The following is a 119,571-nucleotide window of genomic DNA, read 5'->3' on the forward strand; positions in this document are numbered from 1 at the left end:
ACCAACCAGTGTTCACTGTAAGTGGTGTGTGTGCACAGCCACTCAGGAGAAAGTCAGATTACGCCCAGCAGATTAACAGAGCCGCCACTGGTGCACTTTGTTTCTACTGACGGTGCACATTTGCACATGCTTGGTGCACATAAACTTTATTCTGCACATGGATGGAAACAGTTAGAGGGAACATATGGAAACATTAACACTGACCAGTGGGTTGTGAGGACCACTGTTCACTTGCTTTGCGTTCAGAGCTGTTGTGCCTTGCAATACAAGTACAGTTCTTTTGTGGGGGCGGGGAGGCTAGGTAAGCAAATCTGAACTCTGAGACCTTAAAGTCCAGGTTCCTTTGTAAGAAAACAGTGCTGCAAACATAACAAAACAAATGTATAAACTCTGCACCATTCTGTGGTATGGAATTTAAAATAGGCCTTATCCCTGAGGTGAAGCCACAGTGTCTACGAAGCACCTTCTTGCAGGATGGTGTCTCCTGAGAGAAGATCTCTCAAGGGCAATGCAATGGGAGGTTTTGATGATACAAGGACTCAACCCTTACAGTGAACTGCAGATATGCAACTCTAGCTCCAGCAACTGTGTAGATAAAATCAACATATCTGCAGTTGACTGTAAGGTCTGTCCTCTCTGAGGGAGGTTGATGGGATCGTTTCTCCCATTGACCTCCCTTACTCCTTGCATGAACAGGAGTACAGGGTCTTAACTGCTAACCCCAGACAGAGAGATTTCACGCATCTTTGCCAGACGCGTGAAATCAAACTCCGGGAGATCAAAGCTTTGACCTAGTAAGGGTAGACATACCCATGAAGTCCTATGCACTTCAGTAAAGAGGTAGTACATGATTTTTTAAAAGGGTGTTTAATGATGTAATGGTGTGATGAAGGATGTATAATTGTTTTTGTGGCTTGTTTTGCATAGATGTTGCATTGCCTACTGAAGTTTATTGTGCCAATATTTGATTATGGTGATAGAGCTAGTAAACATGCTAATGTCACCTTTCTTCATGAATTGGCTCAGGCTGCACAATAGAACGGGTAGGTTTGTGTTAAATTGCAGCTTTGGGAGCCATCCTTGCGAGGCGTTATCTTCGCTGAGCTGGCTGCCTTTATCGCAGGGAAGGGAATTGAATGGGTTTGCAACGGTATGCTGTATGTTTAGAGGTGTGCTTTGGAGACGCTCTGGCTGCAAGAGCTGGAAGGCAGTGATGAGTGATTCTCTTGCTTCCAGCATCCGAGGGAAAAGAGGCTTGTCAGTGTACATGCACCCCCAAACACATCAATAAACCATTAACCTGCTACACCATTAGCTGGCCTGGCAAATGACGGCGGTTAATTGTTAAAAGCTGATCACTAAATACTCCTGCCACCCTTCTGCCAAAATGGTATGCTCCGCTCGTCAATATTTACTCAGCCTCCTCCAGCCCTGGCATTTTCCAGAGGATTAAGTGATGTCTTTCATGTAGTATCCAACCTGGGTTTCTTTAGCCTGAGTTTTTGGGTTGCATGGCTGAGCTTATCAGAAAATCCATGAGGAATCTGCTGGCAGGAGAAGCTGCAGCCTTTAAATAACATGCTTGTGTGGGCTCTGCCCAGTGCCCAACAGACTCCTGCCCTCTTCATGGAGTTCACCCTGAATTGACACCAGCTTGCAAAAGCCTTGTGAGCCATAGAGACTGGACTCCCGCCTCCAGTCAAGGTCGAGAGAACCCCATGGAGCAGGAAATTTTGCGGCTGCTGTCCACAGTCTGGAGTGACAGAAGACTGTTTTCTCCAGGCGTGGGACCTCCGGCGTTAAATTCACCACAACAATGGACAGAATGTAGAATTCAGAAAAATATAGGGATAACGGGAACTTCAAGAAGGCACCACAGTCCAGTATCTGCACTGAGGCAGGGCCAAGTAAACCTAGACCTTCCCTGACCAAGGTCTGCCCAACCTGATTGTAAAAGATTCCAGAGACAGGGATAACCACAACTTCCTTTGGAAGCTGATTCCAGAGCTTAACTGTCCTCATACAGGTTGGACCTCCCTGATCCAGCACCCTCGGGACCTGGCCAGTCCTGAAGGAGGGGGTTTTCCAGACCAGGAGAAGTCAATGCTGGCCCTCTGCTTCCATCCTCCAGGCTCACCATCAGCTGCAGGACGCCAACCCTGACACCAGCCCCAGCCATTCTCCTGGCCCAAGACACCTGCTGCCCAGCTCTAGCTGCCCTCCTGGCCACGTCGCAGGTCCCAGCTATGCTCTGGGCACTGGCTCCGCTCCCAGCTGTGCCATTGACCCCAGCTCCCCAGTTCCAATCATGCTTCTGGCCCCAGCCTTTGACTGTTCTTGTGCTCTTGCCCAGAACCTGGCTGCCCTCTTGGCCTCTGCTGCTGGCTGCTTGCACTGCTGGACTCCTGGACAGCCTCTCTGGTCCAGCAATATCCGTGGCCCTGGCCAGACCAGGAAGTCCTGGACCAGAGTAGTTCAACTTGTACCTAGAAAGATTTTTCTGAACATCTAACTGAATTTTCCTTTGCTGCAGATTTAGCCCATTGTTCTTGTCCTATCTGCAGCCTACCGAGAGAACAATTGATCCACACCCTCTATGAAACATCCCCTAACTTATTAGAAGATTTATCAGCCCCACCCAGTCTTTTCTCAAGGCTAGTCATGCTCAGGTTTTTACGTTTTCCTCGCAGGCCTGGTTTTCTTGGCCTTCTGTAGTTTTTGTTGCTTTGCCCTGGAGTCTCTCCAATTTCTCCACATCTTTCCTAATATGGGGAGCCCACAACCAGAGTCTTCCCCAGTATTAAGTACAGCAGGATGCATCTCTCCCATGCCATACCATGACAGAGAGCAGGAAGTTAACAGAGCCTTCACTCTGGTCACTCGGATGCCCATTGGTACCCCAGAGAAAATGGCTGGGTTAATTAAAGGTAGTGAGTTAATTAGGCCGGAAGGCTGGCTGAGATGATAAGTCAATTAGCCCATCCACTCAAGACTGATAAAGGCACAGAAAGAAAGTGCTGGGAACAGGGAAGAGTGATTGAGAGAAGGACTAGCTGAGCCCAGCCTCCTGGAGGCCTCAGGGAAGGGAAATCGGCTCTTCTTAAATTTTCTCCAGCAGCAGCCATGCACTTCTCCCCATTCTCGTGCGCATCTTCTCAGTAGGGAGCCTGAATGGCCCAGCTACAGAGCTACCAGTCACATGGAACCCCCAGGGACCACAGAAACTGGGATTGTATTCTCCAGATTATCAGGAAACCTACACCGACCTTCAATTTTCCTTCTGCTGTAGGGCTGGTGTGATGGGTTCACCGGGGTCTAGAACTATGGGACTGCTCTGCCTCCTTAGCTCTCCAGCCTCCAGTATGTCTCACAGTGCTTTGCCAGCGAAAACAGCAAATCCTGCTGGGGCTGTGATCACTCAGGCATTTGCAGATGGAGACCCACACACAGCAAAAGTGGATGAATGCTCCCTGAGCCACTCATGAGTCGTATGGAGAGAAGCTCCCAGCTGTGCACCCCAGAACTATGCCATCTTACACTGCTCAAGACTCCTTGGACAGCTCAAATCCATTAATTAGCTCACTGCTTCCTCAAAGGAAAGTGAACATGCTGGCAGCCTTCTGTTTTTTGGAGCTGAGATTCCCCCAGCTCTCCAGCCAAAAAACACACCAGGCTTTTAACGCTAGTGATAGCAGCTCTTCTGTCCTTACTGAAAGGCCAGCTGCGGGCATTGCCCTGCCTCAAAGAATATTTCATCAATACATGTAGTAATACATGTCCAACGATAATACAACAATTCAACAGGATACTGAGGTTCAGCGAAACAAGGCTTTTAAAGTGATACCTCACAAGGCCTGCAGGTGAGTACGATGGTTCCAGGCTGCTACTTTAAGTTACTGTAGGACATTGCAGTGTTCTCTGCAGCCGCATCTGCAAAGCCTTACGCTTGACTGCAACCTTCAGCTCCTTTGTTAGGGGGGAAGGGAGGCACTGCCACTCCACCAGCTGATCTGGAAGCCTGGCCCAACGCTAACTCTCATCCAGACCTCACTGTTGCTTCCTGGAAAATTACACACCACTCTGGGGTTCCATTTTTTGTTTTGCTTCTGCATATGCCATGTTTTTAAGGATCCCCGGACTCGTTCTGATCTCATGCTCTCTGCAGGGTCTGATCCACAAGATGGAAGCATTTTCCTGTAATCATTCCTCAGAGTGTAAGTGCAATGAAAATAAGTAACTGTCCCTAATAAGCTGCCAAATTGCTACTCCCCACCATCCCCACTTTGATGTCTTTTTAGCATAATGCCTTTAGAAAGGAAAGGGAGTTTCTTATTTTCCGCACTCCTCCTTGTACAGTTTCTCCTACATCCACTCAGGTACAGAGAGACATGTAAATGTTCCTGGAGTTTGTCCAGGCTACAAAACAAAATGAACAGCAGAAGGCTCCAAATAACCCAACTCCTCCCAAATGACCAGAGAAAGTAGTAGATATAGGCTTTTCTGGACCCTCCTCAAAGGGTTGATTCTTGTTCTTGTAGAGTACGTGATATATATATATATACTGTGATAGAGTCAGGTTAGAAGGCAACAGAAAAACAGTAGAAGGCAAATATATTAGCCCCAGATTAAATAGGTCCCTGTTCCCAGGGTAAACTAAAAAAGGCAAAGCTAGAACTAGCAAGAATTTGCCAGAAGCAATCGGGGCAATCAAGCCAATTTAAGGACCTGCAGCCTATTAGGGAGTTTCCAGAGTTAAACGACTTAGACCAATCGGAACATCTAGGGCTCATTAACAGCCAAAGGAGACTGGTTAAAAAAGGGCTCCTCTTCTGTTGGCTCAGTATGCACAAGGAGCTGAGGAGAAAAAGTGTGGTAGAGAATCTAGGGAGAGCAAGGGCAAGTAGATACCAGAAAGAAGAACCTGTGGGTGAGGAAGATGCTGGGGAGGGCGGGGGGAAGTGGCTTCTGGAATCATAGCTGTCACATGGCTGTTATTGGAGACATTTGCAGGTAGCTGCTTTCACAGGGTTTCTGAGCTGGAACCCAGAGCAAATGGCAGGCTTGGGTGCCACCCACCAGTCTCTCCCCATTACAGCGTAGGAAGAGGACTGGTTTTGGTAAAGAGAATTGTCTTGCACAGTACTACCTGGAGGGGCCACAGAAACTGTGGAATTTGGTTTATCCACTTTCCCCCTGCTGGCCAATGATGAGAGTAGCTCAACTAACAAGATGGTGCCCTAAAGAAAGTGCCTAAAGAGAGGGCTGCTGTGAGCTTCTGGGGCAAGCAGTCTGCCCAAAAGGGAGAGACCCAGCATGAGTGGAGGAGGAGCTTTGTCCCCATATGTGTTTTTAGCAGGATGGGCTAGATTTTTGCTTGAAATATGTACACGTGTTGGCACCGTTATCATGTGAACCCTTTGCGTTGCCCCACAACATGAAATGTACACAGGCTCATATGTCGAAGCATAGCGGCAAGTCAGAGTGGTCAGCAGGGAAGAATGCTAATCAGAGGACTCCCTCCATAATCAGCCTCCAGAAGATACATCATTTTAAGTCCTGACTGGGACCTTGGAAGCTTCCCAATAACCAGTCACAGCAGGGGCTGAAATAATATCTATGTTCCTATTCTGCAAATGTTACACCCTACTGAGATAGCACTGAAAAGGAGAGTCTGACAAATCCCAAAACTTTGCAGAACAGCAGTTCTCCAAAGAGAAAGATGCTTGAACTTCTATTGATCTACTGGTTGTGTGTTTATTGTGGAATGGGTGTTCAGAGAACTCAGATTGCTGAACAAAGAGTTTTGCATTCATCTCTCCAGCTGTTTGAAATGGTATTGCTCACAAAGGACTGTACCCTCATTAAATTTCTCAGAATGTCACTGTTTGGCCAGCAAAAATTGTGTTTTGTTTTGATAAGCAGCATGTTAATATATTCAGTATCTAAGAGGAGGATAATGGGGTGACAGATGGGAGCTGGGCTCCAGTTTTCCTGGGAAAGACTCTTCCCAGCAGGGAAGTGGTGCTTTTCCCACCAAATCCTCTGCAACCTTCAGACTTCTGATGAGAGTATGAGCCCAAACAATGGTAGTTATTAAATTAATGACTTCATTCCCAGCAAATAATACATATTTTACAATTTTATCTCTTCATCCCCTAGACTTCTCCAAATGCACCAGACTCTGTTTGTTAATCTCGCTATTGATTTTATCTTATTGAATTACTAAATACAATTACTGTGGACTGCCTGTATTATTAAATGTTTAGCTGTGGGCATTCCACTAGCAAATGACAAAATATGGGTTGGAGAAAGTCTGATTCTTCATTCTCAATTTAGTGGGTTTTGAATCAGGCACCTCAGGAGAGACCATGGAGACCCATGGAATTACACAGATATCAAGCCAGCATGAATGAGGCCAAGCTGTCTTTGACAGTTAAACAAAATGGTAATCACCAGAGTTTAATTTGTGCCACCCCTGAGCCCTGGCACATCTAAGCTTGGCAGATAAAGCCCAAGCACCTGTAGGCTTGATGCATGAGTTATGAAAGTAAAAACAAAAAATGGCTCCAGCCCCAGGGCCTAATTGCTGGAGCCCTGGCATCTCTTTCATTACATTATTAAGCCTGGATATCACAATACCTAAACAGTAGGATGCTTGAATGGCTGTCCCCATGTTTTATAGTAACTCGCTTCCTGCTGCTGTTTCTGATCATCCGCCTCTAACCATGACCTAAGGGGATCATCTGCGGTTATCATACCCCAAAGAAAGGTCCAAGGGCATTTGGAATGGTCAGAAAAGCTGGACTGCAGGACACAGCTTTGTTTTTCCTTTGAGCTGGGTTCTGTAAGTCCTTCTAGCACAACAGGTGGTGCAAGGTTGCAGTGCTTCTACACGCCTGTGAGAGAAGGATGCAAGCACGGTTATCCACTAAAAGATGGGGCCTTGGATCCAGCCAGGCTGTGTTTGGCAGTGAACCTGGGAGAACTGGTGTTTTAATGCCATTTTTGCTCTGGAGCTGTTTTATGTGACAGTAAGGTCTCAGAGTACATGAGGGTTCTATTCCACGTGCCCTCGTGTGGAAACCCAAATTTCGCATAAGTGGGGGTTTGGCTTTTTCCCCAGCAGAATGCACGTTCTGCAGCCAGAAAAGCAGCAGAAAGGTAAGTCCTGGGCTCCGGGTGGCAGTTGGGGAGGGTTACATCTGGCAGTGGATTGGGGCCACGGGAGGCAGGGGGGCTAAGCCTGGGGTGGGTTAGGGCTGCAGGGGGGTGAGGTGGTTGAGCCAGAACCAGAGCCATGCATGGGTGGTGAGCTGGCAGGGGGGTTGCACCAGAGCCATCTGGGGTGGTGGGAGGGAGGGGAGCAGCTTAAACCAGAGCCACGCGTGGGTTGTGAGCTGGCAGGTGGGAGGTTGCACTAGAGCTGTGCAGGGGCAGCAGCTTGAATCAGAGCTGCACGCAGGTTGTGAGCTGGCGGGGGGTTGCACTGCAGCTGCATGGGGTGGGCGGGCAGCTTGAACCAGATTTGCACGCGAGCAGTTTAAACCAGGGTGGGGGGTTAGCTGAAGCCATGCATGAGTGGTGGTAAGCGAGAGTCAGGTGCGCTCATGCGGAGTGAGCTGGAGCTGCACGTGGGTGGTGAGGTTGTGCATGGGTGGTGAGCACGGCAGGCGGTTTGAACCAGGGCCAAGGAGGTTGAGCCGGAGCCTGCCTGAGGAGTGGTGAGCTAGAGCCAGAGGTAGGGGATGACCAGGAGCTATGTGTGGCTGGTGAGCGGAGCTGAGGGGGGCTGAGCTGGGGCCGTGTGGAGCTGATGGGTTTCAGCCAGGGCTGGAGGTGTGAGTTAAGCACAACTGGAATTCGCGGTACAGGGTTTACTATAGGAATCAGGGTCAGACGCATAAGAGTGGGGTCGCATACTCTGAGTTCGTGTACTCTGAGACCTTACTTGTATACCGAAGCTGTTACAGGCTGATGTGCTGGTCCAGGATCGTGAGAGTACAGTGCACTCGACAGATGGAATCACAGAAACATAAGGCTGGAAGGACCTCAGAAAGTTATCAAGTCCAGCCACCTGCACAGTGGCAGAACCAAGTAAACTCAGACTTCGCCTGACAGGTGTTTGCCCAACCTGTTTTCAAAAGCCTCCAGGGCGGGGGATTTCATAATCCTCCTTAGTCACTCATTCCAGAGCTTAACTGCCATTATAGTTAGACAGCGTTTAACATCTCCTTTGCTGCCAATTCAACCCAGTGTTCCTTCTATCTTCAATGGATTTGGAGAACAACTGATCACCATCCTTTTTCTAAATCTTTTATTCTTTTTTTGTGGCTCTCCTCTGGAGGCTCTCCAAGTTGTCTACATTTCTAAAGTGTGGCACCATAAGACTCCTGGTGAAGCCTCATCAGTGGCAGGTAGGGCAGGGCAATTACCTCCTGTGTCATACATGTGGCACTCTTTTTAACACACCTCAGACTGAGCTCAGCCCTTTTTTGCAGCTGCATCATGAAGTTAATTTCTATCCAATTTGTGACCCACTATAACCCCAAGAGCCTTTCAGCAATCATATGACCATTTTGTAAGTATGCCTTTGATTTTTTTCCCCTCCTAAGTGAAGTATTTTGCACTTGTGTTGGTTGACTTTTATCTTGCAAATTTAGATCTAAATCATTTTGAATTCTAATCTTGTCCTCCAAAGTTCTTGCAGCCCCTTCCAGCTTGGTGTCATGTGCCAATTTTTATAATCATATTCTCCACTCTATTATCTACCTCATTAATGAAAATATTGACTAGTATGGGCCCAGGACTGACTTTTCCAGGACTCCACTAGATACGCCCTCCTAATTTCTTTGCAAATCACTGAGAATTACTCTATGCAAATGGTCTTTCAACCAGTTGGGCTCAAACTTTAAATTAATTTCATCTGGATGTTATTTCCCTAGTTAGCTTATGAGAATGTCATGTCAGACCACATCAAAGCTTTATTAAAATTGAGATTGGTCACATCTCCTCTTTCTCCCCATCCACTAGACCTAGACTGCTCCTGATAGACCCATGTTGGGCTCCTGCTATTCTTATTTTTCCTGTGCGTTTGGATAATTTGCAATTATGACTTTAATATTGTGCCCTTGAGAAACTGCTTGCTCTCCTAAAACTTTTTCCCCTTAAAGTTTCTTCCCTTACATACTAGTTCTCTGAGTTTCTCAAACTCTTTTTTTAGTCTGCTACTTTCACGCTTCCCTTTTCTTAGAATCATGAAAGCTATCATTTCACACTCACTTTCACCTAAATTGACTTTCACCTTCAGATTCATTACTGATTCCTCCCTACTGATCACAATCAAATCTAAAATGGCTGTCACCCTGGTTACTTCTGTCAGTTTCTGGAAAATTGCCCCAATATACTCCAAGAACTTATTGGAAAATTTCTGTTTTCCCATATTACTTTTCCAACAGATGTCTGCTTAGTTACTCACCCATTACAAAGACGAGGGAGAAAAATTATTCTCCTTAGCTTCTGATGATAGGACAAGAAGCAATGGATTTAAATTGCAGCAAGGGAGGTCTAGGTTGGACATTAGGAAAAATTTCCTAACTGCCAGGGTGGTTAAGTATTGGAATAAATTGCCTAGAGAGGTTGTCGAATCTCCATAATTGGAGATATTTAAGAACAGGCTAGATAAATATCTAACAGGGATGGTCTAGATGGTGCTTGGTCCTGCCACAAGGGCAGTGGACTGGACTTGATGACCTCTAGAGGTCCCTTCCAGTTCTAGTGTTCTATGATTACTACCAGGTCTTGTGTTTTTCATCTTGATGTTATTTGTTCTAGAAATCCTTCAACCACCTTCTCTTTCCAGTTTGGTGGTCTTATAGCAAAAGCATTACCATGATGCCCCTCCAACACAGGCGTAAGTGCAGGCTCTTCAAGAGTCACCCCGTGGGAAGGTTTGTACAGGCTGGACTGAAGTGCATGCAGGTGCAGCTTCGCTGGTCTGATACCCAAGCTAGCTTGATTATAGCTAGCCCTGGTATGTCAGTCTCAAACTGCAGTCATCCCATATGACTGCAATATAGACATACCTTCAGATTCCTCCTTGCAGACATCAGGTGCTTATTTGTCCTTTTCTTAATAACCCAGCAATCCTGTGTGCATCTAGTAAGTGCAGGGCACACTATGGAGGAGCTAAACCAATACCATGACATAAGATCATCTTTAATTTTACTTAATGCCACCATTCAGCTCTACTCTTATTTCTAGGTGTTATCACACTTAGCCAAGATTAAGCAGAAGTTTCAGCCAGAAAAAGAACACATTCAATTCTGATTTGTTAGCTGTAATAGCATCCAGAAGATTCTCACTAAGAAGCTGAATCCTACAGACTTATCTGCCAAGTACTATATTTTTCCCCTCGCAGCTTTTAATTCAAAGTAGAATCCTGACAATGAAAAGTGCTAATAGAATTAGTCTTCTGATACAAACTGTTCAGCTGGGCTTGTTAGCTCAGTACTTGATGCCACATTCTTATCAGAATCACCTAAAAGACTATTAATCAAGAACAGCTGAACTCCTTGTATGGCTCTCAGATATGTAATTAAACAAGTAAAAATGGGAATTCATGCTGAAAAGAGGAAAAGAATAATGCAAGATAGTTCCGAACTCATAGATACTGAGCTGAATCATCAAATTATTGCCCATTGATTTCAGAAGGAGTTTGACCCAGCAAAGCTTAAGCAAAAACTGGCACAGTCCTTCAAGACTTTCCCTGGCATCACCTTTAACATGATGGATAATATTAATATTCAATAGAGCTACACTGATTTAGACATGCTAAGGATCTGACCTTAAATATTTAAAGGTGCAGCACCAACCACTAGATAATATTGCAGTTGAAAAGACATTGTGATGCACAATTTATGTATGTATATTGGTTCTGCTCAGCACCATGCAACTCTGTTACTGAAGGTTAGATCAGAGTTTACGTAGGATTTTAATCTTTGGGGATCCACAGTCAAACACTTACTGTGCTGTGACTGCTGCTTATCATGTTGTCTCATTGTTTCTTAGTACTCCCCCCATGAATTTGTTGCATTTGCCTGTTGCCTCTCAAAGGTGAAAGAAAGACATTTCCCAACAGGATTTCTTTATCTCTGGTGGAGCAGAGTGGGTAAAGCCCCTCTGTGGCCATTCCACTGATGGCCTGGGCTGGGTCACTGATGGACAGTCACTGTCACCTCAGCAAGCTCCCTAGTTTGGAGGACTTTGCTTTGTCCTAACAGAAGGGAAGGAGAGGGGACTCCATCTGAAATGGAATGTCAGCTCCCTAGCTCCCCTGAGCCAGAAGTCTTTCTCCTTCTAGTCCCTCTTCTGCCCCTCTACTCTCTGATTTGCTCACCTCGATCATTTTTTTCTGATTTGTCAACCTTGATTACTATTTTTGGTTCTCTATGCCTTAAATATTGAGTCTGTTCTGGTCTGGCTATGGTCTGAAGAAGTGGGTCTGTCCCACGAAAGCTCACCTAATAAATTATTTTGTTAGTCTTTAAAGTGCTACTTGACTGCTTTTTGTTTTGGTCAGAGAAAGGGAGTGATTGTGAGGACAATCCCACTCCCCCTCGCAAATTTCAGTGCCTGGAGGAGAAAAGATCTGACTCCCTTTGGGCCCACCCAGTTCTCTAGAAAGAAGTCTGTGACTCTTCTGTGAGCACCATCTCCTGGATGTCATGGCAGGAATAGAGAAGATTGGATAGGACACTTGAGATTTGAGGGTTTCACTGCCAAAGCCAGCCAGGGCACTGACTTGAAGTTCTACCTCCTTCCCCTGTCCCTAAAGGAAGAAGGGCCCAACATAGCACTGCTTGTTGCCTTGAGAAGATGTGACGCCAGATATCAGGAGGGGCGGGTCCATCGCAGGAGCACAGTTAGGCATGGAGGGTAGTCAGGTCAATCAGTCATTCCCGGCCGCATGTGAGAGAGGTGTAGGGGAATGTGTGCGTGTGTGTGTGCGAGTCACCTCTCCCCATGCAAACCATAAAGATAAGAAGGTAAATAAAAAAGACTCCAACTGTGCAGTATTTCTTTTCAATGGTGGATTAGTCAACTTGATGTTATGTACTGCATAGTTCTGATGGATTGCCATTGAACTCATTGGAATAAAAGTAATTTTACCAGGTGTCCCTGTATTCAGCAGAGGGTGACCGTATTTTCCTATCTTGGCACTCCCGCTATATCAATTGCTCCAGCAACCTTATCTTTACTCCCAGAAGCGGTTCTATGGACCTCAGCAGGACTCTTTGTCGAAGTAAGGACAGGACACAGACCAGCTTGGCTGACTGCAGTGGATCCGTGTGGGCAAGGATTACTCTCATGAGTAAAGAGACTGCATCCTGATTTGTGCTTGTTCATTCCCTTAACTAGTCCTGAGGCAAATCTGCAATTGTTGTGTTTGGAGCCATAGTGGAATTGTAGAATTCCCCTGGGACTGCTTAATGTCAAAGTCTGCACTGATGGTGACACCTTGTGGTAAATCTCCCACAAAATAAATCTTCTGATTTAACAATATTGCTGGGTCATATTTTTTTTTCCTTTCATTTAGCACTTTGGAGAGACCTGTTTTTCAGTGCCAGGAGCTGACAGGACTGTTTAAAAGCTGGCAAGAGAGGGAAAGCTTCCTGGATGCACATGCAAACACCAAAGACGAAGGATGTCATTAACACTGTACTGGTGCTGACACTAATGACTGACAAAATCCCCAGTGAGCTATACGGATGCAGGCTAGGTCTTTTTTAAAGTGCCTAGAAGACTGTATCAGAAAGGATAATCAGTTTTAGACTTGTGAAGTCAGAAACATAAATAAAATACAGCATTCTGGCCTCCTAAATGGTATTTTCAAAGTGATGGTATAGTGTCAGTCTTTGCATGTGATTCTTTTGTCATTAACTGCATGATAAAGATACTAAAGTGCACTCACTGTAATCCAAGAGCAATACTTGGGAACAGATGGGAAAAAAATAGCTCCAATCCCAAAGGAAAGTGTAATGAGTGGACCCGCAACAATGCAGCTTTTTCACTGGGGAATATGCAAAGCAAGTAATTTTCAGAGATTATGCTTACAATTTGATGCCATAAAGGCCTATTACAGGAAGGTAGGTTCTATAAGAATGTGTTGCCATCCAGGACTCTTTTGTTAGCCCTTGCTCTTAGTCCCTGAGTGTATTCCCTGAGCCAGGATCACAGCAAGGACAGCCGGAGTTAATATTGTTGCATGCCTGAAATACAAAAAAATAACATTTTCCTTTGGAAAAGAAACTTGCTGTACAGTCTGGCTCCTCCCCGTGGTTATGCTGCCCACTCTTGCCTGCACAGACTAATGACCTTACAGCTCATTTGGACAGAGGAAATAAGGTAATGACCTGCAAGCAGTGAGCATTCTACATAGTTGGCTTTCCCCTGCATGTTGTCCTTGCTGAATTGTGGTAGTTTTGGTCCCCACATTGCAAAGCAACTTGGCCAGCATGCTGCTGAAAGGCTGAGGATATGTCCACACTTACCAGAAGATCGACTCCTTCAGGGTCAATCTTCCAGGGATCGATTTAGCATGCCTAGTGGGGGACATGCTAAATTGAACCATCAGGACTCTACGCTTGGCCCTGGTACTCCTTATTCTTGTGAGGTGTCAGGGAGTTCAACAGGAGAATTTCTCTTATCAAGCTTCCTCTGTGTGGAGGGCCCAAAAAACTGATCTAGGATATGTTGATTCTAGCTACACAATTGCTGCAGATGGGATTGCATATATTATGGGGAATCTTCACTCACCTGACGATCGACCATGCCACAGTCAATCTTCTGGAGTCTTGATTTTTGCCACGTGTTTTAAGACACGACAAAATCAATGTCTCTGGGTTCAGCCATCAACCTTGGTACTCCACATCATTGTGTGGAGTAAGGGACATTGGGGCTCTTCAGGCTTGCACCAATCTACACTAGGTACGAAAGTCGATTCTGGTACGTCGAGTCTAGCTACACTAATGGTGTAGCTAGAATTGCACATTGGAAATTGACTTTCTACCCAAATGTAGATGTTTTGGTCCAATGTAGACCTGGCCTGAAAGAAGTTGGTAGATAAACCAAGGAGTGCTCAGACTTTGGCACTCCCAGATGGGATCTCCAAACTCTTTGATTCTCTCTGTGCTGCCATCAGCAGAACAAGATCACCCTATCAAGATGGAGCCATTTCTCTAGCTTAGTGAGTCACGGACTTCACTAGGGGTAGAAGGAGGCAGAGAGGTAGGTAAATATCAACCTTTGCATGTTCCCTTTAGTTTCCCCTGTGTCTACATCACAAGTTCTCAACAAGCCAAAAAGTTTTCATGAGAGATTTTGACTCAAGCAAAAAAAAAAAAAAAAATTGAAAATTTCTGCAATACTTAATTGGCATTTTTCACCCAGCTTTAGTGCAGAGGAGAATAAAGTGTTCCCTGATGATTGCTGGAGCCTCAGTTTGATTCTTGGTCAGGGAATAAGAATTTTTTCAAGTCAGAAGTAATTTCTCTGTGCTAATTAGGCCTCAAATTGGGGTACTGTGTCCAGTTTTTAGTACCACATTTCAAGAAACATGTTGCTCTTCTCTGGACCGTCACTAATTTCTCCACAAGATTATAGGTGTAGAAAACATGACCTGTGAGGGAAGACTGAAAGAACTGAGTTTGCATAGCTTGGAAATGAGAAGACTGAGAGGGGACATGATAGCAGTTTTCAAGTACCTAGAAGGATGTTACCTCCTTGACTTCTGATGATGCGACAAGAAGCGACGGGCTTTAACTGCAGCAAGGAAGGTTTAGGTTGAACAATATGAAAAACTTCCTAACTGTCAGGATGGTTACACACTGGAATAAATTGTCTAGGGAGGTTGTGGAATCTCCATCAGTGGAGATATTTAAGGATAGGTTAGATAAACATTTGTCAGGGATGATCTAGATGGTGCCTGGTCCTGTCATGAGGGCAGGAAACTGGACGCAACGACATGTCAAGGTCACTTCCAGTTCTATGATTCTATGAATTTCCCCATGAAAGGCTCTGAAAGCTGAAATCTTTAGATCATTCATTACCTGGTCATTATCATTTGTTGCCAAGTGTCCGGTGTTCAACCAAACACCGGGTCGAAAAAGGACTTTCCCAGGTGAGTGAAAATGAGCAAGTGAGGAAGGGCAGGCGAGACTGAGTGATAGAGGGACAGGGGATGGCATAACCAGGGCGGTGGCTCAGACAACAGGTGGAGAAAGCATGTTCAGTTTTGTTTGGTCAGAAAGTTGGCAACCCCATAGAATCTAGGGCTATAAGGTACCTTATGAGGTCACAGAGTCCAGCCCTCTGCCTAAAGCAGGATCAACTCTAACTCAATAATGCCACCCTTATGGAGAGCAGTCACTAGTAAAAACATAGGGCAAAGCACAACCTGTGTTTCCTCATTTGTTTGAATCAGCAACCAGGAGTTTCACTGTTCACAGGACACAATCGTCCCATTCTCTCAGGCAGCTGTCTCCTCTTCATTTCTGTGAAATGAAAGTGCAGACCTCTACCACATTATCCTGTGCATATTCACACAGGATCTACTGTTATAATGATAATGTAGTGAGGGTAATCATCCTAAAGCACAGATACATCCTGGATGCTGACTCGCTTGCTCGAGTTCAAATCTCCCCTTTGGGAGGTTTTCTTTTTCTATGCCATCCAGTGTGGGTTTGTTGTGTCTGGAAGTAGCAATAGGACCTCTCGTTTGTTTGGTACAGGACTCCAAGAAGCTTGAATCAGTGTGTGTCTTTTCCAGATGCTGTCTTCTCAGTAGAGATTGTAATTACTTGCAGTGGCAAATATAGTCAGAGCCAGTTCAGACAATACTGCCCCAGCTGCAGTCTCAGAGGTTCACACAGGTTATGCAGCTGACGAAGTGAGTCTTTGCTCACGAAAGTTTATGCTCCAAATAATCTGTTATTCTATAAAATGCCACAGGACTTCTCATTGTTTTTACACAGGTCACAGAGGCTCAGCTAATGCTGTGTGATGACAATGGCTCATGTTTCCTTATGGGCAGCTTTGTGTTGACTGACAGATGAAGGTCGATGGAGTCCCTGGGGGAATCCGGGTATTTCCTCTTTTATCACAATCCCAAGCAGACTCTCCCTCTCATTTTTAGCAGTAAAACTTCATCTTCTATTCCCTATTTAGCTACACAAACCTGGCCTGCACAGACGGCTTATTCCTTCCCTACCCCAGCCTAACCACCCTTCATATTGTTCATGGGTGGTGGAAACAGAAAAGCATATACTGAATGTTCATCTGATTTTAAATAAGACTTTTAACATCAGCAGGGATTAATTTCGCCCATCACGTTGAGCAATGCTATGGTTTAGTGCTACTGTTATTTACTCAGCCTCAAAAAGCTTTCTGAATTCTAGATCTTCTACTATCTTTCTTATTTATAAAGCTGGGTGTACGGGGCAAGTAGGGCTACCATATTTGAACTTTCAAAAAAGAGGGCATGCCTGAGACGTAGTATATCTGTATCAGCATCAACTAACTCATGTTATATTCATGCACTATAGTGCATTAATGCGTGAGCTGGCAGATGTTGATACATATACACTCCCTCATGGGGGTGCCCTCCTTTTTGAAAGCTCAAATATGGTAAGCCTAGGGCAAAAAACTAGAGGTGCTGCAAAGCAATTTGGTAAATTGAGTTCAACTGAAACTACCTGCCAATAGCACTGCACGTTTCCCAACAGTGCTTGCGTGAAACACTCAAAACCAAGGCTGTGCAAGGGCAAACATTGAATGCCCCAAGTCAGCAGCAGTACACAGTAGGCAGAGATGAACTCTACTGAAATGAATCTCAAAGTGAAGGCTCCCATTAACACTGTCTCCAGGAGCCATTCCACAACTACCTGGGGGGAAAAAAATTCAGCAAAGTAGGCCTGGCTCAGTTTGAAAACAAACAATAATTTTTATTACCATGTTTGCTACTTGCTATAGATCTGGGTAGGGAACCTTTTTTAGGTTGGGGGGCCACTGACCCATAGATAAACCAGCTGGGGCCACACAAGTGAGATGTTAAAAAATGAAACAAAAAACAACCAAAAAACCCTCCATCGTTAATGTGGTCCCCAACTGAGAAACAAAAGACAAAAAGACATTCTCCTCGCACACCAGCCCCTGAGTCTGGGGGAGCCAGGGCTAGTGCATTTTATGGGGCCCTCAAGGTGCTGGTGTGAGACCTACAATGAGGGAGTCAGTGTAGGAGGAGCTGCCTGGAGGTTGGCTTGGGGGTTGGAGTACGGATAGGGTGGAGGGTGCAGGAGTGGGCTGGAGGTTGGGCCTGGGTGGGAAGGGGGTGCAAAAGTGGGCCAGGGTACAGGATCTTGGTGTGAGGAAGGGTGCAGGTGGGTTTGGGCAGTGGGGTCTGGAAGGAAGGGGTAAGGGTGGGGGGTGATGGGTTTGGGAAGAATGGGGCAGCAGCAGGTTGGGTGGGGAATGTGGGTGGGAGAGGGTGCAGAAAAGGGCTAGGTCACATGTTCTGGGCAACGGACGGGGGAGGGTGCTGCTTATTGTTTAGCACCCCTGGATGCAACTGGCTCTATGCCCTCCCCTGACCACTCCCAGGCACCACCCTCTGCTGCTCTGAATGGCCAGAATTCTGGCCAACTGGTGCCACAGGATAAAGCCTCTGGGCAGCGCTGCCGCTCCTGCTCCCTCCTCCCCAGCGGGGGAACAGCAGAAAGTGACATGGCGCCACGTAGAGCCGCTTCCTGCCTCCTCGCCCCGCTGGGCAGAGCCCATGGGCTAGATCCAACCCTGGCTTGCATGATCCAACCTGGGAAGCTTGGGGCTCCCCACCCCATGATATGCTGGATGCTGGGGAGGGGAATCCCCAGCCTTGGGGTCTGGATCCAGTCAAGCCATGATCCGGATCTGGACCATGGGCCAGGGGTTCCTCACCCTTGCGGTATAGATGGGCCCCAGCCAATGAGCACACAGGGCAGCTCCCCAGACTGAAACTCCGTCTGTACCTGAGTGACTGATATTCACACTGGCTGAATCGCTGCCTCCAGCTTGAAGAAGGCAGTGCAGCTCAGCAGAGGCACAGCAGGCAATGCCCAGCTGCCATCATGCTAAAGGGAGCCTAACTCAGGGAGTTGGGCACAGCAGTGTTGGTGATTTACTTTGACTCTGGTGCTCTTTGATGCTTTCTTTGCAGCCCTCACTCCTGGATAGACGTGAATATGTAAGAATCAAGGCTTTTTTAAGCAACATTTTTACTAGATCACTGATAGACAAGCTAGGCTAGTGATTGGGCTGCATGAGGGGCTCCTCTTCATCTCAGTGGACCATGAGATTGTCACTGTCAAGATCATCTGGAATAGAGTAGTTTTGCTGACAGCATTTGTGTACCTCAAATTTGCGGGTTGTGCCGATTGAACAATAGCAGCCCTGTGACTGGTGGCTGAGGGAGTGCATGGCTCTCACAGCGTCGCGTGCAATAAGCACGCACTTCACTGTGCCCTTGCTTTCCGTGCGTGTCACTTTAGCGATGAAGATGAATCCTTTGGGCGCCGAGTGGAGCACAGGGCCTCCACAGTCATTCTCCATCTCTGATGATCCTTGGCTATAATGTTGATTTGATCCCACGTAGGAAAAACCCAACGCAGGGGGAAACCAGCTGAATCTGGCAGCCCTGCGTGGTAAACAAAATGTTGTGTGGGCCACGCGCAGGGAAGCGGGTGACGCTGCACAAAAAAGAAGCCTGAACGGGTCACGCAGGGGCAGCCTGTACGTTTCTCACACGGGCGTGCAAACAACCACCAAACTCCACATCTGCCATTGACAACTGGCTTTTAGGCCAGGCTGGTGCTTGGGGCGGGGTGTAGCAGGAGCAGAGGGCAGTGCCCCAAGGGACCCACAGAGCTGGAGCCTGGGCCCAGGGTTCCCTGGAGGCTGGGTGGCTTAGGGAAAGGTGGGGGGAGCGGTTCCATGAGTGTGGAGGTGGGTCTGGAGCCCCCACCAACGCCCTGCTCTCCCAGCACTGGCACCACACCTGCCACCCCCGCTGAGGCCTCAGTGGTACGTTCCCGTCCGCCGGGCTGCGTGGTACATTCGATCCCGCCCCCTCCCCCCCGCCACCTCCACACACACTGTTGTCCCCGCCGTTGGTCTGCTCCGCGGCTGCGCACTGGCGCTGCCCGGGGGCTCCCAGCTGGGTAAGTGTTTACAGCTGCCCGCCGGGGCCGGAGGGCTGAGGAGAGCCGGGCCGGCGGGGGAGCCGCTGCCCTAGCGCCCAGGTACAGCTCCCCCCCGCCCCCCAGCGCTTCAGGCCCTCCGCCGCTCTCTCCTCGCGAGGGCCCGGGCGGGGGGAGTCCCTCGCCCTACAGCGCCTTGCGGGGGGAGGGGCTTGGAGACCCCCGAAATCACTCTGGGGGCCCCACTCACTGCGGCAGCCCCAGGCGGCCTGAGTCCTCTTGGAGCCCCACCCCCCCCGCCGCGACGCTGTCAGCCTAGCGGGCGGTGCTGCGCGGGGCGGGCGGCACAAGGGGGGGTATCCCTGTAGCCCCCCCCCCCCCCCCCGCACCCCCGTCCTCAGCGCTGGGTCTGGCTGCGGAGCGGGGCGCTGATTATGAGCACGGCTGAGACGGTCGTGACGTGTGGGGTCACCGAGCGGGGTGCTGGGGGTGGGGGAGGGGCAAAGTAGTATGTATGTATCACCCCGTCCCCCCACACACACACATACAGAGTTCGTAGGGGGCCTTGTTGTGACAGTAACCCGGGGTGCGGGGGGAGATGCAGGGTGAGCGTTTTGCACAGGGTGAGAGCGAGGGGCATCCCTCAGTGCCAGGGCACTGGGTCCTAGCCTTTGGCTAGTCCTTGCAGAGTGTGCGGAGGCACCCTCTTTGGCCTGGCCCTGTGGCCTGGAAGCTGCGTTTCCACCCTTCTCTATGAGCCTCCTAAGGGTGGGCTGAGCTCCCTTGGCTTTTGCCCTCAGCTATCATTCTTTGTTCCTGGAAGCTTTTCTTTCTCAGAAGAGGTGAGTAGTGGCTCCACATAAATAGCAGGTGGCGTAAGCAGTTCTGGAGTGTGCAGAGCTCAGTAATGTCTCTGTGGTCTGGTGGTGATCAGAACTGTGGCAGGCACCCCTGTGATCTGTACAGAAGGCTGTGCTTTGCACAGGAACAGCAAAAGAATGTATCCCTGGAATCAAAAGAGGGTGTGGAGTATGTTTGATTGTACCTGTCAGTACAGGAAAAACATTAAAACTGTTGGGAAAGAGAGATTTTAATTAGACTGTTTTAAAATACTGCGTGTAGGGCAGATATTTTCCACAAAGTGAAGACCACTTTGTGCTGCAAAAATAATCATTTTTAATTCTTCTTTGCACCAGAGGCCTCCTTTGCACGACACTACCAGTATAACTTAGAGACCCTTTTACAACTTGGCTGTCCCCTGACCCGGTTATAAATTAACTGTAGCATGGATTTGAACTTTGGTGCCCTCATAACTGGGCTAAAGCCTGGTCAAAGGCTAAAAATGTCGTATGTGGGACTTGTGGTTTTTATGATTGTTTTTAGTATATAATGGACCATAAAATCCTAACTCTGAAACATGATTGTGATGGTTGTGTGCACATGAAGTGGGGTGGGGGTGGCGGGATTTTAACCTTGTCAAGGAGCCACAGCAGAGCTCTGGTAAGGCCACAGGCATACTTAACAATTGTATTTAAACATGAAGATTATCTTTAATAGTGTGAAGAGGGCCTAAATGGAGGGAAGAAAATAAACATAAGACAATAGTGTATGCAGACAAAAGCCAAGAAAAACAAGGTCTTAAGAGGTGGAAGGAATTTTCTACACTTAGTAATTTATGTGCAAAGAGTACTATCCAGAGGCACCAACCACACTGTTATACAGTAGTGACAAGAAGATGATTAACTATGGTGAAAAAGGGATGATAGAAGATTCCTGTTATCTGTAATGGGGGTGGTATATAAACTACTACTAATGGGTTAATACACTCAGAGGCATAAACTTAAGTGAATTTGTGTCTCATGTCTGTTGCAAACAGGCAGGATGGTACTCTCTGAGAATAGATGTATTGAGATTTTCTTGGAATCTGCTGCACTTTGTTTTTTGTTTCAAAACTGGTAAAGTTATGTATTTTTCCTATACATTGAGTGAGAGAACATTTAGCTGTGGGTAGACGTACTGAATCTAGAAAACCACACTAAAACTGTTGTTTCTGCAGTTATTGTTAGTGCAGCAAAGCATAGCAAATAAAAATTCACATTGTACTTTATGTAATGGAACTTTTTAGTGGGTGGGAAACAATTAGATTAATTCGGAATTATAAATTAATAGTTTATCCTCTGTAACTCGTTCTTGAATATATGCTGTGTGAATGCATGTCCCAAATAGAGAATAAGTGGCTTGATTTCTTTTTCCAGAATGAATTGTGACTCTGGAAAAAGTGACATCAGCAGTGTCATTAATTTGTAAGGGCCCAACAGATGAGGTTGAAATAATTTCGAAGGCAAATAATCACACTTAACTCTTAAAAGAGACCGTGAGAAATTACTCTCACTTCCGAGGACATAGCTTTCCAATAGCTGTTCTCTATTCTGTTGTATTTTCCACTAACGATGATACTTGGAGCTGTAGAAGTTTGAGCCACAAGAAGGTATGTATTCTCTTAAGAGGGTGTGGATGTATTTTTTTTTTCCACTTCTGTCTGTGTCCCTTGATTCTCATCCTGGACTTAGCATCGTACCATGGTTTCCTTTAGCCCAACTGCAGGCAATTTGGAAGGCTCTCTGGTTCTTGTTTCAGCCTGTTTCTTTTGCAGTCTGTTACCATCTTCTTGTGTAATTGAAAACAAGTAGCTCCAGTGATCCTGGAATTTTAGCAAATACAGGTCATATTTGTACCACTTACTTTTTATCATCGTTGTTTGTACTCCATAGTGGGAAAAAGATAAATAAGAATGGAAATCAAAGTCCATAATGTTATTGAACTGCCCAAGTGAAAGCAGTGACTGACATGGTAGTCAAAAATTGTGTCGTGGGCATAGGGTATTATGCAAGTAAAATATGAATATCATATTTTGATCTTTCTCCCCTTTGTCCCTAAAATGTGTATGTAATTCTGAAACCCAAGTACCAGATCTACATGATTTTGTTCTTAAGATTTAACGTGCTCTTTAAATGAGCTTTTGAGTATAGGTTCTGTTCTAGTGTTTTTAAGTTAATATCTTTGCAGGTATCTTATTTTTTAGGACTCTAAGTTGCTTTCTGTTCAACAGCCTTAGTGCTTATAATGGTTTTAAATGTTTTCTGGTGCTCCTTTTTCCATCCAGGTTAAGTTTTAGAACTTGCTAAAACTGCTGAAGAAGATGGGAGGTGCAGTGAGTGCAGGAGAAGATAATGATGAGTTAATTGATAACCTAAAAGAAGCACAGTACATCCGAACAGAGCTGGTGGAGCAGGCATTCCGTGCCATTGATCGAGCACACTACTACCCTGAGGAATTTAAGGACAATGCTTACAAAGACCTGGCATGGAAACATGGAAATATTCATATCTCTGCACCATGCATTTACTCTGAGGTTATGGAAGCTTTGGATCTACAGCCAGGACTGTCATTCTTGAACCTGGGCAGTGGTACCGGTTACCTGAGTTCTATGGTTGGACTCATCCTGGGTAAATAACTTTGTCAGGTTAATTATTTATTAAATTATCTTCTATTTACACAATAGTAGGAAACATTCCTGTCTTTAGTTTCAGATTTTTAAATTGAGTCTAAGTGCAGATAAAAAATATGTTAATCAGACTTTGGCCCATTAAGCGGGATTCAGGGGACCTAGTGATAACTCAAAACAGATGATGCAGTGCACAGCTACTTGCCATGACTTTCTTTTGGGATGGGTTTAGTCTTGCTGGGCTCTCACTTGAAGGGATGATCAAGATGAGAGTAGTGAAGGGAGACAAGTTCGTGTGGGATAGTGAGTGAGTTTGACCAGCGGGGGGCACTGAATCTTTTCATCTGTGCACCATTTATTCTTAATCTATCATAGCCAGCCTAAGATACTTCTAAGGGTCTGATTGTGATCTCACACTGGTGTTAATGCTGATTTATACCAGTTTAAGAGAAATCAGTATCTGATATCTAGTTTTCTACAGTTCTGGAGTGCAAGCAAGATGATGCTTCAAATTACAGTAAAATTCCTTTAATCTGGGACATCCAGGACTGGACAGGTGCCAGATTACCAAAATTTCCAGACTTTTGGACGTTTCACACACACACCACCCAGCTGCAGCTCCTTCACATCCAGCTCCCAGCTGTAGCTTTTCCACCACCCTGTGTGTCTCCTGCTTCACCACCACCACATGCCCCAGCTCAACTTCAACCCTCAGCCCTCCCATGGCCCCAACCCACAACCAAAGCCCCTTGATTTATGCAATTTTTGATGTAAGCGAGGGTTGCGTGGAACACAACCCCTGTGTATCTTGGGGGACTGCTATAAGCCAGATAGTCAAATCTGCCAGATGCTGGACCATCAGGATTTCCTAATCATCAGAGGCTGTGTTAAAGGAATTTTACTGTACAAAGAACAGTGGTAGTGGTTGCCCAAAGTTAGCAATCTCCTTTCCCCATTTTTCTTCTAGACAAACACACGAGTAAATAGTAACAGGGAGCCATGCTAGTCTATATACTATCAAAACAAAAAAGCAGTCAAGTAGCGCTTTAAAGACTAACAGAATAATTTATTAGGGGAGCTTTCATGGGACAGACCCACTTCGTAGTCTTTAAAGCGCTACTTGACTGTTTTGTTTTTACATGAGTAAATATGTAAGTAGAATAGCTCTTCTGATATATATAAAGCATGGCTAATCACAGAGTTAAACATAAGAAAATACAGTGAATCGCCTTATGTTCTCATGAGGGCAGTGGTCACTGTGTTTAGAGAACTGTCAGAATAAATTTCAAATGTAATTGATCCTAGTGAAATCCAAAGTCCTTGCTTACACACTGCTGCTTACTGGGGATCTGAAATTTATAATCGTTCAAGTGTTTTTGTCATCAGAGATGAGTCTTAGTCCCACTTCCAGTGAGTGGGCATGGAGCCAGGACTTAATGATTCACGAGATTTGACAAAGCTAATTAGCAGGTGAACACTTACAACTTCCAGGCCTTTGAACTATTTTTCCCTTGAAATTAGCAAGCCTGTCTCATATCAAAAGCATAAGGGAATTTGTGTGCTCTAGTTATAATAGTAGTATGGCTGTTGTTTTCAGTGCCTAGTAAAAGTACTCTAAACTGTAACTGTAATTCTGCAACCGTGTCCTTTCAAATATTTAAAGGCAAATTGCCATATTATGTATTTTTCTTTGTTACATTTGATCATGTTATGTAAAGTCACATGGCACGACTGGATTGAATTTACCAAACAAGGATTCAGTTTGTCAAAATATGTAGGTCACAGACACTGTTCTAATGCAGAGGGGTCATATTCTTTCAAACAATACAAAAATGATCAAACTAAGATTAATTCCCTGAACTACTGAAATCTTCTGGAGGCTATAGTATTTTTTTTTTTCCCTCCCCTCTGGTAGAATGTAGACTCCCAGCACTCCAGAAGAATCAAAATATCGCTAACTGTTATTGCGTGTAACTTATGCAGTAACATCTGGAATGCAAAGGCATTGTAAAGCCTGTTCAGATTCCTGTAACATTCAGATTCTTTCAGGTGTAACATGGAAAAATAAATCTTATTTATGATATACAAAGTGAGGTCCTTCCCTTGTTTTTATGGAATTCAGGTGCATTGTAGGCATTACTCATGTTATATTATATATGTTATATGTATTATAGTCAAAGGGATGTTTCCAATTTTTTATCTATTGTTATTTGCTAGTGACAGCTAAGAAGATTATTATACCTGAAAAATAAAATATAAATATTTTTACTTATGTAGGAATTTCTTATTATATTTGACAACTCATCTGCTGATGTTTTTAAGCCAACCTGGTTTCCCTTGTTGGAAAGGGAATGTGCAGAAAAATGCTTCTAAAAGATTTTAAGATTTTTAACAAGTGTTCAGGATATATCATTTAAATGCTTCCGGGTCAGCAACTTAATCTTTTTGTGTATTGCTCAATTAAAAATAATGCAAGCACTGTTCCTGCAAGAGTAAGCAGTCTGATTTCTAGAGCTAGCTAAAATTAGCATGTGAGCTGTAATTCATTCCAACTGTTAATCCTAGGCATAACGAGTTCATTTATCTCATTAACATTTTGTCTGTTAAAATGTTTTTGTTATCTCCTGAAATACTTTCAACATAAGAATGGCCACACTGAGCCAGATCAAAGGTCCATCTACCCCACTTCCCTGTCTTCTGATGATGGGCAGTGCCAGGTTCCCCAGAAAAAATGAACAGAGCAGGTGATCATCAGGTGATCTATTGGCTATTCCCAGCCCTTACAAACAGAGGACAGGGGCGCCATCCCTGTCCATCCTGGCTAATAGCCATTGATGGACCTATCGTCCATGAATTTATCTATTTCTTTTTTTGAGCCCTGTTAGTCTTGGCTTTCACATCATTCTGTGGCAGGGAGTTCCACATGTTGATTGTGTGTTATATGAAGAAATACTTTCTTGGTTTGTTTTAATCCTGAGGCCCATTAAATTCATTTGGTGACCTGTAGCTCTTGTGTAATGGGAAGGAGTATTGGTGATTTCCCACAACAATAATCTTAATTGATTTGCGATAGATTCTTTATGTTTTAGAGCAGTGGTACATCAGAGACATCCAGCATTTCTGCCTCACCATTTGCTGTGTAGGAGCACACCAGTCACAAAAGGTTGCTGCACCTTCAGGCATTACCCGTGGTAAATGGTGCTGCAGACCTCAGAACAGAAATCTGTAAATTGTAGAAATCTTTGTAAGGAGTAGTTTGTCTGAAACAAGGTAAGAAAGTAATATGGATCGGTTGTGCTGGGCTGTATTCAGTTGTTTTTACAACCATTTTCTTCGCACTCTTTAAACCTGTAGGTCCTTTTGGTGTTAACCATGGTGTGGAACTTCATTCTGATGTTATAGAGTATGCAAAGCAGAAATTGGACTTCTTCATCAGAACAAGTGACAGTTTTGACAAGTAAGAGTAAAGAACACCCGTGCAATCTCATGTCATAATTTTGCATTTAATAATTATCACTACAGAATTACTAGATTGTTGGGTAGCACTCCTTGTTGACACATAAGAACCCCAGATCTAAGGGTGATTTTAGGAGTCTGGGTCCTTAGGCTTCCATGTGTGAACACTTTCTAAGTTGATGGATATATGGGAAAAGGAAGGTTGAGAAATTTTTGCTGTGTTGTGCTCTTAGCTGTTCTAACACCACACAGGTCAAAAGAAAACCAAACTTCTTTTGGTTATTGTCAATAAGCCTTAATTACAGCCAGTGTAATGAGGCTGCAGATGATGATATCCATCTGTCTAAGAGATGACCTCTCAACTGGAAGCTCACAAAGAGGGTAAAGGAAATACCATACTACTTTACTATGATTTATTGGAAGAAAAACATAATTGGTTAAAATGTGAAGCTTTTCTTATGATGACCAAGTCAGTACTAAAACAGCTTAGAATCTGATTTCTTTTCTTCCCTGCAGTTTTCTCACAGCTAATAATGTTCTGCAAGATTGCCATCACCAATGGTTACCTTAGCAATACCGGTTGTAGCTGTTACATTTTTGGATTTGTTTTGTCATTTGTTCATGGGGAAAAATGCTTCTGACCACCTGGAACTGTCACTGTACTGGAATAAATAAAATGAGTATAGCAGTCCATAAAAGAAGAGGAGCTGAACTGCAGCCACTTCACTGATCTTATGCTATTGTCACTGTATTGGGAAGTGGATGGTTGAGTAGGGAAGAGGTAACCGCCCCCCCGCCCCACGTTGGCTTGTGATATTTTTTAGGTAGAGAAGCAAGGGGTTCCTGTGAATAGTCCAGGTCTCTTCATTGCTGAAACAAATAAGCCTATTGTTGTTGTCATCTCACTTTGTAGAAACGCATTAACTATAGCTAAATGTCAAAGACAAAATTAAGTAAGAAGTTTCATATCTGGAGGCCTGTTTTGGGAGGGGAGGTAGTGGGGAAAGTCAGTGACATTGCAATGTAACTACAAAATGACTGGTGTGATTAAAATAAAATATTAAATATGTTTTTAGATATGATTTAGACACAATTCTTGCTCATCTGCATTATATTACAACTGTTTTAAAAATGGATATCTAGTCTAGTGTTGTGCCCAAAATACCTTTAAAGAATTGCCTTATAGCTAAATCTATTCAACAACTACTACTGAGTTAATAACACTGAAGCAATTATGTTGTCAGAGAAAATGGCTTATTCATTGTTTATATGATGCTCTGGGATACCTGGTGTAAGAAAAATAGTTTATAAAATCACACTTCTACATTTGACCAATTGTTAATTCAGAGTTAATACTGTCAGAGATGAGAAGTCTGTCACAATCTTCATCTTAAAAATGTTTGAGGATATATACAGGTATGCTGGGGAAGAAGAGAAAATACTGATAGGCCTTATCTGTATTGTGCCAGATAGGTTTGTAAGGACTGTTTAATAGGCTATCATGTTAACTCATTTCTTGAAGTCTTTTGCTTTGGTAATACTAATGTCATATTTTAGTGGGTTGCCTATCTGCAAGGACAAGAGCGGGTATGTGGATATTTTGGTACAGCTGTTTATTTTACCATTATTTCACTATCCAATTTAAGGATTATTATAGTCTGAGTGAATTCTTGCCATTCTGCAAAATCAAAAATTAGCACAAAGTTGTTCTTGGTCTTGAAGTACGCTATTGCAAGAATTTTTGTTTGGCTTAATTGAAGTTGATAGTAAATCTCCTATTGACTTAAATGAAGGCAGCATCTTGCTCTGAGTGTTGAAACCCATTTAACATCTTATGGAAAAAATTTTGGAAAACTTATTCAAGGACATTTTGGGTTCAGTCTTAAGAGTTTAGAGTTCAAATTGTACGTGTGATATTTATGCACCAGTATTATTACTGGGCCCACAAATTGGGTAATTGTATGACAAATTCCAATCCTGATAATTTACGTAAGCCGTTATTCTGTATATGTGTTCAGATTATGCACCTGATGTCTTTGGAAAAATATATGAAAAATTTCAGAACCCTCCTAACCTGGAGGGCTTCAGCTTGTGGCCTTTTCTTGGTGGTCTGTAGAATGTAACTTTTGATATCCAAGAAATTGGGTCTTAGGAAGGGAAATTGCCAGTAAAATTTCTTTTCTTATCCAGTATAAAGTATTATAATTGGGCTTCTTCTTTTTCAGATTTGAATTTTGTGAGCCTTCTTTTGTTACTGGCAATTGTTTAGAGATCTCTCCAGATTCTACTCAGTATGACCGTGTTTACTGTGGTGCTGGGGTACAAAAAGAACATGAGGACTACATGAAGAATTTGCTGAAAGTTGGGGGAATTCTTGTCATGCCACTTGAAGAGAAGGTTGAGTGCCTCTTTCTGTAATTTTGATTTATTTTAATTTTGTGTGTGGTTGCAGTTCTCAATGGGCAATAATGTGGCTGTCACATTAAGTTTATAAAAGGAATATAGAGAGCAATTTGCAGAAGCTGAATTGTATACGGTATAAGTTCTATTATCTGGCACCCCTGGGGAACTGGGAGTGCCAGATAATGAAATATGCCAGATATTGGAGCAGGGCCAGTGGCTCCATTCCACCAGCCCGGTGTGCCACCGCAGGCCAGGCAGCAGTCCCCCAGCCCTGCAGCAGCTAGCTGAGTTGCTGGGCTTCAACCCCCTGCTGCAGGTGGCAGCTAGGGAGCTAGCCCTGCAGCTGCCAGCCTCAGCCAGGCAGCTGGCCCTAGTTCTGCAGCAACCAGCCCTGCTCCATCAGCACTGGCCGGGTGATCCAGCAGAGCGGGTGCCAGTTAACTAAGCATGCCAGTTATCTGAATTCCAGATAACCTGGCTTTTACTGTGTGTCTTAAGTATATATTACAAAATATACATAATTCTACAAGACAGTCCCTCCTCAGGTCTTTTGTAGTTAACTTTGTGGCAAATTGTGAGAGGTACTCAAATTTAGTTTTATGCTTCATTGTTGTACTTCAGGAATGCTTCAGTCAACGTTTGTTGAAGTATAGTACCATTCCACAATTTCTGCTTTTCAATGGTAAATTACATAGTGTATTAACAAATGTTTCTTAGTTAAGTATCTGGGAAAGTTTTGGGTTTCCAGTTTTCGGCTGAATTGTAACAACATGACTCTTACATCTCTTGATGTCTTTCATTTGGGGCTAGGAGAGGGAGAAAATACTGATTTTTTTTAATTACTATTTTTATATGTGTATGTATATGTATTTATATAGATAGATATCCATATCTTGAATTTCTGATTTTGTTTGTAAACTACTTCATAAAGAAATTTTGCAAATGTGTAGTGCATTGTCTTGTTATATTTATTGGAATGGGAATAGAAGTTTTCTGTTACAAATCAAGAATACTTAATGTGTGATCATTTCTTTTAAGTGTTTGAGTCATCATCACAAACTGTCTTCTAAAGGGGCATCCAAAATACCTACATGATTAAGTGCCCGTGAGCATTTTGTGCAGCTAACCTAGGTAGTTTGTGTATGTGAAGGTACACCTGATTTATGCATGTAAATATTATAGGTCTTAAGTAAGCAAGTTGGAAACCTGAATTAAGATGTTAAAGATTAGCTAAAACTTTCCTTCACTGTTTTATTCTTGCAAAAAATCTTTTCTAAAATAAATCCAGGTTTATTTGTTTGGATTTTTCTCCTGCTTATGTCATACACTGTTGGAGTGTTCTCTGGTGTGAAGTTTGTTCAGAGTTTCAGATTCAGCTAGTGAGAAATGGACAAGGAAAGTGTCAGCTTCTTTTGCCAAACAGGAAGCATTCAAAATAGGTGCAAGTTGTAGGTTTAGTAAACAGCAGGCCAACAGTCGGCAGCCAAAACTGCTGCTGATACAAAACAGGCTTTCTATTCCTACCCTTTTTATATCATGGAAAACCAACAAGACAGTTATTAGACTACAGTTGCCTTATTTGTGTACTGCTCCCTTCTTTGTGGCAGCAACAGCACGTGAGGTCTACTTTTCCTACTGCCCAACAGGCCATATACCAACTTTTTAATTGTCAGACATTTCTAATTGTTTGCCACAGTTTAACCATTGATTTCAAACTCTGAATAACCATGCCCAAGCTTTCTAAACAAACATCTTTGTAATTCTAACATTTCGAGTAAAGATGTAGAGTTTCAAGGGACTGCTTAGTTTAGGATAGGAAGTGACACATGGAGCCTTTTGCATCTAAGTATTTTGTTTCTGTCAGAAGTTCACAGAAATCATTACCACTCAGAGGCTGTTAGGTCACTTACAATATGGGAGAATAATTGGTGATCTCAGTGCGGTTCACACAGCAAAGCCAGACAATATTCTTTGCAATAACTACTTTCAGCCAGTGAATATATGTCTGTTGGAATAAAGATCATCTTTGCCTGAAATCGAAAAGGCAAACAATAGATAGTTAATTTTTTATGCAAAGAATGAACAGTAGATAATTGATTTCTACTGTTTACATAGTGGACAGCACTTTCTCTTTTTGATGCAGCTGACAAAGATAACACGCATTGGTCCTGCTGCCTGGGAAACCAAGAAGATCCTTGCAGTTTCTTTTGCTCCTCTGATTCAACCCAATCATGCAGATTCAGGGAAATCGAGACTTGTTCATTTGCGTAAGTATAAATATTTATAAGTATAGTTGATGATCATCTGCTGTCCCCTTGGCTGCTAGTTTAATCTTGTTATAAGCGTGATACTCATAGGCAGCTGAAATGCAGTTTTCTCTTTGTTGTGAAAATTATGTGAGGTGTCTCATTCTTTTGATGGTTGTCCAGTTTTATCCATAGTGTGCTGGACACCACTTTTTCTTTCAACATAGTTAAAGAATTGTGGTATAGGAAATCAAGTTGCAAAACAAATCCAAAAGCATTGTCAGCTATGTGAAATTGAAATTGTATGTCTTTTTGTATTTTAAAATACTCTGCCTCCATTTTCACATATTTTGTTTCCTGTTAGGCTGAACTGTCTTGTCCATATAGATTTTATATGGCATCTTACTATATTAAGGGAATATATTGCAAGTGAAAAAGGTGGCAGTTTTAGTGTTTGACATTCATCAATTTATATTAATAACATGGTTGTGCCTTCTATTGATAGCACGGCTGTGCAGCGTTTCCTTTGAACCTTACATTCTTCGGGGGGAAGTTGCTTTATTTTTATTTGTATTGCAGGTAATGCTTGGTGGTCTGACTCTAGTTTGAGGCTCAGTTGTGCAGGGTCCTATGCAAATCCTCCTGCCCTAAAGAGATTGAGTAGTAATCTGTTTTAATTCTTATATGGTATCCACTTGTGTCACACTGTCCATCTGAGCGTACTTTGCATATTGGCCATGTCTACATTAGCAAGTCCTTACAAAATATTTTTTGAAAGAAGGGCCTTTTTCAAAATGTCCAGAGAGTCAGCACACAAAATTAAGTTGAAAGAATGCGTCACTCATTTCGAAAGCACTCTTCCATTCTGATTTCAGGAAGAGCACCTTCTTTCAAAAGCATCTTTTGAAATAAAGCCTGTAAATGCTCCGTAGGGCCTTTTTTCAAAAGAGCAGTCCTCGTGGCGTCTGAGTTTTCAATCCCTGGCCCATTCTTTTGAAAGAGTAGGAGCTGTGTGGACACTCTTTCACAAGAGCAGATCACTCTTTTGATCCACTATTTGTGCGTGGATGGTCTCTTTAGAAAAGCTCTTTCAGAAGAGATCTTCTAGAAGGACTTCTTTCAAAAGCTAGCTGTAATGTAGACATTGCGTCTGCTTCAAGGAAGCCGCCAAGTATTCATGCTTTATTTTTCACCCTTTGCCCAATTCAGAAGAATGCCTGTAAGTATTTTTAAATCCACAGTGAAAGAGTTTTCAATTTAATTTGATATTTCTCAGTGCAGGGATACAAGTGTGCAAATTCAGGTTTTATTTATATTACATGAGGTACGTAGATTTCTGCAGTAATTTTGACTGTTGCACATGTTGGATTGGCTGAACAGTGCTGCACAAAAAATGTGGAGTCCTCAACCTCTAGAGAGGGTGGGTGCACACCCTATATAGAAGAGTCGTATGTTTCTAGCTCTTTCTACCTAAGGACCTTGAAGCAGGTTTCATATGCTAATTATGTAAGCCTATACATTTTGAAATAGGTAATTTTTGCCAGTCTCTGCATCAGTTCTTAGAGGATGTGCCAAAGGTCATGAAACTAATCAGTAGCAGAGATGGGATTAGATTCCAGATCTATTTGCTCTGTCTTGTACATTGAGGACTTTTTTCACAGTACTGAGAAGTCCAGAAACAAACTCTTCCAAACAATTGCACACGCCGAATTGCAATGGTAGGGTCGAAGATTTAAATCTTAAAATACTGTTGAATGAAATAGTTCCTTGATCATTTTTGAGTATAAAATACCAAAACTCTTATTTTAAATATTTTATTCAGTGTCTGATTTCTGTTTGTGCAAAGGGTGGACTTTGAATTTTTTCTCTCATTTTTCTTCTCTATATTCAGATTAAGGGACAAATGCATATCACAACATGTTTTGGGAGGAAAACATTAAATTTTAATCTGAGTTGACAGATTAAAATAAAACTTTTTTTAATAAACATGACAGGAAATTGATATAGTCTGAAACTGAATGAATACAATAACTCTTCAGCCTGTGGTGCTAGATTTTTTTTTTTTTTTCCCCATCCTGTATTATAGCACCAATGACTGTCCGCAGCCTTCAGGATCTAGCTCGCATTGCCATCCGTGGAACTATTAAAAAGATAATACACCAAGAAACAATGAGCAAAAATGGGAATGGGCTGAAAAATCCTCCAAGGTTTAAACGAAGGCGTGTTCGCCGCCGCCGCATGGAAACCATTGTTTTCTTGGATAAAGAAGTTTTTGCCAGTCGTATCTCAAACCCCTCAGATGATAACAACAACTGTGAGGAGATCGAGGAAGAGAGAAGAGAGGAGGAGGAAAAGGGTGTCTCTGAACTGAAGCCGGACCCCCCTGTAAACTTTCTGAGAGAGAAGGTTTTGCGTCTGCCTTTGCCTGATCCCCTGAAATATTACCTGCTTTATTACAGAGAAAAATAAGTTTCTTATTCATAGAAAGCAGAAAGGTAGACATGAAAATAAAATACTTCTTAGGGCTTGACAAATGTGTACCACTTGCTTGCCTGTTAACATGACCACACATGGCAGTAGGCTGGTGGGCTGGGGAATGTGGCTGCTGTATACTTAAACATCATAGCTTTTTTTTTAAGTTTCCTCTCCTTCTTGAGTGTATGCTATAGTTTTATCCTGCAGCAGTGTTTCCTTTTAAAGAGCAAGCTGATGAAGTGGTCAGTTGGTTAGAGAGAGAAGGATTTCATTCCCTGAAAACTAACTGCGCAGAGATATCTTGGGTGCACTTTCACAAAATTGCAGTTTTTAAATATTCTTAGACAGTGCTCTAAAGACTTCATGGTCCATGCTCTCCTACTAACTTGGTCACAAATGTAATAGACATTTGGTGGCTTCATTTTTGAATGGCGATACTGGTAAAATCTGACCTGGTAAACCTTGTTTCTTTGAGAAATTTGTAAAAAAGCACAAAGGTACAAAATCAGACTTTGGTACTACTTTGAGATATCCAGGTGTTGAACTCCAAAGCAAAGCTTTGGCCACCTTTCAGTTGGTGGGTTTCAGTTTAACTATAAATCTTATATCATTTAGACTTTGGAGGAGGGGAAGGTTTAGCAGGGAGTTAATGTTTCCTTTATAGAAAACAGCTTGCATTGAGGTGCAAGCTATGTAAGGTTTAGGAAGAAATAAGAGAGAAATTAATTGGGAGTTGGTCAACAGATCAGCTGACTTTCAAAGTTTCCAACAGTGATCAGTTTTATGGCCGTTTTCTCTGACATCACTTATGAAGAAATTCAGAAAAAAGGAGGGGGGGCTAGATGAGAAACATAGCAAGGAACTGAATGAAGACTGCTTCTGACAGTGAAATCAACAGACCTTTTTTGAGTTAACATGTGACTGCTGTGCTGAACACAAGGTAAGGCAGGTAGTCTCAGGCACTGCTAGCTTGAACTGAAGGAAGTCGCGAACGTCCTGGGAAATAAACCAAACTTTGTTTCTCAGAGGTTGTGCAGAAAGTGTAAACAGTGTAGTGGGACAAAGTGAGTGATTATGCTACTGACGTACAGTGCTTCAATGCCCCATATGGGGCTCTGCTGTAGCAAGAAGATTACAGTGCTATTTAGGTGTATCTTATTCTTGTAGGTTAAGAGGAACCGGCTTTTTGGTTTTACTAGTTCATTTAATTTTTTGTTTGTTTCTTTAAGCAGCTTGCGTAGAAAGGCACTATAGCCTGCAGCTTTCTTGGAGTGGAAATTCTAGTCTTCTCAAGTCTTCCTGTAATGATGGTAGGAGGAGATTTATATTCATGAGTTGAGGGGAAGATTGATACATTTATATGCAACAGTGAGGTCTAGAATGAAACAGTTGAAGCTGCATTAATTTGAATCCCTCAAAGGCTAACAAAATAATCCTAGCAGAAGATAATCCAGCTATATTAGAATGGAATTTCCTTATTAGTTGTAGTTGGTAGGCTTGATTTTGTTCTCATTTGCGTTGTCTCCTCAACTTGCTAAATAGAGTGAATGAAGATTGTCTTGTCAAAACATGTTAACCTGGAACATGGTACTGTCACACAATTTTGCATTAACAGAGTTGTGTGTTTAAATCCTGTGCAACATTTTCAAAATGTGTCTAAGCAATGCTTTTATGCTTACTTGGTCCCCTTAAAAAGTCTCCAAATACCTACTCTGTACTTGTGACAACTATGTCTTTTCTATAGAATACAATGTCTGAATGTCTAATAAAATCCCTATAAATTGCATTTTTGTGACCTCAGAGGATATTATTTTTAACTCTGGTAAACATTCGTGTTTCATGTTTGTCATTTGTTTCATGTCTTTCTCTTCTGCAGTAAGTCAGTTTTTCACTCTTTGAGCAGACTTGTGATTTTGGCTACTAAGTCCTGCTCCAATTTATTAATTGAAGGCCTTTCTACCTACATTGTGTAGAAGTCTCCTATTTCTAAAACAGTCAATAAAAACTCAAAGTGGATATTTATATGAATAATGTTATTTGTTGTTCCTTTATCTTTACATTTGGCCCTGTGTCATGTTTTTTCTTACAACTATAAAATATACTTTGTCAGATTTTCACCAGATTTGCCTTTTTATTACATTTGCCAGATTTTTGTAGGCTCTTGAAAATTAATAGAAAAATATTTTTCCTGTGCATGAATGAATACAGTAAATGTATACACGAGCAATTTGCGTCCTAGGTTGTCTGTGTCCCATTGTCAAAACAAACAACATAGTAGAAAGTCTAGATGTGTAATATAACTGTGAAATAGTATAGTTTATAGCATGTAAATAAAGGGGAATTGTAAATATGATTTTTTCCTGTGCACAAGCATTTGCACTGTAGTTTAGTGTAGCAGATGTGTGTGTTTAGATTAACTGTAACATACTCTGTTTTGTATCGTCTATAAGTTCTATTACCTACTTTTTTGATGACAGTCTGCATTTTAAATCTTACGTGACTTCTTTGTAGATTTTGATAGGATAGTAATTTACATAAGGAAACAAGCTTCAAGCTGTTGAAATCTTATGTAAATTGAAAAACATGTAAAGCAGTTTTTTGTCATTTCTAATCTCATGAGGCATGCAAAATGTTAAACATTTGAAAATCAATTTTATTAAACAAGTGTTTCTATAGCAATAAATGCAGTAATCACTTTTTAGCCTTTTTAGCATTGCTTCTGCATCCTTTTGTGTTAAGAATACTTGTATTTTCAAACTTCCCCCATATTTGCTACCTGGCTTATACTGAATGTATTCACAGCGTGAGCATGCTCACCAACACTGCTGAAGCTAGCTGTCTTCATTCTGCCATCCCTCCCCACCATTGGCAGGCACCATTTGCTATAATTAACTGTCAGGCCAGTTCCCTTAGCTAGAACTTTAAAATGTGAACTTAATAGTTACCATTCAGGGCTTCTGCCTCACTGATGCTTTGAAAACACCTTTTAAACTTCAGCTGTAATTGGACATTAATCTTAATGCAGCGAGGGAAGAGAGAATCCCAGCCAACTCCAGGTATTCTTTATTAGCAGTAGAAATATCTGTTGACCTTTATCCTACAGTATGGTGATGTATAAATTTTTATGGTTATCCTCAGGGTTAGTCCAGACGTGTGTGTGTGTGTGTGTGGAAGTAACATCCTTCTACCAATCAAAATAGAAGGGTAATATATAATTATACAATTAATCTCTTCCATTTCTATCCACTGCTTCCTAGAAATACTTCTACTACTTTGAGAGGGGATGTATATGCCTCATTCTACCAAAGGAGAATTATTTGTGTGTATTTATTATTATTTGTCACTAAATTAATTCACAAAGAAAGCATTTGGTTTTAAAAGATTGACATTAACAGAAAGCACCTATCGATTAAAAGTAACTGGTGTTTGCCACTTACCCAAATCTATGTATGTTAACATTAAAACTAGCTATCTGTTGCTTTTAGAGAACATCCCAAACCTCCATTTAATTAAAGCCTATGAGAAATTTTTCAAAAGGCGTTGCAGGAAAGCCTGTGACAACTTGCAACTTTAATTTCTTTATTATGAAATGTTGTTACCCAGGTATATTAAATGGTATCACAGCTCCCCAGAAAGTGACAGATGCCACTCAAGGTGTTTTTCATAAGGCGGAATTTTTGTTCCTTTCTGTTGAATGAAATAGTCTATTGCTTTAAAATGGTCTTTTCCCCCCAGAATTATAGTACTCCATCATTGGATGACAATTGGTTATCTATTTGTGGATATTTATCTACACACAGTGTCTAGAATATCTGTTTCTTTTTGTGGTATCTCCTATTATAAAGCAACAAATGTAGCATTTCATAATGTCTTGTGAAGTGTTGTCTAAATTCATAACAGCTTCATGAAAAGTGTTCTGTCAGAATTTGTTGTTTTGCCATTGCATATGATCTGGGCTCTTTGAGTCATTTGAGCGTGTGGAACACTATACTGATTACACTAAGTTGTGTAAGTGACTTCCCTAATTAAACCGAAAAAGCTATGTTCAAATATTTACAGAATGTATTTAACATGCCAAGCATGGAGATTCACTGGTAATAGCTGGACTCCATTCAACCCAGGAAGATGCTCAGAAAAGGAACTTACAAAGCTATACCATTCTCTTGTTATGAACCTGCAACTCCTGTTAATACTCGTTTGAGTTGTTCACCACTTCAGGTAACCAATTGTGTAAAATCAGTCACTGTCTTAGGAATCTGATAATACCCAAGATAGGTTGAGCTAAGGTCAGAATGCTTCAGGCTCATCTTTGATTTCCTTAAGACATTGAAGCAGACCCTTGAGATCATTTGAACGTACTTCTTGTGGTTTAATTTCTTGTCCTATGGTACAGGGTTATTACATGCTTATAGGGGGGAAGATGGGGGCCCTTTTCCAAGGACTTGCTATAATTTATTGTATTGTGTGTAGTGTGAATTATAATGTGCTCTTTTAAATGCATGCTGATAATAGTATGTCTGCATGCTATGGATTTACGCAAGCCAATGTTGCAGTAACTGTAGTTATGAAACTTAAGTGCGCATGCTCGGTAGCCAGTCCCTTACCGGGCTTTTATAACTGTGTGTGGAGGACTGTATGTAATGGGCCTCGTTTGCGCTTTCAGACTGAGAGGATTGTAAAATTCATAATTAACAAAAAATAAGTGTTAACTGAGTGGAGGGGTGAATTCTCGCAAAACAAGACCTTCTCTGTGCAAACTTGATCTTTAGTAATATTGGTGCTAATATAATAAATAGTTGATGAACAGAAAGTAATGTTGTTGTTGTTATAATGTAGATAACGTTGTTTTCCTCTGCAGATTTCAATTTAAATTATTAAAATAGGTGAAAGCTACTGTCTCTAACAGTGAAATGAGCCCAGCTTTTTGTTTTGAGACGCTGTGTCCCTGCTTGTTTGTTGATATTAAAACCTAATTGGATTGCTTTAGAATGCTCAAAGTTCTTGTTTACACTTGTTCTGTTTTTTGAGACAGTATAGAATTATATGGTGACTTATAATCACAATAGCTAGGCATTATAACTCCCGATTTCTTCTTTCAATGATGCTAAAATATTTTTCCTTGTTTACAAGAATTATTAATAAAGAAAAACACTAATTTGGAAGCAGGTCTTTACTGAAGAATATACTTAACACAGACTGCTGGGAGCCAAATGTTATTTTTCCTCTATAAGCTCTTCTGCTTTGGTCCTTGTAGATCAAATCAGTTCATAAATTGCTGATCAGTTTTTTTTATATTTACATCATTCTTCCATTGTTTGTGTTTCCCCTGTAATTTTATTTATAAAGGAAAAATATTACATGGCTGATTAGTAGGTATAATAACTATGCAATAAATATTGCTTATGAAACTAATTTCATGGTTGGGTACATACAGTAAAAATCATACATTGTGTCAAGACCATGAATGGGAGCTTAAAGAGACATGAAGGGCCATTTTTTTATGGATATACATTTTTTGCATATATTGGTTGCATATTTGGGACCTTTTCAATGAGATGAGCTGTGCATGAGTAGAATTATGCCAGTACTTTAGGCATTTTCAGGATATGTGCCCCACTTTTGTGTGTACAAGAGGTCCCCTGGTTGTGGTAGTCAGCTATCCAACTGTTCTATTAACATGTGCAAACTGTTCTGCTAGCAAAGGTGATGAGTCAGTATCTGTGTTCTTGGGACTGATTTCCAAAGCGTTAATGAAAATGTGCCTGCACTACTTCTGGATGTTCCTTTTTGTGGTGCATAGAGAAGCAGTGATCATGTTTGCATTTGCAGTACATTCACATTATTCTAATGTAAATGTTAATGTCATGGGGGAGAAGAGAGAATTCCTCAATCTAAACACAAATTTTATATACCTCTGATTAAAAAAACAACTTTTATTGAAGAGGGAGAGGGTTTTGGACATCATTGGGCATGGAATACATGTGTGTGTGTGTGTGTGTTATCTCTCTCGTCTTTTCTCATTCCCAGCAGCTGTTAAATTTCAAACCTTGTTTCCAGGGCTGCATATTTCTTTTGAATATCATTGGATGCTTTTGGGCAAACTGGTACATAAGGGAGATGTGATGGCTAGTGTTCCATAAGAAAGACCTCAAGAGCAAGCTGTTTCCCAAACAGAAAAGGCAAAATGAGTAGGAGAAAACAATCACTTCAAACACCTTCCTTAAAGAAACTATATGAATAACATCATCTTCCTCAGAACAGGTCCCTGTGTGTATAGTTATTGTCCTATCTGACTTTAATGGTATGGTTTGGGAAATAACAAGATGAACTGATACGTTAGTATGTTGTACATTGCAGGATAAGGGACCAAAATATGTTGCCACCCCAACTGACAGTAGCTGTAGGAAGTTGCACTGAATTCTGGTCTGACTTTGAGATTAGCAATGGCATTCATTAAACTTTGATTGCAATGGCTTTGGTGGATAATATGAGAGCCAGGAAAATTATTCATAACTGACCTGGAAAAAGCATCAGCAAGGTAGCAAAGTTTGCAGATGACATGAAATTGCTCAAGATAGATAAGTCCAAAACTCACTGTGCAGAGGTACAGAGTTCACAAAATGGGGTGATTGGGCAGCAAACTGGCAGATGAATTTCAATATTGATAAATGCACATTGGAAAACATAGTCCCAAGTAGACAAAAAAGTGACTGGGTCTAATTTGTTGCAACTTGTAAAAGAGATCTTGGAGCTGTCATGGGCATTATAGCAGAAGGTTTCAGACAATGTGCAGTAACAGACAAAAAAAGCTAACAATGTTAGGAACCGTTTAGAAAAGTGATAGATAATAAAATAGAAAATATCATACTGCTACTCTGTAAATCCATGGCATGTCCACACCTTCAACACTGCATGCAGTTCTGATTGCCCTATCTCAAAAAATATATCAGAATTGGAAAAAGTGTAAAGAAAAGGAACAAACGATTAGGGGTGTGGAACAACTTCCATGTGAGGGGAGATTTAAGTCTAGGACTGTTCATCTTAGAAAAGAAATGACTAAGGGGTGAGGGACCTATAGAGATCTTTAAAACCATGAATGGTGTGGAGAAAGTGGAGTTGGAACGGTCATTTACCCCATCCTGTAATGTAAGAACTCACTTATAGGGAACGTGGTGAAGGCCATGAGTATAATTGGGTTTAAAAAGAATTAAGTCCATCAGTGGCTTAGCCATGATGGTTATAGATGTAACCCTATACTCTGGGTGTCCCTGAACACTTGACTGCCAGAAGTTCAAAGTGTTCAAGGAATGCATGACTCAAAAATTGCCCTGTTCTGTTAATTCCCTTTGAAGCATGTGGCGCTGGTCGCAGTCAGAAGACAGCCTGGCTAGATGGACCATTAGTTTGACAGAGTATGACCATTCTTACTTTCTTATAAAAAAAAAAAAAAAAATCCAGTTTGTCTTTATGGGTTCTAAGCTCAGAGCTGATTGTTTAAAAAAACAATACTTCATTAGCAAACTGAACAAAATTGATCTGGAAGACACAAATGTGGGACAATTCATGGCCTTTTTACAGTTTTTTTCATAGCAGACCTACACCTAAGTATTTGTTATGATGCTATACTGGTCCAACAGATTTTAGCTGTCTCTGAAAGACACGATGTGTGCAAACACCACAGAAAGAGTCAGAAGAATATGTGCTCTTCAGGGTTGCTAAACTTCTATCAAAATATTTTGGGTATTTTATAAAATAAAGTAATAAAAGAAGGAACTGAATTGAACTAATTTCAGTTAGAACTTCAAGCTGTCGTTACTCCAAAGCTGCCAGCAGTTTGCATTACATGAAGACTGAAAGTAGGTAGTTTTTCAGCTTTTCGCAGTATGTAATCACAAAAGGAATTTTTGTTGGCCACTAGAGGTTGCTGTGCTCATAAGCAAAAACCAGCTGTGCAAAGTAAAGGTGGAGTAGTAACAAAGAGGAAGCCGTGCTAGTCTATACACTATCAAAACAAAAAACAGTCAAGTAGCACTTTAAAGACTAGCAAAATGGTTTATTTAATAAATAAATTAAATAAACCATTTTGCTAGTCTTTAAAGTGCTACTTGACTGTTTTTTGTTTTTAAAGGTGGAGTGAGTGGTTCCAGCATATTGGCCTTGTTTTCAAGCTGGTGCCAATGTTAGACAGACAGAAAATTGCTCAAGGGTTAGATGTGAAACGATATATAATCTCGCCTTTTTCTAGCTGGGAAGTGAGTAACTTTTACTATCACTTATAAAATTCCCACCTAAATACTTCCAGGCTTACGGTTCCCTTACAGTGCTCTTTCGATAGAAGTCACTGTCAGAAGAGATTTCCCGACAAAACTTCTGTTGGCAGAGTGCGACTACACAAAAGCCGATTGAGAGAGTGTGCAGCTCTGTTGACAGAGCAGCCAGAGTGACAGAGCTGCGCTCTCAACAAAACAGGCACCTGGAAATGCAGCAGACAGGACTGCCTTTTGTTCTGGATGTCAGTCTGTTGAGAGACGCCCCCCTGAAGGGTGTTCACATTTTTTTTTTTTTTTGTTAAGAGAATCTGTTGACAGCAGTGTTATTCCTTAAAGCTTAATGGCAGAACAATGCCAGCGAAAGTGCTGTTTTGTGTGTGTGAACACTCCAGGGGATTTGTTGACAAAACTGGGGTTTTGCTAGCAAAACTTGCTGGTGTAACCATAGCCCAAGTGGTCACGTGCAATGCAACAGCCAGAAACTGTTATAGTACGTACAGTTGGTTCATTGTGCCTCTCTGAAAAGAATTACGAATAGTGTGCATGTGGCTGGAGGGAATTAGTTTGGTAACGTATTCTGGAATATATTATCTAAACCCTGGTTTGGAAGGTCATTAAGTATGGGAGAATGACTTAAAAAAAAAAAAAAAGCTGTCAAAAAAAACCAATATTTAAAATGCTCAAATAACATAAATGGCTTGGGGACAGAGGAAACCACAAAAAGCAAAGTATCGGAGGGGTAGCCATGTTAGTCTGGATCTGTAACAGCAACGAAGGGTCCTGTGGCACCTTATAGACTTACAGAAAAGTTTTGAGCATGAACTTTTGTGAGCACAGACTCACTTCATCAGATGCTGATGACTCAAAACTTTTCTGTTAGTCTATAAGGTGCCACAGGACCCTTCTTTGCTGTTACAAAAAGCAAAGACATCCAGGATGAAAGCTGAAACTTCATTAACTCATTTTGGCATGCTTACAATCTGTAATACCTAGTAGGTCTGTAGCCTGGTGCTGAGAGAATCTGTTATGACTGGAACCCCATTCTCAGTTCCTACCTTCTTTGGGTTTTGAAGGTTTAAATCAGACTCTGTTATGTTGCCATTTTAATTATATTTTACAGTTTATGGGATGGAGAAAGTTACTGACTTAAAGAACTTTGAGCTGATCATGCAGACAGGGAATCTTGGAAATTTGCTGTGTTCAGTGTTCCTGAAATACCCCTAGCCACTAACGAACTTCCATGCTTTATACACAAATTAAAACTGTACATCATTTTTTAAAAATAATTATGAAACTTCCAGACTTCAAAGTTTAAGTTTTCTGTAATAGGCAGGATGTATGGCAGGAAGAACCATTAGATCTTCCCTTCACGTCTGAATTTTCTCATACAATTTAAAACTTGGGCACGGGGCATTTGAATTTCCGTAAGTTGGCTAGTATCGCTATTTCCAATTCTGGGTTCAATGTCTTACTCTACAATAAAAAGGCATTTTTTAATAAAAAAAAAAAAAAAGAAGCCTTTATCTATCATCCTGTTAGTTCATCTAGACTGGGGTGGGCAAAGTGGGATGCATATAACCCAGCGGTGGGTAATAAAATTTCACAGTCAGTTGCTGGGTCTCAGGCTTATCCGCCTCATTAAAAATGCTGAGATATTACTGTTTTTATATATGTGCATATATGTATTCACATTTGTATACCAATTAACAAAGTTTTTGCATTTTACATGCCTATTTTCTTACACGACAGAAGGTGTTTTTCATGAGAACATATCTGAAATTTCCATTGGTTTGGGTTACTTTAAATGGCTTGGCAGGGGACCTGCTAATTGCAGGGACAAAAATTGGGGCCTAGTGTGAAAAATTTACTCACCTCTGATCTAGACTATTTCATGTTTCTAGTCTGTGCTGCTTGTTCGTTATACTGCTGTTTGTCTTCAGGTTATTTTTCTGAGCACTGCCTGTAAAGAACAAACATACCCTGTCTTCAGTTGAATATCACTGTCTTACTTTGTTGTTTATAGTGCCATATGAAATTGGTCTCGTATTGCAGTGCAAATGTGGCGCTGTACCTGCACTTTATTTTTAGCGTACCAGCTCAGTCAGTGCTAGCACAGTCTCCTCAAAGTAGCATTTACATCTCCCTCTTGAAGAGTGAGGTTACGAAGTGACTTTCCTAATGTCAGATAGAATCCATTATATCCATCCCTCCTGATTCCTGGGCCATTGCTTTAACCATACACCCATTCTTTTTTTTTTGCCTTTACAAAACTGACTTTCCCAGTGTCAAGGAACTGGTGCTTGTATTTCTAAACAAATGTAGAAATGTGCCAAAAAGAAAGGACAGGAGTTAATTTACTATTCCAGCTGGGAGCCAAGGCGCGAAGAGGTCAAAATCAATTCTGGGTGGCTATGTACAAATGTCTAAAATGAGAGTGGGGAGAGCAGTTTGATCTCAATGTACATTATTGCAGAGGGGGTGGGAGGTTACACTGTCAAACTGCCTTAATTTAATTGAAAACACATGCTGATGAGTCCCCTCCTCCTGGACCTCAAGGCTGGGAAGTTTTGTCAGCTCCCTGCTGTTCAGAATCGGGGAAAGTACACGCCAGCAAATACAATGCTAGGCAAATATGCAGTTGTTCACTGCTTCTTTCTTTTTCTTCTCTTACCTAATTTTTCCTGCTCCTGTCCTAGCCGCTGTTTGTGTTTTAGGACTACAGTAAGATGCATGCATCTGATGCTGGAAAACATCCCTGAAGTCCCAGCCCAGACAAACATATTGTAAGTAGCTGGTTTCATTTTGCTGCTTTTATTTTGCATGATTAGTCTTTTGAGGAGAGGAAAGAAAACCCATAGTTTCTACACCTTGCTTTGTCTGCAGGAATGTCTGTATTGCAAAAGCTTTATGTCTCAGCCTCAGTTGATGATATTTAACAGGACTCTTTAGAGGAAGCTAAGCAACAAAGATGACAAGAAAATGATGACTTTAAAAAGTCTCCAATGTTAATCCCTAAGCAGGATTTGTTGAAAGGAAGACTACAGAACATCTTTTTCTATTGGAGAGAAAGCTTTGGAAATATGTGGGGAGGAAGGGACATTGGGTTTTCTTGTTTTCTGGATACAAAGAGGATGTGGTTTTCATTTTTTCCCCCTTACTTATAAATGCAACTCCATTCCCTTATCTACTCTTTCCTTTAGGGTCTTAGTTTCCAGACCCAACTGGGGGAAGGGAGAAGAGAGGAACTGAGGGTTTATGTGGGGTGCCAAATAATAATGATAAATATAACGCATTCTTAAAAATCACTGTGTTAGTATTATTTGGGGAGGTGGCTTTGCAGAAGGAAAGACTCTGATTTGTTGGCTTTGTCTATTCAAAGACCTGAGTAACAAAAGGAGAGGGGTGCATATAGCATTTTGAGGACAATCTAGGACTTCTGTAGAACTTTTGGTAATAGACATGGAAGCGCAAACTTCCAATGCTTTTAAGGAACGGTAAATTCTGAAACTCCAGAATGGCTTTAAGACCGATCTAGCCCATACCAGATATTTCTTGGTTTGGAGGAATTTGGATAGTGTCAAAAGCAGATGGGAAATGGTTAAAAATGTATGAATAGTTCTTACTCTCTGTTAAGTTGCTGTTGACTATGGAACTTGTTCAAAATTAACTAGCTTAGGATCACTTCCATGTGACCAAATTCTGATCTCAGCTGAGATGTCTATCTTAGCTTTTCACCCTACAATTTCCCACTGTTACGTGTTGCAGCTTCACTATTGGCAACAATGTGTGGTGGTGGAGACAGTATTCTAGCAGGCACTGGCATTTTAACCAATACGGTATATTCTTGTTCTAAAAGTAGTTGAACAATACAGTGGTTTAAATGTCAGCAGTTCACACTACGACACCTCCTGGTACTTTCTGCATGTTAAAAATTTAGAAAATGTAGTTCTTTGGTTAATGTAACTGGCAAAAGTAGCAAGCGACTAAGATCTAAAACATAACAACAGTGATACTGGTCAGACCAAAGGTCAGTCTAGCCCAGTATCCTGTCTTCCAACAGCAGCCAACACTAGATGCCTCAGAGGGAATGAATAGAAATGAACAGGCTTATGCAGATGTGGGCTTACATATGAAAGAAGAGTCCTCCCATTTTGAGATATATTCTAAACCAAGTTTAGTATTTCACACACTTCAGCTGGGTCTATACTACAGTGATCTTTCGAAAGAAGATCTTCTGGAAGATCTCTTCTGAAAAAATTTCTTTCGAAAGAGCACATCAGCACACAAAAGCAGAGCAAATCAGTTTTTGATCTTTTGAGAGAGTGTGTCCACACAGCCCCCGCTCTTTTGAAAGAATGGGCCAGGGATCAAAAAATCAGGCACCATGAGGGCTGCCATTTAAAAAAAAAAAAAAAGCATCCATGTAGCATCTACACATTTTTTTTTTTTCCCCAAAAAGAATCTTTCAAAAAAAGGTGCTCTCCCTCATCTGGGAGAAGAAGAGGGCCTCTGGAAAAAATGCTGCATTCTTTGGATTTCAGATGGAAAGAGCGCTTTTTGTGTTTAGATGCTCCGCAGGTTCTTTTGGAAAAGGCACAGGTGTTTTGAAAGAGCTTGCTCGTGTAGACACAGCCTTCCGTCTGGACATATGTGGCTCAGTCTAGTCTAATGTGGTCCATCTAATTAAAAGCTAGGCTTATATTCATAAATCTTTATGCCTCACCTGAGCCAAGTTAAATATTCCCTGTTATTCATAGATCATTGCATAGACATACAAATAAAAAATACACTGTCTCTCTGGCTGGCCTGAGGATCTTATAATCTAATTAAAATATATAGCCCTCAGAGGCAGCTTTCCATTTTATCTATTATAAAAATGTTTAATAATTCACATGCTGTTTAAAAGTTGCTGGTGATCAAAAGGTACATCTTAAAACCCCAGCTGCTGCAGATTTTTATGACACAGTCATATGTCTTCCTCTCATGAGAAGGCATTCTGCATTTGGGTGAACATCCAAAGGTCTGGCAAAATTAATAGCCATCTCATGAAGCTCTTATTTGGAGTGTGGAAAAAAAAATAAAAGGGTGGGGAGGTGGGATTATGCTCATGTCTCAGAGTCACAGTTTGAGATGGACAGAACATACTGCTATGAGAGGTAAATATAAACACCAGATCCTGGGCCCCAGCTCTGTGTGCTGCTATAAAATCAAAAGCAGCTGAAAGTCTCCAGAAGGGCATTTCTCTAACGGATGGAGTGATGGTCTCTGAGGATTCAATGTAGCTGGTTCCCAGGCCATTCTCCCTCTAGCCTGTTGTATGTGTTTGTGGTTGTGGTTGGGGGGTGGGGAGGGGTGGAATCTACAACCAGCTGTTGTAACTTAAAGCAGCCCTTAGCCTAATCTAACTTAGACCTATCCCCAGGATTGACAAGTTGTTACTGGCTCCTTTTGATTCTCATTCCCTGCTGCTGGGTGCAGGTGAGGATTTGGCCCACTGTCTGGTTTTAGAAATATTTGTCCTTGGTAATGAAGTCTGTTAATTTTATCCTGAGTGTGGAACATGATGGCGGTAATGGCTACATGTGTACAGATAAGTAAGCTGTAAAAATGTGTGATGTATAACTGCAGATGTATTTTGGCTGTTGTTCATTCTACTGGAACAGGGTTAGCCAGATGTGATGTGTTGGTTACCACTGGGACTAAGGCAGTTCTTTTAGCCAACAGCCAGAGAAGGCAACAGCTGTGAAACGTACTCTGAAAAATTTCAATAGGTCTTTAACCTTCTAAGCCATTTGTTTTATAGAATGGCATTCCCAGATGTAAACTATGAAACATGTTGGTATGGGAGGAACGCAGAAGTGAGACGAATTTCCATAGCTGGAAGCTACTAGATTCCAATCTTATTTTATATGAATTATTCTCTTATGCATTAGATGTAGATCTTCTGCTGAGTTGTGTTTTAACTAAATGTAAAGCAGACTACAAGAGAAGAATATGCAGCATCTGCAACCTGAACTTATTGCTGGCGCAAATTGAAGATAACCCAGTCAGTCCATCTCCCTTTCATGGTGTTTGTCACTAATGATGTGTTTTCTGCATCTGTCCAATCTGACAAATTTTGCCTTCCTTTGCTGTTTTGCAACATTCTGTCTCAGCTGTTCTCCTCCTCCAGATGTGGATGCATTTTAGTGGTGAATCATGCATGTATGTAGTTTGTGGAACTCTTTGGGATCAAAGGGAGATAATAGCTGTGATACAGAAATTCAGTGCACTATCCTTTTTAAAAAAAAAAAAAAAAAAAAAAAAACCTATTGAGCCAAATGTGTTCTTGTCCAATATGCTGCTCCCTTTGCATTGCTTCTACCTACAGCCTATAATTTCTGTTGCACAAGTCAACTGGGGACCAGATAGGGCAACTGAGCAGTAATATCCTTTCTGTGTTAAACATGTGTAAACAAAACAAAAAAGCAGTCCTATAGCACCTTAAAGGTTGACAATATTATTTATTAGGTGATGAGCTTTTGTGGAACAGGTCCACTTCTTCAGACCAGGAGAATCTTGATAACTGACAAGTCAGAAAATTTGAAAAGGAAAAAAAAGGGGGGTGGGAGACGGGGGGACTGAAGAATCAACTAGTTACAGTGGAAGGAAGGTGGGGGGAAGTTAGTTAGTTTGTTAATTAGTTAAAGCTACCGTGCCTGCTGGCGTGTAGGGCAGCAACAAAGGTCCTCCACATCTGTCTGTCTTTGGCCATTTTCTCCAGTGTGCCCCAGTTGTAGTTCATTCTCTTCACGTCTGCCTCAACAGTACACCACCAAGTTGTCTTGGGCCTCCCACATTTTCATTGTCCTTCAGGCATCCAGTGAAGTGCTACGGCATCTGCCTTCCTTCTCCTCATGTGCCCTATCCATCTCCAGCCTCTCCTCATGATGACAGTGGTCATGGCCGCCTGGCAGCATCGCAGGGGCAGGTCATGGTTGGAGATGGTCTTTGGCCGAAAGATGTAAAGTATCTTGTGAAGGGTAGTGGAGTAAAAGGACGAGAGCTTGGCAAGGTCGTGCCCTGTCATCCACCAGCACTCTGAGCCATAGAGGAGTGTTGATATGACACAGCTCTGGTACAGTTTAAGCTTGGTATGGGTGGGGAGGAGGAGAAAAATACCTCTGTAAGTGTCTATTACGTTAAGTGGGATGGCTACAGTCACTGGGAATATCAAAAGTAGGGAAATTGTCCTTGTAATGCATGAGATAATTTATATGTTTGGAGAGTCCAAGGTGATAAGTATCAGACTTGAAAATGAATCCCAATTCAGACGTCTCCCTTTGTAATCTGGTGTTAAAATATTTGTTTTAAAATGCACACCATTAAGTGTTGAATGGTGTGTCCTGCTAAAATAAAATGCTCACTTCCAGTTTATGCGTATTCAGATGTCCCAAGTGTTAGCTTTTTCCAAATCATCCTCTTTATTTAGGCTATGTAAATACCCATCAGTGTTGATCAGAATTGTCTTTCTCAAATCCACAGTTATAAGAAGGAAAATGGGAATCATTCAATGTTCATCTTTTTCCTTATTTGGGAAGCATTTCTTCATGTTTCATGTGTGATGGAAAATCTTATGGTAACAAAGATCTCAAGATGCTCTTTGTAAGGCAAGGACTTAAATCGTAGTCAAATTCAAACTTGATCACATGTATTCTTCCTGATTAATCCTCCTCTCCCTCCTAGAAGTTAAGCAGAATCTTTTTTCTCTTCTGAAATGAAGCATAGCATTTCTGTGTGCTGTTTAAACAGCTGCTCCTTTGCTCAAAGAGGTGGCCATGTTATAGTAGTAGGTGGGTGAAGCAACTCCTTTCCCGAAGCAAGGGCCTCCATTTGTATGTGTGTGTGCACATGCAGACTAAAGATCTCTTGGCTGTGGCTCAACACAAGCTGAACAAATGCAACTAGTGAAGCAATTGCAGCAGCAATTCATCTTAGTCTCCATGTTGGACCCATTGAAAGGGATAAATTTACCTCTGTATTTCTCAAATGTCCTTTTTATCGCTCCTGGATCAGATTTGGGAGCATGTTTTCAGGCCAGGAGGAAGGCGGAGCTGTCTTGATTTGATCTGCACAATATTTCAACCGTCAATGTGTGGGCAGGATCAAGGGTATGGCAGGAGTCCCGCTGCTTGCTGACATAAATACCAACGAGAGGCTTATCTGGTTTGATTAGGATCAGACTGTAATCTCTCTTCAAAAGAGTGCGCCTTGCTGCTCTTCTCGCTTAATAGCTCAAATCATCTGACATCACTTGGGTCAACAGTTGCCCATGTAATCCGCCCATTTTAAAATCTGTCTCAGGGCCAAATTTTTATTCTTCAGGCATCTTTTCTCTTCTCCCTTTTAGGTAGCACCAGTGAAATGGTCATTCTATTCCCAAAGGTGCAATCAATAGACACATAGGGCTAAGAGTAGACTTTATGCTCACCTCCAGTTCCCAAACGTTGGTTCACATCGTCTTCATTCATTTAGCCACGGAAGGAGCAATGCAAATGGAAATAGGGAGACATTCAATGAGCAAACCAGCAGAGGAATATTCTGTTTTCTTTGTACGTAACAGGTCTGTCATTTTTCAACCTCTGTCGCATAAATCCACACCAAAATAAATGGGGAGGTCTCTTACATTGTTTGTTATATTAATGTTTTGTGTGGATAAAATTCAGGGTACGACCCAAATAATCCCTTTTGTCTGCTATTACTGGAGAGAGACCTAACTTGTAATCCCCAAATCTGATCACACAAATGGGCTTTGGGCAATTTCAAATGGTTTGTTCCTCTGGCATATCTCTACTTTTTACATTTTGGGAAGTATCACTTGATTTGATCTGTCCTTCTGTAAAAGAGGTCAGATTCATAATCTAATTTCCATAAACCAAAACCCAATGGGTGTTTTTGTCCCATAGTTATGTAGCGTGCTTCAAAGTTGAATAGCACATCTGCTCACTGAGCAGCACTGAAAAATGTATGGTTCACCCTACCAAAATCTTCTGAGTATTCCTGGCCATTGGCCTCCACTCTTAAATACTCTAATATCAAATGTCCCCTGTGATACTAGAAAAGTTTAACTTCAGTGGATCATGTTGATTTACACCATCTATGGAGCTGGCATTTTGTATTGAGTTCTGTCTCCTGGAAATTTGCACCAGCTGAAAATCTGGGTCCCAATGAATCTGGTATCTTTAGGAAGAGCTCTGTAGTAGAGATTGGTCTGTTAACTGTGTTAGTGCTAGACTATAGCAGTGTGGTGAGTACCCAAGTGGCTCTATCATGAGTGAATTGCGCTATGGAGACACCATGTTTTCATGCAGACTCATTATAAATCACTGAAGTATGACATAATTAAAATATCAAATGATCTTTATTCAAATGAACACATGAGCAATCTACTGTCCTTTACAATTCGAGCTATCGCTCAGTGCTTTCTAGTGCTTTTTCCAGTCTGAGGTGCAGAAGACAAAGGCAAGCCAAAGTGTTAATGGTATGAAAGAAAACTGAAATACATTCTTAGTCCCAAACTAGTTCTTAGAAATCTGATTATGCCAAACCAGTATAAGGCTCCGATTGTCACACTTAGGACAAGAATTTCATAATTCGGCAGCCAACATGCTGAGCCTGTTTAAAAATCTGGCCACGGTCTGTGGATTTGTGGGTGTTTGGTGTGATGAGATGGCAGCTGTTTAAGCAGGACATGGCTTTTCAGGCCATAACCGCCACACACAGTTATCCACAACACATATAATTTCTAAGTGACTTAAACTAAACTACGTTCATCCTGTTTTAAACCAAAATGAGCATCCATGCCCCGCATTTTACTAAATGGGTTAAAATTACCTCTGCGTGGTCTTGGCTATCTCAGGTGCGTGTCTGCAGCAAAAGCTGTGCACATGCTAGCCTCGTCAAGCTAGCTTGAATCCAGTAGGGATAGCACAGCCTACAATGTGGATTAGCAAGCCATGCATGTACCTTGGGCTCTTTCCAGCCTTCCCCTGTGTGCACTGGGCTGTCTTCACTGACCCCACTGTGTGAGCCAACTGGATTCAACCTAGCTATGCTTAGTTTTCATTGTGTGACTGCGTCCAGAGGGACAGAGCCTCCGCTGGTATAAATTGTCATACCTCTAATGAACGTTAATTACCATTGCTTCAATGCTGAATAGAAGTCAACCCTGTGCTAAGGGGGGGAAAAGTGGTTAACCTCCCTGTGTCTGTTTCCTCAGCTGTAAAATGGGAATAGAGGCTCATCCACCACTGTAAATCACTGAACTCTAGAGATGAAAGTGAGCTGCTGCTTATCACAGTGGAGGTGGGGAGGTTTGCAAGTAGCAGCCTGAGCTGAGAAGCCAAGAACTTATTGAGCTATGGAGATCTTGTTTTCCCTTCATGGAAGAACTAATACCCATTGGCAGGTCAAGGCAAGCTGCAGTGCTGCCGCTGTGGTCATGGGGGTTAACGGAGGAAGTTGATGTCCAGGGACATCACTCCACCTCTTTCTATCATCAGGACGTTCATTTAAGACCCGTTCATAGTGCTCTTCCTCCTCAAGCAATGACAGAGGTAATTTCCATGTCTGAACCATTAACTCTGTTAATAAAACGGCCTCTAACGTCATGTCTTTGCTAATAATAGCCGGGTAGCAGCCATCTACTCCGCCAGTTCTGAGTGAACAGTCCCAAAACTACCAACATCTAACCTGTTGCTGTGTGAAACACCTTGTGTGTGAAAGATGTGACACCAAAGTAAATTCAGTGCTAGCAATAATTTCTGTGGCACTGCAATGCTCTAGCAACAAATGACTGGCGGTTGATTCACTGCGTAGGTAACATAGTGCTGTGTGCATGTGTACATGCATAAATTGACTAAACTGAATGAAAACTGACACCACTGATTGATTTGTATGCTCTCACTGATTGCTTAGTATGGCTTCCATTGTTAATTATTCAGCATATTGATTTTGGAAAGATTATTCCGCTGACAGCTGAGAGGATCACAAACAATACAACTTCATTCCTCAGGTTGGACAGTTCTGATCTGATTTCTAATCCCCTTGTTATCATCTGTCATTCTTCATTTTGAATAGTGACAGATAGCCATGTTAGTCGGTATTCTATCAAAACAAAAAAGCAGTCATGTAGCACTTTAAAGGCTAACAAAATAATTTGAGGAGATGAGCTTCCATGAGACAGACCCACTTCTTCAGACCATAGCCATACCAGAACAGACTCAATATATAAAGCACAGAGGTCCAAAAATTATCAAGATTGGCAAATCAGAAAAACTGTTATAAAGGTTGGCAGATCAGAAGAAGAGAGGGACGGTGGCTGGTGGGGGCGGGTGGTGTTGTGGGGTGGGGAAGTTAAGAGTTAGATAAAACATCAAAGTATGTAGAAGAGTCCTTATAATAGGTCAGGTAATTGCTGTCCCTGTTCAAACCACGTGTTAATGTGTTGAATTTGAATATGAATGTTATTTCCGAGCATTCTCGCTGTAGACAGTTGTTAAAGTCCCTTTACAGTAGAACACAGACTTTCAGGTCTTTAACAGAATGTCCCACTCCATTAAAATGCTGGCTGACAGGTTTGTGTCTTTGGAGTTTTTATGTCGGTTCTATGCCCATTCGTTCTTTGTCAAAGAGTGTTTGCAGTTTGTCCCATATACGTGGTGTGTGGGCATTGCTGGCACATGATGCCATATATGATGTTAGTTGAGGAACAGGAGAATGTGCCTGTGATTCTGTAATTAACGTGGTTAGGTCCAGTGATGATGTCTCCTGAATAGATATGTGGACAAAGCTGGGAATGGGGTTTGTTGCACGGAAAAGTTCCAGGATTAGTATTATTGTGTTGTAGCCTGTGGTTGCTAGTGAGAATCCTCATAAGGTTAGGAGGTTGTCTATAGGAAAGAACAGGCCTGTCACCTAAGGCCTTCTGGCGTGTGGCAGCATGATTTAGGATAGGTTGTAGGTCTTTCATGATGCGTCACTGTGGTTTGAGCTGGGGGCTATAGGTAATGACAAGTGGTGTTCTGTTCTTGGCTTTTCTGGGGTCTATCTTGAAGTAGTTGGCTTCTGGGTATTCATCCGGCCCTGTTGATTTGTTTTTTCACTTCTCCTGATGCGTATTTCAGGTTTGTGAAAGTTTGGTAGAGATCTTGTAGTTTTCGGTCTCTGTCAGTAGGATCAGAGTGGATGCAATTGTATCTCAGGGCTTGACTGTAAACGATGGATTGTGTTGCGTGCGCAGGATGGAAGCTAGAAGCATGTAGGTAAGTGTAGTGGTCAGTGGGTTTCTGGTGGAGAGTGGTATTGATCAGACCATCAGTGATTTGTACTGTAGTGTCCAGGAAATGTATCTCTGGTGTGGAGTGGTCAAGGCATAAGTTGATGGTGAGGTGCAGATTGTTAAAGTCTCTGTGGAATTCTTCTAGAGTTTTTACTATGGGTCCAAAAGATGAAGATGTCATCAATTGTATCATAAGTAAAGGAGGGGTAATAGGAGACGAGAGCTGAGGAATTGTTCTTCCAAGTCAGTCATAAATATATTAGCATACTGTGGGGCCATGCAGGTGCCCATAGCAGTGCCACTCACCTGGAGGTATAAGTTGTCCCCAAACTGGAAATAAATATGGGTGAGAACAAAGTTACAGAGGTCAGCCACCAGATTAGCTGTGGTAACGTCAGGGATGGTATTCCTGATTGCTTGCGGTCCATCTTCATGTGGAATATTAGCGTAGAGGGCCTCTACATCCATGGTGGCAAGGATGGTATAGTCAGGGAGTTTTCCGAAGTTTTGTAATTTCCTCTGGAAGTCAGTGGTATCTCAGAGATAGCTGGGAGTGTTGGTGGCATAGAGTTTCGGGACGGAGTCTACATAACTGGATAGCCTGGTAGTAAGGTTGCCAAGACCTGAAATAATAGGGCCTCCAGAGTTTCCAGGTTTGTGGACTTTGGGAAGTAAATAGAATAATCTGGGTCAGGGCGCAGATGGTGTGCTGAGTGAATAAGGTCCTGAGCAGAAGCAGGTCGTTCCTTAAGTAGTTGGTGTAGTTTCTTTTGGACATCCAAAATGGGATCAGAGGAGAGAGGTCTGTAAAATATGGTGTTGGAGAGTTGTCTAGCTGCCTTCTGTTCACAGTCTGACTTATTCATGATGACAACAGCACCACATTTGTCAGCTGGTTTGATTATAATGTCTAGGTCCTGAAAGTTTGTGTTCTACTGAAAAGAGACTTTAACAACCATCTACAGGCGGAATGTTCAGAACTAACATTCATATTCAAATTCGACACATTAACACGTGGTTCAAACAGGGACAGCAATTACCTGACCCATTATAAGGACTTTTTTTGACGTACTTTGATGTTTTACTTAACTCTTAACTTCTCCACCCCCAGCTGCCGTCCCTCTGCTCTTCTGATTTGCCAACCTTGATAACAATTTTTGGACCTCTGTGCTTTATACATTGAGTCTGTTCTGGTAAGACTATGATCTGAAGAAGTAGGTCTGTCCCATGGAAGCTCATCACGTAGTAAATTATTCTGTTAGTCTTTAAAGTGCCACATGACTGCTTTTTTATCGTTCTTCATGCTTCCTTGCTGTGAATGTCATGTATTTCAACGCAGGTTCCCTCTCCTGACCACAGCTCTTTTGGGTGAGGTCTGGACAAGATGTACTTTGGAGTCAGTTGTTTTCACTCCTCAGTTGTCCAGTATTGACTAATTCAGGACAGTTCTTCTCCCCTATTTCCAGTCACCTGAATTCACTGCCATTGCAGCCATGCTGGTGTCAGAAGAGAATGAAGCTCTGTTCTAGTTCTCCTCTGCATCAGTACTGGACAATAGGTAGGGTCCCTTCTTGCAGTAGACTCAACTATAAACAAAAGATATTAGTCTGGAAAACATGCGAGAGATGCAGAATTGTGATGGACTGAAAACATCATTAAAATTGTGATGTATCACTTTAAATTCTCAGGGATTTCCTTGATCCTGCTTGCAGACAATGGGGTTTTATGGGGAAATTGTGTTTGGGGGTCTGTCACCAGCTGTCTGTCAGCAGACAGACAGCTTATAGTACAGTGAAGTCAATTCTGTGTGTCTTTTTTGGGAGCAGCCTGCTTTGTCTCTTGCTGTTTTGTGGTTCTTATGTGTTGGTCTGAATTCTAAAAAAATGATGTTGTGTGATGTTGCAGCCTTCCAGAAATGGTATTTTTTTTTATCTAACTTCATTGTTTGTAGGCCATTAACACAACAAGAATCACCAGTGACTTCCCCCTCCCCCCACCAATTTGCAAATTCAGAGGTTGAGAGTAAAAGAATAGAGACAGGGAGTTTTTGCTGGCTGCTATGGAAAGCAGCTGGGACTGGCTGGCAGAGGAGAAGCTGTGAGCTTCGTTTCAGAGAAAAGTGCATGTGTTAGTTTAAAGACATTTTAAGTTTTCTCCCCTGTGGATGGGGAGAAACATATGTGAAGCTCAGGAGGGGGGCATCTATCAAACTTGCATGTATACACACAGAGGCCAGGAATTGCCCAGAAAAGTGTTTTATCCCATTCCTTTGCCAGTTATCTGGAGGCTTGTCATGGTGAGTAGGTTTGTGTGTTACAAACAACCTCAGAGTGATGCTGCTGGTAGCCTCGTGCTCCCAGCAGGGTCACCCAGGGTGAGAAGATCGAGGAGGGTTCAGACAAAAATAATCCTAAAAGTCTTCAACATCAGAACAGACGGGGATAGCAAAGGTAATGCTACATCACCTGGGAAGGCGGATGAAGGCTGAATCGGACAGGAGACTCCCAGTTGTGGATTCCATCCCACTGCACCTGAATTTTCTATCCATCAAGATCCATGTGGTGGCTGCAGTGCAACAGTCCCCCCATGTTCAAAGAAGTCACAGGTGTCTTCCTCTGTGTACTACTCTCCTAACTGGACTCACCAATAGGAGGGTGATGTGAAGACATCCTACTCGTTATTGAGTGACAGCCGAGAGAGAGACGGCACGGATCCCGGGAAAAGCCCACTCGCTAACTAAGCTTGATTTTATATATGCATTGGTGGGGGGAGCGAAGGTAGGAAAACCTCCTGGCTTCATAGACACAGTCCTCCTGAATGGATTCAGGGCCAATAAAGACAGTTCAGAACTAATGTAGAAGAGGAAGCAAAATCAGTATGATTTAGCAGAGTGCCTGTTTAGCTTGCAAGCGTTTTCAGCCTGGGATCATACCTGCTTGCTTGTCTGCACAGGCCATAGCACACTGCGGCTTGATACACGCAATAATAATATTGGCCTTGGCACCTTGTGGAGAGAGAATCGAGGCTGGTGTTTTCAAAGATGCTGAAGCAAATGAAGTGCCCAGCTCTCGCTGAGTTTGGGGTTTGGAGCCCTGACACTCTTATGCTCCTTGGAAAACCCCAGCTCACGTGACAAAGACAAGTCAGGGATTGGTGGGGAATTGAAACATTCCATTAAAATGGGAGCAGATGGTGCACTTTTCAGAAGGGTTTTGCACTGCAGCCAATGGGAGCGACTTTGTAGCATACCGCTAGTGCTTACTTTGGAAGGACAGATGAAAGAACAAATGGCTTCTTTTGTGCATTCGTGGGTGTCTGGGGTTTTGTCAATGGGACAAACTTTGAGTTCTGCTCCGAGCGCAGGAGCTGTGTTAGTGCTGCAGATATGTTCTTGCTGCATTGCAAAGCATGGCTTTCAGAGACCTGGCTGAGTTTGGAACTTTGACAGCAGGGAAAACCCACAGCAAAAAAGTGCAGATTTGCTTAGGGAATCCTAGACAGTAAGTAAGGCCCTACCAAATTCAGTCAGGATTTTTTTGCACTGAAGCAGTTACCTGCTGAGAGAGTCTTTTGTGTGGCCAGAGGGGAGACATGGAAATGGTGCAAGTCTGAACCAGACTTAGAAGATTTCCATGAATATCCGGGCCTCAGAAGAAACCTGGGAATACGGGTGTGTGAAGCAGAAAGGACATGTTTAGTCAGATGCAATAAGGTTATTTTTTATTTATTATTATTTTGGGTTTGGTGTGGGACTTCTCAGGCTGGCTGATGTCCCCCGCCCCACTAACTTTTACACTGCATCCGAGGGAAGTAATTCTCTGTGCTGTAATGTACCCTTTTAAATTGCTCTGTAAGATGTAGCAGCCAAGTATGCTTTTTCACCTATGTATTTTTGTTTTGTTAATGAGTCATCTTTTTAAAGGCAATGATTTGATTCCTGTGCCCTAAAAAAGTCAGTGCACATGCATGCCTAAGACTGACAGGTCCGCTATCAGAGAATGCAGCTTATGTTTTTCTTTGTTTTCAGGCTCTATCCTGGCTACCCCCACCATCAGCCACTGGTGAGCAGGTGACTGGCAAGCCAGGATCCAGCTCACATCGGGACCCATCAATACCGATGCGGGGGAGGGAGACAGAAAAGAGGGGAAAATTTGCCACTTTTTTATTTGAAAAAAAAGAAGTCAGGCTACTTGCAGGAGGGCGTAAATATAGGACTGTCTCATTAAAAAGGAACATCTGGACACCCTACTTCTGGGTCAGGACCTCCAGTTTGAGTAACTCTAGTCTCCCCCATTAAATCTGTATAGTATAGGGTAAAAGCACACACAAGGCCAGATTTCGCGGTCTGTGATGCATTCAGCTTGGCTGTGAATTTGGTAGGGCTCCAACAATAGGCACACACCATCAAGGAGGCCACTTCCATTGATTCATTTTCTGAGCGTGATTGCACTTTAATCTTACAAGAAGAACGTCTGAGAGGAAATGGAAGCTGTGTTTATTGGACTGGTTTTGATTGTTGCATTTCCTGTGCCATGGGTAGTTTAACTTTTTACTTTACTCTTCTGTCTGGGAGGAGATCTCCGTGTGCATGTGCTCAAGAAAGTGTGTCGGGACATGAAAGATTTTAGTTTTCTTTGTGCACTAGTACAGACTGATTTTCACCACTGATTATGACCCAATGTGCTCTTTTACTCTTTATTGGCCATTTCCCACTCAAATGCACCTTACTCACAACAAGCTCAGTCCCAACCTTTCTATTGCAGTTTCATTTCTTCTTACAGTTCTCGTCATGTGTTAATTACACAGTTCTTTACAGATATCAGGGCAGAGGCATATGAGGGCAGTTGCATGTGTTGGTTATAATGCATAACTCAAGTGTGTATTTCTTCCATTCTTTTCATGTCCCATCTTCCATCGTTTCCTGTTTGCAAAACCATGCAGAATTGCATATGCGTGGCAGCGTCCCCTTCTCCATACTTAACTATGTTCAGCTTTATAATATCTGCCATTCCCCTGAAAAATTGACATGTGCCTCCTCTCCATCATCCCATGTCCTATTATCTGGGTAACTGAGTGGTGCATGAAATCTCTCACAAAGCATTGATTTACAGCTAAGGTTGTAAACTTGCCTTTTGCACAATGGTCTTGAATCATGAAAGCCCATCCACAGAGATGGTTAAAAACAGCAGAACAGCTTTGTGAAAACAATGGATGCTTCAGAGTTGTTCCCATTTTGCAGGGCTTGCAATGGATTTTTTTTCCACCTCAATTTGCACAATACTTACAGAATAAATTCAGTATTTTTGGTTTTTATTTTTCTTTTCTCCCTTTCTCTTGCCTCCTTTCTCATCTCCGCCCTCTTTTGGTATGCATTGCAATAAAAGGAAGCATGACCAGAGGTTTGAGGGGAAGGAGAAGTGGGTTGCCCTACCTTTTTCCATTTGCTCTGTAACTTGCCCAAATTGGAGAAATTCTGAAAGTTTACAGAATGCAAAATAAATAACATGTGGGAGGGGGCCCTTTAATCTTCTACAGTCTGTTGTGTTGAGAGCCAAAAATGGGGTTTTAAAAACAGTAATGGGAAAACTTAGGAAACTTTGCTTTTAAACCAAGCAGATTTTTGATGCTGTTTTTGTTTGGAAACTCCCTCTAATTCCTACCTACCCCTCTAACCTCCCTAATTCAGAACACTCTCTCTCTCTCTCTAGTCCAGCAACCTCCCTAATCCGGTGTGATCATAGTTAGCTGGATAACCACTTATCATGGGTGTGGCCAAAGTTCCCATAAAGTTAGCTTCAAGCCACCAGTCATGGCTCTCTGTGTTCTGTGCTGTTGTTTAGCTGTAACTTACCCCCTAAATGTCTCCTAAGAGTCCAGTAAGCAGTGGAAGTGTTGGTAATGCTGCTAGACAGTAAGCCCTCCCGTGGTCCAGCAAATTGTCTTGTCTGGCACCAGTCAGGTGCGGAGGGTGCCAAATTAGTGAGGCTGAACCTGTAGTAAATAATTTAAAACTTAATAAAAAAGCCATGTGCCTGTGGGGAGGAAATCATTTTTGACAGGAAAATGTTAACCAAATGCTACTAAAAGCCAGTTGAGGAAACAGCAACATCCATATCAAATATCCAAACATCACAAAACCCTCCCATGTTCACAAATGTCGCAGCTCCACATCAAGTCTCCTGCAGTTCCAACATGAAATGCACATACCCAGTTTCTTAGAAATACATTCTGAAGTCTGCGCTCAATCCAGCTGAGATTCTTACTGACAACGGTGCTGTTATTTTAAAAAGTCTCCTATATTCCACTTCCATCTATAGGAAAATCCTGAGGTCATACATATGGAGAATTGTTTGCAATTCTACAAATATGATTTCAAGGAGTTGGAAATTTACATCAAAATTTGTTTGTTCCCCACATTGAAACAGGCCATGCTTACAAAATGATTTGTAAGATTTTCAAGTTTATTTAAGGCTTGAGAAATTCAATGCAGCCTTTATTTATGAAGTGACTGGGGCAATTCCAGAATGTCTGACTGAGTAAACAGAAGATCAGATCTGCTCCTTTGTGTGCTTCAGAAAGTAACATAAAAACCCCTGCCATTTTCATGTAATGTTAATAAATCTTAGAGACCTCTTCTGCTTCAGTAAAGGTAAAATTTGCCATATTTCAATGGACAATGGAAGGAGCCAAATGGGTGCACATTTCCCGTAGAACTGTTTGTACTTATTTACATAGTTCTTGTGTTTTAATTCCTTATTAGATAATAAAATGTTTTTGGGTGCGACTCAGTACAGTTACACAGAAAGCCTCTAATTTTGCTAGAATAGATTCTGCCGCTTGTAAATGAAAATGCCGACTCGGAGAGGCCTTTGAATCCTGCAGCATTTGGGAGCAATAGAAGGCAATTAAGTAAGACTTGGCCATTGCGGGGCCAACATTTTGAGTGTGAGCTTTAATAAGAATGTCCACAAAGCTGTATGTATGTCCACAAAATGTCAGTCACAGCAGTTGTGTGTTATAAACATTCTATCATTCCAGAAAGAGTTCTTCCTGTGGTGTCCTTTACCAAGCTCCTTTAGGCCTGATACCCCGGCTGAGGTCTAAAGCAGCAAGACAGCTAAGGATGGTTGTTGCTGAGGGTAATCTTGCTCTCAGACAAATGTGCACTGACTGATATTGTCTCACTTTCAGGGACTTACGCTTCAATCGCATCAGAGAGATTCAACCTCAGGCCTTCAGGAAACTGAAGAACCTCAACACACTGTAAGTGGCACCAGCTTAAAAGGCGCCGGGTTGTCGTGTGGTTGTAATGCAGGGAATGGAAGGAATCAGAAACCTGAGACCCTCTTGGTTTTGCAATGTAATACTTACTTATAGAAATCAAAGGAATTTATTGGCACACTGCAACTAACAACTCCAACATGTGCCTTCATGGCTTAATTTCCTCCTGCCCCCATGAACCAAGATAGTGACATAGTATCAAACAAAATAACTTAGTATGAAGATACAGCTGCAGTTATACCTATTCATGGAGGTGCTGTTTGAACTGATCACTATGGAAACCAGAAACGTAGTTCAGTGCTAATGTGACAGGCACCAGTCTCAGGGCTGGGGGAACCTTAGATATCTAGCCCAGCTTCTTTACTTCATTATATAAAGAGTACGTGCCATAAGTCGAATTGCTGCATGAATGCGTTGCCCTCTCCCTCAAATGGCTTAGCAAAGATACTAACTAGACTGCTGCATTTATCCAGCTGTGCCCAGAGCTGTGGCATGCATCTAAATTCTCAGCCTAAAATTTCCCCCAGTCCAACCCAGGCAGCATTTCTTACCGTTTTCAATGAATCCTGCAGTTTAACGATTTTCATCAGAGCAAAGAAACAGTCTTTTTCCCTGGGTGCATCCTACCAACTGCTGTGACCACTGACAGCCAGTGGAGCTGAGACACACCCCTCAGGGCTTTTTGACCTTGGCTGACCCAGGAGCGAAGGGACAGAGTTGTGGCGTAAAAGAATTTTTTTCCTTGCCCACTTCAGCTACACAACTGTAGAGCAGGACATTCCTGGCACATACCAGTCCTGGGTAGTTACCCTCTGTTTACTGGATGTGGACTTCAGTAACCCTGCTGTGAAATGAAGAAACAATCTCCAGATGCTTTACTAGCTGCATTAAAGCAAATGTATTCAACTGAACATCTTGTGCCCATTCCAGCTCTAGTATTCCCCTTTGCTCTTCCTAGTGCCAGTCAGAATTGGAGCGTGCTACTTCACTCTGTTCTTTCTTCTGAGTCAGAATAGACCTAGCTACTTGGTCCACTGGGTAAAGCTGAGTGTAATTTTGGTTCAGGGGGCCTTCATTGTAACAGCACATGTTTTGCATTGCAGAGCTCTCTGGTTCCTATTAATATTTGACCTTTTGTACTCGAAGCCTCATTCTGGGACTTGCTAGTTTATAACATTCAGGAACAGGGACTCCATATTCTTTGGCCTCTGACAATGCCCATTGTTTTTTTAGAGCCTGCAGCAAGTTTTGCCACTGTACCATCCACTAATCCCCTCCCGCCTACTTCCAATGCAAGGAAATTATAGAATCCTTTGTTGTAGTTGTAAGGAATACCAGGAGGTAGGCGCCACATGCATTTTTCAGAATGCCAGGTTTTTGTCCTCTTGGTGCTAAACTTTAAAAAGAAAACTTCAGTCAGAGTCCCCATTTGGTTAGGGCTCTGAAGAGGTTGAAAACAGTTGTTTCTCAAACGTGGCCATTGTGACAGCATACAGCCACCAGGGTTTTTTCTCGTAGCCTCAGGCTCCTGGGGAGAAGGAGATGAGGGCAAGGAGGGGGGAATCAGCCGTGCCCCCTCTGGAGCTGTAAATGCTTTAGAAGCTGGCACTTGGTACTTGTTCTCCTCCTTCCCAGAGATAGTGGGGCTCAGGCTTTTGGCTTCAGCCTTGGGGTGGCAGGCAGCAGGCTCTGGCATTTTGACCATGGGATGGAGCTCAGCCAAAGGGCTACAGCCTGGTCTCACACTGCCCCCCAACCCCAAACACACACACACCACCCCTCGTACCTGCTGCCTCCCACAGACCCTCACCACCCTGACCCTGTACCTCCCAACCCATTTCCCCATCCAGGACTTACTTTGTCCCCATCTTTCCAGGACTGAGTAGGCCTACTGTGGAAAGTGATATTTGTGTGTTTCGTTAATATCCCTTTTTATTGCCTTCTAGGTAGCTAGCAAGGCTGCCGCAGTAAAAACTTACATTAACGTAAGAATATCACTTTTCACAGAGCGAACTTACTTGCTTGAAGTCTAAAAACAAGGAACCCAAAAAGAAATAACAACAGACAAGAATGGGCAAAGCACCTTATTTGTGTTTGTCCTGTTTAGTCCAGTAAAGAATAGACACAACTGCAAATTATTTTTATTATTGAGTTTGTTGTGCTTAAGGGGTGAAGTCAACCCCAAACTCTTTGTTCCTATTGAGTGTTATAACAAGCAGCTGTTGGGATGCGTGCTTGCTCCGACATTGTTTGGGATCTTCTTCGCACTCCTCCTGAAGCATGCCTTTGGATCTTCAACAGAGGGCATTTTGCTGCACACAAGATCTGATGGGAAACTGTTTAACCTTGCAAGGCTGAAAGCTAAGTCTAAGGTGCGAGCAGTCCTCATCAGAGACATGCTGTTCGCAGATGATGCTGCTGTAGTGTCTCACACGGAAGACCAGCTTCAAAAACTGCTGGATCAGTTCTCCAAAGCGTGCAAGGACTTTGGGCTTACCATCAGCCTAAAGAAGATGAACGTACTCGGTCAGGATGTTGCTGAATCCCCATCAATCAGCATTGACAACTATATGTTAGAGGTTGTCCACGAGTTCGTTTACCTCAGGTCCACCATCACTGATACCTTGTCGTTGGACACTGAGCTAAATAGGAGGATCGGAAAAGCGGCCGCAACTCTGTCCAGACTCAGCAAGAGAGTGTGGAATAACAACAAGCTGTACACTCACACCAAAATGCAAGTCTACAGAGCCTGCATCCTCAGCACCCTCCTTTATGGCAGCGAGACTTGGACCCTGTATGCCCGCCAGGAAAAGAGGCTGAACATCTTCCACTTGCGCTGCCTCAGGCGCATCCTTGGAATATCATGGAAGGACAGAGTTACCAACACTGCCGTCCTCAAGCAAGCTGGAATCCCAACCATGCACACCCTCCTCAGGCAGCGTCGACTCCGCTGGCTTGGCCACGTCCACAGGATGAACAATGGAAGGATTCCAAAAGACATCCTGTATGGTGAGCTAGCCTCTGGCAAAAGACCTCCCGGACACCCCCAGCTGCGTTACAAAGATGTCTGCAAGAGAGACCTCAGAGAGGTAGACGTTGAGCTGGACAACTGGGAAGAACAAGCAGATGACCGCAGCAGATGGAGGCAGGGGTTACACAAGGGCCTTCAGAAGGGCGAGTTGAAGATCAGACAGCTAGCAGAGGAGAAGCGAGTGCACAGAAAGCACAATAAGGACTTGCCAGACACCCACTGCATCTGCAAGAGATGCAGCAAGGACTGTCACTCTCGTGTGGGTCTTTATAGTCACAATAGACGCTGTAAATGAAGTCCTCAATTGAAACTTTAAAGGGTGCGATCCATAGTCTATGCAGACTGAAGGATGCCTACTGTTGGGACAGGTTTGGGAGTCAGAACTCTTATTTCTGGCTGTGCCACTGATTTGTAGTGTGGGGGAGATCCTTAACCCCTCTTCCTTCATTTCCTCATCTTTGAAGTGGGACAGGAATGGCAATCTAAGTACCACTGACTGTGAAGATGATGCAGTTACATATGATGTAGAGTGCCCTAAAAGTGCAAAGAAGCTTTCGATGCAGGCAGCTTTGGCTAGAAACATCCTCAAATCCTACATCTGACCCCTTCCTCCAACAAGGAGTAGCACATACAACTTGAGAGTCCTGAGAGGATTTCAATCAAGGGGCAGCAGCATATCCGTGTTTGTATGTGGGTATGGGATGCGGTTACAAACAGCAACAGTCACCTGCCACGGAGAAAGGGGAGGCACCTTCCCTGCAGAGGATGAGTTGCAGGCTGCACCTTACACAGGTTTTGGGTTCCCTTATTAGCACGTTCTGGAAAGTTTCATACAAGTTCTCACTGATGTTCTGCAAAGAACATCCCAGTGTGTGACCATCATGTCCCTTGAGCTGGAAATGGCAGGTAGTGATTGAATAAGCCTTACCCACATTACTTTGGGTTGATCTCTACTTACCGGATGATCAACATGCTCCAGTCAACCTTCCAGAGTTTGAGTTTGCTGCGTGTGTAAAGACATGGCAAAATCCACCTCTTTGGGCTCAGAAGTCAACCCCTGTACTCCATGCTTAGAATTAGAATTAGAATTGCGTCACTAAGATTGACTTTGTTCCATGCTGTAGATCTACCCTGAGCTTTGGGCTAACCAAAAATCCGGGCTGCCAGCACCTGGATAGAGTTTAAATCAGGGTCTTTGTTTTCCAGCTGAGCTTTAATTCTCTAACGAGCCAAACCCAATGCGCTGGATTCAGACAGCGGCTCTGAACTCACTCCAAAATTTGCATCTGACTGTTGGGATTTTCTCCTCTCCATGTAAATTATGTTACTGGAATGGGACTCGGTCTGGTAGCGCACACACAGAGCGTCCAGGATGCAGTGTACTGTACTAACAGACAGGGAGACCCCTTCTCTGCCCTTAAAGAGTTTACAGTCTGTGCAGACGAGGAATGGGAAAAGATACAGAGATTTCACCGAGGGCCACAAACCAGGTCACTAGCAGAACCAGGCATAGAGCCCAACTGTCCTCACTCCCAGTCCAATTCTCTAACCACACGCCCACTGATCTAACAGTGGGATCTCCCATTGACCTAACAGACTAACACAGCTGCCCTCTGATACCACTAAGTTCACTTGGGGTGACATTGACTTCAATGGCTCCAAAATTTTACACTTCACCCCTCTCTGCCTCAATCCCTATCTTGTTTTAAAAAAAAAAAAAAAAAAAAGGGGGGGGGCGGAGGGCTCAACTCACGTCTTTCTCCCCACCCTTTGTCTTGTCTTGACAGATGGTAAATTTTTGGGGGCAGAGGCTACATCTGTACAGCTGCTAGTGCAATGGGGCCCCAGTCTTGGTTGCAGCTGTCGGTCGCTGCTGTACAAAAACAAAGTAATAATGAGATAGAGGAACAAAAACTCACAAGGTGCCAACTGCTCTTTGCTCAATTCTTGTTCCAGTTCTTTCACTGAATTGAGCCATCTTGTTTATACTTGAATGTAAGATCTCCTGTTCTCTAGCACAGCCAAGGAGCACATAGGAGGAGGGAGAGCCTGGCAAGAGAAGACTGTGTTAAATAGTGTGTGTTTGCCTCAATAGATAAATAGAACAATTTGCCACATTTTTCCCTCTTTGTGGAGCACTGTGAGCTAGGATGTTTGGAATTAGCATGATGCAATGATTAAGTATTTATATATCCTAGGACCTTGTCCAAAGCCTGGTGAAGTCAGTGGATAGATGCCCGTTTGCTGAAGTAGACTCAGACCACAGTGCTGAAATATCCATATTGTGTGGGTGGGTGAAGAGTGCATGACCAAGTGTAATCGACAAGTATCAGCAGAACCTCTAAACGCAGAGCAATAGGGAAGAGGCTGTGATGGTACCCTGTAGTTATTGTTCCTAATGGAAGCTGGATCTCACTGGGTGTCTCAGCCCTGAATAGTCCTCCAGGGCTAGGTCACTTGTGTTGGAGAGCTCTGCTAGCCAGAGTCAACAGCAGTGCAAGGTCACGGCCCACCTACTGCAGTACTCTGTGGCTCTGAGTTCTCACCTGCACTTTGCCCATCCTTGGCCTTACTGAGAACAGTTTCCATTGCTTGGAGGCAGCATGGGCACCGTGTAAACTTCTGTTCAGCTTCACCAGTATGCTAGATTTCAGTGCTGCATGGAGACCACTTGTCGTGCAGCCTGGTGCCTGAGGGCCTGAGTTGGGATGCTGGTTAATTTCATACCTGTCTCACATGCCACTACTTGAGATACCCTGAGTAGGTCTCAAGGCTATACTATTATTTATCGGAGCATTTAGAACCCCCTCAATTCATGACTTGGGCCCCCATTGTAGAGATGCCTGATGAAATGTCTGCCCTGGGTCCAATGGGCTTATAGTCTGGCAGAAGACAACAGCTGGTCACAGCAAACAGGTGTGGGAAGGAAGAGGTGGCAGTGGGACAGTTGTGACCGCTGCTTATTACTTTAGTCATAAGAGGCTTTATGGTGACCTGCCGTTTGCCACAAGACCTTTTCCTGACGGGTTGGGAAGAGGGCTTTGCATGCCGTCCTTCAGCAGTGGAACTGGCCATATGCCAGGTCTTTGTGAGGAATGTGGTGAAATAGATCAGAGGCTTCAGCACAGTAAGTCAGCAAAAGGAGTTCTCTGATCACCCTTCCAAACTCTCTGGCTCAGGCTGGCACAGGCCATTCAAAGCGGATGCGGGTTCAATCAAGCGAACTTGTGTGATACGTGCCCAGCTAGTTCCTTATGCATTCCAGCAACTCTGTCTGTTCTGCTAGCAGGCCAACTAAAACTGCAAATCACCAGACATGGCTATAGGTCAGCCTCTCACCTCCCCCTCCTTCCCAGCTTTAAAATTAAATTGCAGCAGAATTTAATCCTCCTGGACACAAGGGACTCGTAATGCTTGCTCAAAACCAGGCAATGTGTGGGCTGGTGGTATTAGGACACTGTAGTGTTTTTATGTAGCACCTTCAGAATGTCACATACAATGTGTTTGCAGATCCCATGCAATAATCATAACGTTTTCCGCACTGCTGAAATGCAGCTACATTGGTGCAAGTATGGGGCAGCTGTGAGACTAGCCAGCCGTACAATGAAGCAATTAAAAGAAAAAGGAACAAAGAGCCAGGGCCAGTCTAATGAAAGTGACTTGTGAACGGAGAAGAATGAAATGTAACTGGTGAAGCTATTACTTGTCTAGAACACCAGGAACCATATCCCTCACGTTGCAAATAATTACCTAAAATAATCAGGAGAGAAGGCCAGAGTGGATCCACATGGTGAACTCATGTCCATTCACAAGTGACTCAGCAATGGTGAGGAGTGTGGAATGAATGCCTAGCTAGAGACCAATGGACCTCAGACAGGTGTGCATCTTATCATAAACCCATGGAACCTTTTTCCACTCAGTCCTGCCATTAGTCCTCAGTCTAGCCCTGATGAGCTCCCTCCCTGCTCTTCCAGCCCTGGAGATGCTCTGAGTAAAGATTAAAAAAAACAAATTAGGTCATGGTTTTGCAATGTGGACAGAGCTTTGGCAGGAAACAAAATGAGACATGTCCGCCCCCCTCAGGGTACTTTCAGAAGGGAATTCTGCAGGCTGGCACGCCTGAAATTGGAAACCCATCCCTCACCTTTACTTCAGTAGACTTTCATATAGGTCTGCCTGACCAGGTATTTGGGATCAGACAGGGCAGCGAAATGTACAAGAGTTCTGCTGTTCCACTCCCTCCTTCCTCGGGTTCTGTGTCGGGCTCCAGCAAACGGGGATACATGACCCAGCCCAGATGGAGAGAGCTAGGGGGGCTGAACTGGCGCTCTCTGATTGGAAGCAGCCTGTCATCCTCCCACCCTGAAAAGGCAAGACAAGTTTTTCAGAAACACATCAGTGATGGAAAATATCTAGCGTTAGGTGACATGCTGCTGTATAGTCTCCCATATTGGCCTTGGCTTAGTAAAAGATACTGATTTCACTGTGCCATCCAGGCAGCTCGACTCTGCATGCATGTGTCTGTACGTACCTGGCCACGCGCACACAGTGTGTATGAGGATGCCGGTAGAACTGATTACCAGAGCTGGGCAAGAGAAGAGTAAGGTAAGTTGATGGGTGAATTCATCCCATTGACTCCACCCTGCCCCACAAGGTAGACCCCACAGTAACTCATCCTAATGTGCTTTGGCTCTAATGAAGTTGTGTGCCTTAGGTCAACTTACTGCAGTAGTATAAACCTATCCCTAGGGTCAGAGTCTGCTGCCATCCCATGCTGAGCGTGACTGTCTTTGCAAACTGACGATATCCTTTCACCAGATACCACCCAATATGGCTGTTGTTCCCAACAAGCTGCAATAGCCAGGCCTCTTTCCAGCTGCAATGGAAGTTCCCAGTTATATAATATAAATCAGTTGGAAAAAGACTTCTTAAAACAAACAAAAAAAAGCCCACCACCTCTGTACACAACAATTGGGGAAAACGCATGTGTAGTTCTGTCCTTCCACTGGATTTAACTATGTGCTGAAATGCTTTCCTGAAAACCTCCTGTTAAATGTTGCTGTATACTCATAACATACATCTGATCTATTCACACAGCTGGAGTTGCATACCTTAGGTTGACGTTTTTGTAATAGTGCATGTAGGTAACATAGAGCTCTGATCTACTAAACCAGCTTTCTTTTCCAGAATTGTTGGTTAGCTGAAAAATCAGATACAAGTTGAACCTCTCTCATCCTGCACCCTTAGGACCTGACCAGTGTCAAATAAGAGAATTGAATCAAAAGATGGGGGGATCAATATTTTCTAGCCCATTGCCAACACTTCCACTGCTTACTGGGCTCTTGGAAGACATTTGGGGTAAATTACAGCACAGAACACTGAGAGCCAGGACTGGTGGCTGGAAACAAACTTTATGGGTCCACGGGAAACTTGGCCACACCCATGATATGTGGGCATCCAACTAATGAAAAGCATGCCAGATTATGGATGTCGCCAAAGGAGAGAGTTCTGGATTAGAGAGGTTCAACCTGTATTTTGAACAGTTTTAATTGTAACATTCTGTGGAAGTGATCACGTTGCAATGTGCCATTGGGAAAGGGAGACCGAGAGCCAGCAGCTCTCGATGTTCTGGGGGTTGTTGTTAATTTAGTCTGTTTCAGGCAGTGAAAGTGAGGGAAGCTGTGGAATTTGCTGATGGTTTATTACAGGGTGGATTTTTGCCCCAGACATCTTTGAGTTTTGAAGTCAGAAAGAAAATGACTTAAAAAAAAAAAAAAAGGCAAAAACCCTTCCCCTGCGAGTCAGTGTTCCCTGTAAGCTGAGTACTTGGACCCAAGAGATGTTGAGGCACCAGCCAGTTGATTAGCTGGGTGGTGCCTCTGACAGCAGGCAGCATATATCTCTATTGGTCGAGCACATCCACACATGCGTCGGTGCACATAATAAAATGTATTCCATCCTAATGGAAAAAATTAGTGAGATTGTCACTGTGAGGTTTGCTCCAGATTTTTGTTTCTTGCTGACGTTTGATGCACGCCTCTCAAAGAAGGGAGGGAAGGTCAGGAATCATGCACAGGAGTCCTGAGTGTGCAGCACGAGACCCAGAGGCAATGAACACTTGACGAATTCAGTGCTGCCTCCCTGCTCCCACACACACACCGTTAAATAAATATATACATAAAAGCCACCTCCCTGTAGGCTGGCAAAGGAATGGCAGCAGATTGTGCGGCAAAGGCTCTGCTCTGTGTCTCCAGGCAGGGTGGCTGTGGAATATCGGAGCTGACACTTGTAATGCCTCACTGCTAAGGAAACCTTTGTACTCTGACTGTTACAGGGAGTTAGGCAAGGAGGTGGACTTTGAAACTGCCATGAAAGGAGCGTACTGCAAACATTCTGTGAGTCTCATGGGGCTTTTAAACCAGTGGGACTGGAGTAAGACTTCCCAGCTGACTCCAGCCCCTTGCTCTCCCTGGAGGAGGAGGTTTGATAAATCACAGTGCTTTAAAAGAAACCAATCCAGGTTGGGGTATTGAAAGGCTGAAAGCATTGTATGTGCCTATTCAGGGGTTTTGACCGCTGGCTAGTGTTCTCAGTAGGGTCCTGCAGTGACAATGAAAGATGTTTTTCAGGGTGGTTAAACCCTGGAATAAATTGCCAAGGGAGGCTGTGAAATCTCCATCACTGAGATATTTAAGAGCAGGTTGGTTAGACAACTATTAGGGATGGTCTAGGCCAGGGGTCGGCAAGTAAAATAGCAAGAAGAGCCATTTTTTTCCAAATTCAGTTAAAAAAAAAAAAAAAGGCAATAATTCAAGAGCTGCAATGCGTGTGAATAAGACTTTATTAGCAACATGATCAAAACACGGATCCCATATTGTATCCCACAATACACTGCACTTGTTAAAGGGGGAGTTATCCAATGTTTCAAGATCACGTGACATTTGCTGTTTAGATCTGAGTTGTTGGTTGTTGGGCTTTTAGACCCCCATTTGTCGAAAATAATCAGGAGGGGTTTTTTGTACTTTGCCATTATAGCATTGGGAGCCACAAAGAAATCCCTAACGAGCTCCAGAGCCACAGATTGCAGACCACCAGCAGGTGGTGCTTGGTCCTGCTGTGAGGGCAGGGAGCCAGACTCAATGAGCTCTCGAGGGCCCTGCCAGTTCTGGTGGTCTATGATTCTCTGATTTTTTTTAATGTTTTCCACCTGGCTGAGTGTTTAGGTCCCACGTGTTACCTAGCAGCTAGCTGGACCTCTCTCACCCCCAGTGCTCTGATCCCTTTGGCATGGCCCATGCTAGCATTTCATGATCTTGGGTGAAAACAGCGCCGTGAAAACTTGTGGCCAGGATTCTCCTTAATGCAGATGCGTTAATTCTAGCGATGGAATCTCTGTCACTAGAATTGCATATCTGCAGTCAACTTACTTTGCCTAGTTTAGACATAGCCAAACGCTCTAGAACAGCTGGTGCCTCCCTGATATCCTTAACCCTCCAGCCTTGACAGGTGACTACTTGCCACCTCTAGTGGCTCAGAAATCAAAGGATTGGATTGCTCCTGCCTTTTCTTGTCACAGACCTAGCTCTCCAGTGCCAGTTCTGCTTTTCTCCCCTGCCCTCAGCCTCCCTCCCTCCCATGCTTTTCACCTCCCCACCCCTAGCCAGCTGGCACCTAGCTCCTCTGGTGCGTGCAGCCGAAACAGCTGCAACTCCTCCCCTCGGCCAAAGCAGCCACAGCTGCCAGACAGATGCTGGGCAGGCATTCATCCGGGCTGGCCTGCACACTCAGGCCTGCTCAGTGTTCTGTCTGCCTCTGCAAAAGTCTGCTGGAAAAGCGTGGAGCCCAAACCTCATAGGCCTGCTGGGCACAATAGTCGTGGCCGGTGAGCCACAGAAGTGGCATCATAGCCACGACTGCAGCTCAAGAGTGTGGTGCATTGAGAGGCGGGGTCTGGAGCAGGAAAAACAAGGAAGCTTAAGAGGCAACAGAGAGCTGTATGTGAGAGGTTTATGCACTAGGCCTTCAGGGTTAGCCCAGGTCTGACCATCTGTGTTAGTTTAGCCCAGGTCCGAGCAGCTCCCCTGCAAAACTCTACAAAAGTTATTGTGTCCTCCTTGGTGTGGCGCTCACTCCTGTGTGTGTCTGGGACACCTGGGGACATGTCCCAGGGTTCTTGGCATTGCAGGTAAGCTGTCTCTCTGTCTTTCCGGTGAATTGTGTGAGAACGGGTCTGTTTTGCTCAGCGCTTGGGAGAAGGCACTGGAGGATGGCCAGCTCTTGAGAAGTCTAGCCCTGCACCCTCATAGGGAAGTAAGTGGCTTACCAACCACAGTGAAAGTGGCCCCAGGCTGGGTTCACAAGCCACATTGAAGGCACCTCCAAACGTGTGAGTACTCTGACTAGCAAGTCCTAGGAATAGACTCTGTGAGCAAGTTATGTCTCATACCGGGCCTCTAATGCAAGGGCTTGTGTCTCGGGCCGTTTTCCTACTACAGTGGGAATTAAGCGTTCAGTTTCTGTTGGCTGTCAGTGAAAACTGGGTGTCTTAATCAAAGGTGACACGTCCTCTCTACGTATTCTCAGGGCCCCAGCCATCTAGTTTGCCTTCCGGTCCATTACATTAACTAAAGGTGATGTGCCAGGCATGCCACTGCCCACTCATAAATTCCAGCCAGCAGACATGCTAATTCCTCCTTGCTCAGCTGGCTAAAGTTACACCGGGCAAGCTCACCATCACTGCTGTCCTAATTCAGGTGGGTGCTTAATTCTCTGAGCACTCAGCAAGACACCAAACTCTGAGGTATAACATGCACCAGCATGGTTGGTCCTGTCACCTCTCCGTGACACGGGTCCCTCCTTCTCCTGTGGGACAGAAGATGGCTCCGGCTATGTTTTACCTGTTTCCCATGAAGGAGTCACAAGGTTGGGAGGAAAGTCTTGCGTCACTGGAATATCACTGCCAATGCAGCTTTATTCTCGGGGGCAGGCAGAGGAGGGGAAAAGAGAAATTGCAATTCACACAAAATACAGGCAATTACTCAGGACTTGTTTAGATGGGAATTCACCCAAGCCAGCCGAGGATCTACCCCAGCATGAAGTCACAATGGTGACAGGACCATCCATGGTGTCCTGAGAGATGGTGTGGTCTGGAGATGAACAAGTCCCAAGCTTTCAGGATGGAGAGTCTGTATTTGCACAGATGAGAAGTTGACTCCCCTGCTTTGGCTCCCATTGATCCCGTTTCAATGTAATGTGCTTGTTACACCCCTGGCGGAGTCTCTCCTAGAGGATAGTCACCAGCTGGTTGTATTAGACTCCCCATGTTTTCAAGACAATCTGGTCCAAGCAGTGTCCAGACACTGTCTAGTTCTAGCACCTTCAACACATTCCTGAGGTGCAAACTTCCTGTCTGGCTCTTCTCCCTGGGATGTGGGGCCTTGGGTCCAAATCCCTTCTCACCCAGACCAGTGCTGAGCTTTCCAAGCTGCCCCCCTAGTTAGTGCGTGCTCTCCCCAGAGTTCAACAGGCTAATGTTATGGGGAGCATGTAACAGCATTATTTGTGCTGCAGCAGGCATTTATGGAGGGCACAGTTTCCACTGCTTTAAAATAAGCCTTCTCCAGAGAAATGAAGTTCCAGTTGATTTCACTGGGAGGTGGTGTGCTCCAGCGCTCAGCTAGGAATCTGGCATTGTGAGTTATGCCTCAGTTTCTCCCATCTGAGAAATGGGCGTGACGCTCCTTGTCTCTCCTTGTAAAGTGCTTTAAACTCTTGGCCTCCACGACGTTAGATAAAAGCCAAATAATACAATGGAGGGGCTCTGTGGCCTTCCTTTGCATTTCAGAGTAAAAGGTGTTTGGGGGATGAATTAGAGGAACAAGCAGGTTCCGTTGGAGGCAGTTCATAGTGCTGTTCCTGTAACCAAAGGATGCCGGTCTACTGAGAGCTGATTACCTCAATCCCAAGAATCTTTCTTTCTTTCTTTCTTTCTTGTTTGGAAAGTCTCTGTTCCAGACCCTTTTATCAGCAAGAGGGAATTTCTGGCTGCACATTGAAATAACTGTTAAATGCAATTGTAACGTCTCCAACTTTCTCACAAGTACTTAAAATATTTGAAGCTGTTCTGGGGTAGTGCTTGTCATAGCCTTATTTTAAACTGATTCCCCCCCACCCCCAAGTGTGCCCACAGCTGTCTTATAAAAAAAGAAGATAAAAATGGCATGGCATAGTGAATGTAGCCCAGGTCTTGCCAAAATGGGAGGAGAGAAGTACCAACATTAAATCACAATTCAGTTTTCTTATTATTGAATAGTGCTAATACTGTACATACTGCAAAACAGAAGAGGAAGAATGACTGAAAGTAACATTTCAGCTGTGCAAGGCAAATGAGAACAAAACCTTAGAGGCAAAATATAAAAGAAATTTAATTTTAATTGTCTTTTTAACAGTTATGGCCTTTGATTGTGTGTTCCTTGTGCACCCAACATCCCCACAGCAATTTCCAGAGAGTAGGGCCTATGTAATTACAAATACAATTTAGATATTTTGGGACAGATCTTCGGCTGGTGCAAATTGGCACAGCACCATTAAGGATCTTGCCCTTCCTCAGTAAGGTATCAAAGAAACAAATACACTGTGATTTTTTTTTTTTTTTTTTTTTCCTTTCCAGAGTGGGTCACTAGGACACACCTTGCACTAGCAAGGTCTTTTGGAAAATCAGGTCCTTTTTTGAAAGAACGCATGGAGCAGCTACATACAAAATGTGCTGTTTTGATCTGAAATTGAAAGGCTGTCCCTCTTTTTCCGGAGGCCGTCTTCAGCGTCTGGATCAGGAAGAGCACTTTTTACCAAAAGATCCTTTCAGGGAAAGAAAATGTGTGTAGATGCCCCAGGGCCCTTTTTTTCAAAAGAGCAGGCCTCATGGCACTGGATTTTTTCGATCCCTGGCCCATTCTTTCAAAAGAGGAGGACTGTGTGGCCGCTCCCTATTGAAAGAGCAGCTTGATCTTTCAATTGCTTTTTTGTGTGGGGACGCTCTCTTTTGAAAGAAGTTTTTTTTTTTTTTTGGAAGGTCTCTCCCAAAAAATCATGTTTCGAAAGATTGCAGTAGTGTAGACATAGCCCTTGTTAACTGTTTTCTCTTTATCCAATCCTATCTCCTCCAGAACATTTAACTGCATATCTTATCAGCAACCTTTAGCTTTAGCTTGTTCCTACAAGATTCCTGCTGTTTGGGAAATTAACTTTAGAGGGGATCCAGATCTTACAAGCTGTTCTGCATGGATGGACTCCAATAGGCGTCTGCCCACAGGGAGCAACTTGTAGAATGGGGACCCATAAATCTTGGCAGGACACTGAATTGCTGTCCTGTCTACTGATCGCCATGATTAGGAGGGCCACTGCCTTGCAGAGCACTGCCCTGCGTAGGAGTGATTGTGTACTTTGAGTCTGAAATGGACAAAACACAACCAAAAATCCTGGCGATTTGCCATCCAGTTTGCATTTTTGCAATGTGTAACCAACTAAGGGCCAATAGAACTGCTGTTATTTTTATTCCGTCTCTAAGGTGCTTGGATCACCATTGGCTGCGCAGCAGATTATGATGTATTTCTAAAACGTCTGCAAAATATCTGCGTATGTTTCTGAGTGTCAGAGTTGGGGGTCAGGTCCCTTCATGCCTTAGGGAGGCCTAGGGCAGGTATCAGATGTTTCTGCTTCTATAGTCTTTGTAAATTCTCCACAGAGTTTTGTGCATTAAGCAGTGGGGTAACAGGAACACATAGCCATTGGAGTTGTGTGTACTCTTTGCATTTGCAAAGAGTTTATTTTGTTTGGATTGAGGTAAAGGCCTGGCTCCGTAGAGTCAGCCCAATAGCGGTCTGGCAGAAATGGGGCACGTTGAAGATTTAAATAGCAGCAGTGTTTGGAAATAGGGTTTCTCTGTGAAATCACCTGCTGAAATCATTCCAGCTCCAAACATATGGTTATTATATCTGTGCCTGGGGACTCCAACCCACATCAGGGCCCCAGCAGTGCTAGTGGCTGTACAAAAGACAGCATGAAAATGTCCCTTCCCTTGCTGCCGGGTAGTTCACTGGCAGCCTGCAGACAATGACTTGTTGATGTCAGTGGTTGACGGGCAGGTGTCCGTCTCCCTAGCAATGACATCACAGCTGGAGCAAGCTGGAAACCATTCTCTGAACTGAGGCCAAAGGCTGAACAGCCACAGGGGCCAACCTGCCTTCTTCCCGCTGGGGGGCGGGGGCGGGGCTGATCCTTCCTGCGGGCAGGGAAAGGTTGGAAAGAGGCATAGCTCCTGGCTGGTGCTGTACTTAGTCTGCGGGTAGAAAGACGACAAACACTGGAACGAATTGCCAAGGGAAGTGGTAGAATCTCCATCACTGGAGATATTTAAGAAGAGGTTAGATAGATGGCTTTCAGGGATGGTCTAGAAAGTGCTTGGTCCTGCCATGAGGGCAGGGGGCTGGACTCGATGGCCTCTCGAGGTCCCTTCCAGTCCTACTCTTCTATGATTCTATGATTTACCTGGGCTGCTTAGACACCTGGTTCCCACATTCCAGTGTTCAATCAGCAGACAAGCTAATCTGTCTGTCGTTAGGATCTGGGTTCCTTTTTCCTGCTTGCTGGGCTGTGGGAGCAGAGTAGACTGGTCCCAGGATTTGCTGTTGCTCTGAATTCTTATGGAGGAAAACAGGCTCTGCAGCCTCACCCCTTGCTTCCAGCTCTGGCAAGAGATTTTCCAGCATCTCTCTGCATTAACCTTTTCTGTCTGTCCATTCGCCTACTGACCTGCCTATTTATTATCTATTGGATGCTTTTTATATAAATGAAAGTCCACCACCGCAGTGGCTGGGCAGCTGCCAAGAGTCGATAAGTGGGATTTCCAAACACCCTTGCAAGCTGGGGTGCAAGTCACTTGGCTGTTGGTAGCATAGGTGCTTTCAAGAACCACTCCTGAGAGCATGAATTTCCATTAGACCAGGCGTCTAATTTTTTTCCTGCACCCCCTTCGGCAGCTGACTTGGTTTTTATTTTCCTAAAGTATTTCTACATTCTTCTTTGTCTTTTTCCACTCTGACTACTCTTGAGCCTCTTTTTCACTGTTGCAGTTGTGAGCTCTGTCAGAGAAGTGAGCCTCGCATTTCATTCAGATTGTGTCAATGTGCCCTTTAATTTTTTCCATCTGGGGTGGAATAAATTTTGTTACGTGTACCTAAGCATGGGCAGATGTGCTGTCCACTGTGGGTGGCTGTTAAAGCTCTGCTAATCAGCTGGGCAGCACCTGAATATCTCCTGAGTGGCCACCAAGTGCTCAGCTTACTGAGAAGGCTGGTGTCAAATCTTGCTCCTGTTCTAGAGAGAGCTCCAAATTCCACTCTGGTAAGCTAGACCCAGGGACGACTTTTCCCACAGGTCAGATTTGCAGAGATCCTGCAGGGGAAGGTCACCTTCCTCTGCAGCAAGGGGCCTGAGTCACTAAACATTTAAAGTAAAGTAAATGATAAATTCTCTATAGCTCGAAGTCTTTAAATCAAGATTTGAGAACTTCGGTAACTCAACGAGAGGTTTGGGGTCTGTTGGGGAGGGAGAGCTCAGTGGTGACATCATTGACCTTGTAAACGCAGGGTTATGAGCTCAGCCCTTAGGGGGACCTTTCAAGGGTCCTGGGGCAGGTTAGATTTAAAAAAAAAAAAAAAAAAGTCTGTTGGGGATGGTGATAGGCCCTGCTGTGAGTGCGGTAGACAGGACCTGATGACCTCTTGAGGTCCCTTCCAGCTCTGTGAGTTATGTATGTGCATGCAGAAGTGAATGAGTGAGGTTCTGTGGCCTGCAATGCGTAGGAGATCAGAGTACATGATCATGATGGTCCACCTGAACTTAAAGCCTATGAGTCCAAGTGACGGACAGATATGTCAAAGAGGCCTCGGTTTAACTATGACCTGGCATCAGCAGGGCTGACGGCCACTGTGGGCCCTCCAGCAAAGTGGGAAGGGAGGCTGGCTATGCGCCTTCAGAAGGGGTGGGGCCACTGGTGGAAGGGGCAGGATCAAGGGTAGTCATCCTCAGCATTGCTGGGACTGCAGCCACTACCAGTGTGCAGCTGTGGCACAGCAGCTCCATCATCTAGATGCCTCTTTCCTCACGATTTTCTTGGGAGCTAATTAACCGCCATGTCTGGGAGGTAGTCTCACTCAGCTGATGGGCGTATTCGTCTTTTGACCTAGCCACGTCTGCACCGATGTTGGTCGAGCTAATGAAGTTGCAAAAGGCATCACATTTTTTCACAGCCCTGAGCAATGCGGCAAGGACAATCCAATATTTAAGTGTAAACCAGGTCTCAGGAGGCTGTCTTCTGCTGTGGGACAGCTACTGAATTTGCACGTTTGGGGCCTTATCTACATTTAGAAGTTACATCAGTGTCCCTGGGTCAGGGGAGTGGTTTGTGGTTTTGTTTTTGTTTCCACCATTACAACTAGACCAGGACAAGTATGGATACAATTATTATTTCCTTATCTACTGCATATATATTTGAGAGTGTTTGTCTGTCTGTCTGTCTGTCTATTCAAGAACTCCTCATAATGGTAAGCACTAAAACCACCAAACTCAGTACACAGGTTCCTCTTACCATAACTTAAAGCAATATACTGGTTTGGCTGGGTCAGGACAATGGGGAAACCTAGAATGGGATTGGTTCTCACAAAATCATACAAAAAAGAGACACAATCATCAGGCAGGTGAAAGGGGCTGGCTGGGGACATGCACCTCTTCCCCAGCTGTGCCCACTGGAGGCACTGTTCAGCTGGCTTCAAGCTGCTGTGGTAAGACAGGGCTGGGGTTACCCTCTCTCCCTGCATGCTGAACCCCTCATCCCCAGCTCCACCCCAAAACAACGATTCAAATGAAGAAAAACAAATCTTAATTGAGTTACGGACCTGAGCAAAGTTCGGTAAACATGAACTCCTTGTACTTTATAAAGATATACTTAGACTGGTATGTTTATTCCCTTTCCTGTACGACAGGGTGGGGGATACGCCCATGTGCATACAGACACATACCCCCGGGGGAAGCACCGGTCTAACATACAGGTATAACGATGGGCTTGTCTTCACTACTCAATGGATCAACACTGCAGCAATCCATCCACTGGCAATTTATTGTGTCTGCTTAGACATGATAAATTGATCTTCAAGTGCTCTCACTTTGACTCTAGTACTCCACCAGAATGAGAAGGGTGGGTAGAGTGGACAGGAGAGCAGCCCGTTCTGACCTTACTGCCTGGAAGACAGGGCAGTAAGTACATCAACTTCTGCTACCCCATTCGAGTTGTTGAATTTGCAGCTCTTAGCTCCACAAGGGTAGCGTAGTGTAGAGTAGGTCTGTGTTCTATTATAAACAAGGTCCTAGTTACTACACTCTCCAGCTAAGATTTCTCAACAGGTATCTCTGCTACACGGGGTTATTGTACAAGTCACAGGTATGTTGCATTCCTATGTGTGTTTTTTCTTTTTGTTTTTTAACAGGCTGCTGAACAATAATTTGATCAAACAAATTGCAAGAAGGTCCTTCGAAGCTCTGCAGAACTTGAAATATCTGTGAGTTGGCACCTCTAAAGCCTATATTATCAAATAGTGTCTACATCTGCTGATGAAATGCACAAGTTGCATGACCAGATCTTCTAGATGGCCTTGAAATAAGTATGCCCCAGTTAATATTAAGTGGGAACGTTCCAGTTGGGTCTGGATTTATAACCGTTTTTGTCATCTCTTGAACACGGCAATGTCTAATTTTCCTGACATTTAAACTGTCTCTGCTCTCCCCAAAGCTACCTGTACAAAAATGAAATTCAGAGGATCCAGCAACATGCCTTCAAGGGGCTTCACTCCCTGGAACAGCTGTAAGTAGGAAAAAAAACACTGTTTGCAACTTGGGAATATGAGTCACTTTAGAAACACACATTAAGGTGCCTCTGCTCTGCAAAGCTCTTAAGGACAGCAGTGATAGGAAGGGTTGGTCTTTCCACCCTGACTGATCAATGCTGCAGACTGTTTTCACTTTCACTCAGCTGCCTGTGGCCCCAAGGGATGTTACAGCAGCTGGAGATTCTGGAATGCCTGGGTCATGTTTCCTCCTTCATCCTTTTTCCGAGAGCGTTTCCTTGTGCTGGTAGGTTATGGAGGAAGTGTGGGATCCACTAGAAGACTTTGAGCCTGAGTGGAGCCGATCTTCTGGCTTTCCTGCTGCTTTGTGTCACTGGAGCGGGCCCTGTATCTGGCCGTTTGTTTTAGGTTTTCTTTTGTCCAGCCCAGCTCATCGAGCTCAGGGCCAGTGACAGAGGGGGTAAAAGGAGCAGTTGCACTGTGGCTTGGTGATTTAAAAGGGTCTGGGCCTCCAAACACTTTAAATCCCTATTGAAGCCCCACACAACACAATCCAGGTGACACTGAGGGCTGGCTGCCCCTGAGGCCCCACCCCTTCTCCCTGAGGCCCTGTCCCTTCTGGGAGGCCCGGAGCCAAGCCCTGCCCCGTATTACCCAGTGTCTGGCAAAGTCTGTTGCCAGCTCCAATTGTTGGAAGCAAATGGGTGAAGTGAAGAGGCAGCTGGGAAAACTGAGTGTTTATAGCACATGTTAATATTATGTTGTTTGCATGCATTAAAATTGCTGCTGAAGTCCAACTTTGGAGAAGATTATTGAGGTACCTAACAATAGAAAGACCTTCATACCACATCTCCTGGGCTGCCTAGGGATGAAGGGAGCCTACATTCTGCCTACCAACTGGATCTTCTAACGATGATATTTTTTGGCACTCTGTAATGCTGCCCCAGCTAGTTTGGTCAGTCAGTGAAATTTTTCTTCCCACCTGTCACCACTTCATGGCCAAGGTGGAGTAAGAAAATGAAGGAGTTAAGTCTTCCATAGCATCTTTTGTGCAGGCACAATAGGATGTTCATGAGAAGTCCCTGGTGCACAATGAGGGTGGAGGGCAGGAGGGCAGAAACTACTTTAACTTGCTGGAGGATAAAGCCAATGGTTTGCCCTTTTTGCTTGTTGTGTTATCACCAACAACAGAGGTTTTACAGCTGGAATGTAACTGGCTACTTTGCTGTATAAGAGAGAGCACAATCCAGCTGGTTATCTGCAACTCCAACCGTAATACCTGTATCTAGTACATTTTCCTTACAAATAAGCTCAGCAGAAAGATTGAGAAGAATCCTGTAGATGCTGTAGCGAAGGGGCCCTTTTTAGAAACACACTTTTGGCCATAACCATGTTTGAACAATGAACAAACCAGATTTGATGTCAGAGGAATAAAATCCCCCATCTGTCTCCAACCCCTGAAACAGGCTTTTCTCCAAGTAAATTGGCCTTGCTCAAATCCATCCCACAAGCCAACTTTCACATAGAACTCAAACCTGTTTGACAGACAGCATCAGCTGTTTTCCTCCAGCAGAATGAAAGCATGCGGCTGAGACTTATTGAAACTCACAAGTCCCCCATTACAGGCAATAGAATCAGAGTCACGGTGGTTTGGTCTTTATTCTGATGGCCAACCTTCTATCGCAAGTCCTTCCATTATGAATGGAACAGTTGTGCACTGACTTTTGGCACCATTTTGAGAATCAGTTGGTTGCAACTGGTAAAACACAGACTGGTAGAGTTATCGGGAGTCACCCCTGGAGCTATATGTGGGTGACATAAGGGAAGGAGGCTGCTCTGCCACTTCAATATTTAGGTATTTTTTGTAATTATTTCAGAGCATTTCCCGTGTGGTTTGGAATTTTAGTGGAGCCAAGAACATCACCCAGATTTAAGAAGTTGTAGCAGAGCTGGTTTGCTCATGTTAAGCCCAGAGCAAACTGCTGTCACTCCATGTGACCACCCCACTCACTGCCAGTTGAGGATGGTTTGTCCCCACGTCCACTACAGTTTGAATCTCGCTTGGCTGGCATCCTCGGGACCTGACCAGTACCAAACGAGAGAATTTGCTGGCAATGGGAGGTCAATATTGTCTTGCACATTACCAACACTTCCACTGCTTACTGGGCTCTTAGAAGACATTTAGGGGTAAATTACAGCTAAATAACAGCACGGAATGCTGAAGCCAGGACTGGCGGCTGTAAACAAACTTTGAGACCACAGGAAACATGGTTACACCCATGATAAGTGGTCGTCTGTCTAATATCATGAAGGATTTCGGATGTTACTGGACGAGAGAGTTACGGATTATAGAAGTTCAACCTGTAGTCTGACAGGTTTAAACTATCATCAGTGGTGGATTCACTGTTCCTCGAAGTCTTTAAGCCGTGATTCAAGGCCTTCAGTAACTCGGCCAGAGGTCTATGACAGGAGGGTGGGAGGTGAGGGTCTGTGGCCAGGGATGTGCAGAAGTCAGACTGGAGAGTCAGGATGACCTGTTCTGGCCTTGAAGTCTACGAGATGGCTCTGCTGAACACAGTGGGGTAAAGGAGCTGCTATGGGCTGGAGTAGCTGCAAGTCATGCCAGGATGGGACAAGAATGTAAATGGTGGGAGCAGCTCAATCCGAGGCAGGCCAGGGAGATGAGCAAGCTGTTCAGCAGCACAGCCAACAGCAGACCCAGGTTATGGTACAGGCGTTGGGGGGGAGCTGTGCACCCCTGAGAGAGGTGGGGCCTTGGGCGGAATGGGTGTGATGTTTAGTACCACCCAGCCTGCAGCGTGGCCCCCACCCCAGCCCTTACAGCTATGTGGAGCAGTGCTCTGGCATTCCAGCAGCAACTGAAAGGGGCCCAGGGCTCCAGCAGCAGCAGTTGGGAGCCCCAGGCTCCTTTTGAATCACCCGGCCCTGGGGCAACGTCCCCCTTTTCCTTTCCCCACCCCTCCAGCAGCAGGCCTGCTCTTCAGTTTCCCAGCTCTCTGAGAGATGCTTGTTGGTTAGTGGAACCTCTGCCCTCCCAGCTGGGGAGCACGGGCCCCCGAGCTGAAAGGGGGAGGAGACTGCATCCTATATGGTGCACTGGAGACCCAGCAGACTCTGAGGTGGACTGTGGCCCATCCAAGGCCCCTTTGAGGAATGAGGCTGATCTCCTGGCTAGCACTGCCTCCAGCTTCTCGTTGTATGTTGATCTTTTTTAAAAGGTCTTTTTCTGACTTGGAGCCATTTGCACATTTTACCTGAGACTCCACAAAGGGGAGAAATAGCCAGAAAGTCTCCACTGGAGGGCTGAGAGCCCCATGCCACTCAGCCATCCGGAGCCTTTGCCTAGGCAGGCTGGAGTTGGGCGAGTGCATTTTCCAAATAACAGCCGAATGGGGCATGCTGGTGAGGACAGCTCCTTCACACTGACCTTGTCTCTTTGGAGTATTGGGGTGGGATGTCCTTGTGTAAGGTTACTTCTCTCCTTCCTCCAGGCTTCCATGGCCTGTCCCAGATAGTTGTTAGGGAATACTTTAGGTAGCAGCAGGGAGCTGGGAAATCCCGGTACTGTTGCAGTCACTAGCTCAATGACAGCAACTTCAGAAGAATGACATAAAGCTCCATTGTGTCTCCCTCTGAAACTACAGTACAGTAAGTTGTTAGTAGTGTTTCTAGGGCTAAGGGGAGAGCTTTGAAAGTCTAGCCTCTGGGTTTTTTTCCACAGTCAGGAGGGCAGAAGAGCTGACAGAAGTTTCTTGGAATGGATAGCTCGAGCATAGCTTCCCAACCCTAGATGGTTTTGCATATGCAAATTGCAGATGCAAAGGTGAAGACCATCCTCTGAAAATCTGCCCTGAACTGTGCATTAGCTGATTGACGGATGGATGCTTCCCTGGAGCCTCGTGCCAGTGGTGAGCTATGGTTCAGCCTCCTAAGTCAGATTTTATAACACCATCCCTTGTGCTTTTCTTTTTGTGCCAGTTACCTTCATTTCAACAACTTGGAAACCTTGGGCCCAGAAACTTTTAGCGACCTGCCCAACCTGGAAAGACTGTAAGTAAAGAACAATGGGGCCTCCCTTGTTCAGAACACTCTTGACGTTTCCTTTTGTGGCCCATGGGAAGAGATTCCATCTTGGGTGATGGATGAGAAGGTTTCCAGAAGTTTAGTTTCAGGCTCCGATTTCTTCTGCTGCATTTCCATGGAGCAAAGCTGGTCCTCTAAAGTGAAGAGAGACCTGCAAATGAGTTTCCTCAAATCAGAAGACTTTAGGTACTTGCAAAGCGGAAAGTTTGGTGAGAATATTAGGGGCCATTCCCAGGATGTACGCTCTCCATCCTGACACACATGATCAGGGCTGGATTGTGAAAGGGGTTAGGGGCTGCAGCCTCGGGCCCCTTAGCCTGTGGCCAGGGGAAGCAGCCACTAAAGACGGTGTGGCAGTCCCTGATATGGGAGAGAAGCAACTCTGTGTGCTGCCATTCCCACTCTCCACAGACTGGAGTTGCATATATTGCGTCTAGTAGTTCTCAGCTGCAGGGTCCACCCCCCCGCCACTCTCATTGGCTGGGAATTGTGGCCAATAGGAGTGGGGGACAGGATAGTGCCTGCAAGCACAGGGTTGCGAAAAGCCACCTCTTCCCCCGGGAGCTGCCTCCTCCCACATTCTCCTTCCTGCCCAAAGCCCGGATTCCCACTCCAGCCCACTCTTGCATCCAGAGGCCTGCCCAGTCCTTGCAACCCACTTCCCAGCCATATCCTGCACCCCAACCCCCTCCTGCACCCTACCTCCAGCACACCCTGTACTACCACCCCTGTCCCTAGCAGCCCCTTTGTGCACAATGAGCCCCTCATTTTGGCCCCACCACAAAACTTAGGTGGCCCCACAAAATGTACTAGCCCTGAACCTCCAGAATAGCTTATCCAGCCCTGCTCTTGGGCAGTTTCCATGAGGAAATGTAATCAGAAAAAAAGATCACAAGAAAAATGTGGGTAGTGCCCTAGAATGGCTAGAGAATTAAATCTTTCCTTCTTACTCCTCAGTACTGTGTAAAGGAACAAGATCACAGCCTAAGCAAGTCAAGTGGAGGTTCACCCTCTGCGTTTAGTTTGAGTCCTCTCTGCATGGGTGCACCAACCTGCTTTATGTCCACCAACACTAGAAAGAAGCCCTGAGAAAAAGCCAGGATCCAAAGCTCCCTGAACTTCAGGTTAATCAGGACCTAGATCAGGAAGTTCTAGACAATTCTGTCACTTGCAAGACTAAAACCCCGGGTCTCAATGTCAGGGGAGTTCACACTGGGAATTTAAACTCCACATCCAAATTGTGAGGTGTGTCTGAACTTTAGGGCAACCACACAGGGCATACATGCTTAGCCTGGCTCTGTATTGCCTTTCTATGCCATTGTTTAACACAGTGGCCGTGTCTACACTAGCCCCAAACTTCGAAATGGCCATTTCGAAGTTTACTAATGAAGCCCTGAAATACATATTCAGCGCCTCATTAGCATGCGGGCGGCCACGGCACTTTGAAATTGGTGCGGCTCGTCCCGACAGGGCTCCTTTTCGAAAGGCCCCCACCTACTTCGAAGTCCCCTTATTCCCATCTGCTCACAGGAATAAGGGGACTTGAAGTAGGCGGGGTCCTTTCGAAAAGGAGCCCCATCAGGACGAGCCGCACGGCTGCGAGCTGCGTCAATTTCGAAGTGCCGCGGCCGCCCGCATGCTAATGAGGTGCTGAATATGTATTTCAGCGCTTCATTAGTAAACTTCGAAATGGCCATTTACATGGCCATTTTGAAGTTTGGGGCTAGTGTAGACATAGCCAGTGAGTTACTTTCTGACATCTGTCAATTTTCCTTTGAGCTGGAGTTTAGACATGGCTGCAGACCCTCTTCCAATAACCATAAACTAATTATTTCACCTTGCTCCCCACTCAGACATATTGATGTAATTAACATCCTGTCCTTCTGAGAACCAGGAGTTTTGAAGAATATCCCTCACAATCTGGAAGAGAGAGTTTTGCCTTGTTTTTAAGCTAGCAGTAGGCCCACGGGTAGGTGTTGGATCTGTATGAGAATTTGAATGGAATTTGGCTTCAGGATCACACTGATTTTTAGAATCATGCTTGGGTTTAGGGTTTGAAGGGCACTGGGCTAACGTGGGAGGTTCTCATGAAATGCCTGCCTCCGTGGCTTGACTACTTGTAATGATGGCTGCTCTTGCAAAATTTCAGCGACACCTGAATCTGTGTACCCAGTAGATCATGTCTAGTTTTGGATCTGATCTGGAACCAAAATTCTAGGGCTGGATCCAGACCTAGAGATTCAACCTCTTCCTTCCTGCCCCTTGCAGAATTTGAAATGGTTTTGATTTAAGAATCTGATTTTGATGCTTTTTTTGTTTCAAGTCAGCCATTTCATTAGACATTCAGCATTAGTGTTGCATATTGCATTGTGTTCACTAGCAAATTAACAATATCCCAAGAGCCTCTACAGAGTATCAAAGTATCATGTTCACACACACAATAAATTCTGCAGGTCAGCAAGGTTCTGGTGACCAATCTTAACATTTAAACTGCGCCTCAACCTGGCATGTTCTTATCCTAGAACTGTGTGTAATGCTTTGGCACTTTTGATATCTGCATTACAGATTTTTGCACAACAACAAAATTTCCAGAATTCAGCCAGGCACGTTCTCTCAGCTGGAATCCCTCAAACGGCTGTAAGTAGACAATGTCACCTACAATTGTTTTCTTTTATCATATGGCCAGGATCTAGAGACTAATTTGACAGACTGAGCACTTCAGTTAATCAGTAGCAAGCAGGCTTGTAGCACCTTAAACACTAAGGCTACATCTAGACTAGAGAGTTTTGTGAACAAAACTTGCGGAGCATCTACACAAAAAGTCCATTTTGTTGATGGAAACTGTCAACAAAAAAGCCATGTAGAAACTCCGGAGAACCCTATTGTCAGCAGAGTGGATCAGAAGGTGGATCCGCTTTTTTGTAGATGTGATCTGTCGACAGAAGTTTTGTCAGAACATCTCTTGTGACAGTAACTTCTGTAGATGGATGCTTCTAGTGTAGACATAGCTTAACAAATTTATTAGGTAGTGAGCTTTCATAGGTAAGACCCACTTCTTCAGATAATTGGACTAGACAATTCAAATCCAGGGTTTGTATAGGAGGGAGCAGGGAAAGAAAGGAGATAAAAAAGTGACAACCTGTTTGTAGGACCTTGAGATGAAGAAATTAAGTTAAGTAGGATGTGTATTGTTCCTATGAATAACAAATGTGGGAAAACTGCCCTTGTAATGCATAACATAACTGAGATCTCTGTTAAGTCCTAATTTCACTGTGTCAAATTTGCAAATGAATTCCAATTCAGATGTCTCCCTCTGTAATCTTGTGGTAAAATACTTTAGCAGAAGAATGACCACTTTTAAATCCTTTATTGTATGTCCAGGGAGGTTAAAGTGTTCCCCTACAGGTTTGTGTGTATTCCAGTTCCTGATGTTGGATTTATGTCCATTCATCCTTTGGTGCAGAGCATGTACTGTTTGTCAAATGCACACGGCGGAGGAGCATTTCTGACACATGATGGCATATATCACATTAGTGGATGTGTAGGTGTGTGAGCCCCTGACAGTGCGGCTGACATGGTTAGGTCATGTGATGGTGTCACTAGTACAGATATGAGGATACAGTTGGCAACGGGGTTTGTTGCAAGGATAGGCTCCTGGGTTAGTGTTTCTGTGGTAAGGTGTGGGGCTGCTGGTGAGTATTTTCTTGAGGTTGTCTTAGCTAGTCACCCAAGGCCTGTGAGAGTGATTGATCGTGTTCCAATACGGGTTGTAGGGTGTCAATGATGTGCTTGGAGGGCTTCAAGCTGGGGGTAACAAGTAGTGTTTTGTAATTTTTCTTGTTGGGCCTGTTGTGAAATAGGTGACTTCTGGGTACTTGTCTGACTTTGTTAATCTGGTTTTTGTTTTTGTTTTTGTTTTTTGTTTTTAACTTCCCCAGGCAGGTAATGTAGTTTGACGAATGCTGAATGAAGTTCCTGTAGCGTTTTGTCCTTGTCACTGGGACTGGAGCAGATATGGTTATATCTTAGGGCTTGGTTGTAGACAGTGGATCATGTGATGAATCTTGGATGGAAGCTGGAGGGATGTAATAGTTCTGGGACAACTGTTATGTGTGTTGGTAGCAAGACACAAGGGCAGAGTTCACTGAGTTATTCGCTTTGGTGACTGAAATAGCTGTTATCTTCTGCACAATGAAATAGCTGAGGGTCCCTCCTTGGGCCCAGTTCTAGGAAGTGTTCAAAATCTTTCACTCCCATAGCATGGTTGAGGCCTTAGGACCTCATCGGCTCAGTGATGTCAATGAAATGACTCTGTTTGTTAGCCATCCTGAATTCTTTTTGATCATTATACACCCAGTGAAAGGAGAAACCTAGCGGTCAGAAGTCTTCTAGTATTTTTTTACAGGGACTTGAAGTATTCTTCACTTCTCCTGGCTTTCTCCTGGTTTTCTCCCTCTTTCGTTTAAAAAGCCTCAGACCTTGTTTGTTTGTTTGTATGATCTTAGGACATGAGCAGCATGAAAAGTTTTGCGTGCAAATCCTGGGGTTGAAAAATCTGCGGTAGGATCATGTTTCCCTGTTCCATTGCTTTCTCCACATGTGCTGCATACTGAAAAAAATGCCTCTTGGGTTGCATAATAATAAGTTGTAAAACATAATCCAAGTGTCAAGGATGAGGGAAATATTTGCAAAATAGGCTTACATGGTGTGAATTTTTGTACGACCAAATGTTTATTTACTGAACCATTGTTCCCTTTCTTATTTTTCTGATGCAATTTTTCACAAAGGGAAACCCAAGAACCTTCCACAGCTCAACTTCCAAAGAGGACTGTTGTACAGTCGAAAATTTTCTTTGGTGTCCTTTAGGACTGCACCTTGAATTGACCCTGGTGAATACATCTGCAGGCGAGAGAAGTCAGAAAGGTTGAACCTTTCTAGTCCTGCGTCCTCGGGACCTGACTAGTTCTGAACCAGACAATTTGCCTAATGGTGGGAGGTCAACATTGTCTAGCAGCATTACCAACACGTCCACTGCTCACTGGGCTCTTAGAAGACATCTAGGGGTAAATTACAACTAAATAGCAGCACAGAACACGGACAGCCAGGACTGACAGTTGTAAACAAACTTTGAGACCATGGGACACTTAGCCAGATACCCACTTACCATGGGTGTGGCCAACTAAAATCATATCGAACACAGATGGTCTTGAACCAGAGAGTTCCAGACTAAAGAGGTTCAACCTGTATTACTCCTATTTCCCAAGGGTGGGGCAGGCGTACAAAGATGAAAACTCCTCTCCGGTCATGGTAGCCTGTGTCATGTAGTATCAACATAATGTATGATTTAGTCTGTAACAAGGAAATAGTGACTAGAATAGTGAAAGGAAGAGCGAGTTTGAAGGCGATGGATAAGATCTGGAAAAGCAAAGTGACTAGCTTAGGAACAAGGCTGAGCATATTGAAAACGTGTGCATTCCGCAGCATGTTAGACAGATGTGAGACATGGGGGGTAACAAAAGATTCAAAGAGAAGAATATTGGCATTCAAGAGGAGTTTTATAGATAAAATTTTGGGGAGTAAGGGCACTTTGAAGTTGTACGGGTACTCTGAAATGCCCATGGCTACACCGCATGTCAGTGCCTGGAAGTTTTCAACTTCGAAGGTGCCACAGGGAGAATTAGCCTAATAAGGTGCTTCATATTCATCGCAGCACTTCATTAGTGTCCTCGGCTCAGGCTGATTACCATGCCCCCGTCGTAGAAGGGGGCTAGTGTAGACACAGTCTCAGTGACCTGATTTTCTAGTTTCAGCCCAGATGAAGTTCTGAAACTCGGCCTGCTTCAGTTAGGTTCCCGGCACAGGAGTTCTTTTCAGAATCTGGCCCCGAGTGTCTTGCGTAGTATAGCCCAAACCACTGTGTGTGTTTGGGGAAGGGGATTGGGAAGGGGCTGGGAAACAAAATAACTTTTCTTTGATCTATGTCTCCTAGACGGCTGGACTCCAATGCCTTGCTCTGTGACTGTGACTTGATGTGGCTGGCTGAACTGCTGAAGAAACATTCTGAACAAGGCAATATTCAGACAGCTGCCACCTGCGAGAGTCCCCGGGAACTGCAGGGCCGGTCCCTCACCACCTTGACAACCCAAGAATTTAACTGTGGTGAGCGTGCCTTTGTTATGAAATCTATTTGCCCAGGGATGCACAGTTTGGAAGTCAGTGGGATGTCATGGGTGTAAACAAGAAAAGGACTGAACTGAGTATCTCTGGGAGGTTTTCCTCTCTGATCCTGCTTTGCATCTGCTTTCACTGCTGAAATGAGAGGTGATTAAGGAGATCAAGTGACTTGATTAAAACAACATACTGGGAGTTGATAGCACGCTGAGAATTTACACCCCATGCCCTTCTGGCGTTACTACTTTTCTCAAGCCTTTAGCCAATACTGCCCATTTCAGCTGATTTCTAGTATCAGACCTGCAAGCAGGAAGATGGAGACAAATGCTGTCATCTTCTCAAGTGACTAGGCCATATATAGGGTGACTGTCCATCCCGTATTGGGTGGGATATCCTGTATTTGGGACACCAAAAAGGTGTCCCGACTTATTTTTTAAAAAGAACTCGTTGTCCCTTATTTGGGCTATCCCTCCTTTTTCACTTCCCTGAGCCTCGTGGAAGCAGGGGGATCACCAGCGGCTGCCACCTGCTTTCTAGCTCTCCGGGGCTTGGAAGAGTCACCCCTCCTCCCACATTTCCCTGTCCCGTATTTAGGACAGGGAGATATGGTCGTCCTAACCATATGCTTGAGCTAAAAAAGCACCTCCACTTCCATTAGTTTTTCTTTACCTGTGGCCATCACTAGAGGCACACATCACCTTAGTTGAATACTGTGTCATAGGCACTGTTACCAAAGGAACAATAAAATAGATGGCATGAGTGCCCCAGCAGTGCCTGTCTCTTTCATTGCAATACCAACACGTCCTGATTCAACAAGGTACTTAATCACATGAGCAGCCCCCTTGGTTTCAGTGGGACTTTTCATAGACTTAAATTTAGGCATAAGCTTATGTATCTTGCTGAATCAGAGTCAAAGACTTCAACTCTTGTGCTTAAATTCATCCCTGTTCAGCAAAACAAGCACTGAAGCATGGTTAACTCCCCTTGAAATCAACAAGATGTTCTTTATTGAATAGGGGTCATAGTGTGTAAGCCCATGTTGTAATTGTAAGTAGTAACACCTAGGCCATATTTTCAGCCATTGAGTCAGAATAGGCCTGACCTGGCTTGGGGAACAGGGTGACTTTATTAATTTTTAGGCTCGGTCTTAGGCTTTAATTTTATTCAACCCTGGAGTTTCCCACACATATATGTTAGGCTAGTGTACACAGCTATATGAGCTGAATTGGCCTATGGGTTTTCCAGGATTCTGTTCATTCACAGGCTGTATCCCACAGTACCCTGCAACAGAGCTACCAACGGTTTGGCATAAGCAGATAGGAACGTTGTCTTAATCACAGAGGTTCGTTCTATGATTTGGTAAAAGGTGGGAAGGTCCCTTCATGAACCGATTCCTGGAATGCTGGCATTCAAAACAAAAATAAACGAGGAATAGAACATGTTAAGGAAATGAGACAACTGAGGTATGGGATGTTAGTGATCTGTCAAGAGTGTTGTAACTTGTTAAATCATCCTATCATATTCCTAGCTGAAATGTGTAATGGTGGGACCACACCTTCTGAGTAAGGAGAAGGTAACACCACAGCATGGGACAGCTTCCTGGAGCCTGGTATCATATAGAATCTTTTTTTTCCTGTATTGTTTTTACTGGCTTTTAGAAATAAATCTGACTGATGCCGGTTATGATATTTCATATTGAACCAAAGGGTGGTCAGGCAATTGACGGTGCAGTTTATCAGTGCTAGAGTGGGTTTTGCCAAATGCTGTTTTTCAGAGAGGCCTCGCATAACCACTGAGCCCCATGATGTTGATGTCAAGTTGGGAAACACTGTTTATTTCACCTGCAGGGCAGAAGGAAACCCAAAGCCAGAGATCATCTGGCTGCACAACAAGTAAGTCACATACGCAGTGTTCGTAGGAGTTTCAGCCTCTATTGAGCTGCAAACTCCTCACTTACTGCCTATGGTCACAGGCGTCATTTCACAGAAATTCGAAATACATGTTTCATTCATTGTATTTACCTTCATTTTAGCAGCACTGGTCCATAACTGTGTCATTTAAGAGCCATCTTCATCTCCATTTGAAATATTTTCCCAGGACTTGAATAGTAACAGTTTCACAGGACTTGTAAGTGTATTCTGCAGGATGAAGGAAGTTGTTTTTGGCCAGGTCTACACTACTGGAGGAAGTTGACCTAAGTCTATGTCTACACTACCCCAGAAGATCAATCTGCTCAGGGTTGATCTTCAGGGGTTTGATTTCACGCTTCTAAGGTGGATGTGCAAAATTGACCTCTCAGGGGTCGCAGTCGACCCCTGTACTCCTCATGAGATACAAGGCATAAGGAAGGTCGATGGGAGAAACTCTGCTGTCAGCCTTCTCCATTAGGGACAGCCAAGTAAGCAGAGCACAGATACATCAATTCTAGTTTTGCAGTTGCTGCAGCTAGAGTTGTGTATCTATGGTTGACGTACTTTGCCTAGTGTAGACATAGCCCAAGATATGCAACTCCAGCTATGAGAATAGTGTAGCTGGCTTACCTTAGGTTGAATTTCTGTGGTGTCCACTCTGTGGAAGGTGAATGGGAAACTTCTCTTATGTCTCACAGCCAGTGGAGTACTGGGGTCAACAGGGTCGCGATCAGTGGTTGATTTAGTAACTCCTTTCCATAAATCGAAACCCAAGAGGTCAATCTTCAGAGCGTTGAGCTCTGTGTAAGTGAAGACAACTTCTCTGAAAACATTTGATTAGTTTTTGAACTGCTTGGAACCACCCTGTTTGTGATATATTTACCACTAAAACGCCGTCTCCTGTACTTTGGTTTGCTCAGGGAAACATCAGCATTTCAATGGGAAATTATTGTATTCCACCGCAGTGCGGAGATTGCAATGGAAGGTGGCAGGGCTTCCATGCCAGTGCAGGCACTGCTGGTCACGCTTGGTGCTGAAAAGTTACTGTGAAAATGCCCAAAAAGGAAATGTTTTGGGCTTGAGCAGCCGCGCATTCTGCATGCTAAATTATTGCTTGGTTTCATGGGGATTGGTGAGGGTGAATTGGATGCTCTTAAAAGTAAAACCAAAATAATGAATGTTAGCTTCCCTGCTGAAAACCTGCAGGCCGAGTTTCACTCCAGTGCAAATGTTTGTGGCTGATTTATATTCCTCTTGAAAGGGTATTTTGTGATGGAAATGCTGGCAAACTCCCATGGATAGCAGTGTGAATGGGATCACACTAAGATGTGTTCACCACTCTGGAAACCACTAAAACTGGGCAATAACACTGGAGAAGAGGAAATAATAAAAGCTCATTGAGCATGTTGTTCTGCCAGGTGGATCCATCGGTGGTCTGGAGAGAGAAATTTCCTTCCCTTTGTTGTTCTGCAGCCTTCCCAGGTTCTGTTCTGCTAGGACAAATTATATCCAACAGGGTGACCTTCTAATTCTGACTGGTCTCCAGGAACTGCAGCTCAGTATACAGGAGGAAAAAATACTTCTCGACTCGCAGATCCAGGGTTGGAATTCTTATGTTTATTAGGACTCCCCACTGAATTTACACCTAGTTCTTCTCCTGGTGAAAAACTTCCAGTCCTGCTGTAGTAAAGTTGGCTTCACAGAAAGCTTTAGGGCTGATTTCATCATGCTGCTTGCATAATTTGATGCTATTTTTATGTGCTTTTATTCCTTTTTTTTTAAATTTCCCATCAAAAAAGCTTCCTGCTCTACATTAAAAATCCAAGAAAACAAAGTTACTACAGCTGAATGAAGCTTACCAAAGTGTTGTTTTAATGAGCTTTTTTTCAACCTTATAACCCTGTGACAAATACTTTTTCATGAACTTTTTCACTTTTCCACTATCTCTCAATAGCTTCTACTGCTGCTAAACATTTTTTCCAAATTTTGAAACTTCAGCAAACATTCTATTTATTTCAGATTTTGAAACAAGGAATATTTTCAACAAAATATTCACCAAATATTTTCCATGTCTTTGAGCATCTCAGCCTATTAAATTGAATGCCATAAAACCAGTTATTTCTCCGTAGAAAGTAGGATTTCTGAGAGGATTGCTACCAAGAGTTAGCAAGGGAGATGTTATTCCAACTGCTTGTTATGCTGTTTAAATTTTCAAGGACATTGCTATCTGCAATATGTGTTTTGAGTTCCAAATAAGTGTGTGGTCCTTGGCAAACAAGGGAAAGAAAGCTGGAACTCAAGCTGAGAGGAAGCTTGAATGTTTCTGCCTGTAGTTCTTTTCTGTGTAAAAGGTATGCTAGCCATTATTTCATATAATACGATAGTTGATAGGGAAAAAAATACTTGGTGACAATTATGGGGAGTTATAAAATAATTTGAAGAGGCATAAACAACATTATGCATGCAATAAATAGTTGTATGGTGATGATGAACGCAGGAAATTGTAGTTTTTTCCTCTGTCCCTGCAACTTCAACATCTTCGCTCTGCTTTTCAGTAATGAAATTGACATGAAAGATGATGGTCGGCTTAACTTGCTGCAGGATGGAACCCTGATGATACAGAACACCAAAGAATCGGACAAAGGCGTCTACCAGTGCATGGCCAAGAACATAGCTGGGGAGGTCAAGACACAGGAAGTCGTTCTACGCTACTTTGGCACTCCATGTAATTGAGCCTTAAAAACTTCTTGACAGTCCAGACTATGGAAGAGAGACATTCAGTCAGATTAAGCCCATCTTTTATTTATACAGACTTTGGCAAACGTCTCCAAACACCTGGTGCTTTGGAGGTTCCTAACCAGCTGGGAGAGGTGTTGTGGAGCAAAGGGAGGGGTGGGGGTGGAATCATAATTTTGTGAATCCACCAGACATCCCATCCCGTTTTTAAAAAAAAAAAAAAAAAAAAAAGCACATTTGAAGGCCACTGCAATTCTGAGGCTGCATTCGCATCTTAGGACAGGTTCTGTTCCTGCTCTAAAACCGTCAGAAAGAAGGACTGCCTCTCTCTGACTCTAATCCAGTATCCTAGAGCATGGATTGTTTCCTCAGGCTGCGTAGGAATGAGGATTTCCTCCAAGGACTCAGTGTACGTACCAGAGAGGGTCAGGAAGTCCTACGATTCGTTGAGTACAAGTCCCTGGAATTGTGGTGTTATATTCATTATCTGCTAATATTTATTTCCAGTAACTCCCATGGTGGGCTAGGTGCTTTCCAGAGAGGAGTCAGGGATAAAGTATGTCTGGAGATAGTGTCCTGAGTACAGAGAGAGAAGGGGATTGGAGGAGGGGAAATTTTAGGGGAAGGGGTCAAAGATGGTCAATAGGTGTTGGGCTTGCAAGCCGAAAAGTATGGCAAAAGGAAGGAGAAGACAAACGTCCCAGTCAAAAGGATCTCTACTGTCCTGAGGCTTTCTGCAGGGATGGGCAGCAGCATGGGAGCAGAAGCAGTAGACAAAGGAGCCCCAGAAAAAGACAAGGTGTACAGCAGTATCTCAACAGAGTCAGTGGAGATGCAGCGAGGTTGAGGAGTCATTGATCTTGCTGGTTTGGAGGACATAGAAGGGCTGGGTGGAGGGATGCATGTTGGGAAAGGGGACTTTGACCGTGTTTGAAATGCATTCTGGGTAAAGCCCCACTTTTCTGTGTGGTATTTGTTCTTGTTTTCCGGCGAAGCTCGAGTTCTCCAGTTCTGGAGAGGCCTGTGCAGGAGAGGGGAGCAAGGTCTGAAACATGTCCCTTGCTTTCAGCCATGCCCAGCTTTGTGATCCAGCCGCAGAACACAGAAGTACTGGTTGGGGAGAGTGTCACCTTGGAGTGTGGGGTGTCTGGGCACCCGCCCCCTCATGTCATCTGGACTCTGGGCACTGGCTCACCACTCCCAGGGGATTCCCGCTTTGCCATCACCAGCTCCGGAGGGCTGTACATCCAAAATGTCACCTTCTTGGACCAGGGCCAGTACAACTGCAATGCCAGCAACTCAGAAGGCTCTGTTCAGGCTACAGCAAACATTATAGTGCAAGGTGAGGGACCTGATGACATTCACTCTTGTTAAGTTCTCAACTGCTGATCAGGCAACTGTACCTGGTATATCGGGCACTGTTCTGCTCCCAGTACCTATGCCTGTGTCGCTTAGGTTATGTCTACCCAAGCACAGAAGATCAACATACTGAGGGTTGATTTTCCCGGGACTCAGTTTTACATTCCTGGTAGGGATGCGTGAAATTGACCTATCAGGGATAGACAGTTGAGCCCTGTACTCCCCGTGAGATGTGAGGAATAAGGGAAGTCAATGGGAGAAACTCTCCCAAAGAGCTTTTTCAGTAAGGACGGCCAAGTGAGCCAAGCTCAGATAGATCGGTTCTAGCTACGCAATTGCCATAGCTTGAACTGTGTATCTGCAGTCAACTTACTTTGCCTAGTGTAGACATAGCCTGTGCTTGTTTTTTGCTTTTTTCCTACTGCATTGTCGTCTTCCCTCAGATACTCCCAGGTTCCTGTCCGTTCCCATTGGTCAGACTGTGACAGAGGGGCAAAGCGTGGATTTCTCCTGCACAGCTGAAGGCCATCCTTCACCTGTCATCACCTGGACAAGGGCAGGTACTTCCCTCCAGTATTACCATCTCCTCTAAATAACCACCAGGCCTGGGAGATGATGGGTAGGCCACTGCTTTGGGGCAAAGGTAGCAGATGTTGAGTTATCACCCCATTAAGCTGAACGTTTATCACCATTGTGAGATTTCAGATTCCACAGCATGCTCTGGGCTGGTAGCTGTCCTGAGATTGAGGTGGGTGTGTAATGCGTGGCTGTTCCTACCACTTCGTGGAGCTCAGTGTAACCATAATAAACCTTCATCCCAGGTTCTGAGTCACCCACGTCCCTCCGGTTATTGGAAGGTAGTACCCAAGAGGCACGGCTGTTCGCTAGGGCACTATCCTGCAGTCTCTGGCAGGAACCTGGAGTCAGATAGGAAAGGGAGGGGCTGGTGTGAGATGTAGGGAGTCTAAGGCAGTGACTGAACTCTTCTTTATGGGTCGAAAGAGGAAATGTGGCTTCAGCATCCTGTAAATAACAATGACATTGCTCACCTCAGTTTAATTCATTTGACTTCCTATTGACAGATTAGCTGCTGGTCTCAGGGCGCTGGCCCAGATTCCAGTCTCTAAAGAGCAATTGTCCGGGGCTGAGCCTACAAAGCTGGGAGCATTTAGGGATGGGCGAGCAGCTTGCATGGCAGGCAGCTGTGCCAGGCATTCTGCAGTGAATATGGGAGATACCAGATGGAAACAGCGTTCTGCTCACCCTCCGCCCCAGTGCAGACCAGCCCATGGGACAGCCCTGGGGTAACATCAGCCCTGGCCCAATCCCACCCTGCAGGGTGCTCTTCTGGGCCCACCCAAGCTCTCACTATTCATTTCTGGGGCAGATCCTTCCCAGTCATTCATTACAACACCTCCCACAGCTTCAGATCCTCCCCTGGCTGGGATGTGGCCTGACCTACCTGTCCCCTCTGCTGAGTCAGGACGCTGCCCAGGCCTGTGAAGCCACACAAATGCAGAGGAGAGCCTGGCCAACAGGTGTGTGCCTCTTACCTGCCTCCACCATGTGTGGCCTCCTGCATAACACCGAAGTTAACTCATGTTTGCCAGTATCTTACAAAAACATCCCATCTGGATCCTGGGGAATCCACCACATCTCTTGGTAGAGTGTTCCAAGGGTTAACACAGGGCACACAAAGAGCAGCCTAGGAGACAAGGGTGTGCTGCAGCCTTGTTTGTGCTCTGTGTTGACAACTGACAGCACGTTCAGGGTTCACACTCAGATTGGGTCCACAGGCCCAGCCAAAAGTTTGCAGGGCCCAAGGCGGCACGCTGATGGTGGGGCCCGTCCAGTGGGCGGGGCCCAAGGCGGCACGCTGACGGTGGGGCCCAACCAATGGGAGTCAACTGGCGTGCAGGGCCCTGAAGATACAGTGCCCAAGACAACCGCCTTGCTCACCTTGTCCTAAGGCCGGTTTTGTGTGTCCATAATAATCCATCTGGCAAATTAGGGGTGAGGCAGGAGAAGCACCTCTTCTTGTCCTTGGCTGGAGAGGTGAGGATTGTACTTCAGGGCGTCAGTCCCAGAGTGAGGGATTTTCAGCGTGGGAATGGGCACACTCCAGGCTTACCCCCACCCCACTGAAGGGAAGAGTAACAGAGCTTCACTAACAAATCATGCTGCTCTCACAATCAGGTGGGCCATTGCCGGTTGACCAGAGACACAGTATCCTCTCCACGGGCACCCTACGCATCTCGAGGGTTGCCCTGCATGACCAAGGCCAGTACGAGTGCCATGCCATCAGCGCCATCGGTGTAAAGAGCTTCCCAGTGCAGCTATGGGTGACACCTCGAGGTATGCCAATGCAAGCCAGCATGCAAAGGAAATACTGGCTGGCCAGTGGATTGCAGTCACTTTACTGTGTGCTAACTCACACTATCCGGTGAGGAAGGAAATTCCCTAAATTCCTGAGGGATGGATTTCTCTGTGCCTTGAGGACAGAGGGATTCTAAGAGAGTTCCTTTAGAGGATGAGAAAGTAAATGGGTCCAGATTCTCAGCCTGGGTAGATCAACACCATCCTTTTGAAGTCAGTGACGCTACCCAGGTTATATCAGATCAAAATTCAACTGACATGGACACAACAGGGGGCATGGACCTGACCAGTCCTTTTCTACCTACTAAGTGTTAGTTTTAGTGCTTTTCAGGGATCTTCCCCTGAGTGGTGCCTTTCTAAAATCTGCATTTAAATGCTGAAAAAATGCATTCCAGCTGGGAAATTTTCAAAGGAACACAGTGAAATGAGAATTAGGCAGTTCAACTCCTTTGGAAATCCCCACAGAAAAATTTCATTTGTTTGACATTTTCTGGTATTTTGACAATCAAAATTGAAATATTGCACCTTTTAGCTTAAGAAAATTAGTGTTGGGTTCACTTTTGGTAAAAGTTTTCTAATTTTGAAAATAACTTTTAAAACAAAAATGGTTTTCCATTTTTATGTGTTTGTGATTCTGGATTTTTCCACTGGGAGGAAAACAGTATTTTGTAGGATACTTTAAAATACAATAATTTTATTATTTGCTTTGAAAAATTACTGTTTTTTCCCCAAGCAGCTCTCCTTCTGGCACTCTGTATAAATGGTAATTTTTATCAAGAGATCATTGTTCTGAACACTAACAACCAAACCAAATTTCACCCCAATTTTACATTGTATTACATTCAGCTTTCACAAAAAACAAGAACAAAAGAAATATTTCCATGATTTTTTTTTTTTAATATTCCTGTGGAAACAGTGCTCTTAAACAAGAAAAATCACCCACAATGTTTGCCCGCTGTACACTGCAGCTTTGTGAATTCCAGTGATGCTCGGGAAATTAAACTGACTAGAATTACACAAGAACCTGACTAACTTCTCTATATTCATAGATTCTCATAGAGTTTAAAGGCAGGAGAAGTTATCATGATCTGAACTCCTGCATAAAAACAATCATCAAACCTCACTTGTCTATACTTAATGGACAATTGACACTCCGGAGATCAATCTCCTGGTGGTTGATTTAGCAGGTCTATTAGAGACACATTAAATCAACCACTTGTCACTTTCCCATTGACCCCAGTACTTCACATGGTCACAAGGCATAAGGGAAGTTGATGGAAGAGTTTCTCCCCTCGACCTCCTGCTGTAGGGACACTGCAGAAATTCAGCACAAGGTACATCAACTTCAGCTATGCTATTCACGTAGCTGTAATTAGTATCTCATGTCTACCTTCTCCCTAAGTGTAGACCTGCCCTCAGTAATTTCTGCTTTGAGTCCATAATTACTGTATGAGCTAGTGCAGATCTTTAGAAATCTATCCAGCCTTGGGCCAGGTCTATCCTAGAGCTTAAAGTCAATTGTCAATATCCAATTCCAGCTATGGCAATTTGCATAGCTGGAATTGACTTATCTAAAACTGACTTACCTGGCCATCCTCATAGAGGTAGGTTGAGGGGAGAATCTCTCTCGTCAAACTCCCTTACTCCTTGCAAGATTGAGAAGTGCACAGGTCAACTGTCAACCCCAGATACTTGGATTTTTATACATCCCTAGTAGGTGTGCAAAATCAAGCCCTGGAAGATCAACTCTGACCAGATCACTCTTCCAGGGAGTGAAGACATATGCTTGATTTAAAAATGCTTCATGATAGGGAAATCCATTGTCCAATCTGAGAAATGCAAACAGCAGCAGATGAGCAGTGAGATATAAATGAGAGGGTGCATAGTAACTGAGACAAGAGCAACAATGATGTTTCATGGGATAGGAGGAAAGATCCTTTCATGGATTGGGAACTGGTTAAAAGAAAGGAAACGAAGGGTAGGAATAAATGGTAAGTTTTCACAATGGAAGTGGGTAACTAGTGGTGTTACCCAAGGGTCAGTCCTGGGACCAATCTTGTTCAACTTATTCGTCAATGATCTAGAGAATGGGGTAAGCAGTGAGGTGGCAAAGTTTGCAGATGACACCAAATTGTTCAGGATAGTAAAAACCAAAGCAGACTGTGAAGAACTTCAAAAAGATCTCAGCAAACTGCGTGATTGGGCAGCAAAATGGCAAATGAAATTTAATGTGGGTAAGTGTAAGGTAATGCACATTGGGGAAAAAATAACCCCAATTATACATACAATATGATGGGGGCAAATTTAGCTACAACAGATCAGGAAAGGGATCTTGGAATTATAGTGGATAGTTCTCTGAAAACATCCACGCAGTGTGCAGCGGCAGTCAGTAAAGCAAATAGGATGTTAGGAATAATTAAAAAAGGGATAGACAATAAGACAAAGAATATCTTACTTCCCCTTTATAAAACTATGGTACACCCACATCTTGAGTACTGCGTGAACATGTGGTCTCCTCACCTCAGAAAAGATATATTGGCATTAGAAAAGGTTCAGAAAAGGGCAACTAAAACGATTAAGGGTTTGGAAAGGGTCCCATATGAGGAGAAGCTAGAGAGACTGGGACTTTTCAGTCTAGAAAAGAGGCGATTGAGGGGTGATGTGATAGAGGTATGTAAAATCATGAATGGTGTGGAGAAAGTGAATACAGAAAAGTTATTTACTTGTTCCCATAATATAAGTACTAGAGGACACCAAATGAAATTAATGGGTAGCAGGTTCAAAACTAATGAAGTTTTTCTTCACAGAGCGCACAGTCAACCTCTGGAACTCCTTGCCAGAGGATGCTGTGAAGGCCAGGACTCTAACAGTTTAAAAAAGAGCTTGATAAATATTTGGAGGTTAGGTCCATAGGTGGCTATTAGCAAGGGGTAAGGTATGGTGACTAGCCTTTTGTCAAAGGCAGGAGATGGATGGCAGGAGACAAATCACTTGATCATTGTCTTCGGTTCACCTCCTCTGGGACAGCTGGCATTAGCTACTGTTGGCAGACAGGATACTGGGCGGGATGGACCTTTGGTCTGACCCAGTATGGCTGTTCTTATGTTACATTCTTTAACTTGACAATGTTCTTTAATGTTGTTTGAAACCTCTCACCATTGCTCCTAACCAAGAAGATTCTTATATTTTTCCTTTTTCCTTGCACTAAACAGTGATCCCTGTATTTCTTCACCCTCCACAAGATGTGGTAGCAGAGACGGGACAAGATGTCCTGATCACCTGTGCTGCCCAAGGAGATCCACGTCCCACCATCACTTGGGCCAAAGTAAGAGAACTTAAGATTCCACAGTCACCCTGTACCTTGTGTACAGTCACTACACAGCAGGGTTGCTGTCACTGTGTCATTACCAGAGCAGAGTGAATAATTGATTTTTTTGGTTTAGTGACTGAGTCAAAAGATCTGAAAGAAACTATCCAAAGCAAATTTGTTTTTTTGTTTTTTTTTTCCTTGCTGGAATAAAAAAATGTAACACTTGCAGTTGGGTCAGAGAATTCTGTTCTTTGCTACAGTTTCAACCAATTTTCCTGGTGCTGAAGTTATGCCTGTCATTGCTAGGAATGCCTCTGAAACCTTTTTTAAAAACCAGCATGACATTAGCTACCTCCAGTCAGTTGGTATCTAGACTGATTCAGCAATAGGTTACCTGCCATAGTTAATAGTTCTTTAAGAGCTATACAAAATATGCTGGAAAGCAGAGGCAGGTGAGAAGCTGAACAACAGTGTAACTAGCCTAAAGAATTGCTGGGAACAGGGTGGAGGGCAGTGTCTCCTCTAATTTTTTCCATCCATAGGAAGAATACATTTTGTTAGGTGCAGCAAGGCATGTGTGGATGTGCACCTCCAATAGAAACACCTGCTGCCCACTGTGGGTGATATGGGTGTTTTGCTAATCAGCCAGGTGACACCTGAATCTCTCCTGAGTGTCAGCCCATGTGCTTGGCTTACAGGGAACACCAGTGGAAGGTGTGGAGGACTGGGGTTCTTTTTTATGCTTCCAGATGCTTGTTTGGTGTTGCACAGAGTTCTCCTGACATCTGCTGGCCAGGTGGCTCAATGACGGCTCTGTATGTGTGTGTTTTCTGGAGAGAAGATTTTCTCTGAAACGTCTTCCTATCTTTTTATCTTGCCACAGGAGGGTATTCAGATCACAGAGAGTGGCAAGTTCCATGTAAGTCAAGATGGGACCCTTTCCATTCGAGACCTGGGAGTGGCTGATCAGGGCAGATATGAGTGTATAGCCAGAAATACCTTTGGATTCACATCCAGCACCATGCAGCTGACCATCACTGGTATGGTGTCCCTTCTTTTTGTCTCTGCAATGCTCTCTCTTTCTTGTGCTCTGCTTTCATATTTCCTGTGAAGATGCCTGTAATTTTAAAGAACACTTCTTTAACTTACTTATTCACTAAAAAACACGGGGCTTGCAAAGGCTGGGAGAATGCAACGGCTCTGCAAATATGATGATAAGGTTTAAATGCATGCCTTTATCTAGGTGGGGAAGGGAGGCGATCTCTGTTTTTCACCCTACTGTCCTGTACAAGGAAGGCAGGAGAAGCAGAGGTTGTAACAGGTAACAGCCAGGCAGATGACACACATCCGCCAATCATCAAGCACCAAGTCAAGTATCACTTTCGCACCCCTTGGAAGGAAGGAAAGAATCAGGAAGGAAAAAAGTTGGAAGTGAATCAAAGCTCCAACAACGGGTTGCATTTGTCAGGCCTGCAGGGGTGAACAACAGGCACAACCAATCATTTATTAAATTAGCTTAACCTTCTTGAAGCATTAGTTGGCTGTGAGGTGGTTAGGATGCTGTCTAACTTTGTTCTTTGACATTACTGATGGGCTGTGTGATTTATTTGTGGCTGGTAGCTTGTTTTATCGAGAGCATGTTGCATGTCGGTTCCCAATGTCAATATCCAAATCTGAGCTGGGGTGATGACCTTGGATGTGACATGCAGGCCACAAAACGTCATGTCTGATTCTCAAATGGGCACAGGGAACACAGGGTATGTCTGACACTGAACAGCAGTCAGGAGGACTTCTATCTAGCTAGTGGTTCTAAAAACAGCAGTGAGGCAGTGGCCACATGTGCAAGTTATTTGAATACATGCCCAAAGTCCCAGACAAGCTTGTACACGAGCCTTTGCCCAGGCTGCTGCTCCACTGCTATTTTTGGTCAAGTTAACTAGACTAAAGCTAGCTCAGGTATGTCCACATGGGACACAATTGCAGCTCTCGATTGTAGTGTAGACGTACGTTAAAATCAGAAACAGGCAGTATTGTGGCACCTTAGAACCTAACAAATTTATTAGGCCATGAGCTTTGAGGGCTAAAACCCACTTCTTCAGATGAAAAATGGAGGTGAAGCACAGAATCTGGGGTTTACATAGTGGGGGAGAGGCACTGGGAAAAAACAGGTTACCTGTCACTAGTAGGGTACTAGCTGGTAACCCTTATTATTTTCTTCTCCCTACCCCAACCCCACTATATAAGCCAAAGGCTACGTCTACACGCACGGCTCATCCAGACCAGGCTTGTTTTCGAAAGGAACCCCGGCAACTTTGAAATGCCTTTATTCCTATGGGGACTTCAAAGTAGCCGGGGTCCTTTCGAAAAGGAGCCCCATCTGGGTGAGCCGCGTCAATTTCGAAGTGCCGCGGCTGCCGGCATTCTAATGAGGCGCTGAATATGTGTTTCAGCGCTTCATTAGTACACTTCAAAATGGCCATTTGCATGGCCATTTCGAAGTTTTGGGCTAGTGTAGACACGGCCCTAGATTCTGTTTTTCCTTCTCATTTTTCATCTGAAGAAGTGGGTTTAACCTCATAAATTTACCTAATAAATGTTAATAAAAATTACCTAGCAAATTTACCTAATGAATGTGTTATTCTTTAAGGTGTCCCAGGACTTGTTTTTTAAGTTACAAACTAACACAGCTACCCTTCTGGGCCTTGGAATCAGGTTTCCGAAGCATGTATTTCAAGGCTCATGTTAAGTGACAGGTACATCCCTGGCAAAAATTAGTTTAACATGTTCTTTAGAAGATCTGTGTACACAGAAGTAGAGCAACTTCAGCTGAAATGAATTCAGATTTTGTATGCAAGCGAATGTCCGCAACCCAGAATCGTTGGGGAGGTATCCTTAGTTTGAGAGGGCATGTTATCACCCTGCAGTGTGGTCTCTTCTATGTTGTAGCAATGCTTTTGGTTCATAACTACCCTGCAGACTTAGATACAAACCTACCCAAAGTTGTCTGTGAAGGCACATGGTAGTGGAGCTCTATTTTGCAGTGCATGCCAATGCACAAAAGCCTTGTCAAGTTCTCTTGGGGATGAAAAACAAAGTAAAATTAAGTCGTTTAGTTTCCTCCTCCTGTCTTGATTCCTTGAAAGCCACAGATGTTGGTCGGAGCGGTGACACCTTTGTAGCCTCATCGATACAAGAAGCCATCAGCAGCGTGGACCATGCTATCAATTCAACACGCACCGAGCTATTTAGCAAGTAAGCCCGCTTGGGGATGAGATCTGAGAGGCAGAAGCAGCAGCAGATGGAGATCAGAAATAAGTGGAGATGTTCTGAAAGCCTGTTATACTTCACTGCTTTAATTCTATCTCAGGTTTCTGGGGATCTACACTAATAGATGTAGCTTAGCAGCAGGGCAAAAATTCAGACAGGGAGACCTGTTTGACTGTGGCATCGTGTCACAAAAGAACCCCATCTCTCAAGATCCTTGAGATGGAACCAGGACATAGAGACTGTTTTGTAGGAGACAATACAACTGGAAGAGGAACGCAATTGTACTCTTGAGCTGTTCAAAGACTCATATCTTGCAAGAAAATAAGAGATCAGCACAGTCAATATATAAATGCAGGTGATTTAGTTCAGTGTGGGGCAGTAGAGTAAGCCAAAAAAGTGTTTTCTTGACAAAATGTGGCTTTAGATTAAATGGAAATTTAATTAAAAATCATTTTAATTGAATATTTTGGAGTTTTCATTGGAAAACCAAAAATGTTTGGCCTTAAACCAAAATGTTATTGCATTAAGGTGCCAAAAACTGAAATATTTTAAATTTTCAGGTTGGGGGGAGCTAAATATTACAAAAATGTTCATTTTTTTCATTGGGTTTGGGGGTGGAATCCTTTTGGGATCAGCTCTAGCACACAGACAAGTCAGATCAGTAAGGTGAACTATTTGTTGTGGTATCTCTTCTGACTAGGTTTAGACTGTAACACACGGTGTCCAAAATACCTTGTTAATGTCAGTGAAATATTAATTTCAATAATCAAGGATTGCTTGTAGCCCACTTTTAATTTTCTGAAACAGGCGACCCAAAACTCCCAACGACTTGCTGGCACTCTTTCGTTACCCTCGGGACCCGTACACCATCGAAACAGCCCGAGCTGGTGAGATCTTTGAAAGGACCCTGCAGCTGATCCAAGAACATGTCCAGCAGGGGTTGATTGTGGACATGAATGGCACAGGTATGACAGGTTATTTCTGATCTCAGAGCAGAACATCAGAAAGTTCAGAGGAAGAATAAAGTTAAACCTGAGTGTAGAAAGGTGGAAAATCAGAACATTGCACCTAAAAGTTCAAACACTTAAATATCAGGAAGTGGAGAAACAAACTGTCCAGGATCCAGCACCAATGTTTAACTCTGCCCCTTACCCTGGCCATCGTTTTCCATCCAACTTTCAACTACTGCATCATATAATTCCCCAAAGAGTGAGGAAGCATAACCCAACAGTTGGGGCCTGGGTGCCCTGCCCCATTCCACCACAATCTTCTTGGGTAACCCAGGGCAACTGGCTTAGGCCCAGTCTACACCTCAAACACAGGCCAACCTAGCTACATGCCTCAAGGCTGTGAAAAATTCACCGTCGTCAGAGCTATAGTTAAGCTGTTGATCTAAGCCCTGAGGGAGACACTGCTAAGTGAATAGAAGAAGTATTTTATTCGTCTCGCTATAACCCATGAAAGTGCTGGATTTACTACAGCAATGGAAAAACCCTTTCCATCATGGAGCAAGTGTTTAGACTGAAGCGGAGTAGCTGCCATTATGCTGCTGTTGCATTTGTAGTGTAGACACAGCTCTGGTGTGTCTCTGTGTCTTGGTTCCTCGTTTATCAAGGGGAGGGAAGATAACCCTTTCCTACAGGGCTGCTGCGATGGTACATATATAAAAATTGGAAAGTGCTCAGATGTCAGCCACGTAACTACAATAAAGACACAAAAACTAAACAAACCCTGCTAATTAGAGGTTGGAAATCAGACCTTCCCTCACAGCATGGCCCAGTCACAACGACTTCTCATGTTATGCTTTCTGTAGTGTTCAGGCCAAAACCTGCTTCCATTCACCACATCGTGCTGGGGCCATGACCTGACTATTCGTCATTCACCCTCCCACAATCAGTCAAACACTCCACGTGCAGGCCAGAGACCCAACTGGCATTGGCCACCTACAGGGAACTGATGATTGTCCCCAAGAAGCCCTCGTGGGGTGGCTGGGCGTACGTCTGCAAAGGCCGTGCTCTGATGTGTTGCTTTGGGGCTCTCTCACAGGCTATCGTTACAATGACCTGGTCTCCCCTCACTACCTGAATGTGATCGCCAACCTGTCCGGCTGCTCTGCCCACCGCCGCACCCCCAACTGCTCCGACATCTGTTTTCACAAGCGATACAGGAGCCACGATGGCTCCTGCAACAATCTCCAGCACCCAATGTGGGGCGCGTCCCTCACAGCCTTTCAGCGCCTCCTCAAACCGGCCTACCAGAATGGTTTTAACCTGCCCCGGGGCTTTTCTTTGGTGGAAGATTCTAGGGAGCTGCCCTTGCCGCTGCCTCGTCTCATCTCGACAGCCATGATAGGGACAGAAACCATCACCTCTGATGACCAGTTCACGCACATGCTCATGCAGTGGGGCCAGTTTCTGGACCACGACATGGACCAGACAGTGGCAGCCATCAGCATGTCGCGGTTCTCGGATGGGGCACCCTGCAGTGAGGTGTGCAGCAGTGACCCCCCGTGCTTCTCTGTCATGATCCCAGAGAATGACCCCCGGGTAAGGAACGGGCGCTGCATGTTCTTTGTTCGCTCCAGCCCCGTGTGTGGCAGTGGAATGACCTCCCTGCTGATGAACTCGGTCTATGCCAGGGAGCAGATCAATCACCTGACCTCTTACATCGACGCCTCCAACATCTATGGCAGCACAGAGCAGGAGTCTCAGGAGCTGAGGGACCTGAGCAACCAGAGAGGACTGCTGAAACAAGGGCAGGTGGTGTCCACCTCGGGAAAACATCTGCTCCCGTTTGCAGTGGGACCACCCACCGAGTGTATGCGGGACGAGAACGAGAGCCCTGTGCCGTGCTTCCTGGCCGGTGATCACCGAGCCAATGAGCAGCTGGGACTCACTGCCATGCACACACTCTGGTTCCGGGAGCACAACCGCCTTGCCACTGAGCTGCGAGCCCTAAATCCCCACTGGGATGGGGACACGCTCTACCATGAGGCACGCAAAATTGTGGGGGCCCAGATGCAGCACATCACCTACATGCACTGGCTCCCCAAGATCCTCGGGGAAGCTGGCATGAAGGTGCTGGGCGAATACAAAGGCTATGACCCCAATGTCAATGCTGGAATCCTCAACGCCTTTGCCACCGCCGCCTTCCGGTTCGGACACACGCTGATCAACCCCATACTATATCGGCTAAACGAAACCTTCCAGCCCATACGCCGAGGCCACATCCCCCTCCACAAGGCCTTCTTCTCCCCATTCAGGATCATCCATGAAGGTGGGATTGACCCTCTGCTTCGTGGCCTCTTTGGGGTCCCTGGGAAAATGCGGATCCCCTCTGAGCTCCTGAACATGGAGCTGACCGAGAAGCTCTTCTCCATGGCGCACTCTGTCTCCCTGGATCTGGCAGCGATCAACATCCAGAGGGGGAGGGACCACGGCATCCCACCGTACAATGACTTCAGGGTCTTCTGCAACCTCACGTCTGCACAGGAATTTGAAGACCTCAGGAATGAGATCAAGAACCTGGAGATCAGGGAAAAGCTCAGGAGGTATTGTGGTTTGGACCATGAGATCAGTTTCCCATTAGTAATGTACCCCTTCCCCCAGCACTTTTCGACTGATCTAGTGTACTGCAATGGGATTCAGTAGCCAGGTTAAGGGACGTGGCATAATAATGAGACCTGGACGTTTCCAAGCGAGCTGCCCCTTACGTCTCGACCTCTAGCACTGTAGCAGGGGAGTAGCATGTTACTCTTTGGGTGTCAACCTGAGTCCCTGGTAGCTGTTTGCTAAGAGGACTAAATTGCCTGTTATCTATCTTGGTTACTGATCCTTATTGTTGAGTTAGATCCTCCCTTCCGTTGTCTAGATCAGGGCACAGATGCCAAGAGTGGCACGTGAGCCAATTTTCATTGGCACATGAGGCGGGAGCTCAGCCCCGTGCCTCCTCCCCCATACAGCTGGGAGCTTGCTCAAGGCCAGGCCACCTGTGGGTTAACAAAACAACAGCTCATGCTACCAACCCCCACCTAACAGGCAAAGCTCTGCCTCTTAATTGATTTATGAATGAAATTGCTGTAAGTAGGTCGATTAGTGACTTTAGAAAGTGTCACCAGCACTCGGCCTGTCCATAGAGTTCAAAAGGACAAATTTCAGCAGTCTGCCTCAGAAAGGTTGCTGGCCCCTCCTCTAGGTGGCTCGTGGAAGGCACTGTCCAAATGTTGCCCCAAAGAGCTCCTTACACCCAGATTCCTAGCCAGAAGAAGCAGTACTCCAGCCGAGATTGCTCTCCTCCCTCTGATCACCTTTCCCTTTTTGTCCCTCGCGGTGCAGTTTATATGGAACTACCAAAAATATTGACCTGTTTCCAGCACTGATGGTGGAAGATCTTGTCCCTGGGACCAGAGTTGGACCCACCCTGATGTGCCTGTTAGCAACGCAGTTCCGAAGACTTAGAGATGGGGATAGGTACCGTCATCTCCGGTCAAACTGGAGCTCCCTGCTCCACCCCCTACATTCAGCTTGGGTAGATCACTCCTCCCTGGTGGACATGTTGGGAATGAATTGCTGATTCCCCCAAGGGACAAGGGCTGTGATGGTTCCTTGTGGGGTTGGGGGTATAAAAATGTAAGAAGGGAAGTCTGGCTCTGTTCTGCTCTCTTCTGCCTATTCACTGGAAGACTTACGGGGCTACAAGTGTGTTATCCTGCACTTAGTTAAAAATGAATCCACTTGGGCTCCATTGGTAGTTTCAGGGTTTGTAAGTTATTCCATCTGCTGCCTCTGGCGTGGGAGCACTAGAAAATCAAGGGTGCGGGGCAGGGCGCGGAGGCTGGCCATATGTGATGTCAGTAGTGCCAGTGATAGCTTTGGGTACCTACTGATGGAATGGGAGTGGGAGGCTGGCCACCTCATGCTTAACTCACTGGCTACACTACAGCAGTCCGGAGCTCGGCTTGGGATGGCCCTGGCTGTACTAGGTATCCCGTAGAGAGGAGACAGGTGAGACCTGAGCAGTCACCGTTCGGGGCCTGGGAGCCCCTCAAATTCAGGTCCTGGAAAACCAAATGCCTGTGCCCTACCCCACTGCACCATCCCCAGCCCTGCCTCCTCGGCCCCTGCTCCCCTGCTTGTTAGCTTTAGTGATGCTGTGCATCGCAATCCCCTGCAGATTTTGGTACGAGAATCCTGGAGTTTTCACCCCTGCCCAGCTGACTCAGTTGAGGCAGACGTCGCTGGCTCGCATCATCTGTGACAACAGTGACCACATCCGACAGCTCCAGAGGGATGTGTTCCAGGTGGCCAGCTACCCCCAGGGCATGCTCAGCTGCGAGGAGGTCCCGGCAGTGGATCTCCGCATGTGGCAGGACTGCTGCGAAGGTGGGTGCAGGGGGGCGATTGTGCTGCTTAGCATGTGGGTTCAGGCTGGGATGAGACCCTCCGAGGCCCGGGCTGGGCAGTAATTTTGCGGGGAGGGGAGCGGTTCCCTGAGATTCTCGTCAGTGGTCAAGGGGCTGCTCTTTTCTGCAGAAGCCTTGAATAAATTATACATCCTGATAAACCCATTGACCATGCTGCATCCTGGGCGCCCTTTCTTGCTCCCTGCCAAGCCTTGTGTGTCAGAGGATGGAGGCCATGATGACTTCACTCTCTATGACCTCAGTCCTCTCTGGGAATCAGTGGCTACAGTATAAGTGGCGGTGGGGGCTTGCATGCAGAATCAGCGTGTGCAGCTGGCTCGCAGCTGCTCCCCTCCCTGTGTTGAACGGTGCTCCAGCCCAGGAGAGGTTCTTGTACCATGTGCTTGTGCAGGGAACAGCACCAGCTCAGAGCTCCTTGATGTAGTTGTTATAGCTGCATATAGGACGAGGCAGGTTTAAGCTGGGTGGGCTGGGGAAAATTCAAGCCAGAACGGCTGAGCTTTCAGCATGAGCATCCCTCCAGACTCTCCTTTCCTTTGCTGCAGACTGCAGAACAAGGGGGCAGTTCAATGCTCTTTCTCAGCAATTGCGGAGCAAGAGGTCTCCTCGCTTCAGCTACCCAGAAGACAGCCCTTCAGAGCACCACCCTGCTGGGCCAAGGTGCAGTACCTCTGTCACTTTCTCCTTCCCAGTCTCTGGTCTCAGGAGGTTTCAACTTTCTGTGGACCACCCCCATGTGATCATTTGAAATCTGCCAGCCCCTGCTCAGGGCTACACTGCAGAGAGGTTCACAAAACTAAATACAGTAAAAGCTAAAATTATCTGGCACCTGGATAACCAGCTCATTGAGTTAACCAGCATGCCATGGGGCCAGCTTACTGGACAGCTCCAGTCACTGTGGGGCTGGCTGCTGCAGGGCCAGCTGGCTGTTCGATCCTGGCTGCCATGGGGCTGGCTCCCCAGCCAGGGCCTGCTACCCAGCTGGGGCCAGCTGCTGCAGATAACCAGCTCCTGCAGAGCCAGTTATCCAGCCAGAGCCAGCTGACTCACCAGTGGCAGTGGAGCTGTTGGAGTGGGGCTGGTGATTCCCTCCAGTACCCGGCACATATGATTATCCACCACTCCCAGTTCTGGATAATAGACCTTTTGCCGTATATCAAATCATACATGACTGATCAAACTGGTGCACGTAGAGTGCTGGATTTCTGCTAAGATCAGGGTGACGGTGCTGTTTAAGGAACTACGATTGTACAGAAATACCAACTCTGAGGCTGATCCAATGCCCAATAGAGTTGGTAGGAAACTGTCATTAGTTTTAATGGGTGCAAGATTGGGGTCTTGTGTTGTTGACAGTAAAGATGCAGGTTATTTTATGCTGCTCTTTCCCTGTGAATTGTCACCACTGTGGGGAGAAAAAACTGAAAACGAGATGTTGAGCCTTGTAAGGGCAGATTTTCAAAATCTCAGAGGCCTCAGGCCGTTCGTGGCAAAACTCTGCAATTGCACATCTAATCACTAGGGAGATGCACAGCAGTGTAACTTAGGGGTTTGCACTCACAGTTATGGTGAGTGCCTGTTCACATCTGGCAAATCTGCACGAACTTTTCACCAGTGACTCCTGGCTCTTCATCCATTGGAAATCTGGCCCTTAAACTCCTTTTGATTTAGAAAAGTGGGAACATAAACGCAGCTCTTGAAAGTACAGCGAGAGTCACACTTTTAAATAGCCAACTAGCTAGGAAATTCCAGCAGGAACGTTGTCACACCATCTTCACTCTCTGTGCCCCTGCTTACAGAAATGAAGAGCCTTCCCACCGCCCTTCATCCCAGGAGGGCCTGGAGTCCTTTGTGGCTGACCTAGAAAAAACTGTCTCTTCCCTACGGAAACAGGTAGGACTTTGTGTAGCACCAGAGCTCTGCCCTGACCCATGTGTATACAGGATGGAAATGCCATATAAAGTTGCCAAGTGTGGTGGGGGAGGTGGCTTTGTCCCTCCCTCTGAAGTGGGAATGGCTGGCAGAGCAGAGGGACTAAGGTAGCTATAGGAGTTAGAGAGCAGAGAGAGGTGGGGAAGGGCAGAGCAGGGTTAGTAGGAGACTCTTGCAGGGTAGGTTGCCACTGGGTTCACCTTTTCCCAGATTCCATCCTAGAGCCCTGAGCTCCAGCCTCACATCTTCCATGACCTTCTGAAATGTCCCCTGGATGGGATTCATTCGCAGTGTCCCTCTGTGCCTGCCAAGGCCCAGCAGCACAGAGGCATTAGCAAATTGCACCATTCGCTGGGAATGAAACCTTAACCAGCCTCCTAATCCCAGGGTGCACCTAAGTGTGGGGAGTGCTGGCTGCACAGCTTTGGGTGGGAAGAGGAACATGGAGAATTCCCCACCTGGCAGCTGGTGCTGTCTCTGTCCTGCTGTCCCAGGTGCAGGCATTAGAAGGTCAGCTGAAATGGCAGCAGAGAAGCACTGAGGAATATAGACTGTGGAAGAAGACTGGGGAGAAATGGAGAAAAAGATGACCAACCGTCTGCTAATGTGAGGTCAGAGCACGTCTGCTGGGCCTCCAGCATGGGAGAAAATGTGGGGAAGCATGGATAGATCAGTACCAGACTGATGATCATTATTGTAATTTATTTTTAATATCATAGCACCTGGGAGCTATAAACAAGGGCCCAGACCCACGGTGGACATACCTAGAGAGGTGGTGGAATCTCCATCCCTGGAAGTTTTTAAGTCTCGGCTGGACAAAGCCCTGACTGGGATGACTAAGTTGGGATTGGTCCTGCTAAGAGCAGGAGGTTGGACTTGATGACCTCCTGAGGTCTCTTCCAACCCTATGATTCAACGGTAGATGTTCTTATACAAGCAGAATGAAAAGACAGTCTCTGTCCCCAAAGAACTTACACTTTAAAGTACAGAACGTGGATGTAATTTATCAGCATTTACCGTGATGCCCCCAAATCCCACAGCCCAAAAGGATCTTTAGAAGGCCATGCGGGGATCTCAGATTGCAGACCCAGGATGAACAGAGGGATTGTATGGCTGTGTTTCCCTGTAATGCAGCCATAGCTGTAGATAACAGTTAGCCTGCGGCCTATTGCTCCTTCTCAGCTTAGCAAGGGCAGCAACCAAGGCTGCTGTGCCATGTATTCCCTTGGGTTCCCTGTGTCCATGAGGAATGGTGCCTGATGAGAAACAGAGTGGGACCACTTAGCAGTTGTGTGCCCGGGAAAAGCACTGCGGAGATTCTCACACCCTTGAAGGAGATTAACGATGGCCTGGTTGACAGGACCTCCAATTTAAGGGGGCCACAAAACAAAAACAGCCATCCTGATCAAACCAAAGGTTCATCTTGCCCGGTATCCTGTCGTCCAACAGTGGCCAATGCCCGAGGCCCCCCAGAGAGTGAACTGAAGAGGTAATGACTGTGAGCAATTCTTCTCCTGTCATCCATTTCCAGCCTCTGACAAGCAGAGGCCAGGGACACCATTCCTACCCAGCCTGGCTAATAGCCGTCGATGTCCCTCACCTCCATGAATTTATCTAGTTCTCTCTCAAACCTTGTTAAAGTCCTGGTCTTCACAACCTGCTCTGGCAAGGAGTTCAGCAGACCTCCCAGGTGCCCCATGAAGAAAAACTTCCTTTTGTTAGTTTTAAACCTGCTGCCCGTTAATTTCATGTGGTGACGCCTCCCCCCACCAAGTTCTTATGTTATGGGACAAGTAAATCACTTTTCCACGCCTGTCATGATTTTGTAGACCTCTAACACAGATCCAAACCCTGAGCGTGGTTTCCAAACAGCACCTGCCCCCTGTGCTATGTGGTGGTGCTGCCCTTCAGGCACTGTCAGGCCAAGAGGAGACAGACTGCCACCCGGGCAGGCTGTACCCAGGAGCTGTCCTCTGCCAGGATCAAATATCTGGGGCGCCTGTTTGGAAATAGTGTGTGTGTCTACACTTGCATTCCTCTCTTGAAAGAGGTATGCAAATGAGGTATAAATTTGCATATATGGCACAATATTTGCATATTCTAATTTTGAAAGAGCTTCTTTCGAAAGAAGAAAGCCAGTGTAGATGCTACTCTTTCGAAAGTAAACCCCATCTTTGAAGGAATCCTTCTTCCCATTAAATAAATTTCATTAAATAAATTTTAAATAAAATTTAAATAAATTTTAATTTTATTTATTTTATTTATTTAATGGGAAATTTTATTTATTTAATGGGAAGAAGCATTCTTTCGAAGATGGGTTTACTTTCGAAAGAGCAGCATCTATACTGGCTTTCTTCTTTTGAAATTAGACTATGCAAATGAGGTGCCAAATGTGCAGATTCATACATCATTTGCATTTTCAATTTACCTCATTTGCATACCCCTTTTGAAAGAGGAATGCAAGTGTAGCTGCCACCTGTGAGGTGTAAACTAGTCTGTGTGCTTGCAACAAAGCCTGGAGGTTCTCACAAAGCTATGGTAGGGGACTGAAGGGGTAGCTTGGATGTTAGAGTATTATACAGCCTCTTTGCTGTTTGACAGGAGCTAGTATATTGTTGTTTGTACTGGAATAACATCTAAAGGCCCAGCCCGCCCCCGGCGCCCGGTGCAGTACAAACATATAACAGGGAGAGGATTCCTACTCCAAAGCACTTACAATCCACTCAGTCTCTTTTCCTCCTCCCTAGGTTATTTCAAGTGGTCAGTACTCTTCACACTGCTCACCTCCCAGCCAGTCTGCTCCACTCCAAGAGGGCCCCAACACGCTGGCCAAAGAGAACTGACAATATCCTACCCACTCTGGTGTCTCCTGTTCCACTCCACCCTAGCCACCTGTGCATCTCCTGGTACTTGGATCTCTGCACTGATGACTAAGAGCTCGCAAGCCATCTCTGCTCCCCTCTGCCTCAGGGGCAAGGTGTTCCTCCCAGCCTGGAAACCACCGTGCTGCCCTGAGTAAGACCAGCAGTCTGCTCTGTGCTCCTAGGATATTGTTTTTCATCAGCAGAGTCCTCGCCCAGGAAGCAGAGACATGTTAAAACTGCTTCAATGTCTGTCTCCTTGCCATTGCTGATCACCCTGCTGCATCAGCTTTCACAGCAGGGGAAACCCAGACTCATTGGGAGCATCACATACATAGCAACACAGATGTGCCATCTCTGACAGCAGGGTCAGCAAGGGCTTGGAAAAGCTGAGCTCACACTTCAATAAAAAAAGCCCTGTGTATTGTAATTAAACAAACGACTTTGTGAAGCGCTGCTGGCCTGCCCTGCAATTAATGCATGCAGTGACAAGAAACCCCCCCCATCCATTGGGAATAGTCCTGCGCTGGGCAGGGAGGCAGATGCACGAGAATGCAGGGCCAGAAACAATAAGGAGATCTGACCTTGGCTGCTTCAATTCCTCAGTCATTCCTGAGTGGAGTTTCCCCAATGAATGCTCTGCGTGTGCCCTGTGGTAACCAGCATTGTCTTCGTTCCAAGCTGCTCACTCCAAGCTTCTGCTTTTGCACGTTTTACCTGGGTCTATGTTTCCATTTGTCTCCAAAAGCTTTTCAGTGGAAAGCGTCTTTCCAGTCCCAGAGTAATGGGACATGACACACAGCCTCAGATCATTAAATGCAATAGGCCTCCAGTTAGTAGCCAGGAGCAGCTGTGCTTGGTGGGGGCTGCCTTGACACATTAAGGAATGCAAAGTGTGGCTTGTATTTATTATTCCCCCCGTGCTCCACAGCTAAGCGAGAAATATGTAACCGGCGTTTGGAGCCACCTATGGAGGTGCTTTTCAGTGGTGCTATAATTTATGTGATTCCAGAATTTGAGTCCGTCATAAGGCAGGTAGCTGAGTCCTAATTATCTTTGTCCTTCTCATTCTCCCTGTCACTTCCCCACCCTGTATCCTCCCCCTTCCCACAGGATCATAAACTTTTACAGACATACGTTCTCTTTTTCCTTCTTTGTAGGCCTGTTACTGAATTGGAGGGACCAAAACCAGCAGTGATGTCCTTTCTAGGACTTGGCAGTTATTAGAAAAATAAAATGATGCTAGAAAAGGCATGTGGTCCATGCTGTAGTTTATCAGCTACTCCTTGGTGTGACAAAATGGGAGAGGAAATGTCTTTTATCAGATCAGAAGGTGGCCTGATAAAAGACATTGTCTCACAAACTTTCTCTAATGTCCTAGGACCAAAATGGTTATGTGACTCTTCATACATAGCTCGGTGGGCTTCTGAGCTTGATAGATGGGTGGGTGTGTAATACAAGTGGCTGCTGGCAGGGAATGATATAAGCCAGTGTTTCTTGAACTTTTTGAGACCACAGAACACCAAACAATAATATTTATGTGGAAAGCCTATGAAAATGTTCTTCAAATAATTGTCATCAGACCAAAAGAAATCAAACAGCAACATATACAGCAAAATGAAGTAATTTAATCAGGTATCACAGCAGTGGAGAAGTAACTTTGCATCTGGTTTTAATAATGGAAAATATAGAGCATCAGTGTATTTTTCCAAAAGTTTGTGGCATGCCTACGAGTTGTTCGTGGAACACCAGTGTTCCGCAGAACATAGTTTAAGAAAGACTGGTGTAAGCTACACATGGGTGGTAAGCTCAGCTCAGAGGCCATTCTAAGTGCCATTTCTACTTTTCTAACTGTGGTTGAAATGAAGAATCAGGAGCAAAGTCTGTGCTGCTGTCAGTCAGCTGCCCTTGACTTTCGATTTATGCTGTTTGAGGATCTGGCCGGGTGGGACTCGACAGAGGTCAGAGGGAGCGAGTCAAGCATTCCCTGTCTCTTTCAACAAACAGCTCATGCAGCCCTCGTTAAAGGTAGAAATGTGCTGATGTTGGCTGTTCTAGCTTCAGTGCCTCCAGAAGCAGGACCATGGTGGAGCTTTCTCTTGATGCGCATGCCTGGTTGATGAGAGTGGGAGTGGAGGAGAAAGTAGTGTCAACAGCAGAGTTATCAGAGGAATTTTACACACATTCTTGTGGGCAATGTGGAACTTGTACTCTCTTTTCCCTACAAGTGGGAACTGCTGCCTCCCCTTCCTCCCCTTTGATTCCTGGTTTTCTGCTGGAAGTAAAGAAGCACCACTTGGTGACACTCAAAAAGTCCTTTCTTCAGTGTTTGTGCAAGGGAGGTTTGCTGGGCAGGCTGATGGGCAGCCATCAGCAGAGCCTCCCAGGCCAAGGTAAGACACGATGGCAGTGCTTTCTGCTAGGTGTGGAATGGGTGGTGTAGGTTTGTGATTAAACACCCACCAGTCCCTCCTTCTCCACAGCTCCAGTGCAGCGCAGCAGCCGGGAATGTCTCCTGATGGAGCATTGTTCCCTGTTAGACGAGGAGCAGAGACAAGCTGGGTACCAATTGTGGCTCTGGGAGCCTTTGGGTTGGGGCAAGAGGTCCCTAAAATTGATCAAGTCTGGGCTTCCTCAGCATCCCAGGGAGCACGTACAGCACAGTCACTGACCCACGTGATCTGCACACCTCAGTTTGCTACCCCACGCCACCGCTTGGTGGTGTTTGCTGGACTCCTGCAGCTGCCCTCTGTGGTGGCTGTGAAACAGGAGTTACCTCGGTATGTACCACGGGAAACCCGGTGTCCTTTACCCATGTGGCACCTTCCGACGCTCTGCTCCTCACGCAAAGGCAATTTAGCAGCCAAATGAACCCTGGTGGGAAGTTTTGCACCTGACAGCAATGGAGTTACAACTTCCAGACAACAGAGGAAAGAGTATCTGTGTTCAGTGCTTGTGCTTCCTCAGGAGAGCCAATAGCACTGGACTCTGACCCCTTCCACATCACTCAGGAACCTGGTGGCCCTGGTTTGAGCAGCCCTGTGGGCTCTGGAACAATGGTCCATAGCTTCAAAGGCCAGAAAGCACCATTGTGATCATCTGGTCTGGCCTCTTTACCAGCCTCAAAGTCGTTCCCAGAGCAGATCTTTCAGAAAAATACCCAAGTCAATACCTGACAGCCTCAGAACAACAGGGGGTTTAAGATGTAAAGGGGTTTGCCGAATGCCTTTCCATCAGCGTTCCCTGTAAGCTGAGCACTTGTGCAGCCAACCAGGAGAGATTTGGGTGCTACCCGGCTGATTAGCAGAGAGCCCACAGCTGGCAGCATGTGTTTCTATGGGTGATGCACGTCTGCACATGCCTCAGTGCACATAACAAAATTTATTCCACCCATGGATGGAAAGATTAGCGGGAGCCCTGCTTTCCACAGCAAGGGGCAGCATGATTTACTGTATCGGGGACTGGCAGGCAACCTCGGGGGTGTGAAGCTTAAAGAATATGATTTGATCATATAGCCAGGTAAGCAGACTTCTCCAATGGCTCCTCTGAGCTAAGGAGACGCCGCTGCAAATGTAACCCCTACTGCCAAACGCAGATGAAAAGAAAAATGGAGAACTCGATAAGAGCGAGGTTCTCAGCTACGTTTATAGCTCTCAGCATTTTGCGACTGCAGTGACCTGAAGTGGCCAAGTTTTGCCATTTAATTGAAAACTGCCAGATTTACCACTTCGTTAAAAGGTACAGTTTAGGCACTATCGTTCTCTTAAATAGACCTCTTAAGGAGCTGAGACCACTTCCATGGCATAGTTATTCAATAACTCTCTGTTCAACCCAAACCAATGGCTCTCTTCTTTTCTTCCCTTTTAAAATCACTTCTTTGCAATAAACAATTTGCCTCCTGCAAACGAACTCGAGCCAGCAATGAAAGTCCAAAGACAGTCATAACTAAGTTTCAATTCAGTTTTTAATAATCAATTTCTATGGATAATATCCAGGTTTATTTTCAAACATT

At 44.5% G+C, this 119,571-nt stretch overlaps 2 protein-coding genes across 6 annotated transcripts; both read left to right on the plus strand.

The window, feature by feature from the left end:
• The first annotated feature begins 19,193 nt into the window (after positions 1 to 19,193).
• Positions 19,194 to 38,180, plus strand: PCMTD2 (protein-L-isoaspartate (D-aspartate) O-methyltransferase domain containing 2). Of its 2 annotated transcripts, none has more exons than XM_075011799.1 (6): positions 19,194 to 19,250; positions 22,393 to 22,735; positions 26,089 to 26,191; positions 28,416 to 28,587; positions 30,737 to 30,860; positions 32,926 to 38,180. In XM_075011799.1, the coding sequence occupies exons 2-6, from the start codon at positions 22,429 to 22,431 to the stop codon at positions 33,306 to 33,308; spliced, it is 1,089 nt and encodes a 362-aa protein (XP_074867900.1). In that variant the 5' UTR covers positions 19,194 to 19,250; positions 22,393 to 22,428; the 3' UTR covers positions 33,309 to 38,180. The 2 variants fall into 2 exon arrangements, with proteins under 2 accessions (XP_074867900.1, XP_074867899.1); XM_075011798.1 differs by having other exon boundaries at positions 19,213 to 19,331.
• A 6,023-nt stretch (positions 38,181 to 44,203) lies between these two features.
• LOC142021979 (peroxidasin homolog) lies at positions 44,204 to 116,856 on the plus strand. 4 transcript variants are annotated; one of them, XM_075011336.1, is made up of 23 exons: positions 44,204 to 44,367; positions 61,095 to 61,166; positions 79,758 to 79,829; positions 80,060 to 80,131; positions 84,114 to 84,185; positions 86,784 to 86,855; positions 90,208 to 90,377; positions 92,164 to 92,281; positions 94,855 to 95,024; positions 96,105 to 96,377; positions 96,838 to 96,954; positions 98,591 to 98,749; positions 101,983 to 102,095; positions 102,964 to 103,120; positions 105,224 to 105,332; positions 106,155 to 106,312; positions 107,394 to 108,897; positions 109,682 to 109,816; positions 110,520 to 110,728; positions 111,315 to 111,429; positions 112,566 to 112,659; positions 113,193 to 113,309; positions 115,446 to 116,856. In XM_075011336.1, the coding sequence occupies exons 1-22, from the start codon at positions 44,204 to 44,206 to the stop codon at positions 113,286 to 113,288; spliced, it is 4,221 nt and encodes a 1,406-aa protein (XP_074867437.1). In that variant the 3' UTR covers positions 113,289 to 113,309; positions 115,446 to 116,856. The 4 variants fall into 4 exon arrangements, with proteins under 4 accessions (XP_074867437.1, XP_074867438.1, XP_074867440.1 ...); XM_075011337.1 differs by lacking the exon at positions 113,193 to 113,309; XM_075011338.1 differs by lacking the exons at positions 44,204 to 44,367; positions 61,095 to 61,166; positions 79,758 to 79,829; ... (1 more) ...; positions 84,114 to 84,185; positions 86,784 to 86,855 and having other exon boundaries at positions 90,356 to 90,377; positions 92,237 to 92,281.
• Positions 116,857 to 119,571: the final 2,715 nt, after the last annotated feature.

This window comes from Carettochelys insculpta, chromosome 17, assembly GCF_033958435.1.
Source record: "Carettochelys insculpta isolate YL-2023 chromosome 17, ASM3395843v1, whole genome shotgun sequence".
In the NCBI taxonomy this organism is placed as follows: domain Eukaryota; kingdom Metazoa; phylum Chordata; order Testudines; family Carettochelyidae; genus Carettochelys; species Carettochelys insculpta.

Coding starts and splice junctions, on each gene's coding strand:
- PCMTD2 (XM_075011799.1), top strand. CDS start 22,429: ATGGGAGGTGCAGTGAGTGCAGGAGAAGATAATGATGAGTTAATTGAT. Junction 26,192..28,415: donor ACAAGTGACAGTTTTGACAA/GTAAGAGTAAAG, acceptor CTTCTTTTTCAG/ATTTGAATTTTGTGAGCCTT. Junction 28,588..30,736: donor TCATGCCACTTGAAGAGAAG/GTTGAGTGCCTC, acceptor TTTTTGATGCAG/CTGACAAAGATAACACGCAT.
- LOC142021979 (XM_075011336.1), top strand. CDS start 44,204: ATGCTAGGCAAATATGCAGTTGTTCACTGCTTCTTTCTTTTTCTTCTC. Junction 96,378..96,837: donor AGCAAACATTATAGTGCAAG/GTGAGGGACCTG, acceptor GTCTTCCCTCAG/ATACTCCCAGGTTCCTGTCC. Junction 109,817..110,519: donor AGACTTAGAGATGGGGATAG/GTACCGTCATCT, acceptor AATCCCCTGCAG/ATTTTGGTACGAGAATCCTG.